This window comes from Schistocerca gregaria, unplaced genomic scaffold, assembly GCF_023897955.1.
Source record: "Schistocerca gregaria isolate iqSchGreg1 unplaced genomic scaffold, iqSchGreg1.2 ptg000378l, whole genome shotgun sequence".
Lineage (NCBI taxonomy): Eukaryota > Metazoa > Arthropoda > Insecta > Orthoptera > Acrididae > Schistocerca > Schistocerca gregaria.
The window spans coordinates 16,203,699-16,347,877 of NW_026061824.1; positions in this window are offsets into that span (position 1 = coordinate 16,203,699).

Below are 144,179 nucleotides of genomic sequence, written 5' to 3' on the forward strand. Positions count from 1 at the left end.
TTGAACCGTCGTCCTCCCGAATGCGAGTCCAGTGTGCTAACCACTGTACCACCTCTCTCGATGTGTGAGAATGGTAGACAGACAGATAGGGTGGGAGATCAGAGACAGTCATATTCTGAGGGTGGGGTATGTAGACAGCCATCTTCTGAGGGGGTAGATAAGAGTCTTCTGAAGGTGATGGAGAGATAGTCATCTTCCAAGTGCAGGTGGATAGGAATCTTCTGAGTTGGGGTAGCTTCCGAGCTAGGCGATAGATAGGCATCTTCACAGGGGGGGATGTTAGATTGGCATGTTATGGGGTGGGGGGGGGGCGAGTAGACAAACATCACCCGATAGGTGGTATGTATAGAGACATCTTCCATGGAGTAGAAGGTAGGCAGACATCTTCTGAAGGGTGGGGTAGGGAGACAGACATCATCAGAGCAGTAGTAGGTAGACAGACATTTTCCGAAGGGGGTGTATGTAGAAAAATATTTTCTTAGATGGAGGGTAGCTGGGCAGACATCTTCCAAGGGGTGGGGAGGGGGTAGGTAGACAGGCCTCTTCCAAAGGTGTGTAGGTAGACAGACATCTTCCAAGAAGGGGTATGTAGGCAAACATCTTCTGAAGGGGGGTTAGGGAGACAGGCATCATCCACGTGCGGAGTAGGTAGAGAGTGATCTTCTGAAGGGGGTGGGGGATGTAGATAGGAAGACATATTTTGAGAGGCTGGTAGGTAGGCAGACATTCTCCAAACGAGGGGGGGGGGGGGGGTTAAGTAGACAGGTATCTTCCGAGGGTGTGTAGGTAGACAGTCATCTTCTGAGGGGGGAGGGGGTGGGAAAACTGACGTTTTCCGGTTGGGGGGATAAGTAGAGAGTCATCTTCTGAGGGGGAAGTGGGTAGACACACATTTTCAGAAGGCGTGAGTAGGTAGGCAGACATATTACGAGGGGGGGGGGGGGGGTGGCGGGTGTACGTAGACAGTCATCTTACGAGGGGGGAGGGGGGTAAAAAGACAGGCATGTTCCAAGCTCCTCTATCAACTGCAAGACACCAGAACCGGCCTACAGTTGAATTTTCGATACCTAAAACTTGAGTAGTACTACTTCTTACCTGCCGATTGCATCAAATGAGAAGCTCCTATTTTGTTGTTTGTGGTGCGACCGCATACCTCAGCACATGACGTAAGTTTCCAGATGTATATGTAAACAGTTCCGTGAGCAAAGCTGCCACTGCGACGATCTGGCATTACGATTAGGCGCGTGAGTGCGTGTGAAATCGCTCTCTAAGTTTTCATACATTTATAGGTTTCAGATACATATTTTAACGGTTTTTGTGATAATATTTACTATGTAAGATACTTATTAATGGTTTCTTCATTCACCTCCGCCTTTCTTGGGTTGTGACCTGATATTTGCGAGTGTTTCGTATCGAGCAACTTAACTTCTTACCTGTATTTACATTCCGCGCTGACCAGTTGCAGCTGTAGCGGCGCATCCAAAGCTAAGTACTAATTAGTTGTTTGTGTATAGTGGTTTATTTTGGAACTTTAGTAGTCTTCAATCGGTGTTCTTGTTGTTTCCTGGTGAAATAATTTCAGAAGAAATTGTCGCGAACTGTTTTCAGTTTCGTTACTGTGCCATTAGACGTTTGATAATCTTTCTGTTTTACCTTTTGTTTTATTTGCTGTTGATAAATACTGTTAATAATAGTAGCTACTTCCCTTGTACAGCAAGATTATGATTATTGTAGTCAGTTTTTTAACAGATTCTTATTGTACTAAAGGAACTTAAATAAATGCGAAAGGTTTTCTTAGGTTTTTAATATATATTAACACGTTTCACATTTCCCCGTGCAACGTGACGTTCAGACCTCGTTTGATGCAAAAGCTTGAGGTCCTCGATCATGTCCAAGGCACCAAAGCCGGCTAATAAGTCAGTAATCTATAACTAAAACTTGAATTGTACTGCTTCTTACTGGCCGAATACATCTTCTTAACACCTTCTTCTGTCTTCTACTGTGGTGCTTTTAGTGTCTCCGCAAACCGCAGCAGGCGACATAAGTTTGCAGACTATAAATTTAACCGTCTCAGAGCGTAAAGCGGAAGATGTGACGATCTGCCAATAAGTCGATTCGACAGCAAATGAAGAAAACGGTCGGATTTGTCAGGTTTTTACTACAAATGGACACTTTTCACATCATCCCGTGCAACGTGGCGTCCAGACCGCGTTTCATGCAAAATCTTAAGGCCCTAGCTCATGTCCAAGGTACCAAAGCAGGCTAATAAGTCAATAAATGATAACTAAAATTTGAATTGTACAACTTATTACTGGTTCTTTCTCGCTGATTACACCAACAGAGAAGCTTCATCTGTGTTCTACTGTGATGCTTTGACTGTCTCCGCATAACGCAGCACGCGACATAAGCTTGCAGATCTGGCAATTAGTCGATTAAATAGAAAATGACGAAAACGGGAGGATTTCTCAGGTTTTTACTACATATGAACACTTTTCACATTCTCCCGCGCAACGTGGCAGACAGACCTCGTTTCATGAACAATCTCAAGGTCATAGCTCATGTACAAATAACCAAAGCCGGTTAATAAGTCAATAATAGATAAGTAAAATGTGAATTGTAATGCTTCGTACTGGCCGATTACATCTTCTGAGAGCCTTCTTCTGTGTTCTACTATGGTTCTTTTAGTGTCTAAGCATAGCGAAGGACACGATATAGTTTTGCAGAAGATAAATATAACCATTGCAGAGAGAAAAGCGGCCAATATGACGATCTGGCATTAAGTCGATTCGATATCAAATGACGAAAACGGCCGAATTTTTCAGGTTTTCACTACATATGAACACATTTCACATTCCCCCGTGCAACACGGCTGCTCGACCTCCCTTCATGCCAAATCTTAAGGTCCTAGCTCATGTCCAAGGCACCAAAGCCGGCTAAAAAGTCAATAATCGATAACTAAAACTTGAATTGTACTACTTCTTACTGGCTATTACATCAACATAGAACCTTCTTCTGTGTTCTATTATGGTGCTTTTATTGTCCCCGCATACCGCAGCACGCGACTTAGCTTTGCAGACGATAAATGTAACCGTTTCAGAGAAAAGAGCGGCCAATATGACGATCTGGCAAAAGTCGATTCGATAGCAAATGACGATCTCACTTTAAGTCGATTTGATAACAAATGATGAAAACGGACGGATTTCCAGGTTTTTACTACTTGTGAACACAGTCTCCCTTGTACCGCGGCTGCTAGTTCTTCTGTGGTGCAAAATTGTAAGGTCCTAGCTCAAGTCCTACGCACCAAAGAAGGGTAAAAAGTCAATAATCGATAACTAAAACTTGAATTGTACTACTTCTTACTGCCTATTACATCAACTTAGAAGCCTCTTATGTGTTCTGCTATGCTGCATTTAGTGTCTCCGCATACCGCAGCACGCGACATAGATTTGCAGTCCATAAATGTAACCGTTTCAGAGAGAAGACCGGCCAATGTGACGATCTAGCTAAAAGCCGATTCGATAACAAATGACGAAAACGGACTGATTTCTCTGTTTTTTACTACAAATTAACACTTTTCACATTCTCTCGTGCAACGCGGCTGCTACACCTCCCATCATGCAAAATCCTAAGGTCCTAGCTCATGTCAAAGGTACCAAAGGCTAAAAACACAATAATCGATATCTAAAACTTGTATTGTATTACTTCTTACTGGCTATTACATCAACTTAGAAGCTTCTTCAGTGTTCTACTATGGTGCATTTAGTGTCTCCGCGTACCGCAGCACGCGACATAGCTTTACAGACGATAAATGTAACCGTTTTAGAGAGAAGAGCGGCCAATGTGACGATTAGACTTTAACTCGAATCGATAACAAATGACGATAACGGACGGATTGCTCAGGTTTTTACTACATATGAACACTTTTCACATTCTCCCGTGCAATGCGGCTGCTAGGCCTCCTTTCATGCAAAATCTTGAGGTCCTAGCTCATGTCTAAGGCACCAAAGATGGGTAAAAAGTCAATAATCGATAGCTAAAACTTGAGTTGTACTGGTTCTTACTGGCTATTACATCATTTTAGAAGCTTCATCTGTGTTCTACTATGGTGCCTTTAGTATCTCCGCATACGCAGCACGCGCCATAGCTTTGCAGACGATAAATTTAACCGTATCAGAGAGAAGAGCGTCTAATCTGACGATCTGGCATAAGTCGATTCGACAGAAAATGACGAAAACGGGCGGGTTTCTCAGGTTTTCACTACATATGAACACTTTTGCACATTCCCCCGAGCAACGCGGCTACTAGAGCTCAATTCATGCAAAATCTGAAGGTCCTAGTTCATGCCCAACGCAACAAAGCCGTCTATAAAATCAATAATCGATAACTAAATTTGACTTGTACTGCTTCGTACTAGCTATCACATGAACTTAGAAGCTTCTTCTGTATTCTATTATGGTGCTTTTAGAGTCTCCGCATACCGCAGCACGCGACATATCTTTGCACACGATAAATGTAACGGTTTCAGAGAGAAAAGCGGGCTATATGACGATCTTGCATTAACCTGATTCGATAGCAAATGACGCAAACGGGCGGATTTCTCATTTTTTCACTACATATGAACACTCTTCACATTCCCCAGTGCAACACAGCTCCTAGACCTCCCTTCATGCAATATCTTAAGATCCTAGCTCATGTCAAAGGCACCAAAGCCGTGTAAAAGGTCAATAATCGATAACTAAAACAAAAATTGTAGTGCTTAGTACAGGCTATCACATCATATTTGAAGCTTCTTCTGTGTCCTATTATGGCGCTTTTATTGTCTCCGCATACCTCAGCACGCGACATAGCTTTGCACACGATAATTGTAACCGTTTCATTGAGAAGAGCGGCCAATATGACGATCTGGCAAAAGTCGAATCGATAGCAAATGACGAAAACGAGCGGATTTCTCCGGTTTTCACTACATATGAACACTTTTCACATTCCCCCGTCCAACACGGCTGCTAGACCTCCCTTCATGCAAAATCTTAAGGTCCTAGCTCATGTGCAAGGCACCAAAGCCGTCTAAAAAATCAATAATCGATAACTTAATCTAGAATTGTACTGCTTCGTTTTGGGTATCACACCAACTTAGAAACTTCTTCTGTGTTCTATTGTGGTGCTTTTAGTGTCTACGCATACCGCAGTACGCGACATAGCTTAGAACACGATACATGTAACCGTTTCAGAGAGAAGAGTGGCCAATATAACGATCTGGCAAAAGTCGATTCGATAGCAAATGACGAAATCGGCGGTTTTCTCAGGTTTTCACTAAATATGAACACTTTGCACTTTCCCCCGTGGAACGCGGCTGCTAGAACTCCCTCATGCAAAATCTTAAGGTCCTAGCTCATGTCCTAGGCACCAAAGCCGTCTAAAAAGTCAATAATCGATAAGAAAAACTTGAATTGTACTGCTTCGTACTGGTTATCACATCAACTTAGAAGCTTATTCTGTGTTCTATTATGGTGCTTTTAGTGTCTACGCATACCGGAGCACGCAACTTAGCTTTGCACACGATAAATGTAACGGTTTCAGACAGAAATGCGGGTAATATGACGATCTGGCATTAAGTCGATTCGACAGCAAATGACGAAAACGGGCGGATTTCTCAGCTTTTCACTACAAATGAACACTTTTCACATTCCCACGTGCAACGCGGCTGCTACACCTCCCTTCATGCAAAATCTTAAGGTCCTAGCTTATGTCTAGGGCACCAAAGACGTCTAAAAAGTCAGTAATCGATAACTAAAACTTGAATTTTACTGCTTCTTACTGGCTATCACATCAACTTAGAAGCTTCTTCTGTGATCTATAATGGGACTTTTAGTGTCTCCGCATACCGCAGCACCCTACATAGCTTTGCACACGATAAATGTAACTGTTTCAGAGAGATAACCGGCCAATATGACGATTTGGCATTAAGTCGATTCGATAGCAAATGACGAAAACGGGCGGAATTCTCATGTTTTCACTACATATGAACACTTTTCACATTCCCCCGTGCAACGCGGCTGCTAGACCTTACTTCATGCAAGGTCGTAAAGTCCTAGCTCATGTTCAAGGCACCAAAATCGTCTAAAAATTAAATAATCGATAACTAAATCTTGAATAGTACTGCTTCGTACTGGCTATCACATCAACTTAGAAGCTTTTTCTGTTTTATATTATTGTGCTTCTAGTGTCTCTGCATACCGCAGCACGCGACATAGCTTTGCACACGATGAATGTAACCGTTTCAGAGACAAGTGCGGCCAGTATGACGATCTGGCATTAAGCTGATACGATAGCATATGACGAAAACTGGCGGATTTCTCAGGTTTTCACTACATATGAACACTTTTCACATTCCCAGTGCAACGCGGTTGCTAGACCTCGCTTCATGCAAAATCTTAAGGTCCTTGATCATGTCTAGGGCACCGAAGCCGTCTAACAAGTTATTAATCGATAACTAAAACTTGAATTGTCCTGCTACGTACTGGCTGTCACATCAACTTAGAAGCTTCTTCTGTGTTCTATGATGGTGCTTTGAGGGTCCCCGCGTACCGCAGCACGCTACATAGCTTTGCACACGATAAATGTAACCGTTTCAGAGAGAAGACCAGTTATAAGACGAACTGGCAAAAGTCGATTCGATAGCAAATGACGAAATGGCGGATTTCTAAGGTTTTCACTACATATGAACACTTTTCACATTACCCCGTGCAACGCGGGTCTCCGCATACCTCAGCACGCGTCATAGCTTTGCACACGATAATTGTAACCGTTTCATTGAGAAGAGCGGCCAATATGACGATCTGGCAAATGTCGATTCGATAGCAATGAGGAGAACGGGCGGATTTTCCAGGTTTCCACTGCATATGAACACTTCCCACATTCCCCTGTCAAACGCGGATGCTAGACCTCCCTCATGCAAAATCTTAAGGAACTACCTAATGTCCAAGCCACGAAAGCCGTGTAAAAAGTCAATGATCGATAGTTAAAACTTGAATTGGACTGCTTCGTACTGGCTATCACATCAACTTAGAAGCTTCTTCTGTGATCCATTATGGTGCTTTTAGTGTCTCCACATACCGCAGCACGCGACATATCTTTGCACACGATAAATGTAACGGTTTCAGAGAGAATAGCGGGCAATATGACGATCTGAAATTAAGTCGATTCGATAGCAAATGACGAAAACGCTCGGATATCTCAGGTTTTCTCTACATATGAACACTTTTCACATTCCCCCGTGCAACGCTTCTCTTAGACATCCCTTTATGCAATATCTTAAGGTCCTAGCTCATCTCAAAGGAACCAAAGCCATTGAAAAAGTCAATAATCGATAACTAAAACTTGAATTGTACTGCTTCGTACAGGTTATCACATCAACTTAGAAGCTTCTTCTGTGTTCTATTGTGGTGATTTTAGTGTCTACGCATACCGCAGCATACGACATAACTCTGCACACGATAAATGTAACGGTTTCAGAGAGAAAAGCGGGCTATATGACGATCTGGCATTAAGCTGATTCGATAGCAAATGACGAAAACGGGCGGATTTCTCAGGTTTTCACTACATATGAACACTTTTCACATTCCCCAGTGCAACACAGCTCCTAGACCTCCCTTCATGCAATTCCTTAAGGTCCTAGCTCATGTCAAAGGCATCAAAGACGTGTAAAAAGTCATTAATCGATAACTAAAACAAAAATTGTAATGCTTAGTACAGGCTATCACATCATCTTTGAAGCTACTTCTCTGACCTATTATGGTGCTTTTATTGTCTCTGCATACCTCAGCACGCGACATAGCTTTGCACACGATAATTGTAACCGTTTCATTGAGAAGAGCGGCCAATATGACACTCTGGCAAAAGTCGAATCGATAGCAAATGACGAAAACGGGCGGATTTCTCCGGTTTTCACTACATATGAACACTTTTCACATTCCCCCGTCCAACGCGGCTGCTACACCTCCCTTCATGCAAAATCTTAAGGTCCTAGCTCATGTCCAAGGCACCAAAACCGTCTAAAAAATCAGTAATCGATAACTTAAACTAGAATTGTACTGCTTCCTTTAGGATATCACACCAACTTAGAAACTTCTTCTGTGTCCTATTATGGTGCTTTTAGTGTCTCCGTATACTGCAGCACGCGACATAGCTTTGCACACGATAAATGTAACCGTTTCGAAGAGAAGAGCGGCCAATATGGCGATCTGGCAAAAATCGATTCGATAGCAAATGACGTAATCGGCGGATTTATCAGGTTTTTACTACATATGAACACTTTGCACATTCCCATGTGCAACCCGGCTGCTAGAACTCCCTCATGCAAAATCTTAAGGTGCTAGCTCATGTCCAGGGCACTAAAGACGTCTAAAAAGTCAGTAATCGATAACTAAAACTTGAATTTTACTGCTCCTTACTGGCTATCACATCAACTTAGAAACTTCTTCTGTGTTCTATTATGGTGCTTTTAGTGTCTACGAATACCGCAGCACGCAACATAGCTTTGCACACGATAAATATAACGGTTCCAGAGAGAACAGCGGGCAATATGATGATCTGGCATCAAGTCGATTCGATAGCATATGACGAAAACGGGCGGATTTCTCAGGTTTTCAATACATATGAACACTTTTCACATTCCCCCATGCAACGCGGCTGCTAGACCTCCCTTCATGAAATATCTTAAGGTCCGAGCTCATGTCGAAGGCACCAAAGCCGTATAAAAAGTCAATAATCAATAACAAAAACTTGAATTGTACTGCTACGTACTGGCTATCGCATCAATTTAGAAGCTTCTTGTGTGTTCTATTATGGTGCTTTGAGGGTCTCCGCGTACCGCAGCACGCGATATAGCTTTGCACACGATAAATGTAACCGTTTCAGAGAGAAGAGCGGCCAATATGACGATCTGGCATTAATTCGATTCGATAGCAAAGGACGAAAACGGGCGGATTTCTCAGTTTTTCACTACATATGAACACTTCTCACATTCCCCCGTCAAACGCGGCTGCTAGACCTCCCTCATACAAAATCGTTCGGAACTACCTCATGTCCAAGCCACGAAAGCTGTCTAAAAAGTCAATAATCGATAGTTAAAACTTGATTTGGACTGCTCCGTACTGTCTATTACATCAACTTAGAAGCTTCTTCTGTGATCCTTTATGGTGCTTTTAGTGTCTCCGCATACCGCAGCACGCGACAAAGCTTTGCACACGATACATGTCACCGTTTCAGAGAAAAGAGCGGCCAATATGACGATCTGGCAAAAGTCGATTCGATAGCAAATGACGAAAACGGGCGGATATCTCAGGTTTTCACTGTATATGAACACGTTTCACATTCCCCCGTGCAACGCGGCTGCTAGACCTCCCTTCATGCAAAATCGTAAGGTCCTAGCTCATGTCCAAGGCACAAAAGCCGTCTAAAAAGTCAATAATCTAAAACTAAAACTTGAAATTTACTGCTTCGTACTATCTATCACATCAAATTAGAAGCTTTTTCTGTGTTCTACTATGCTGCTTTTAGTGTCTCCGCATACCGCAGCACGCGACATAGCTTTGTACACGATAAATGTAGCGGTTTCAGAGAGAATAGCGTGCAATATGACGATCTGAAATTAAGTTGATTCGATAGCAAATGATGAAAACGCTCGGATATCTCAGGTTTTCTCTACATATGAACACATTTCACATTCCCCCGTGCAACGCGTCTCTTAGACATCCCTTTATGCAATATCTGCAGGTCCTAGGTCATCTCAAAGGAACCAAAGCCGTCTAAAAAGAAAATAATCGATAGATAAAACTTGAATTGTACTGCTTCGTACTGGCTATCACATCAACTTAGAAGCTTCTTCTGTGTTCTATTATGGTGATTTTAGTGTCTCCGCATACCTTAGCACGCGATATAGCTTTGCACACTATAAATCTAACGGTTTCAGAGAGAAAAGCGGGCAATATGACGATCTGGCATTAAGCTGATACGATAGCAAATGACGAAAATGGGGGGATTTCTCAGGTTTTCACTACATATGGTCAATTTTCACATTCCCCCGTGCAACGCGGCTGCTAGACCTTACTTCATGCAAAGTCGTAAAGTCCTAGCTCAAGTTCAAGGCACCAAAATCGTCTAAAAATTCAATAATCCATAACTAAACCTTGAATAGTACTGCTTCGTACTGGCTATCACATCAACTTAGAAGCTTTTTCTGTTTTCTATTATGGTGCTTCTAGTGTCTCCGCATACCGCAGCACGCGACATAGCTTTGCACACGATAAATGTAACCGTTTCAGAGACAAGTGCGGCCAGTATGACGATCTGGCATTAAGTCGATTCGATAGCAAATGACGAAAACGGGCTTATTTCTCAGGTTTTCACTACATATGAACACTTTTCACATTCCGCCGTGCAACGCGGCTGCTAGACCTCACTTTATGAAAAATCTTAAGGTCCGAGCTCATGTCGAAGGCACCAAAGCCGTATAAAAAGTCAATAATCGATAACAAAAACTTGAATAGTCCTGCTACGTACTGGCTGTCACATCAACTTAGAAGCTTCTTCTGTGTTCTATAATGGTGCTTTGAGGGTCCCCGCGTACCGCAGCACGCTACATAGCTTTGCACACGATAAATGTAACCGTTTCAGAGAGAAGACCAGTTATAAGACGAACTGGCAAAAGTCGATTCGATAGCAAATGACGAAATGGCGGATTTCTAAGGTTTTCACTACATATGAACACTTTTCACATTACCCCGTGCAACGCGGCTGCTAGACGTCCCTTCATGGAAAATCTTAAGGTCCTAGCTCATGTGCAATGCACCATAACCGTCTAAAAGGTCAATAACCGATAACTAAAACTTGAATTGTACTGCTTCGTTTTGGCTATCACACCAACTTAGAACCGTCTTCTGTGTTCTATTATGGTGCTTTTGGTGTCTCCGCATACCGCAGCACGCGACAAATCTTTGCACACGATAAATGTCACCGTTTCAGAGAGAAGAGCCGAAAATATGACGATCTGGCAAATGTCGATTCGATAGCAAATCACGAAAACGGGTGTATTTCCCAGGTTTTCACTACATATGAACACTTTTCACATTCACCAGGGCATTACGGCTGCTAGACCTCCCTTCATGCAAAATCTTAAGGCCCTAGCTCATGTCCAAGGCACCTAAGCCGTCTAAAAAGTCAATAATCGATAGCTAAAACTGGAATTGTACTGCATCTAACTGGCTATCACATCAACTTAGAAGCTTCTTTTGTGTTCTATTATGGAGGTTTTAGTGTCTCCGCATACCGCAGCACGCGACACAGCTTTGCACACGATAAATGTAACCGTTTCAGTGAGAAGAGCCGCCAATACGACGATCTTTCAAACGTCGATTCGATAGCAAATGAGGAGAACGGGCGGATTTCCCAGGTTTTCACTACATATGAACACTTCTCACATTCCCCCGTCAAACGCGGCTGCTAGACCTTCCTAATGCAAAATCTTAAGGACCTACCTCATGTCCAAGCCACGAAAGCCGTCTAAAAAGTCAATAATCGATAGTTAAAACTTGAATTGGACTGCTTCGAACTGGATATCACATCAACTTAGAAGCTTCTTCTTTGATCTATTATGGTGCTTTTAGTGACTCCGCATACCGCAGCACGTGACATAGCTTTCCTAACGATAAATGTAACCTTCTCAGGGTGAAAACCGGCCAATATGACGATCTGGCAAAACTCGAATCGACAGCAAATGACGAAGACGGGCGGATTTCTCAGGTTTTCGCTACATAAGAACACTTTTCACATTCCCCCGTGCAACGCGGCTGCTAGATCTCAATTCATGCAAAATTTTAAGGTCCTAGCTCATGTCGAAGGCACCAACGCCGTCTAAAAAGTCAATAATCGATAGGTAAAACTTGAATTGTACTGTTTCGTTTTGGCTATCACATCAACTTAGAAGCTTAATCTGTGTTCTTTTATGGTGCTTTTAGTGTCTCCACATACCGCAGCACGCGATATAGCTTTGCACACGATATATGTAACGGTTTCAGAGAGAATTGCGGGCAATATGACGATCTGGCATTAAGTCGATTCGATTACAAATGACGAAAACGGGCGGATTTCTCAGGTTTTCACTACATATGAACACTTTTCATATTCCCCCGTGCAACGCGGTCGCTAGACCTCCCTTAATGCTAAATGGTAATGTCCTAGCTCATGTCCAAGGCACCGAAGCCGTCAAAAAATTCAATAATCGATAACTAAGAGTTAAATTGTACTGTTTCGTACTGGCTATCACATCAACTTAGAAGCTTCTTCTGTGTTCTATTATGGTGCTTTTAGTGTCTCCACATACCGCAGCACGCCATAGAGCTTTCCACACGATAAATGTAACAGTTTCAGAGCGATGAGCGGCCAATACGAAGATCTGGAATTAAGTCGATTCGATAGCAAATGACGAAAACGGGCGGATTTCTCCGGTTTCCACTACATATGAACACTTTTCAAATTCCGTCGTGCAACGCGGCTGCTAGACCTCCATTCATGCAAATTCTCAAGGTCCTAGCTCATGTCCAAGGCACCAAAGCTGTCTAAAATTCAATAATCGATAACTACAACTTGAATTGTACTGCTTTGTACTGGCTATCACATCAACTTCGAAGATTCTTCTGTGTACTACTATGGTGCTTTTAGTGTCTCCGCATACCGCAGCACGCGACATAGCTTTGCACACGGTAAATGTAACCGTTTCAGAGAGAAGTGCGGCCAATATGACGATGTGGCAAATGTCGATTCGATAGCAAATGACGAAAACATACGGATTTCTCAGGTCTTTACTACATATGAACACTTTTCACATTCACCCGTGCAACGCGGCTGCTAGACCTCCCTTGACGGAAAATCTTACGGTGCTAGCTGATACCCAAGGCACCAAAGCTGTCTACAAAGTCAATAATCGATAGCTAAAACTTGAATTGTACTACTTGGTACTGGCTATCACATCAACTTAGAATAATCTTCTGTGTTCCATTATGGTGCTTTTAGTATCTCTGCATTTCGCAGCACGTTACATAGCTTTGCACACGATAAATGTAACCGTTTCAGAGAGATTACTGGCCAATATAACGATCTGGCATTAAGTCGATTCGATAGCAGATTACGAAAACGGAAGGATTTCTCAGGTTTTCACTACATATGAACTCTTTTCACATTCCCCGTGCAATGCGGTTGCTACACCTCCCTTCATGCAAAATCTTAAGGTCGTAGCTCATGTCCAAGGCACCAAAGCCGTATAAACAGTCAATAATCGATAACTAAAACTTGAATTGTACTGCTACGTACTGGCTATCACATCAACTTAGAAGCTTCTTCTGTGTTCTATTATGGTGCTTTTAGTGTCTCCGCATACCGCAACACGCTACTTAGCTTTGCACACGATAAATGTAACCGTTTCAGAGAAAAGAGCGGCCAATATGACGATCTGGCAAAAGTCGATTCCATAGCAAATGACAAAAACGGGCGGATTTCTAGGGTTTCACAACATATGAACACTTTTCACATTCCCCCGTGCAATGCGGCTGCTAGACCTCCCTTCATGCAAAATCTTAAGGTCCTATCTCATGTCCAAGGCACAAAAGCCGTCTAAGAAGTCAATAATCGATAACTAAAACTTGAATTGCACTGATTCTTACTGGCTATCACATCAACTTAGAAGCATCTTCTGTGTTCTATTATGGTGCTTTTAGTGTCTCTCCATACCGCAGCACGCGACATAGCTTTGTACACGATAAATGTGACGGTTTCAGAGAGAATAGCGGGCAATATGACGATCTGAAATTAAGTGGATTCGATAGCAAATTACGAAAACGCTCGGATATCTCAGGTTTTCTCTACATATGAACAATTTTCACATTCACCCGTGCATCGCTTCTCTTAGTCATCCCTTTATGCAATATCTTAAGGTCCTAGCTCATCTCAAAGGAACCAAAGCCGTCTAAAAAGTCAATAATCGATAACTAAAACTTGAATTGTACTGCTTCGTACTGGCTATTACATCAACTTAGAAACTTCTTCTGTGTTCTATTATGTTGCTTTTAGTGTCTACGCATACCGCAGCACGCGACATAGCTTTGAACACGATTAATGTAACCGTTTCAGAGAGAAGAGCGGCCAATATAGCGATCTGGCATTATGTCGATTCGATAACAAATGACGAAAACGGGCGGATATTTCAGGTTTTCACTACATATGGACACTTTTCACATTCCCCCGTGCAACGCGGCTGCTAGACCTCCCTTCATGCAAAATCTTAAGGTCCTAGCTCATGTCCAAAGCACCAAAGCCGTCTAAAAAGTGAATAATCGATGACTTAAACTAGATTTGTTCTGCTCCGTTTTGGCTATCACACCAACTTAGAAACATCTTCTCTGTTCTATTATGGTGCTTTTATTATCTACGCATACCGCAGCACGCGACATACTTTTCACACGATAAATGTAACCGTTTCAGAGAGAAGAGCGGCCAATATGACGATCTGACAAAAGTCGATTCGATGGCAAATGACGTAATCGGCGGATTTCTCGGTTTTTACTACATATGAACACTTTGCACATTCCCCCGTGCAACGCGGCTGCTAGAACTCCCTCATGCAAAATCTTAATATCCTAGCTCATGTCCAGTGCACCAAAGCCGACTAAAATGTCAATAATCGATAGCTAAAAGAATTAATTTACGGCTTCTTACTGGCTATTACGTCAACTTAGAAGCTTCTTCTGTGTTCTACTATGGTGCTTGTAGTGTCTCCGCATTCCGCAGCACGCGACATAGCTTTGCACACGATAATTGTAACCGTTTCATAGAGAAGAGCGGCAAATATGACGATCTGGCAAATGTCGATTCGATAGCAAATGACGAAAACGGGCGGATTTCTCATGTTTCCACTACATATGAACACTTTTCACATTCCCCCGTGCAACGCGGTTGCTAGAACTCGCTTCATGCAAAATCTTAAGGTCCTGGATCATGTCCAAGGCACCGAAGCCGTCTAAAAAGGTAATAATCGATACCTAAAACTTGAATTGTACTGCTGCGTACTTTCTATCACTTCAACTTAGAAGCTTATTCTGTGTTCTATTATGGAGCTTTTAGTGTCTCCGCATACCGCAGCTCGCGACATAGCTTTGCACACGACAAATGTAACCGTTTCAGAGAGAATTCCGGCCAATATGACGATCTGGCATTAAGTCGATTCGATAGCAAATGACGAAAACGGGCGGATTTCTCAGAATTTCACTAATATGAAGACATTTCACATTCACCCGTGGAACGCGGATGCTAGACCTCCATTCATGCAAAATCGTAATGTCCTAGCTCATGTCCAAGGCACCAAAACCGTCTAAAAATTCAATAATCGATATCTAAAACTTAATTTGTACTGATTCATACTAGCTATCACATCAACTTAGATGCTTCTTCTGTGTTCTATTATAGTGCTTTTAGTGTCTCCGCATACCGCAGCACGCGACATTGCTTTGCAGACGATAAATGTAACCGTTTCAAAACAAAGAGCGTGCAATATGACGATCTGGCATTAAGTCGATTCGATAGCAAATGAGGAAAACGGGCGGATTTCTCAGGTATTCACTACATATGAACACATTTCACATTCCCCCGTGCAACGCGACTGCTATAACTCCTTCATGCAAAATCTTATGGTCCCAGCTCATGTCCAAGGCACCAAAGCCATCTAAAAAGTCAATAATCGATAACTAAAACTTGAATTGTACTGCTTCTTACTGGCTATCACATCAACTTAGAAGCTTCTTCTGTGTTCTATTATGGTGCTCTTAGTGTCTCCGCATACCGCAGCACGCGACATAGCTTTGCACACGATAAATGTAAGCGTTTTAGAGAGAAGAGCGGCCAATATGACGATCTGGCATTAAGTCGATTCGATAGCAAATGACGAAAACGAGCCGATTTCTCAGGATTTCACTACATGTGAACACTTTTCACATTCCCCCGTGCAACGCGGTTGCTAGACTCCTTTCATGCAAGGTCGTAAGGTCCTAGCGCATGTACATGGCACCAAAATCGTCTAATAAGTCAATAATCTGTAACAAAATCTTCAATGTTACTGCTTCGTACTGGCGATCACATCAATCTAGAAGCTTTTTCTGTGTTCTATTATGGTGCTTCTAGTGTCTCCGCACACCACATCACGCGACATAGCTTTTCAAACGATAAATGTAACCGTTTCAGAGTGAAGAGCTGCCAATATGACGATCTGGCATTAAGTCGATTCGATAGCAAATGACGAAAAAGGGCGGATTTCTCACGTTTACACTACATATGAACACTTTTCACATTCCCCCGTCCAACGCGGTTGCTAAACCTCCCGTCATGCAAGGTCGTAAGGTCCTAGCTCATGACCAAGTCACCAAAATCGTCTGAAAAGTCAATAATCGATAACTAAAACTTCAATTGTACTGCTTAGGACTGATTATCTCATCAACTTAGAAGCTTCTTCTGTGTTCTATTATGTTGCTTTTAGTGTCTCCGCATACCACAGCTGCGACATTGCTTTGCACACGATAAATGTAACCGTTTCAGAGAGAATACCGGCCAATATGACGATCTGTCATTAATTTGATTCGATAGCAAATGACGAAAACGGGCGGATTTCTCAGGTTTTCACAACGTATGAACACTTTTCACATTCCCCAGTGCAACGCGTCTACTAGGCCTACCTTTATGCAAAATCTTAAGGTCCTAGCTCATGTCCAAGGCACCAAAGCCGTTTAAAAAGTCAATAATCGATAACTGAAACTTGAAATGTACTGCTTCGGACTGGCTATCACACCAATTTAGAAGCTTCTTTTGAGTTCTGTTATGGTGCTTTTAGTGTCTCCGCATACCGCAGCACGCGACATAGCGTTGCACACGATAAATGTAACCGTTTCAGAGAGAAGAGCGGGCAATTTGACGATCTGGCATTTAGTCGATTCGATAGCAAATGACGAAAACGGGGGGATTTCTCAGGTTTTCACTACATATGAACACTTTTCACATTCCCCCGTGCAACGCGGATGCTAGACCTCCCTTCATGCAAGGTCACAAGGTCCTAGCCCATGTCCAAGGCACAAAATCGTCTAAAAATTCAATAATCGATAAATAAAACTTGAATTGTACTGCTTCGTATAGGCTATCACATCAATTTAGAAGCTTCATCTGTGTTCTATTATGTTGCTTTTAGTGTCTACGCATACCGCAGCACGCAACATAGCTTTGCACACGATAAATGTAACCGTTACAGAGAGAAGAGCGGCCAATATGACGATGTGGCAAATGTCGATTCGATAGCAAATGACGAAAACATACGGATTTCTCAGGTCTTTACTACATATGAACACTTTTCACATTCACCCGTGCAACGCGGCTGCTAGACCTCCCTTGACGGAAAATCTTACGGTGCTAGCTGATACCCAAGGCACCAAAGCTGTCTACAAAGTCAATAATCGATAGCTAAAACTTGAATTGTACTACTTGGTACTGGCTATCACATCAACTTAGAATAATCTTCTGTGTTCCATTATGGTGCTTTTAGTATCTCTGCATTTCGCAGCACGTTACATAGCTTTGCACACGATAAATGTAACCGTTTCAGAGAGATTACTGGCCAATATGACGATCTGGCATTAAGTCGATTCGATAGCAGATTACGAAAACGGAAGGATTTCTCAGGTTTTCACTACATATGAACTCTTTTCACATTCCCCGTGCAATGCGGTTGCTACACCTCCCTTCATGCAAAATCTTAAGGTCGTAGCTCATGTCCAAGGCACCAAAGCCGTATAAACAGTCAATAATCGATAACTAAAACTTGAATTGTACTGCTACGTACTGGCTATCACATCAACTTAGAAGCTTCTTCTGTGTTCTATTATGGTGCTTTTAGTGTCTCCGCATACCGCAACACGCTACTTAGCTTTGCACACGATAAATGTAACCGTTTCAGAGAAAAGAGCGGCCAATATGACGATCTGGCAAAAGTCGATTCCATAGCAAATGACAAAAACGGGCGGATTTCTAGGGTTTCACAACATATGAACACTTTTCACATTCCCCCGTGCAATGCGGCTGCTAGACCTCCCTTCATGCAAAATCTTAAGGTCCTATCTCATGTCCAAGGCACAAAAGCCGTCTAAGAAGTCAATAATCGATAACTAAAACTTGAATTGCACTGATTCTTACTGGCTATCACATCAACTTAGAAGCATCTTCTGTGTTCTATTATGGTGCTTTTAGTGTCTCTCCATACCGCAGCACGCGACATAGCTTTGTACACGATAAATGTGACGGTTTCAGAGAGAATAGCGGGCAATATGACGATCTGAAATTAAGTGGATTCGATAGCAAATTACGAAAACGCTCGGATATCTCAGGTTTTCTCTACATATGAACAATTTTCACATTCACCCGTGCATCGCTTCTCTTAGTCATCCCTTTATGCAATATCTTAAGGTCCTAGCTCATCTCAAAGGAACCAAAGCCGTCTAAAAAGTCAATAATCGATAACTAAAACTTGAATTGTACTGCTTCGTACTGGCTATTACATCAACTTAGAAACTTCTTCTGTGTTCTATTATGTTGCTTTTAGTGTCTACGCATACCGCAGCACGCGACATAGCTTTGAACACGATTAATGTAACCGTTTCAGAGAGAAGAGCGGCCAATATAGCGATCTGGCATTATGTCGATTCGATAACAAATGACGAAAACGGGCGGATATTTCAGGTTTTCACTACATATGGACACTTTTCACATTCCCCCGTGCAACGCGGCTGCTAGACCTCCCTTCATGCAAAATCTTAAGGTCCTAGCTCATGTCCAAAGCACCAAAGCCGTCTAAAAAGTGAATAATCGATGACTTAAACTAGATTTGTTCTGCTCCGTTTTGGCTATCACACCAACTTAGAAACATCTTCTCTGTTCTATTATGGTGCTTTTATTATCTACGCATACCGCAGCACGCGACATACTTTTCACACGATAAATGTAACCGTTTCAGAGAGAAGAGCGGCCAATATGACGATCTGACAAAAGTCGATTCGATGGCAAATGACGTAATCGGCGGATTTCTCGGTTTTTACTACATATGAACACTTTGCACATTCCCCCGTGCAACGCGGCTGCTAGAACTCCCTCATGCAAAATCTTAATATCCTAGCTCATGTCCAGTGCACCAAAGCCGACTAAAATGTCAATAATCGATAGCTAAAAGAATTAATTTACGGCTTCTTACTGGCTATTACGTCAACTTAGAAGCTTCTTCTGTGTTCTACTATGGTGCTTGTAGTGTCTCCGCATTCCGCAGCACGCGACATAGCTTTGCACACGATAATTGTAACCGTTTCATAGAGAAGAGCGGCAAATATGACGATCTGGCAAATGTCGATTCGATAGCAAATGACGAAAACGGGCGGATTTCTCATGTTTCCACTACATATGAACACTTTTCACATTCCCCCGTGCAACGCGGTTGCTAGAACTCGCTTCATGCAAAATCTTAAGGTCCTGGATCATGTCCAAGGCACCGAAGCCGTCTAAAAAGGTAATAATCGATACCTAAAACTTGAATTGTACTGCTGCGTACTTTCTATCACTTCAACTTAGAAGCTTATTCTGTGTTCTATTATGGAGCTTTTAGTGTCTCCGCATACCGCAGCTCGCGACATAGCTTTGCACACGACAAATGTAACCGTTTCAGAGAGAATTCCGGCCAATATGACGATCTGGCATTAAGTCGATTCGATAGCAAATGACGAAAACGGGCGGATTTCTCAGAATTTCACTAATATGAAGACATTTCACATTCACCCGTGGAACGCGGATGCTAGACCTCCATTCATGCAAAATCGTAATGTCCTAGCTCATGTCCAAGGCACCAAAACCGTCTAAAAATTCAATAATCGATATCTAAAACTTAATTTGTACTGATTCATACTAGCTATCACATCAACTTAGATGCTTCTTCTGTGTTCTATTATAGTGCTTTTAGTGTCTCCGCATACCGCAGCACGCGACATTGCTTTGCAGACGATAAATGTAACCGTTTCAAAGCAAAGAGCGTGCAATATGACGATCTGGCATTAAGTCGATTCGATAGCAAATGAGGAAAACGGGCGGATTTCTCAGGTATTCACTACATATGAACACATTTCACATTCCCCCGTGCAACGCGACTGCTATAACTCCTTCATGCAAAATCTTATGGTCCCAGCTCATGTCCAAGGCACCAAAGCCATCTAAAAAGTCAATAATCGATAACTAAAACTTGAATTGTACTGCTTCTTACTGGCTATCACATCAACTTAGAAGCTTCTTCTGTGTTCTATTATGGTGCTCTTAGTGTCTCCGCATACCGCAGCACGCGACATAGCTTTGCACACGATAAATGTAAGCGTTTTAGAGAGAAGAGCGGCCAATATGACGATCTGGCATTAAGTCGATTCGATAGCAAATGACGAAAACGAGCCGATTTCTCAGGATTTCACTACATGTGAACACTTTTCACATTCCCCCGTGCAACGCGGTTGCTAGACTCCTTTCATGCAAGGTCGTAAGGTCCTAGCGCATGTACATGGCACCAAAATCGTCTAATAAGTCAATAATCTGTAACAAAATCTTCAATGTTACTGCTTCGTACTGGCGATCACATCAATCTAGAAGCTTTTTCTGTGTTCTATTATGGTGCTTCTAGTGTCTCCGCACACCACATCACGCGACATAGCTTTTCAAACGATAAATGTAACCGTTTCAGAGTGAAGAGCTGCCAATATGACGATCTGGCATTAAGTCGATTCGATAGCAAATGACGAAAAAGGGCGGATTTCTCACGTTTACACTACATATGAACACTTTTCACATTCCCCCGTCCAACGCGGTTGCTAAACCTCCCGTCATGCAAGGTCGTAAGGTCCTAGCTCATGACCAAGTCACCAAAATCGTCTGAAAAGTCAATAATCGATAACTAAAACTTCAATTGTACTGCTTAGGACTGATTATCTCATCAACTTAGAAGCTTCTTCTGTGTTCTATTATGTTGCTTTTAGTGTCTCCGCATACCACAGCTGCGACATTGCTTTGCACACGATAAATGTAACCGTTTCAGAGAGAATACCGGCCAATATGACGATCTGTCATTAATTTGATTCGATAGCAAATGACGAAAACGGGCGGATTTCTCAGGTTTTCACAACGTATGAACACTTTTCACATTCCCCAGTGCAACGCGTCTACTAGGCCTACCTTTATGCAAAATCTTAAGGTCCTAGCTCATGTCCAAGGCACCAAAGCCGTTTAAAAAGTCAATAATCGATAACTGAAACTTGAAATGTACTGCTTCGGACTGGCTATCACACCAATTTAGAAGCTTCTTTTGAGTTCTGTTATGGTGCTTTTAGTGTCTCCGCATACCGCAGCACGCGACATAGCGTTGCACACGATAAATGTAACCGTTTCAGAGAGAAGAGCGGGCAATTTGACGATCTGGCATTTAGTCGATTCGATAGCAAATGACGAAAACGGGGGGATTTCTCAGGTTTTCACTACATATGAACACTTTTCACATTCCCCCGTGCAACGCGGATGCTAGACCTCCCTTCATGCAAGGTCACAAGGTCCTAGCCCATGTCCAAGGCACAAAATCGTCTAAAAATTCAATAATCGATAAATAAAACTTGAATTGTACTGCTTCGTATAGGCTATCACATCAATTTAGAAGCTTCATCTGTGTTCTATTATGTTGCTTTTAGTGTCTACGCATACCGCAGCACGCAACATAGCTTTGCACACGATAAATGTAACCGTTACAGAGAGAAGAGCGGCCAAATTGACGATCTGGCAAAAGTCGATTCGATAGCTAATGTCGAAAACGGGCAGATTTCTCACGTTTTCACTGCATATAACCACTTTTCACATTCCACTGTGCAACGCGGCTGCTAGATCTCCCTTCATGCAGAATCTTAAGGTCCTAGCTCATGTCCAAAGCACCAAAGCCGTCTAAAAAGTCAATAATCGATAACTAAAACTTGAATTGTACTGTTTCGTACTGGCTATCACATCAACTTAGAAGCTTCTTCTGTGTTCTATTATGATGCCTTTAGTGTCTCCGCATACCGCAGCACGCGACATAGCTTTGCACACGAAAAAAATAATCGTTTCCGAGAGAAGAGCGTCCAATATGACGATATGGCATGAAGTCAATTCGATAGCAAATGACAAAAACGGGGGGATTTCTCAGGTTTTTACTACATATGAACACATTTCACATTCCCCCGTGAAAGACCGGTGCTAGAACTCCCTCATGCAAAATCTTAACGTCAAAGCTCATGTCCAAGGCACCAAAGCCGTCTAAAAAGGTAATAATCGATACCTAAAATTTGAATTGTACTGCTGCGTACTTTCTATCACATCAACTTAGAAGCTTATTCTGTGTTCTATTATGGAGCTTTTAGTGTCTCTGCATACCGCAGCACGCGACATAGCTTTCATAGCTTTGCACACGAGAAATGTAAACATTTCAGAGAGAAGAGCGGCCAATATGACGATCTGGCATTAAGTCGATTCGATAGCAAATGACGAAAACGAGCGGATTTCTCAGGATTTCACTACATATGAACACTTTTCAAATTCCCCCGTGCAACGCGGCTGCTAGACTCCTTTCATGCAAGGTCGTAAGGTCCTAGCGCATGTACATGGCACCAAAGTCGTCTAAAACGTCAATAATCTGTAACTAAATCTTGAATTGTACTGCTTCGTACTGGCGATCACATCAACCTAGAAGCTTTTTCTGTGTTCTGTTATAGTGCTTCTAGTGTCTCCGTATTCCACAGCACGCGACATAGCTTTGCACACGATAAATGTAACCGTTTCAGAGAGAAGAGCCGCCATTATGACGATCTGGCAAATGTCTATTCGATAGCAAATGGCGAAAACGGGTGATTTCTCATGTTTTCACTACATATGAACACCTTTCACATTCCCACGTCCAACGCGGCTGCTAGAACTCCCTCATGCAAAATCTTAAGGTCCCAGCTTATGTCCAAGGCACCAAAGCCATCTAAAATGTCAATAATCGATAACACAAACTTGAATTGTACTGCTTCTTACTGGCTATCACATCAACTTAGAAGCTTCATCTGTGTTCTATTATGGTGTTTTTAGTGTCTCCGCATACCGCAGCACGCGACATAGCTTTGCACACGATGAATGTAATCGTTTCATAGAGAAGAGCGGCCAATTGGACGATATGACAAAAGTCGATTCGATAGCAAATGACGAAAATTGGCGGATTTCACAGGTTTTCACTTTATATGAACACTTTTCACATTCCCCCGTGCAACGCGGCTCCTAGATCTCCCTTCAAGCAAAATCCTAAGGTCCTAGCTCATGTCCAAGGCACCAAAGCCGTCTAAAAAGTCAACAATCGATAGCTAAAAATTTAATTGTATTGCTTCGTTTTGGCTATCATATCAACTTAGAAGCTTCTTCTGTGTTCTATTATGGTGCTTTTAGTGTCTCCGCATAGCGCAGCACGCGACATGGCTTTGCACACGATAAATGTAACCGTTTTAGTGAGAAAACCAGCCAAAATGGCGATCTGGCATTTAGTCGATTCGATAGCAAATGACGAAAACGGGCGGATTTCTCAGGTTTTTTTTGCATATGAAAACTTTTTACGGTCTCCAGTGCACCGCGGCTGTTAGACCTCCCTTCATTCAAAATCGTAAGGTCCTAGCTCATGTCCAAGGCACCAAAGCAATCTAAAAAGTCAATAATCGATAACTAAAACTTGAACTGTACTGCTTCGTACTGTCTATCACATCAACTGAGAAGCTTCTTCTGTGATCTATTATGGTGCGTTTAGTGTCTCCGCATACTGCAGCGCGAGACCTTGCTTTGCACACGATAAATGTAACCGATTCAGAGAGAAGAGCGGCCAATATGACGATCTGGCATTAAGTCGATTCGATAGCAAGTGACGAATACGGGCGGATCTCTCAGGTTTTCACTACATATGAACACATTTCACATTCCCCCATGCAACGCTGCTCCTAGATCTCCCTTCATGCAATATCTTAAGGTCGACGCTTGTGTCAAAGGAACCAAAGCCTTCTTAAAAGTCAATAATCGATAACTGAAACTTGAATTGTACTGCTTCGTACTGGATATCATGTCATCATAGAAGCTTCTTCTGTGTTCTGTTATGGTGCTTTTAGTGTATCCGCATACCGCAGCACGCGACATAGCTTTGCACACGATAAACATAATCATTTCAGAGAGAATAGCGGGCAATATGACGATCTGGCATTAATTCGATTCGATAGCAAATGACGAAAACGGGCGGATTTCTCAGGTTTTCACCACACATGAACACATTTCACATTCTCCCGTGCCACGCGGCTGCTAGACCTCCCATCATAAAAAATCGTAAGGTCCTAGCTCATGTACAAGGCACCAAACCCGTCTAAAAAGTCAATAATTGATAACTAAAACTACAATAGTACTGCTTCGTACTGGCTATCACATCAATTTAGAAGCTTCTTCTGTGATCCATTATGGTCCTTTTAGTGTCTCCGCATAACGCAGCACGAAACGTAGCTTTGCACACGATAAATGTAACCGTTTCAGAGAGAAGGGCGGCAAATTTGACGATATGGCATTAAATTGATTCGATAGCAAATGACGAAAACGGTCGGATTTCTCAGGTGTTTAATATATATGAGCACTTTTCACATTCTGTCGTGCAACGTGGCTGCGAGACCTCCCTTCATGCAAAATCTTAAGGTCCTAGCTCATGTCCAAGGCACCAAGGCCGTTTAAAAAAGGCAATAATCGATAACTAAAACTTGAATTGTACTGCTTCGTACTGGCTATCACATCAACTTAGATGCTTCTTTTGTATTATATTATGGTGCTTTTATTGTTTCCACATACCGCAGCACGCGACATAGCTTTGCACACGATAAATGTAACCATTTCAGAGAGAAGAGCGGCCAATAAGACGATCTGGCATTAGGTCGATTCGATAGAAATAACGAAAACGGGCGGATTTCTCAGGTTTTTACAACATATGAACACTTTTCACATTCTCTCTTGCAACGTGGCTGCTAGACCTCCGTTCATGCAAAATCGTAAGGTCCCAGCTCATGTCCAAGGCACCAAAGCCGTCTAAAAAGGTGATAATCGATAACTAAAACTTGAAATGTACGGCTAAGTACTTTCTATCACATCAACTTAGATGCTTCTTCTGTGTTCTATTATGGTGCTTTTAGTGTTCAGGCATTCCGCAGCTCGCGACATAGGTTTGCACACGATAAATGTAACCGTTCAAGAGAGAAGAGCGGCAAATATGAAGATCTGGCATTAGGTCGATTCGATAGCAATTAACGAAAACGGGCGGATTTCTCAGCTTTTACTACATACGAAACTTTTCACATCACCCCGTGCAACGTGGCTGCTAGAATTCCCTTCATGCAAAATCTTCAGGTCCTAGCTCATGTCCAATGCACCAAAGCCGTCTAAAAAGTCAATAATCGATAACTAAAACTTGAATTTTACAGCTACGTGCTGGCTTTCACATCAACTTAGAAGCTTCTTCTGTGTTGTAACACATCAACTTAGAAACTTCTTCTGTGTTCTGTTATGGTGCTTTTAGTGTCTCCTCATACCGCAGCACGCGACATAGCTTTGCACCCGATAAATGTAACCGTTTCAGAGAGAAGAGCGTCCAATATGACGATCTGGCATTAAGTCGATTCGATAGCAAATAAAGGAAACGGGCGAATTCCTCAGGTTTTTACAACATATGAACACTTTTCACATTCTATCGTGCAACGTGGCTGCTAGACCTCCCTTCATGCAAAATCTTAAGGTCATAGCTCATGTCCAATGCACCAAAGCCGTCTAAAAAGTCAATAATCGATAACTAAAAGTTGAATTACACTGCTTCGCACTGGCTATCACATCAACATAGAAGCTTCTTCTGTGTTCTATTATGGTGCTTTTAGTGTTCAGGCATTCCGCAGCTCGCGACATAGGTTTGCACACGATAAATGTAACCGTTTCAGAGAGAATACAGGCCAATATGACGATCTGGCATTAAGTCGATTCGATAGCAAATGACGAAAACGGGCGGATTTCTCAGGTTTTCACTACATATGAACACTTTTACATTCCCCCGTGCAACGCGGCTGCTAGACCTCCCTTCATGCAGGGTCGTAAGGTCCTAGCTCATGTCCAAGGCACCAGAATCGTCTAAAAATTCAATAATCGATAACTAAAACTTTAATTGTACTGCTTCGTATTAGCTATCACATCAACTTAGAAGCTTCTTCTGTGTTCAATTATGATGCTTTTAGTGTCTCTGCATACCGCAGCACGCGACATAGCTTTGCACACGACAAATATAACGGTTTCAGAGAGAATAGCGGGCACTATGACGATCTGGCGTTAAGTCGATTCGATAGCAAATGACGAAACATAGGCGGCTATCTCAGGTTTTCACTGTATTTGAACACTTTTCAAATTAACCCGTGCAACGCAGCTGCTAGACCTCCCTTCCTGCAAATTCTTATGGTCCTAGCTCATGTCCAAGGCACCAAAGCCATATAAAAAGTCAATAATGGATAACTAAAACTTGAAATCTACTGCTTCGTAATGGCTATCACATCAACTTAGAAGCTTCATGTGTGTTCTATTATGGTGTTTTTAGTGTCTCCGCTTACCTTAGCACGAGACATTGCTTTGCACACGATAAATGTAACCGTTTCAGAGAGAAGAGCGGCTAATATGACGATCTGGCATTAAGTCGATTCGATAGCAAATAACGAAAACGGTCGGATTTCTCAGGTTTTACTACATATGAACACTTTTCACATTCCCCCGTGCAACGCGTCTGCGAGACCTCCATTCCTGCAAAATCTGAATTTCTTTGCTCATGTCCAAGGCACCAATGCCGTGTGAAGAGTCAATAATCGATAAGTAAAACTTGAATTGTACTGCTTCGTACTGGCTATCACATCCACTTAGAAGCTTCATCTGTGTTCTATTATTATGCTTTTGGTGTCTAGACATTCCGCAGCTCGCGACATAGTTTTTTACACGATAAATGTAAACGTTTCAGGGAGAAGAGCGGCCGGTATGACGATCTGGCATTACGTCGATTCCATAGCAAATGACGAAAACGGTCGGATTTCTCAGGTTTTTACTACATATGAATAATTTTCACATTCTCTCGTGCAACGTGGCTGCTAGACCTCCCTTCATGCAAAATCTTAAGGTCACAGCTCTTGTTCAAGGCACCAAAGCCGTCTGACAAGTCAATAATCGATAAATAAAACTTGAATTGTACTGCTTCGTACTGGTATCACATCAACTTAGAAGCTTCTTGTGTGTTCTATTACACTGTTTTAAGTGTCTCCGCATACCGCAGCACGCGATATGGCTTTGCACACGACAAATGTAACAGTTTCAGAGAGAAGAGCGGACAATATGACGATCTGGCATTAAGTCGATTCGATAGCAAATGACGAAAACGGGCGGATTTCTCAGGTATTCACTACATATGAACACTTTTCACATTCCCCCGTGCAACGCGGCTGCGAGACCTCCATTCCTGCAAAATCTTAAGGTCCTAGCTCATGTCCAATGCACCAAAGCCGTCTAAAATGTCAATAATCGATAACTAAAACTTGAATTGCACTGCTTCGTACTGGCTATCACATCAACTTAGTAGTTTCTTGTGTGTTCTATTATGCAGTTTTTAGTGTCTCCGCATACCGCAGCACGCGACATAGCTTTGCACACGATAAATGTAACCATTTCAGAGAGAAGAACCGTCAATATGACGATCTGGCATTAAGTCGATTCGATAGCAAATGACGAAAACGGGCAGATTTCTCATGTTTTCACTACATATGAACACTTTTCACATTCCACCGTGCAATGCGGCTGCTAGACCTCCCTTCATGCATAATCTTCAGGTCCTAGCTCATGTCCAATGCACCAAAGCCGTCTTAAATGTCAATAATCGATAACTAAAACTTGAATTATACTGCTTCGTACTTTCTATCACATCAACTTAGATGCTTCTTTTGTATTATATTATGGTGCTTTTCGTGTCTCCACATACCGCAGCACGCGACATAGCATTGCACACGATAAATGTAACCATTTCAGAGAGAAGAACCGTCAATATGACGATCTGGCATTAAGTCGATTCGATAGCAAATGACGAAAACGGGCAGATTTCTCAGGTTTTCACTACATATGAACACTTTCCACATTCCCCTGTGCAACGCGGCTACTATACCTACCTTGATGCAAAATCTAAAGGTACTAGCTCATGTCCAAGGCGCCAAAGCCGTCTAAAAAGTCAATAATCGATAACTAAAACTTGAAATGTACGGCTTCGTACTGGCTATCACATCAACTTAGATGCTTCTCCTATGTTCTGTTATGGTGCTTTTAGTGTCTAGGCATTCCGCAGCAGGCGAGATATCTTTGCACACGATAAATGTAACCGTTTAAGAGAGAAGAGCGGCCAATATGAAGATCTGGCATTAGGTCGATTCGACAGCAAATAACGAAAACGGGCGGATTTCTCAGGTTTTTACAACATATGAACACTTTTCACATTCTGTCGTGCAACGTGGCTACTAGACCTCCCTTCATGCAAAATCTTAAGGTCCTAGCTCATGTCCAATGCACCAAAGCCGTCTAAAAAGTCAATAATCGATAACTAAAACTTGAATTACACTGCTTCGTACTGGCTATCAGATCAACATAGAAGCTTCTTGTGTGTTCTATTATGCTGTTTTTAGTGTCTCCGCATACCGCAGCACGCGATATGGCTTTGCACACGACTAATGTAACAGTTTCAGAGAGAAGAGCGGCCAATATGACGATCTGGCATTAAGTCGATTCGATAGCAAATGACGAAAACGGGCAGATTTCTCAGGTTATCACTACATATGAACACTTTTCACATTCCCCTGTGTAACGCGGCTGCTATACCTACCTTCTTACAAAATCTTAAGGTACTAGCTCGTGTCCAAGGCACCAAAGCCGTCTAAAAAGTCAATAATCGATAACTAAAACTTGAAATGTACGGCTTCGTACTGGCTATCACATCAACTTAGATGCTTCTCCTATGTTCCATTATGGTGCTTTTAGTGTCTAGGCATTCCGCAGCAGGCGAGATAGCTTTGCACACGATAAATGTAACCATTCAAGAGAGAAGAGCGGCCAATATGAAGATCTGGCATTAGGTCGATTCGATAGCAAATAACGAAAACGGGCGGATTTCTCAGGTTTTTACAACATATGAACACTTTTCACATTCCCCCATGCAACGCGGCGGCTAGACCTCCCTCCCTGCAAAATCTTAAGATCCTAGCTCATGCCCACGGCACCAAAGCCGTCTAAAAAGTCAATATTCGATAACAAAAACTTGAATTGCACTGCTTCGTACTGGCTGTCACATCAACTTAGAAGCTTCTTTTGTATTATATTATGGTGCTTTTACTGTTTCCACATACCGCAGCTCGCGACATAGCTTTGCACACGATAAATGTAACCATTTCAGAGAGAAGAGCGGCCAATATGAAGATCTGGCATTACGTCGATTCGATAGCAAATAACGAAAACGGGCGGATTTCTCAGGTTTTTACAACATATGAATACTTTTCACATTCTCTCGTGCAACGTGGCTGCTAGACCTCCCTTCATGCAAAATCTTAAGGTCCTAGCTCATGTCCAATGCACCAAAGCCCTCTAAAATGTCAATAATCGATAACTAAAACTTGAATTGCACTGCTTCGTACTGGCTATCACATCAACTTAGTAGTTTCTTGTGTGTTCTATTATGCAGTTTTTAGTGTCTCCGCATACCGCAGCACGCGACATAGCTTTGCACACGATAAATGTAACCATTTCAGAGAGAAGAACCGTCAATATGACGATCTGGCATTAAGTCGATTCGATAGCAAATGACGAAAACGGGCAGATTTCTCATGTTTTCACTACATATGAACACTTTTCACATTCCACCGTGCAATGCGGCTGCTAGACCTCCCTTCATGCATAATCTTCAGGTCCTAGCTCATGTCCAATGCACCAAAGCCGTCTTAAATGTCAATAATCGATAACTAAAACTTGAATTATACTGCTTCGTACTTTCTATCACATCAACTTAGATGCTTCTTTTGTATTATATTATGGTGCTTTTCGTGTCTCCACATACCGCAGCACGCGACATAGCATTGCACACGATAAATGTAACCATTTCAGAGAGAAGAACCGTCAATATGACGATCTGGCATTAAGTCGATTCGATAGCAAATGACGAAAACGGGCAGATTTCTCAGGTTTTCACTACATATGAACACTTTCCACATTCCCCTGTGCAACGCGGCTACTATACCTACCTTGATGCAAAATCTAAAGGTACTAGCTCATGTCCAAGGCGCCAAAGCCGTCTAAAAAGTCAATAATCGATAACTAAAACTTAAAATGTACGGCTTCGTACTGGCTATCACATCAACTTAGATGCTTCTCCTATGTTCTGTTATGGTGCTTTTAGTGTCTAGGCATTCCGCAGCAGGCGAGATAGCTTTGCACACGATAAATGTAACCGTTTAAGAGAGAAGAGCGGCCAATATGAAGATCTGGCATTAGGTCGATTCGACAGCAAATAACGAAAACGGGCGGATTTCTCAGGTTTTTACAACATATGAACACTTTTCACATTCTGTCGTGCAACGTGGCTACTAGACCTCCCTTCATGCAAAATCTTAAGGTCCTAGCTCATGTCCAATGCACCAAAGCCGTCTAAAAAGTCAATAATCGATAACTAAAACTTGAATTACACTGCTTCGTACTGGCTATCAGATCAACATAGAAGCTTCTTGTGTGTTCTATTATGCTGTTTTTAGTGTCTCCGCATACCGCAGCACGCGATATGGCTTTGCACACGACTAATGTAACAGTTTCAGAGAGAAGAGCGGCCAATATGACGATCTGGCATTAAGTCGATTCGATAGCAAATGACGAAAACGGGCAGATTTCTCAGGTTATCACTACATATGAACACTTTTCACATTCCCCTGTGTAACGCGGCTGCTATACCTACCTTCTTACAAAATCTTAAGGTACTAGCTCGTGTCCAAGGCACCAAAGCCGTCTAAAAAGTCAATAATCGATAACTAAAACTTGAAATGTACGGCTTCGTACTGGCTATCACATCAACTTAGATGCTTCTCCTATGTTCCATTATGGTGCTTTTAGTGTCTAGGCATTCCGCAGCAGGCGAGATAGCTTTGCACACGATAAATGTAACCATTCAAGAGAGAAGAGCGGCCAATATGAAGATCTGGCATTAGGTCGATTCGATAGCAAATAACGAAAACGGGCGGATTTCTCAGGTTTTTACAACATATGAACACTTTTCACATTCCCCCATGCAACGCGGCGGCTAGACCTCCCTCCCTGCAAAATCTTAAGATCCTAGCTCATGCCCACGGCACCAAAGCCGTCTAAAATGTCAATATTCGATAACAAAAACTTGAATTGCACTGCTTCGTACTGGCTGTCACATCAACTTAGAAGCTTCTTTTGTATTATATTATGGTGCTTTTACTGTTTCCACATACCGCAGCTCGCGACATAGCTTTGCACACGATAAATGTAACCATTTCAGAGAGAAGAGCGGCCAATATGAAGATCTGGCATTAGGTCGATTCGATAGCAAATAACGAAAACGGGCGGATTTCTCAGGTTTTTACAACATATGAATACTTTTCACATTCTCTCGTGCAACGTGGCTGCTAGACCTCCCTTCATGCAAAATCTTAAGGTCCTAGCTCATGTCCAATGCACCAAAGCCCTCTAAAAAGTCAATAATCGATAACTAAAACTTGAAATGTACGGCTAAGTACTTTCTATCACATCAACTTAGATGCTTCTTCTTTGTTCTATTATGGTGCTTTTAGTGTTCAGTTATTCCGCAGCTCGCGACATAGGTTTGCACACGATAAATGTAACCGTTTCAGAGAGAATACAGGCCAATATGACGATCTGGTATTAAGTCGATTCGATAGCAAATGACGAAAACGGGCGGATTTCTCAGGTTTTTTACTACATATAAACACTTTTCACATTCTCGCGTGCAACGCGGGTGTTATACCTCCCTTCATGCAGGGTCGAAAGGTCCTAGCTCATGTCCAAGGCACCAGAATCATCTAAAAATTCAATAATCGATAACTAAAACTTGAATTATACTGCTTCGTACTTTCTATCACATCAACTTAGATGCTTCTTTTGTATTATATTATGGTGCTTTTCGTGTCTCCACATACCGCAGCACGCGACATAGCATTGCACACGATAAATGTAACCATTTCAGAGAGAAGAACGGTCAATATGACGATCTGGCATTAAGTCGATTCGATAGCAAATGACGAAAACGGGCAGATTTCTCAGGTTTTCACTACATATGAACACTTTCCACATTCCCCTGTGCAACGCGGCTACTATACCTACCTTGATGCAAAATCTTAAGGTACTAGCTCATGTCCAAGGCGCCAAAGCCGTCTAAAAAGTCAATAATCGATAACTAAAACTTGAAATGTACGGCTTCGTACTGGCTATCACATCAACTTAGATGCTTCTCCTATGTTCTATTATGGTGCTTTTAGTGTCTAGGCATTCCGCAGCAGGCGAGATAGCTTTGCACACGATAAATGTAACCGTTTAAGAGAGAAGAGCGGCCAATATGAAGATCTGGCATTAGGTCGATTCGACAGCAAATAACGAAAACGGGCGGATTTCTCAGGTTTTTACAACATATGAACACTTTTCACATTCTGTCGTGCAACGTGGCTACTAGACCTCCCTTCATGCAAAATCTTAAGGTCCTAGCTCATGTCCAATGCACCAAAGCCGTCTAAAAAGTCAATAATCGATAACTAAAACTTGAATTACACTGCTTCGTACTGGCTATCAGATCAACATAGAAGCTTCTTGTGTGTTCTATTATGCTGTTTTTAGTGTCTCCGCATACCGCAGCACGCGATATGGCTTTGCACACGACAAATGTAACAGTTTCAGAGAGAAGAGCGGCCAATATGACGATCTGGCATTAAGTCGATTCGATAGCAAATGACGAAAACGGGCAGATTTCTCAGGGTTTCACTACATATGAACACTTTTCACATTCCCCTGTGCAACGCGGCTCCTATACCTACCTTCTTACAAAATCTTAAGGTACTAGCTCATGTCCAAGGCACCAGAGCCGTCTAAAAAGTCAATAATCGATAACTAAAACTTGAAATGTACGGCTTCGTACTGGCTATCACATCAACTTAGATGCTTCTCCTATGTTCCATTATGATGCTTTTAGTGTCTAGGCATTCCGCAGCAGGCGAGATAGCTTTGCACACGATAAATGTAACCATTCAAGAGAGAAGAGCGGCCAATATGAAGATCTGGCATTAGGTCGATTCGATAGCAAATAACGAAAACGGGCGGATTTCTCAGGTTTTTACAACATATGAACACTTTCCACATTCCCCTGTGCAACGCGGCTACTATACCTACCTTGATGCAAAATCTTAAGGTACTAGCTCATGTCCAAGGCGCCAAAGCCGTCTAAAAAGTCAATAATCGATAACTAAAACTTGAAATGTACGGCTTCGTACTGGCTATCACATCAACTTAGATGCTTCTCCTATGTTCTGTTATGGTGCTTTTAGTGTCTAGGCATTCCGCAGCAGGCGAGATTGCTTTGCACACGATAAATGTAACCGTTTAAGAGAGAAGAGCGGCCAATATGAAGATCTGGCATTAGGTCGATTCGACAGCAAATAACGAAAACGGGCGGATTTGTCAGGTTTTTACAACATATGAACACTTTTCACATTCTGTCGTGCAACGTGGCTACTAGACCTCCCTTCATGCAAAATCTTAAGGTCCTAGCTCATGTCCAATGCACCAAAGCCGTCTAAAAAGTCAATAATCGATAACTAAAACTTGAATTACACTGCTTCGTACTGGCTATCAGATCAACATAGAAGCTTCTTGTGTGTTCTATTATGCTGTTTTTAGTGTCTCCGCATACCGCAGCACGCGATATGGCTTTGCACACGACAAATGTAACAGTTTCAAAGAGAAGAGCGGCCAATATGACGATCTGGCATTAAGTCGATTCGATAGCAAATGACGAAAACGGGCGGATTTCTCAGGTTTTCAATACATATGAACACTTTTCACATTCCCCCGTGCAACGCGGCTGCGAGTCCTCCATTCCTGCAAAATCTTAAAGTCCTAGCTCATGTCCACGGCACCAAAGCCGTCTGACAAGTCAATAATCGGTAAGTAAAACTTGAATTGTACTGCTTCGTACTGGCTATCACATCAACTTAGTAGTTTCTTGTATGTTCTATTATGCAGTTTTTAGTGTCTCCGCATACCGCAGCACGCGACATAGCTTTGCACATGACAAATGTAACCGTTTCAGAGAGAAGAGCGGCCAATTTGACGATCTGGCATTAAGTCGATTCATTAGCATATGACGAAAACGGGCGGATTTCTCCGGTTTTCACTACATATGAACACTTTTCACATTCCACCATGCAACGCGCCAGCTATACTTCCCTCCCTGCAAAATCTCAAGCTCCGAGCTCATGTCCATTCACCAAAGCCGTCTAAAAAGGCAATAATCGATAACTAAAACTTAAATTGTACTGCTACGTGCTGGCTTTCACGTCAACTTAGATGCTTCTTCTGTGTTCTAACACATCAACTTAGAAATTTCTTCTGTGTTCTGTTATGGTGCTTTTAGTGTCTCCTCATACCGCAGCACGCGACATAGGTTTGCACACGATAAATGTAACCGTTTCAGAGAGAAAAGCGGCCAATATGACGATCTGGCATTAAGTCGATTCTATAGCAAAATGACGAAAGCAGGCGGATTTCTCCGGTTTTCACTACATATGAACACTTTTCACACTCCCCCATGCAACGCGGCGGCTAGACCTCCCTCCCTGGAAAATCTTAAGGTCCTAGCTCATGCCCACGGCACCAAAGCCGTCTAAAAAGTCAACAATCGATAACTAAAACTTGAATTGCACTGCTTCGTACTGGCTATCACATCAACTTAGTAGTTTCTTGTGTGTTCTATTATGCAGTTTTTAGTGTCTCCGCATACCGCAGCACGCGACATAGCATTGCACACGATAAATGTAACCATTTCAGAGAGAAGAGCGGCCAAGATGACGATCTGGCATTAGGTCGATTCGATAGCAAATAACGAAAACGTGCGGATTTCTCAGGTTTTTACAACATATGAACACTTTTCACATTCTCTCTTGCAACGTGGCTGCTAGACCTCCGTTCATGCAAAATCGTAAGGTCCTAGCTCATGTCCAAGGCACCAAGGCCGTCTAAAAAAGGCAATAATCGATAACTAAAACTTGAATTGTACTGCTTCGTACTGGCTATCACATCAACTTAGATGCTTCTTTTGTATTATATTATGGTGCTTTTACTGTTTCCACATACCGCAGCACGCGACATAGCTTTGCACACGATAAATGTAACCATTTCAGAGAGAAGAGCGGCCAAGATGACGATCTGGCATTAAGTCGAATCGATAGCAAATAACGAAAACGGGCGGATTTCACAAGTTTTCACTACATATCAACACTTTTCACATTCTCAAATGCAACGCGGCTGCTAGACCTCCCTTCCTGCAAAATCTGAAGGTCCTAGCTCATGTCCAAGGCACCAAAGCCGTCTAAAAAAGGCAATAATCGATAACTGAAATTTGAATTGTACTGCTTCGTACTGGCTATCACATTAACTTAGGTGCTTCTTTTGTATTATATTATGGTGCTTTTCGTGTCTCCACATACCGCAGCACGCGACATAGCATTGCACACGATAAATGTAACCATTTCAGAGAGAAGAACCGTCAATATGACGATCTGGCATTAAGTCGATTCGATAGTAAATGACAAAAACGGGCAGATTTCTCAGGTTTTTACAACATATGAATACTTTTCACATTCTCTCGTGCAACGTGGCTGCTAGACCTCCCTTCATGCAAAATCTTAAGGTCCTAGCTCATGTCCAATGCACCAAAGCCGTCTAAAAAGTCAATAATCGATAACTAAAACTTGAAATGTACGGCTAAGTACTTTCTATCACATCAACTTAGATGCTTCTTCTGTGTTCTATTATGGTGCTTTTAGTGTTCAGTCATTCCGCAGCTCGCGACATAGGTTTGCACACGATGAATGTAACCGTTTCATAGAGAATACAGGCCAATATGACGATCTGGCATTAAGTCGATTCGATAGCAAATGACGAAAACGGGTGGATTTCTCAGGTTTTCACTACATATAAACACTTTTCACAATCTCGCGTGCAACGCGGGTGTTATACCTCCCTTCATGCAGGGTCGTTAGGTCCTAGCTCATGTCCAAGGCACCAGAATCGTCTAAAAATTCAATAATCGATAACTAAAACTTGAATTATACTGCTTCGTACTTTCTATCACATCAACTTAGATGCTTCTTTTGTATTATATTATGGTGCTTTTCGTGTCTCCACATACCGCAGCACGCGACATAGCATTGCACACGATAAATGTAACCATTTCAGAGAGAAGAACCGTCAATATGACGATCTGGCATTAAGTCGATTCGATAGCAAATGACGAAAACGGGCAGATTTCTCAGGTTTTCACCACATATGAACACTTTTCACATTCCCCTGTGCAACGCGGCTACTAGACCTCCCTTCATGCAAAATCTTAAGGTCCTAGCTCATGTCCAATGCACCAAAGCCGTCTAAAAAGTCAATAATCGATAACTAAAACTTGAATTACACTGCTTCGTACTGGCTATCAGATCAACATAGAAGCTTCTTGTGTGTTCTATTATGCTGTTTTTAGTGTCTCCGCATACCGCAGCACGCGATATGGCTTTGCACACGACAAATGTAACAGTTTCAGAGAGAAGAGCGGCCAATTTGACGATCTGGCATTAAGTCGATTCGATAGCAAATGACGAAAACTGGCAGATTTCTCAGGTTTTCACCACATATGAACACTTTTCACATTCCCCTGTGCAACGCGGCTGCTATACCTACCTTCTTACAAAATCTTAAGGTACTAGCTCATGTCCAAGGCACCAAAGCCGTCTAAAAAGTCAATAATCGATAACTAAAACTTGAAATGTACGGCTTCGTACTGGCTATCACATCAACTTAGATGCTTCTCCTATGTTCCATTATGGTGCTTTTAGTGTCTAGGCATTCCGCAACAGGCGAGACAGCTTTGCACACGATAAATGTAACCATTCAAGAGAGAAGAGCGGCCAATATGAAGATCTGGCATTAGGTCGATTCGATAGCAAATAACGAAAACGGGCGGATTTCTCAGGTTTTTACAACATATGAATACTTTTCACATTCTCTCGTGCAACGTGGCTGCTAGACCTCCCTTCATGCAAAATCTTAAGGTCCTAGCTCATGTCCAATGCACCAAGGCCGTCTAAAAAGTCAATAATCGATAACTAAAACTTGAAATGTACGGCTAAGTACTTTCTATCACATCCACTTAGATGCTTCTTCTGTGTTCTATTATGTTGCTTTTAGTGTTCAGTTATTCCGCAGCTCGCGACATAGGTTTGCACACGATAAATGTAACCGTTTCAGAGAGAATACAGGCCAATATGACGATCTGGCATTAAGTCGTTTCGATAGCAAATGACGAAAACGGGCGGATTTCTCAGGTTTTCACTACATATAAACACTTTTCACATTCTCGCGTGCAACGCGGGTGTTATACCTCCCTTCATGCAGGGTCGAAAGGTCCTAGCTCATGTCCAAGGCACCAGAATCGTCTAAAAATTCAATAATCGATAACTAAAACTTGAATTATACTGCTTCGTACTTTCTATCACATCAACTTAGATGCTTCTTTTGTATTATATTATGGTGCTTTACGTGTCTCCACATACCGCAGCACGCGACATAGCATTGCACACGATAAATGTAACCATATCAGAGAGAAGAACCGTCAATATGACGATCTGGCATTAAGTCGATTCGATAGCAAATGACGAAAACGGGCAGATTTCTCAGGTTTTCACTACATATGAACACTTTCCACATTCCCCTGTGCAACGCTGCTACTATACCTACCTTCATGCAAAATCTTAAGGTACTAGCTCATGTCCAAAGCGCCAAAGCCGTCAAAAAAGTCAATAATCGATAACTAAAACTTGAAATGTACGGATTCGTACTGGCTATCACATCAACTTAGATGCTCCTCCTATATTCTATTATGGTGCTTTTAGTGTCTAGGCATTCCGCAGCAGGCGAGATAGCTTTGCACACGATAAATGTAACCGTTTAAGAGAGAAGAGCGGCCAATATGAAGATCTGGCATTAGGTCGATTCGACAGCAAATAACGAAAACGGGCGGATTTCTCAGGTTTTTACAACATATGAACACTTTTCACATTCTGTCGTGCAACGTGGCTACTAGACCTCCCTTCATGCAAAATCTTAAGGTCCTAGCTCATGTCCAATGCACCAAAGCCGTCTAAAAAGTCAATAATCGAGAACTAAAACTTGAATTACACTGCTTCGTACTGGCTATCAGATCAACATAGAAGCTTCTTGTGTGTTCTATTATGCTGTTTTTAGTGTCTCCGCATACCGCAGCACGCGATATGGCTTTGCACACGACAAATGTAACAGTTTCAGAGAGAAGAGCGGCCAATATGACGATCTGGCATTAAGTCGATTCGATAGCAAATGACGAAAACGGGCTTATTTCTCAGGTTTTCAATACATATGAACACTTTTCACATTCCCCCGTGCAACGCGGCTGCGAGTCCTCCATTCCTGCAAAATCTTAAAGTCCTAGCTCATGTCCACGGCACCAAAGCCGTCTGAAAAGTCAATAATCGGTAAGTAAAACTTGAATTGTACTGCTTCGTACTGGCTATCACATTAACTTAGTAGTTTCTTGTATGTTCTATTATGCAGTTTTTAGTGTCTCCGCATACCGCAGCACGCGACATAGCTTTGCACATGACAAATGTAACCGTTTCAGAGAGAAGAGCGGCCAATTTGACGATCTGGCATTAAGTCGATTCATTAGCATATGACGAAAACGGGCGGATTTCTCCGGTTTTCACTACATATGAACACTTTTCACATTCCCCCATGCAACGCGGCAGCTATACTTCCCTCCCTGCAAAATCTCAAGCTCCGAGCTCATGTCCATTCACCAAAGCCGTCTAAAAAGGCAATAATCGATAACTAAAACTTAAATTGTACTGCTACGTGCTGGCTTTCACATCAACGTAGATGCTTCTCCTGTGTTCTAACACATCAACTTAGAAATTTCTTCTGTGTTCTGTTATGGTGCTTTTAGTGTCTCCTCATACCGCAGCACGCGACATAGGTTTGCACACGATAAATGTAACCGTTTCAGAGAGAACAGCGGCCAAGATGACGATCTGGTATTAAGTCGAATCGATAGCAAATAACGATAAAGGGCGGATTTCACAAGTTTTCACTACATATCAACACTTTTCACATTCTCCCATGCAACGCGGCTGATAGACCTCCCTTCCTGCAAAATGTTAAAGTCTTAGCTCATGTCCAAGGCACCAAAGCCGTCTATAAAGACAATAATCGATAACTAAAACTTGAATTACACTGTCTGGTACTGGCAGTCACATCATTTTAGAAGCTTCTTCTGTGTTCTATTATTGTGCTTTTAGTGTCTAGGCATTCCGCAGCTCGCGACATAGGTTTGCACACGATAAATGTGACATTTCAGAGAGAAGAGAGGCCAATTTGACAATATGGCATTAAGTTGATTCGATAGCAAATGACGAAAAGGAGGATTTCTCAGCTTTTCACTACATATGAACACTTTTCACATTCCACCGTGCAATGCGGCTGCTAGACCTCCCTTCATGCAAAATCTTAAGGTCCTAGCTCATGTCCAAGGCACCAAAGCCGTCTAAAAAAGGCAATAATCGATAACTAAAACTTGAATTGTACTGCTTCGTACTTTCTATCACATCAACTTAGATGCTTCTTTTGTATTATATTATGGTGCTTTTCGTGTCTCCACATACCGCAGCACGCGACATAGCATTGCACACGATAAATGTAACCATTTCAGGGAGAAGAACCGTCAATATGACGATCTGGCATTAAGTCGATTCGATAGCAAATGACGAAAACGGGCAGATTTCTCAGGTTTTCACTACATATGAACACTTTTCACATTCCCCTGTGCAACGCGGCTGCTATACCTATCTTGATGGAAAATCTTAAGGTACTAGCTCATGTCCACGGCACCAAAGCCGTCTGACAAGTCAATAATCGGTAAGTAAAACTTGAATTGTACTGCTTCGTACTGGCTATCACATCAACTTAGTAGTTTCTTGTGTGTTCTATTATGCAGTTTTTAGTGTCTCCGCATACCGCAGCACGCGACATAGCTTTGCACATGACAGTCACATCAACTTAGAAGGTTCTTCTGTGTTCTATTATTATGCTTTTAGTGTCCAGGCATTCCGCAGCACGCGACATAGGTTTGCACACGATAAATGTAACCGTTTCAGAGAGAAGGGCGGCCACTTTGACGATATGGCATTAAGTCGATTCGATAGCAAATGACGAAAACGGGCGGATTTCTCAGGTTTTTACAACATATGAACACTTTTCACATTCTGTCGTGCAACGTGGCTGCTAGACCTCCCTTCATGCAAAATCTTAAGGTCCTAACTCATGTCCAATGCACCAAAGCCGTCTAAAAAGTCAATAATCGATAACTAAAACTTGAATTACACTGCTTCGTACTGGCTATCAGATCAACATAGAAGCTTCTTGTGTGTTCTATTAAGCTGTTTTTATTGTCTCCGCATACCGCAGCACGCGATATGGCTTTGCACACGACAAATGTAACAGTTTCCGAGAGAAGAGCGGCCAATATGACGATCTGGCATTAAGTCGATTCCATAGCAAATGACGAAAACGGGCGGATTTCTCAGGTTTTCAATACATATGAACACTTTTCACATTCCCCCGTGCAACGCGGCTGCGAGTCCTCCATTCCTGCAAAATCTTAAAGTCCTAGCTCATGTCCACGGCACCAAAGCCGTCTGACAAGTCAATAATCGGTAAGTAAAACTTGAATTGTACTGCTTCGTACTGGCTATCACATCAACTTAGTAGTTTCTTGTATGTTCTATTATGCAGTTTTTAGTGTCTCCGCATACCGCAGCACGCGACATAGCTTTGCAGACGATAAATGTAACCGTTTCAGAGAGAAGAGCGGCCAATTTGACGATCTGGCATTAAGTCGATTCATTAGCATATGACGAAAACGGGCGGATTTCTCCGGTTTTCACTACATATGAACACTTTTCACATTCCCCCATGCAACGCGGCAGCTATACTTCCCTCCCTGCAAAATCTCAAGCTCCGAGCTCAATACCATTCACCAAAGCCGTCTAAAAAGGCAATAATCGATAACTAAAACTTAAATTGTACTGCTACGTGCTGGCTTTCACATCAACGTAGATGCTTCTCCTGTGTTCTAACACATCAACTTAGAAATTTCTTCTGTGTTCTGTTATGGTGCTTTTACTATCTCCTCATACCGCAGCACGCGACATAGGTTTGCACACGATAAATGTAACCGTTTCAGAGAGAACAGCGGCCAAGATGACGATCTGGTATTAAGTCGAATCGATAGCAAATAACGATAAAGGGCGGATTTCACAAGTTTTCACTACATATCAACACTTTTCACATTCTCCCATGCAACGCGGCTGCTAGACCTCCCTTCCTGCAAAATGTTAAAGTCTTAGCTCATGTCCAAGGCACCAAAGCCGTCTATAAAGACAATAATCGATAACTAAAACTTGAATTACACTGTCTGGTACTGGCAGTCACATCATTTTAGAAGCTTCTTCTGTGTTCTATTATTGTGCTTTTAGTGTCTAGGCATTCCGCAGCTCGCGACATAGGTTTGCACACGATAAATGTGACATTTCAGAGAGAAGAGAGGCCAATTTGACAATATGGCATTACGTTGATTCGATAGCAAATGACGAAAAGGAGGATTTCTCAGCTTTTCACTACATATGAACACTTTTCACATTCCACCGTGCAATGCGGCTGCTAGACCTCCCTTCATGCAAAATCTTAAGGTCCTAGCTCATGTCCAAGGCACCAAAGCCGTCTAAAAAAGGCAATAATCGATAACTAAAACTTGAATTGTACTGCTTCGTACTTTCTATCACATCAACTTAGATGCTTCTTTTGTATTATATTATGGTGCTTTTCGTGTCTCCACATACCGCAGCACGCGACATAGCATTGCACACGATAAATGTAACCATTTCAGAGAGAAGAACCGTCAATATGACGATCTGGCATTAAGTCGATTCGATAGCAAATGACGAAAACGGGCAGATTTCTCAGGTTTTCACTACATATGAACACTTTTCACATTCCCCTGTGCAACGCGGCTGCTATACCTATCTTGATGGAAAATCTTAAGGTACTAGCTCATGTCCACGGCACCAAAGCCGTCTGACAAGTCAATAATCGGTAAGTAAAACTTGAATTGTACTGCTTCGTACTGGCTATCACATCAACTTAGTAGTTTCTTGTGTGTTCTATTATGCAGTTTTTAGTGTCTCCGCATACCGCAGCACGCGACATAGCTTTGCACATGACAGTCACATCAACTTAGAAGGTTCTTCTGTGTTCTATTATTATGCTTTTAGTGTCCAGGCATTCCGCAGCACGCGACATAGGTTTGCACACGATAAATGTAACCGTTTCAGAGAGAAGGGCGGCCACTTTGACGATATGGCATTAAGTCGATTCGATAGCAAATGACGAAAACGGGCGGATTTCTCAGGTTTTTACAACATATGAACACTTTTCACATTCTGTCGTGCAACGTGGCTGCTAGACCTCCCTTCATGCAAAATCTTAAGGTCCTAACTCATGTCCAATGCACCAAAGCCGTCTAAAAAGTCAATAATCGATAACTAAAACTTGAATTACACTGCTTCGTACTGGCTATCAGATCAACATAGAAGCTTCTTGTGTGTTCTATTAAGCTGTTTTTATTGTCTCCGCATACCGCAGCACGCGATATGGCTTTGCACACGACAAATGTAACAGTTTCCGAGAGAAGAGCGGCCAATATGACGATCTGGCATTAAGTCGATTCCATAGCAAATGACGAAAACGGGCGGATTTCTCAGGTTTTCAATACATATGAACACTTTTCACATTCCCCCGTGCAACGCGGCTGCGAGTCCTCCATTCCTGCAAAATCTTAAAGTCCTAGCTCATGTCCACGGCACCAAAGCCGTCTGACAAGTCAATAATCGGTAAGTAAAACTTGAATTGTACTGCTACGTGCTGGCTTTCACATCAACTTAGATGCTTCTTCTCTGTTCTAACACATCAACTTAGAAATTTCTTCTGTGTTGTACTATGGTGCTTCTAGTGTCTCCGCATACCGCAGCACGCGACATAGCTTTGCAGACGATAAATGTAACCGTTTCAGATAGAAGAGCGGCCAATGTGACAATCTGGCTTTAAATCGATTCGATAACAAATGACGAAAACGGACGGATTTCTCAGGTTTTTCCTACATATGAATACTTTTCACATTCTCCCGTGCAACTCGGCTGCTGGTCCTCCTTCCATGCAAAATGTTAAGGTCCTAGCTCATGTCCAAGGCACCAAAGCCAGCTAAAAATTCAATAAACTATAACTAAAACTTGAATTGTACTACTTCTCACTTACTATTACATCAACATAGAGGCTTCATCTGTGTTCTACTATGGTGCTTTTAGTGTCCCCGCATACCGCAGCACGCGACATAGCTTTGCAGACGATAAATGTAACCGTTTCAGACTGAAGTGCGGCCAATGTGACGATCTGGCTTCAAGTCGATTCGATAACAAATGACGAATACGGACGGATTTCTAGGTTTTTACTACATATGAACACTTTTCACTTTCTCCCGTGCAACTCGGCTGCCAGTCCTCCTTTCATGCAGATTCTTAACGTCCTAGCTCATGTCCAAGGCTCCAAAGCCAGCTAAAAAGTCCATAATCGATACCTAAAACTTGAATTGTACTACTTCTTACAGGCTATTACATTTAATTAGATGCTTCATCTGTGTTTAGTATGGTGGTTTTAGTGTCTCCACATACCGCAGCACGCGACATAGCTTTGCAGACGATAAGTACAACCGTTTCAGAGAGAAGAGAAGCCAATGTGACGATTTGGCTTTAAGTCGATTCGATAACAAATGACGAAAACGGACGGATTTCTCAGGTTTTTACTACATATGAACACTTTTCACATTCTCCCGTGCAACTCGGCAGCTAGTCCTCCTTTCATGCAGAATCTTAAGGTCCAAGCTCATGTCCAAGGAACCAAAGCCAGCTAAAAAGTCAATAATCGATACCTAAAACTTGAATTGTACTACTTCTTACTGGCTATTACATCAACTTAGAACCTTCATCTGTGTTCTACTATGGTGCTAATAGTGTCTCCGCATACCGCAGCACGCGACATAGCTTTGCAGACGATAAGTACAATCGTTTCAGAGAGAAGAGCGACCAATGTGACGATCTGGCTTTAAGTCGATTCGATAACAAATGACGAAAACGGACGGATTTCTCAGGTTTTTACTACATATGAACACTTCTCACATTCTCCCGTGTAACTCGGCTGCTGGTCCTCCTTTCATGCAAAATGTTAAGGTCCTAGCTCATATCCAAGGCACCAAAAAAATGTAAAAATTCAATAATCGATACCTCAAACGTGAATTGTACTACTTCTCACTTGCTATTACATCAACATAGAAGCTTCATTTGTGTTCTACTATGGTGCTTTTAGTGTCCCCGCATACCGCAGCACGCGACAAAGCTTTGCAGACGATAAATGTAACCGTTTCAGAGAGAAGAGCGGCCAATGTGATGATCTGGCTTTAAGTCGATTCGATAACAAATGACGAAAACGTGCGGATTTCTCAGGTTTTTACTACATATGAACACTTTTCACATTCTCCTGTGCAACGTGGCAGCTAGTCCTCCTTTCATGCAAAACGTTAAGGTCCTAGAACATGTCCAAGGCACCAAAGTAGTGTAAAAAGTCAATAATCGATAACTAAAACTTGAATTGTACTACTTCTTACTGGCTATTACATCAACCTAGAAGCTTCATCTGTGTTCTACTATGGTGCTTTTAGTGTCTCCGCATACCGCAGCACGAGACATAGCTTTGCAGACGATAAATGTAACCGGTTCAGACTGAAGTGCGGCCAATGTGACAATCTGGCTTCAAGTTGATTCGATAACAAATGACGAAAACGGACGGATTTCTCAGGTTTTTACTACATATGAACATTTTTCACATTCTCCCGTGCAACGCGGCTGCTAGTCCTCCTTTCATACAATATCGTAAGGTCCTACCTCATGTCCAGGGCACCAAAGAAGGTTAAAAAGTCAATAATCGATAACAAAAACTTGAATTGTACTACTTCTTACTGGCTATTACATCAACTTAGAAGCTTCATATGTGTTCCACTATGGTGCTTTTAGTGTCTCAGCATACCGCAGCACGCGACATAGCTTTGCAAACGATAAGTACAACCGTTTCAGACAGAAGGGCGACAACGTGACGATCAGGCTTTAAGTCGATTCGAAAACAAATGACGAAATCGGACGGATTACTCAGGTTTTTAATACATATGAAAACTTTTCACATTCTCCCGTGCAACTCGGCTGCTAGTCCTCCTTTCATGCTAAATCTTAAGTTCCTAGCTCATGTCGAAGGCAACAAAGAAGGGTAAAAAATCAATAATCCATAAATAAAACTTGAATTGTACTACTTCTTACTGGCTATTACACCTTCTTAGAAGCTTCATGTGTGTTCTACTATGGTGCTTTTAGTTCTCCACATACCGCAGCACGCGACATAGCTTTGCAGACGATAAGTACAACCGTTTCAGAGAGAAGAGAGGCCAATGTGACGATTTGGCTTTAAGTCGATTCGATAACAAATGACGAAAACGGACGGATTTCTCAGGTTTTTACTACATATGAACACTTTTCACATTCTCCCGTGCAACTCGGCTGCTAGTGCTCTTTTCATGCAGAATCTTAAGGTCCTAGCTCATGTCCAAGGCACCAAAGCCAGCTAAAAAGTATATAATCGATACCTAAAACTTGAATTGTACTACTTCTTACTGGCTATTACACAACATAGAAGCTTCATCTGTGTTCTACTATGGTGCTTTTAGTGTCTCCGCATACCGCATCACGCGACATAGCTTTGCAGGCGATAAGTACAACCGTTTTAGACAGAAATGCGGCCAATGTGACGATCTGGCTTTAAGTCGATTCGATAACAAATGACGAAAACGGACGGATTTCTAGGTTTTTACTACATATGAACACTTTTCACATTCTCCCGTGCAACTCGGCAGCTAGTCCTCCTTTCATGCAGAATCTTAATGTCCTAGCTCATGTCCAAGGAACCAAAGCCAGCTAAAAAGTCAATAATCGATACGTAAAACTTGAATTGTACTACTTCTTACTGGCTATTACATTAAATTAGATGCTTCATCTGTGTTTTACTATGGTGGTTTTAGTGTCTCCGCATACCGCAGCACACGTCTTAGCTTTGCAGACGATAAGTACAACCGTTTCAGAGAGAAGAGCGGCAAGTGTGACAATCTGGTTTTAAGTCGATTCGATAACAAATGACGAAAACGGACGGATTTCTCAGGTTTTTACTACATATAAACACTTTTCACATTCTGCCGTGCAACTCGGCTGCTAGTGCTCTTTTCATGCAGAATCTTAAGGTCCTAGCTCATGTCCAACCGCACCAAAGCCATCTAAAAAGTCAATAATCGATACCTAATACTTGAATTGTACTACTTCTTACTGGCTATTACATCAACATAGAAGCTTCATCTGTGTTCTGCTATGGTGCTTTTAGTATTTCCACATACCGCAGCACGCGACATAGCTTTGCAGACGATAAGTACAACCGTTTCAGAGAGAAGAGAGGCCAATGTGACGATTTGGCTTTAAGTCGATTCGATAACAAATGACGAAAACGGACGGATTTCTCAGGTTTTTACTACATGTGAACACTTTTCACATTCTCCTGTGCAACTCGGCTGCTAGTTCTCCTTTCATGCAGAATCTTAAGGTCCTAGCTCATGTCCAAGTCACCAAAGCCAGCTAAAAAGTCAATAATCGATACCTAAAACTTGAATTGTACTACTTCTTACTGGCTCTTACATCAACTTTGAAGCTTCATCTGTGTTCTACTATGGTGCTTTTAGTGTCTCCGCATACCGCAGCACGCGACATAGCTTTGCAGACGATAAGTACAATCGTTTCAGAGAGAAGAGCGACCAATGTGACGATCTGGCTTCAAGTCGATTCGATAACAAATGACGAATACGGACGGATTTCTCAGGTTTTTACTACATATGAACACGTTTCACATTCTCCCGTGCAACTCGGCTGCCAGTCCTCCTTTCATGCAGATTCTTAAGGTCCTAGCTCATGTCCAAGCCGCCAAAGCCAGCTAAAAAATCCATAATCGATACCTAAAACTTGAATTGTACTACTTCTTACAGGCTATTACATTTAATTAGATGCTTCATCTGTGTTTTACTATGGTGGTTTTAGTGTCTCCGCATACCGCAGCACACGTCATAGCATTGCAGACGATAAGTACAACCATTTCAGAGAGAAGAGCGGCCAATGTGACGATCTGGCTTTAAGCGATTCCATAACAAATGAAGATAACGAACGGATTTTTCGGGTTTTTACTGCATATGAACACTTTTCACATTCTCCCGTGCAACTCAGCTGCTAGTCCTCCTTTCATGCAGAATCTTAAGGTCCTAGCTCATGCCCAAGGCACCAAAGCCACCTAAAAGTCAATAATCGATACCTAAAACTTGAATTGTACTACTTCTTACTGGCTATTACATCAACATAGAAGCTTCATCTGTGTTCTACTATGGTGCTTTTAGTTCTCCACATACCGCAGCACGCGACATAGCTTTGCAGACGATAAGTACAATCGTTTCAGAGAGAAGAGCGACCAAAGTGACGATCTGGCTTTAAGTCGATTCGATAACAAATGAAGAAAACGGACGGATTTCTCAGGTTTTTACTACATATGAACACTTTTCACATTCTCCCGTGCAACTCAGCTGCTAGTCCACCTTTCATGCAGAATCTTAAGGTCCTAGCTCATGTCCAAGGAACCAAAGCCAGCTAAAAAGTCAATAATCGATACCTAAAACTTGAATTGTACTACTTCTTACTGGCTATTACATCAACTTAGAACCTTCATCTGTGTTCTACTATGGTGCTTTTAGTGTCTCCGCATACCGCAGCACGCGACATAGCTTTGCAGACGATAAGTACAATCGTTTCAGAGAGAAGAGCGACCAATGTGACGATCTGGCTTTAAGTCGGTTCGATAACAAATGACGAAAACGGACGGATTTCTCATTTTTTTACTACATATGAACACTTTTCACATTCTCCCGTGCAACTCGGCTGCTGGTCCTCCTTTGATGCAGATTCTTAAGGTCCTAGCTCATGTCCAAGGCACCAAAGCCAGCTAAAAAGTCCATTATCGATACCTAAAACTTGAATTGTACTACTTCTTACTAGCTATTACAATAAATTAGATGCTTCATCTGTGTTTTACTATGGTGGTTTTAGTGTCTCCGCATACTGCAGCACACGTCTTAGCTTTGCACACGATAAGTAGAACCGTTTCAGAGAGAAGAGCGGCCTGTGTGACATTCTGGCTTTAGTTCGATTCTATAACAAATGACGAAAACGGACGGATTTCTCAGGTTTTTACTACATATGAACACTTTTCACATACTCCCGTGCAACTCGGCTGCTAGTTCTCCTTTCATGCAGAATCTTAAGGTCCTAGCTCATGTCCAAGGCACCAAAGCCAGCTAAAAAGTCAATAATCGATACCTAAAACTTGAATTGTACTACTTCTTACTGGCTATTACATCAACTTAGAAGCTTCATCTGTGTTCTACTATGGTGCTTTTAGTGTCTCCGCGTACCGCAGCACGCGACATAGCGATGCAGTCGATGAGTACAATCGTTTCAGAGAGAAGAGCGACCAATGTGACGATCTGGCTTTAAGTCGATTCGATAACAAATGACGATAACGAACGGATTTTTAGGGTTTTTCCTGCATATGAACACTTTTCACATTCTCCCGTGCAACTCAGCTGCTAGTCCTCCTTTCATGCAGAATCTTAATGTCCTAGGTCATGTCCAAGGCACCAAAGCCAGCTAAGAAATTAAAAATCGATACCTAAAACTTGAATTGGACTACTTCTTACTGGCTATTACATTAAATTAGATGCTTCATCTGTGTTTTACTATTGTGGTTTTAGTGTCTCCGCATACCGCAGCACACGTCATAGCTTTGCAGACGATAAGTACAACCGTTTCAGAGAGAAGAGCGGCCAATGTGACATTCTGGCTTTAAGTCGATTCGATAACAAATAACGAAAAAGGACGGATTTCTCAGGTTTTTACTACATATGAACACTTCTCACATTCTCCCGTGCAACGCGGCTGCTAGTCCTCCTTTCATGCAGAATCTTAACGTCCTAGCTCATGTCCAAGGCACCAAAGCCAGCTAAAAAGTCAATAATCGATACCTAAAACTAGAATTGTACTATATCTTACTGGCTATTACATCAACTTAGAAGCTTCATCGGTGTTTTACTATGGTGGTTTTAGTGTCTCCGCATACCGCAGCACACGTCATAGCTTTGCAGACGATAAGTACAACCGTTTCAGAGAGAAGAGCGGCCAATGTGAAGATCTGGCTTTAAGTCGATTCGATAACAAATGACGAAAACGGACGGATTTCTAGGTTTTTACTACATATGAACACATTCCACATTCTTCCGTGCAACTCGGCTGCTAGTCCTCCTTTCATGCAGAATCTTAGGGTTCTAGCTCATGTCCAAGGCACCAAAGCCAGCTAAAAAGTCAATAATCGATACCTAAAACTTGAATTGTACTATATCTTACTGGCTATTACATCAACTTAGAAGCTTCATCTTGTTTTCTACTATGGTGCTTTTAGTGTCTCCGCATACCAGAGCACGAGACATAGCTTTGCAGACGATAATTAGGACCGTTTCAGAGAGAAGAGCGGCCAATGTGAAGATCTGGCTTTAAGTCGAGTCGATAACAAATGACGAAAACGGACGGATTTCTCAGGTTTTTGCTACATGTGAACAGTTTTCACATTCTCCCGTGCAACTCGGCAGCTAGTCCTCCTTTCATGCAGAATCTTAAGGTCCTAGCTCATGTCCAAGGAACCAAAGCCAGCTAAAAAGTCAATAATCGATACCTAAAACTTGAATTGGTCTACTTCTTACTAGCTATTACATCAACTTAGAACCTTCATGTGTGTTCTACTATGGTGCTTTTAGTGTTTCCGCATACCGCAGCACGCGACATAGCTTTGCAGACGATAAGTACAATCGTTTCAGAGAGAAGAGCGACCAATGTGACGATCTGGCTTTAAGTCGATTCGATAACAAATGACGAAAACGGACGGATTTCTAGGTTTTTACTACATATGAACACTTTTCACATTGTCCCGTGCAACTCTGCTGCTAGTCCTCCTTTCATGCAGAATCTTAAGGTCCTAGCTCATGTCCAAGGCACCAAAGCCAGCTAAAAAGTCAATAATCGATACCTAAAACTTGAATTGGACTACTTCTTACTAGCTATTACATCAACTTAGAACCTTCATCTGTGTTCTACTATGGTGCTTTTAGTGTCTCCGGATACCGCAGCACGCGACATAGCTTTGCAGTCGATAAGTACAATCGTTTCAGAGAGAAGAGCGACCAATGTGACGATCTGGCTTTAAGTCGATTCGGTAACAAATGACGAATACGGACGGATTTCTCAGGTTTTTACTACATATGAACACATTCCACATTCTCCCATGCAACTCGGCTGCTAGTCCTCCTTTCATGCAGAATCTTAAGGTCCTAGCTCATGTCCAAGCACCAAAGCCAGCTAAAAAGTCAATAATCGAAACCAGAGCTTGAATTGTACTATATCTTACTGGCTATTACATCAACTTAGAAGCTTCATCTGTTTTCTACTATGGTGCTTTTAGTGTCTCCGCATACCGGAGCACGAGACATAGCTTTGCAGACGATAATTAGGACCGTTTCAGAGAGAAGAGCGGCCAATGTGAAGATCTGGCTTTAAGTCGAGTCGATAACAAATGACGAAAACGGACGGATTTCTCAGGTTTTTACTACATATGAACACTTTTCACATTCTCCCGTGCAACTCGGCAGCTAGTCCTCCTTTCATGCAGAATTTTAAGGTCCTAGCTCATGTCCAAGGAACCAAAGCCAGCTAAAAAGTCAATAATCGATACCTAAAACTTGAATTGGTCTACTTCTTACTGGCTATTACATCAACTTAGAACCTTCATCTGTGTTCTACTATGGTGCTTTTAGTGTCTCCGCATACCTCAGCACGCGACATAGCTTTGCAGACGATAAGTACAATCGTTTTAGAGAGAAGAGCGACGAATGTGACGATCTGGCTTTAAGTCGATTCGATAACAAATGACGAAAACGGACGGATTTCTAGGTTTTTACTACATATGAACACTTTTCACATTGTCCCGTGCAACTCTGCTGCTAGTCCTCCTTTCATGCTGAATCTTAAGGTCCTAGCTCATGTCCAAGGCACCAAAGCCAGCTAAAAAGTCAATAATCGATACCTAAAACTTGAATTGGACTACTTCTTACTGGCTATTACATCAACTTAGAAACTTCATCTGTGTTCTACTATGGTGCTTTTAGTGTCTCCGGATACCGCAGCACGCGAGAGAGCTTTGCAGTCGATAAGTACAATCGTTTCAGAGAGAAGAGCGACCAATGTGACGATCTGGCTTTAATTCGATTCGGTAACAAATGACGAATACGGACGGATTTCTCAGGTTTTTACTACATATGAACACTTTTCACATTCTCCCGTGCAACTCGGCTGCTAGTCCTCCTTTCATGCAGATTCTTAAGGTCCTAGCTCATGTCCAAGGCACAAAAGCCAGCTAAAAATCCATAATCGTTACCTAAAACTTGAATTGTACTGCTTCTTACTGGCTATTACATTAAATTAGATGCTTCATCTGTGTTTTACTATGGTGGTTTTAGTGTCTCCGCATACCGCAGCACACGTCATATCTTTGCAGACGATAAGTACAACCATTTCAGAGAGAAGAGCGGCCAATGTGACGATCTGGCCTTATGTCGATTCGATAAAAAAATGACGATAACGAACGGATTTTTCGGGTTTTTACTGCATATGAACACTTTTCACATTCTCCCGTGCAACTCGGCTGCTAGTCCTCCTTTCATGCAGAATCTTAAGGTCCTAGCTCAAGTCCAAGGCACCAAAGCCACCTAAAAAGTCAATAATCGATACCTAAAACTTGAATTGTACTACTTCTTACTGGCTATTACATCAACTTAGAAGCTTCATCTGTGTTCTACTATGGTGCTTTTAGTGTCTCCGCATACCGCAGCACGCGACATAGCTTTGCAGACGATAAGTACAACCGTTTCAGAGAGAAGAGCGGCCAATGTGACGATCTGGCTTTAAGTCGATACGGTAACAAATGACGAAAACGGACGGATTTCAAATGTTTTTGCTACATGTGAACACTTTTCACATTCACCCGTGCAACTCGGCTGATAGTCCTCCTTTCATGCAGAATATCAAGGTCCTAGTTCATGTCCAAGGCACAAAAGCAAGCTAAAAAGTCAATTATCGATACCTAAAACTTGAGTTGTACTACTTCTTACTGGCTATTACATCAACTTAGAAGCTTCATCTGTTTTCTACTATGGTGCTTTTAGTGTCTGCGCATACCGCAGCACGCGACATAGCTTTGCAGACGATAAGTACAACCGTTTCAGAGAGAAGAGCGGCCAATGTGACGATCTGGCTTTAAGTCGATTCGATAACAAAGGACGAATACGGACGGATTTCTAGGTTTTTACTACATATGAACACATTCCACATTCTCCCGTGCAACTCGGCTGCTAGTCCTCCTTTCATGCAGAATCTTAATGTCCTAGCTCATGTCCAAGGCACCAAAGCCAGCTAAAAAGTCAATAATCGATACCTAAAACTTGAATTGTACTATATCTTACTGGATATTACATCAACTTAGAAGCTTCATCTGTTTTCTACTATGGTGCTTTTAGTGTCTCCGCATACTGGAGCACGAGACATAGCTTTGCAGACGATAATTACGACCGTTTCAGAGAGAAGAGCGGCCAATGTGCTGATCTGGCTTTAAGTTGAGTCGATAACAAATGACGAATACGGACGGATTTCTCAGGTTTTTACTACATATGAACACTTTTCACATTCTCCCGTGCAACTCCGGTGCTAGCTCTCCTTTCATGCAGAATCTTAAGGTTCTTCGCTCATGTCCAAGGCACCAAAGCCAGCTAAAAAGTCCATAATCGATACCTAAAACTTAAATTGTACTACTTCTTACTGGCTATTACATCAACTTAGAAGCTTCATCTGTGTTCTACTATGGTGCTTTGAGAGTCTCCGCATACCGCAGCATGCGACATAGCTTTGCAGACGATAAGTACAACCGTTTCAGAGAGAAGAGCGGCCAATGTGACGATCTGGCTTTTAAGTCGATTCGATAACAAATGACGAAAACGGACGGATTACTCAGGTTTTTACTACATATGAACACTTTTCACATTGTCCCGTGCAACTCAGCTGCTAGTCCTCCTTTCATGCAGAATCTTAACGTCCTAGCTCATGTCCAAGGCACCAAAGCCAGATAAAATGTCAATAATCACTACCTAAAACTTGAATTGTACTACTTCTTACTGGCTATTACATCAACTTAGAAGCTTCATCTGTGTTCTACTATGGTGCATTTAGTGTCTCCGCATACCGCAGCACGCGACATAGCTTTGCAGACGATAAGTACAACCGTTTCTGAGAGAAGAGCGGCCAATGTGACGATCTGGCTTTAAGTCGATTCGGTAACAAATGACGAAAACGGACGGATTTCTAGGTTTTTACTACATATGAACACATTCCACATTCTCCCACGCAACTCGGCTGCTAGTCCTCCTTTCATGCAGAATCTTAAGGTCCTAGCTCATGTCCAAGGAACCAAAGCCAGCTAAAAAGTCAATAATCGATACCTAAAACTTGAATTGGTCTACTTCTTACTGGCTATTACATCAACTTAGAAGCTTCATCTGTGTTCTACTATGGTGCTTTTAGTGTCTCCGCATACCGCAGCACGCGACATAGCTTTGCAGACGATAAGTACAACCGTATCAGAGAGAAGAGCGGCCAATGTGACGATCTGGCTTTAAGTCGATTCGGTAACAAATGACGAAAACGGACGGATTTCTAGGTTTTTACTACATATGAACACATTACACATTCTCCCATGCAACTCGGCTGCTAGTCCTCCTTTCATGCTGAATCTTAAGGTCCTAGCTCATGTCCAAGGCACCAAAGCCAGCTAAAAAGTCAATAATCGATACCTAAAACTTGAATTGGACTACTTCTTACTGGCTATTACATCAACTTAGAACCTTCATCTGTGTTCTACTATGGTGCTTTTAGTGTCTCCAGATACCGCAGCACGCGACGGAGCTTTGCAGTCGATAAGTACAATCGTTTCAGAGAGAAGAGCGACCAATGTGACGATCTGGCTTTAATTCGATTCGGTAACAAATGACGAATACGGACGGATTTCTCAGGTTTTTACTACATATGAACACTTTTCACATTCTCCCGTGCAACTCGGCTGCTAGTCCTCCTTTCATGCAGATTCTTGAGGTCCTAGCGCATGTCCAAGTCACCAAAGCCAGCTAAAAATCCATAATCGATACCTAAAACTTGAATTGTACTACTTCTTACTTTCTATTACATTAAATTAGATGCTTCATCTGTGTTTTACTATGGTTGTTTTAGTGTCTCCGCATACCGCAGCACGCGTCATAGCTTTGCAGACGATAAGTACAACCGTTTCAGAGAGAAGAGCGGCCAATGTAACGATCTGGCTATAAGTCGATTCGATAACAAATGACGAAAACGGACGGATTTCTAATGTTTTTGCTACATGTGAACACTTTTCACATTCTCCCGTGCAACTCGGCTGATAGTCCTCCTTTCATGCAGAATATCAAGGTCCTAGCTCATGTCCAAGGCACAAAAGCAAGCTAGAAAGTCAAAAATCGATACAGAAAACTTGAGTTGTACTACTTCTTACTGGCTATTACATCAACTTAGAAGCTTCATCTGTTTTCTACTATGGTGCTTTTAGTGTCTGCGCATACCGCAGCACGCGACATCGCTTTGCAGACGATAAGTACTACCGATTCAGAGAGAAGAGTGGCCAATGTGACGATTTGGCTTTAAGTCGATTCGATAACAAATGACGAAAACGGAAGGATTTCTAGGTTTTTACTACATATGAACACATTCCACATACTCCCGTGCAACTCGGCTGCTAGTCCTCCTTTCATGCAGAATCTTAAGGTCCTAGCTCATGTCCAAGGCACCAAAGCCAGCTAAAAAGTCAATAATCGATACCTAAAACTTAAATTGTACTACTTCTTACTGGCTATTACATCAACTTAGAAGCTTCATCTGTGTTCTACTATAGTGCTTTGAGAGTCTCCGCATACCGCAGCACGCGACATAGCTTTGCAGACGATAAGTACAACCGTTTCAGAGAGAAGAGCGGCCAATGTGACGATCTGGCTTTTAAGTCGATTCGATAACAAATGACGAAAACGGACGGATTACTCAGGTTTTTACTACATATGAACACTTTTTACATTGTCCCGTGCAACACTGCTGCTAGTCCTCCTTTCATGCAGAACTTAACGTCCTAGCTCATGTCCAAGGCACCAAAGCCAGCTAAAAAGTCAATAATCGATACCTAAAACTTAAATTGTACTACTTCTTACTGGCTATTACATCAACTTCGAAGCTTCATCTGTTTTCTACTATGGTGCTTTTAGTGTCTGCGCATACCGCAGCACGCGACATCGCTTTGCAGACGATAAGTACAACCGTTTCAGAGAGAAGAGCGGCCAATGTAACGATGTGGCTTTAAGTCGATTCGATAACAAATGACGAAAACGGAAGGATTTCTAGGTTTTTACTACATATGAACACATTCCACATACTCCCGTGCAACTCGGCTGCTAGTCCTCCTTTCATGCAGAATCTTAAGGTCCTAGCTCATGTCCAAGGCACCAAAGCCAACTAAAAAGTCAATAATCGATACCTAAAACTTAAATTGTACTACTTCTTACTGGCTATTACATCAACTTAGAAGCTTCATCTGTTTTCTACTATGGTGCTTTTAGTGTCTTCGCATACCGCAGCACGCGACATAGCTTTGCAGACGATAAGTACAACCGTTTCAGAGAGAAGAGCGGCCAATGTGACGATCTGGCTTTAAGTCGATTCGATAACAAATGACGAAAACGGACGGATTTCTCAGGTTTTTACTACATATGAACACTTTTCACATTCTCCCGTGCAACTCGGCTGCTAGTCCTCCTTTCATGCAGATTCTTAAGGTCCTAGCTCTTGCCCAAGGCACCAAAGCCAGCTAAAAAGTCCATAATCGATACCTAAAACTTGAATTGTACTACTTCTTACTTTCTATTACTTTAAATTAGATGCTTCATCTGTGTTTTACTATAGTTGTTTTAGTGTCTCCGCATACCGCAGCACGCGTCATAGCTTTGCAGACGATAAGTACAACCGTTTCAGAGAGAAGAGCGGCCAATAGAAGGATCTGGCTTTAAGTCGATTCGATAACAAATGACGAAAACGGACTAATTTCTAATGTTTTTGCTACATGTGAACACTTTTCACGTTCTCCCGTGCAACTCGGCTGATAGTCCTCCTTTCATGCAGAATGACAAGGTCCTAGCTCATGTCCAAGGCACAAAAGCAAGCTAAAAAGTCAATAATCGATACCTAAAACTTGAGTTGTACTACTTCTTACTGGCTATTACATCAACTTAGAAGCTTCATCTGTTTTCTACTATGGTGCTTTTAGTGTCTGCGCATACCGCAGCACGCGACATCGCTTTGCAGACGATAAGTACAACCGTTTCAGAGAGAAGAGCGGCCAATGTTACGATTTGGCTATAAGTCGATTCGATAACAAATGACGAAAACGGAAGGATTTCTAGGTTTTTACTACATATGAACACATTCCACATACTCCCGTGCAACTCGGCTGCTAGTCCTCGTTTCATGTAGAATCTTAAGGTCCTAGCTCATGTCCAAGGCACCAAAGCCAGCTAAAAAGTCAATAATCGATACCTAAAACTTGAATTGTACTATATCTTACTGGCTATTACATCAACTTAGAAGCTTCATCTGTTTTCTACTATGGTGCTTTTAGTGTCTCCGCATACCGCAGCACGCGACATCGCTTTGCAGACGATAAGTACTACCGTTTCAGAGAGAAGAGCGGCTAATGTGACGATTTGGCTTTAAGTCGATTCGATAACAAATGACGAAAACGGAAGGATTTCTAGGTTTTTACTACATATGAACACATTCCACATACTCCCGTGCAACTCGGCTGCTAGTCCTCCTTTCATGCAGAATCTTAAGGTCCTAGCTCATGTCCAAGGCAGCAAAGCCAGCTAAAAAGTCAATAATCGATACCTAAAACTTAAATTGTACTACTTCTTACTGGCTATTACATCAACTTAGAAGCTTCATCTGTTTTCTACTATGGTGCTTTTAGTGTCTGCGCATACCGCAGCACGCGACATAGCTTTGCAGACGATAAGTACAACCGTTTCAGAGAGAAGAGCGGCCAATGTGACGATCTGGCTTTAAGTCGATTCGATAACAAATGACGAAAACGGAAGGATTTCTAGGTTTTTACTACATATGAACACATTCCACATACTCCCGTGCAACTCGGCTGCTAGTCCTCCTTTCATGCAGAATCTTAAGGTCCTAGCTCATGTCCAAGGCACCAAAGCCAGCTAAAAAGTCAATAATCGATACCTAAAACTTGAATTGTACTATATCTTACTGGCTATTACATCAACTTAGAAGCTTCATCTGTTTTCTACTATGGTGCATTTAGTGTCTCCGCATACTGGAGCACGAGACATAGCTTTGGAGACGATAATTACGACCGTTTCAGAGAGAAGAGCGGCCAATGTGATAATCTGGCTTTAAGTTGAGTCAATAACAAATGACGAAAACGGACGGATTTCTCAGGTTTTTACTACATATGAACACTTTTCACATTCTCCCGCGCAACTCCGGTGCTAGTTCTCCTTTCATGCAGACTCTTAAGGTCCTAGCTCATGTCCAAGGCACCAAAGCCAGCTAAAAAGTCAATAATCGATACCTAAAACTTAAATTGTACTACTTCTTACTGGCTATTACATCAACTTAGAAGCTTCATCTGTTTTCTACTATGGTGCTTTTAGTGTCTGCGCATACCGCAGCACGCGACATCGCTTTGCAGACGATAAGTACAACCGTTTCAGAGAGAAGAGCGGCCAATGTGACGATCTGGCTTTAAGTCGATTCGATAACAAATGACGAAAACGGACGGATTTCTCAGGTTTTTACTACATATGAACACTTTTCACATTCTCCCGTGCAACTCGGCTGCTAGTCCTCCTTTCATGCAGATTCTTAAGGTCCTAGCTCTTGCCCAAGGCACCAAAGCCAGCTAAAAAGTATATAATCGATACCTAAAACTTGAATTGTACTACTTCTTACTTTCTATTACATTAAATTAGATGCTTCATCTGTGTTTTACTATCGTGGTTTTAGTGTCTCCGCATACCGCAGCACGCGTCATAGCTTTGCAGGCGATAAGTACAGCCATTTCAGAGAGAAGAGCGGCCAATGTGGCGATCTGGCTTTAAGTCGATTCGATAACAAATGACGAAAACGGACGGATTTCTAAGGTTTTTACTGCATATGAACACTTTTCACATTCTCCCGTAGAACGCGGCTGCTAGTCCTCCTTTCATGCAGAATCTTAAGGTCCTAGTTCATGTCCAAGGCGCCAAAGCGAGCTAAAAAGCCAGTAATCGATACCTAAAACTTGAATTGTACTACTTCTTACTGGCAATTACATCATCTTAGAGGCTTCATCTGTGTTCTACTATGGTCCTTTTAGTGTCTCCGCATACCGCAGCACGCGACATAGCTTTGCAGACGATAAGTACAACCGTTTCAGAGAGAAGAGCGGCCAATGTGACGATCTGGCTTTAAGTCGATTCGATAACAAATGACGTAAACGGACGGATTTTTCGGGTTTTTACTGCAAATGAACACTTTACACACTCTCACGTGCAACTCGGCTGCTAGTCCTCCTTTCGTGCAGAATCTTAAGGTCCTAGCTCATGTCCAAGGCACCAAAGCCAGCTAAAAAGTCAATAATCGATACCTAAAACTTGAATTGTACTACTTCTTACTGGCAATTACATCATCTTAGAGGCTTCATCTGTGTTCTACTATGGTGATTTTATTGTCTCCGCATACCGCAGCACGCGACATAGCTTTGCAGACGATAAGTACAACCGTTTCAGAGAGAAGAGCGGCCAATGTGACGATCTGGCTTTAAGACGATTCGATAACAAATGACGAAAACGGACGGATTTCTCAGGTTTTTACTACATATGAACACTTTTCACATTGTCCCGTGCAACTCTGCTGCTAGTCCTCCTTTCATGCAGAATCTTAAGGTCCTAGCTTATGTCCAAGGCACCAAAGCCAGCTAAAAAGTCAATAATCGATACTTAAAACTTGAATTGTGCTACTTCTTACTGGCTATTACATCAACTTTCAAGCTTCATCTGTGTTATACTATGGATCTTTTAGTGTCTCCGCATATCGCAGCACGCGACGTAGCTTTGCAGACGATAAGTACAACCGTTTCAGAGAGAAGAGCGGCCAATGTGACGATCTGGCTTTAAGTCGATTCTATAACAAATGACGAAAACGGACGGATTTCTAGGTTTTTACTACATATGAACACATTCCACATTCTTCCGTGCAACTCGGCTGCTAGTCCTCCTTTCATGCAGAATCTTAAGGTCCTAGCTATGTCCAAGTCTCCAGAGCCAGCTATAAAGTCAATAATCGATACCTGAAACTTGAATTGTACTATATCTTACTGGCTATTACATCAACTTAGAAGCTTCACATGTGTTCTACTATGGTGCTTTTAGTGTCTCCACATACCGCAGCAAGCAACATAGCTTTGCAGACGATAAGTACAATCGTTTTAGACAGAAATGCGGTCAATGTGAAGATCTGGCTTTAAGTCGAGTCGATAACAAATGACGAAAACGGACGAATTTCTCAGGTTTTTACTACATATGAACACTTTTCACATTCTCCCGTGCAAATCAGCTGCTAGTCCTCCTTTCATGCAGAATCTTAAGGTCCTAGCTCATGTCCATGGCACCAAAGATAGCTATAAAGTCAATAATCGATACCTAAAACTTGAATTGGACTATATCTTACTGGCTATTACATCAACTTAGAAGCTTCATCTGTTTTCTACTATGGTGCTTTTAGTGTCTCCGCATACCGCAGCACGCGACATAGCTTTGCAGACGATAAGTACAACCGTTTTAGACATAAATGCGGCCAATATGACGATCTGGCTTTAAGTGGATTCGATAACAAATGACGAAAACGGACGGATTTCTAGGTTTTTACTACATATGAACACTTTTCACATTCTCCCGTACAACTCGGCTGCTAGTCCTCCTTTCATGCAGAATCTTAAGGTCCTAGCTCATGTCCAAGACACCAAAGCCAGCTAAAAAGTCAATAATCGATACTTAAAACTTGAATTGTGCTACTTCTTACTGGCTATTACATCAACTTTCAAGCTTCATCTGTGTTATACTATGGATCTTTTAGTGTCTCCGCATATCGCAGCACGCGACGTAGCTTTGCAGACGATAAGTACAACCGTTTCAGAGAGAAGAGCGGCCAATGTGACGATCTGGCTTTAAGTCGATTCTATAACAAATGACGAAAACGGACGGATTTCTAGGTTTTTACTACATATGAACACATTCCACATTCTTCCGTGCAACTCGGCTGCTAGTCCTCCTTTCATGCAGAATCTTAAGGTCCTAGCTCATGTCCAAGGCACCAAAGCCAGCTAAAAAGTCAATAATCGATACCTAAAACTTGAATTGTACTATATCTTACTGGCTATTACATCGACTTAGAAGCTTTATCTGTTTTCTACTATGGTGCTTTTAGTGTCTCCACATACCGGAGCACGAGACATAGCTTTGCAGACGATAATTAGGACCGTTTCAGAGAGAAGAGCGGCCAATGTGGAGATCTGGTTTTAAGTCGAGTCGATAACAAATGACGAAAACGGACGGATTTCTCAGGTTTTTACTACATATGAACACTTTTCACATTCTCCCGTGCAACTCGGCAGCTAGTCCTCCTTTCATGCAGAATCTTATGTTCCTAGCTCATGTCCAAGGGATCAAAGCCAGCTAAAAAGTTAATAATCAATACCTAAAACTTGAATTGGTCTACTTCTTACTGGCTATTACATCAACTTAGAAGCTTCATCTGTGTTCTACTATGGTGCTTTTAGTGTCTCCGCATGCCGCAGCACGCGACATAGCTTTGCAGACGATAAGTACAACCGTTTCAGAGAGAAGAGCGGCCAATGTGACGATCTGGCTTTAAGTAGATTCGGTAACAAATGACGAAAACGGACGGATTTCTAGGTTTTTACTACATATGAACACATTCCACATTCTCCCGTGCAACTCGGCTGCTAGTCCTCCTTTCACGCAGAATCTTAAGGTCCTAGCTCATGTCCAAGGCACCAAAGCCAGCTAAAAAGTCAATAATCGAAACCTAAAACTTGAATTGTACTATATCTTACTGGCTATTACATCAACTTAGAAGCTTCATCTGTTTTCTACTATGGTGCTTTTAGTGTCTCCGCATACCGGAGCACGAGACATAGCTTTGCAGACGATAATTAGGACCGTTTCAGAGAGAAGAGCGGCCAATGTGGTGATCTGGCTTTAAGTCGAGTCGATAACAAATGACGACAACGGACGGATTTCTCAGGTTTTTACTACATATGAACACTTTTTACATTCTCCCGTGCAACTCTGGAGCTAGGCCTCCTTTCATGCAGAATCTTAAGGTCGTAGCTCATGTCCAAGGAACCAAAGCCAGCCAAAAAGTCAATAATCGATACATAAAACTTGAATTGTACTACTTCTTACTGGCTATTACATTAAATTAGATGCTCCATCTGTGTTTTACTATGGTGGTTCTAGTGTCTCCGCATACCGCAGCACGCGACATAGCTTTGCAGACGATAAGTACAACCGTTTCAGAGAGAAGAGCGGCCAATGTGACGATCTGGCTTTAAGTAGATTCGGTAACAAATGACGAAAACGGACGGATTTCTAGGTTTTTACTACATATGAACACATTCCACATTGTCCCGTGCAACTCTGCTGCTAGTCCTCCTTTCATGCAGAATCTTAAGGTCCTAGCTCATGTCCAATGCACCAAAGCCAGCTAAAAAGTCAATAATCAGTACCAAAACATAGAATTGTACTACTTCTTACTTGCTATTACATCAACTTAGAAGCTTCATCTGTGTTCTACTATGGTGCTTTTTGTGTCTCCGCATACCGCAGCACGCGACATTGCTTTGCAGACGATAAGTACAACCGTTTCAGAGAGAAGAGCGGCCAATGTGACGATCTGGCTTTAAGTCGATTCGATAACAAATGACGAAAACGGACGGATTTCTCAGGTTTTTACTACATATGAACATTTTCACATTCTCCCGTGCAACTCGGCTGCTAGTCCTCCTTTCATGCAGAATCTTAAGGTCCTAGCTCATGTCCAAGGCACCAAATCCAGCTAAGAAGTCAATAATCACTAATTAAAACTTGAATTGTACTACTTCTTACTGGCTATTACATCAACTTAGAAGCTTCATCTGTGTTCTACTATGGTGCATTTAGTGCCTCCGCATACCGCAGCACGCGACATAGCTTTGCAGACGAAAAGTACAACCGTTCCAGAGAGAAGAGCGGCCAATGTGACGATCTGGCTTTAAGTCGATTCGATAACAAATGACGAAAACGGACGGATTTCTCAGGTTTTTACTACATATGAACACTTTTCACATTCTGCCGTGCAACTCGGCTGCTAGTCCTCCTTTCATGCAGAATCTTAAGGTCCTAGCTCATGTCCAAGGCACCAAAGCCAGCTAAAAAGTCAATAATGGATACCTAAAACTTGAATTGGACTACTTCTTACTGGATATTACATCAACTTAGAACCTTCATCTGTGTTCTACTATGGTGCTTTTAGTGTCTCCGCATACCGCAGCACGCGACATAGCTTTGCAGACGATAAGTACAAACGTTTCAGAGAAAAGAGCGACCAATGTGACGATCTGGTTTTAAGTCGATTCGATAACAAATGACGAAAACGGACTAATTTCTCAGGTTTTTACTACATATGAACACTTTTCACTTTCTCCCGTGCAACTCGGCAACTAGTCCTCCTTTCATGCAGAATCTTAAGGTCCTAGCTCATGTCCAAGGCACCAAAGCCAGCTAAAAAGTCAATAATCGATAACTAAAACTTGAATTGTACTACTTCTTACTGGCAATTACATCATCTTAGAGGCTTCATCTGTGTTCTACTATGGTCCTTTTAGTGTCTCCGCATACCGCAGCACGCGACATAGCTTTGCAGACGATAAGTACAACCGTTTCAGAGAGAAGAGCGGCCAATGTGACGATCTTGCTTTAAGTCGATTCGATAACAAATGACGAAAACGGACGGATTTCTAGGTTTTTACTACATATGAACACATTCCACATTCTCCCGTGCAACTCGGCTGCTAGTCCTCCTTTCATGCAGAATCTTAAGGTCCTAGCTCATGTCCAAGGCACCAAAGCCAGCTAAAAAGTCAACAATCGATACCTAAAATTTGAATTTTACTATATCTTACTGGCTATTACATCAACTTAGAAGCTTCATCTGTGTTCTACTATGGTGCTTTTAGTGCCTCCGCATACCGGAGCACGAGACATAGCTTTGCAGACGACAATTACGACCGTTTCAGAGAGAAGAGCGGCCAATGTGATGATCTGGCTTTAAGTTGAGTCGATAACAAATGACGAAAACGGACGGATTTCTCAGGTTTTTACTACATATGAACACTTTTCACATTCTCCCGTGCAACTCGGGTGCTAGTTCTCCTTTCATGCAGAATCTTAAGGTCCTAGCTCATGTCCAAGGCACCAAAGCCAGCTAAAAAGTCAATAATCGATAACTAAAACTTGAATTTTACTACTTCTTACTGGCTATTACATCAACTTAGAAGCTTCATCTGTGTTCTACTATGGTGCTTTGAGAGTCTCCGCATACCGCAGCACGCGACATAGCTTTGCAGACGATAAGTACAACCGTTTCAGAGAGAAGAGCGGCCAATGTGACGATCTGGCTTTTAAGTCGATTCGATAACAAATGACGGAAACGAACGGATTTCTCAGGTTTTTACTACATATGAACACTTTTCACATTTTCCCGTGCAACTCGGCTGCTAGTCCTCCTTTCATGCAGAATCTTAACGTCCTAGCTCATGTAAAAGGCACCAAAGCCAGATAAAAAGTCAATAATCACTACCTAAAACTTGAATTGTACTACTTCTTACTGGCTATTACATCAACTTAGAAGCCTCATCTGTGTTCTACTATGGTGCATTTAGTGTCTCCGCATACCGCAGCACGCGACATAGCTTTGCAGACGATAAGTACAACCGTTCCAGAGAGAAGAGCGGCCAAGTGACGATCTGGCTTTAAGTCGATTCGATAACAAATGACGAAAACGGACGGATTTCTCAGGTTTTTACAACATATGAACACTTTTCACATTCTCCCGTGCAACTCGGCTACTAGTCCTCCTTTCATGCAGATTCTTAAGGTCCTTGCTCATGTCCAAGTCACCAAAGAAGGGTAAAAAGTCAATAATCCATACCTAAAACTTGAACTGTACTATATCCTACTGGCTATTACATCAACTTAGAAGCTTCATCTGTTTTCTACTATGGTGCATTTAGTGCCTCCGCATACCGCAGCACGCGACATAGCTTTGCAGACGATAATTACGACGATTTCAGAGAGAAGGGCAGCCAATGTCATGATCTGGCTTTAAGTCGATTCGATAACAAATGACGAAAACGGACGGATTTGTCTGGTTTTTACTACATATGAACACTTTTCACATTCTCCCGTGCAACTCGGCTGCTAGTCTTCCTTTCATGCAGAATCTTAAGGTCGTAGCTCATGTCCAAGGCAACAAAGCCCGCTAAAAAGTCAATAATCGATACCTAAAACTTGAATTGTACTACTTCTCACTGGCTATCACATCAACTTAGGAGCTTCATCTGTGTTCTACTATGGTGCTTTTAGTGACTCCGCATACCGCAGCACGCGACATAGCTTTGCAGACGATAAGTACAACCGTTTCAGAGAGAAGAGGGGCCAATGTGACGATCTGGCTTTAAGTCGATTCGATAACAAATTACGAAAACGGACGGATTTCTCAGGTTTTTACTACATATGAACACTTTTCACATTCTCCCGTGCAACTCGGCTGCTAGTCCTCCTTTCATGCAGATTCTTAAGGTCCTAGCTCATGCCCAAGGCACCAAATCCAGCTAAAAAGTCCATAATCGATACCTAAAACTTGAATTGTACTACTTCTTACTGTCTATTACATTCAATTAGATGCTTCATCTGTGTTTTACTATGGTGGTTTTAGTGTCTCCGCATACCGCAGCACACGTCATAGCTTTGCAGACGATAAGTACAGCCATTTCAGAGAGAAGAGCGGCCAAGGTGGCGATCTGGCTTTAAGTCGATTCGATAACAAATGACGAAAACGGACGGATTTTCCGGGTTTTTACTGCATATGAACACTTTTCACATTCTCCCGTGCTACTCGGCTGCTAGTCCTCCTTTCATGCAGAATCTTAAGGTCCAAGCTCATGTCCAAGCACCAAAGCCAGCTAAAAAGTCAATAATCGATACCTAAACCTTGAATTGTACTACTTCTTACTGGCTATTACATCAACATAGAAGCTTCATCTGTGTTCTACTATGGTGCTTTTAGTGTCTCCGCATACCGGAGCACGCGACATAGCTTTGCAGACGATAAGTACAACCGTTTCAGAGAGAAGAGCGGCAAATGTGACGATCTGGCTTTAAGTCGATTCGATAACAAATGACGAAAACGGACGGATTTCTCAGGTTTTTACTCCATGTGAACACTTTTCACACTCTCCCGTGCAACTCGGCTGCTAGTCCTCCTTTCATGCAGAATCTTAAGGTCCTAGCTCATGTCCAAGGCACCAAAGCCAGCTAAAAAGTCAATAATCGATACCTAAAACTTGAATTGTACTACATCTTACTGGCTATTACATCAACTTAGAAGCTACATCTGTGTTCTACTATGGTGCTTTTAGTGTCTCCGCATACCGCAGCACGCGACATAGCTTGGCAGACGATAAGTACAATCGTTTCAGAGAGAAGAGCGACCAATTTGACGATCTGGCTTTAAGTCGATTCGATAACAAATGACGAATACGGACGGATTTCTCAGGTTTTTACTACATATGAACACTTTTCACATTCTCCCGTGCAACTCGGCTGCTAGTCCTCCTTTCATGCAGAATCTGAAGGTCCTAGCTATGTCCAAGTCTCCAGAGCCAGCTATAAAGTCAATAATCGATACCTGAAACTTGAATTGTACTATATCTTACTGGCTATTACATCAACTTAGAAGCTTCACATGTGTTCTACTATGGTGCTTTTAGTGTCTCCACATACCGCAGCAAGCAACATAGCTTTGCAGACGATAAGTACAATCGTTTTAGACAGAAATGCGGTCAATGTGAAGATCTGGCTTTAAGTCGAGTCGATAACAAATGACGAAAACGGACGAATTTCTCAGGTTTTTACTACATATGAACACTTTTCACATTCTCCCGTGCAAATCAGCTGCTAGTCCTCCTTTCATGCAGAATCTTAAGGTCCTAGCTCATGTCCAAGGCACCAAAGATAGCTATAAAGTCAATAATCGATACCTAAAACTTGAATTGGACTATATCTTACTGGCTATTACATCAACTTAGAAGCTTCATCTGTTTTCTACTATGGTGCTTTTAGTGTCTCCGCATACCGCAGCACGCGACATAGCTTTGCAGACGATAAGTACAACCGTTTTAGACATAAATGCGGCCAATATGACGATCTGGCTTTAAGTGGATTCGATAACAAATGACGAAAACGGACGGATTTCTAGGTTTTTACTACATATGAACACTTTTCACATTCTCCCGTACAACTCGGCTGCTAGTCCTCCTTTCATGCAGAATCTTAAGGTCCTAGCTCATGTCCAAGGCACCAAAGCCAGCTAAAAAGTCAATAATCGATACTTAAAACTTGAATTGTGCTACTTCTTACTGGCTATTACATCAACTTTCAAGCTTCATCTGTGTTATACTATGGATCTTTTAGTGTCTCCGCATATCGCAGCACGCGACGTAGCTTTGCAGACGATAAGTACAACCGTTTCAGAGAGAAGAGCGGCCAATGTGACGATCTGGCTTTAAGTCGATTCTATAACAAATGACGAAAACGGACGGATTTCTAGGTTTTTACTACATATGAACACATTCCACATTCTTCCGTGCAACTCGGCTGCTAGTCCTCCTTTCATGCAGAATCTTAAGGTCCTAGATCATGTCCAAGGCACCAAAGCCAGCTAAAAAGTCAATAATCGATACCTAAAACTTGAATTGTACTATATCTTACTGGCTATTACATCGACTTAGAAGCTATATCTGTTTTCTACTATGGTGCTTTTAGTGTCTCCACATACCGGAGCACGAGACATAGCTTTGCAGACGATAATTAGGACCGTTTCAGAGAGAAGAGCGGCCAATGTGGAGATCTGGTTTTAAGTCGAGTCGATAACAAATGACGAAAACGGACGGATTTCTCAGGTTTTTACTACATATGAACACTTTTCACATTCTCCCGTGCAACTCGGCAGCTAGTCCTCCTTTCATGCAGAATCTTATGTTCCTAGCTCATGTCCAAGGGATCAAAGCCAGCTAAAAAGTTAATAATCAATACCTAAAACTTGAATTGGTCTACTTCTTACTGGCTATTACATCAACTTAGAAGCTTCATCTGTGTTCTACTATGGTGCTTTTAGTGTCTCCGCATGCCGCAGCACGCGACATAGCTTTGCAGACGATAAGTACAACCGTTTCAGAGAGAAGAGCGGCCAATGTGACGATCTGGCTTTAAGTAGATTCGGTAACAAATGACGAAAACGGACGGATTTCTAGGTTTTTACTACATATGAACACATTCCACATTCTCCCGTGCAACTCGGCTGCTAGTCCTCCTTTCATGCAGAATCTTAAGGTCCTAGCTCATGTCCAAGGCACCAAAGCCAGCTAAAAAGTCAATAATCGAAACCTAAAACTTGAATTGTACTATATCTTACTGGCTATTACATCAACTTAGAAGCTTCATCTGTTTTCTACTATGGTGCTTTTAGTGTCTCCGCATACCGGAGCACGAGACATAGCTTTGCAGACGATAATTAGGACCGTTTCAGAGAGAAGAGCGGCCAATGTGGTGATCTGGCTTTAAGTCGAGTCGATAACAAATGGCGACAACGGACGGATTTCTCAGGTTTTTACTACATATGAACACTTTTTACATTCTCCCGTGCAACTCTGGAGCTAGGCCTCCTTTCATGCAGAATCTTAAGGTCCTAGCTCATGTCCAAGGAACCAAAGCCAGCCAAAAAGTCAATAATCGATACATAAAACTTGAATTGTACTACTTCTTACTGGCTATTACATTAAATTAGATGCTTCATCTGTGTTTTACTATGGTGGTTCTAGTGTCTCCGCATACCGCAGCACGCGACATAGCTTTGCAGACGATAAGTACAACCGTTTCAGAGAGAAGAGCGGCCAATGTGACGATCTGGCTTTAAGTCGATTCGATAACAAATGACGAAAACGGACGGATTTCTCAGGTTTTTACTACATATGAACACTTTTCACATTGTCCCGTGCAACTCTGCTGCTAGTCCTCCTTTCATGCAGAATCTTAAGGTCCTAGCTCATGTCCAATGCACCAAAGCCAGCTAAAAAGTCAATAAACAGTACCAAAACATAGCATTGTACTACTTCTTACTTGCTATTACATCAACTTAGAAGCTTCATCTGTGTTCTACTATGGTGCTTTTTGTGTCTCCGCATAACGCAGCACGCGACATAGCTTTGCAGACGATAAGTACAACCGTTTCAGAGAGAAGAGCGGCCAATGTGACGATCTGGCTTTAAGTCGATTCGATAACAAATGACGAAAACGGACGGATTTCTCAGGTTTTTACTACATATGAACACTTTCACATTCTCCCGTGCAACTCGGCTGCTAGTCCTCCTTTCATGCAGAATCTTAAGGTCCTAGCTCATGTCCAAGACACCAAGTCCAGCTAAGAAGTCAATAATCACTAATTAAAACTTGAATTGTACTACTTCTTACTGGCTATTACATCAACTTAGAAGCTTCATCTGTGTTCTACTATGGTGCATTTAGTGCCTCCGCATACCGCAGCACGCGACATAGCTTTGCAGACGATAAGTACAACCGTTCCAGAGAGAAGAGCGGCCAATGTGACGATCTGGCTTTAAGTCGATTCGATAACAAATGACGAAAACGGACGGATTTCTCAGGTTTTTACTACATATGAACACTTTTTACATTCTCCCGTGCAACTCTGCTGCTAGTCCTCCTTTCATGCAGAATCTTAAGGTCCTAGCTCATGTCCAAGGCACCAAAGCCAGCTAAAAAGTCAATAATGGATACCTAAAACTTGAATTGGACTACTTCTTACTGGATATTACATCAACTTAGAAGCTTCATCTGTGTTCTACTATGGTGCTTTTAGTGTCTCCGCATACCGCAGCACGCGACATAGCTTTGCAGACGATAAGTACAAACGTTTCAGAGAAAAGAGCGACCAATGTGACGATCTGGTTTTAAGTCGATTCGATAACAAATGACGAAAACGGACTAATTTCTCAGGTTTTTACTACATATGAACACTTTTCACTTTCTCCCGTGCAACTCGGCAACTAGTCCTCCTTTCATGCAGAATCTTAAGGTCCTAGCTCATGTCCAAGGCACCAAAGCCAGCTAAAAAATCAATAATCGATACCTAAAACTTGAATTGTACTACTTCTAACTGGCTATTACATCAACTTAGAAGCTTCATCTGTGTCCTACTATGGTGCCTTTAGTGCCTCCGCATACCGCAGCACGCGACATCGCTTTGCAGACGATAAGTATAACCGTTTCAGAGTGAAGAGCGGCAAATGTGACGATCTGGCTTTAAGTCGATTCGATAACAAATGACGAAAACGGACGGATTTCTCAGGTTTTTACTACATGTGAACACTTTTCACACTCTCCCGTGCAACTCGGCTGCTAGTCCTCCTTTCATGCAGAATCTTAAGGTCCTAGCTCAAGTCCAAGGCACCAAAGCCAGCTAAAAAGTCAATAATCGATAACTAAAACTTGAATTGTACTACTTCTTACTGGCAATTACATCATCTTAGAGGCTTCATCTGTGTTCTACTATGGTCCTTTTAGTGTCTCCGCATACCGCAGCACGCGACATAGCTTTGCAGACGATAAGTACAACCGTTTCAGAGAGAAGAGCGGCCAATGTGACGATCTTGCTTTAAGTCGATTCGATAACAATTGACGAAAACGGACGGATTTCTAGGTTTTTACTACATATGAACACAACCCACATTCTCCCGTGCAACTCGGCTGCTAGTCCTCCTTTCATGCAGAATCTTAAGGTCCTAGCTCATGTCCAAGGCACCAAAGCCAGCTAAAAAGTCAACAATCGATACCTAAAACTTGAATTTTACTATATCTTACTGGCTATTACATCAACTTAGAAGCTTCATCTGTGTTCTACTATGGTGCTTTTAGTGCCCCCGCATACCGGAGCACGAGACATAGCTTTGCAGACGACAATTACGACCGTTTCAGAGAGAAGAGCGGCCAATGTGATGATCTGGCTTTAAGTTGAGTCGATAACAAATGACGAAAACGGACGGATTTCTCAGGTTTTTACTACATATGAACACTTTTCACATTCTCCCGTGCAACTCGGGTGCTAGTTCTCCTTTCATGCAGAATCTTAAGGTCCTAGCTCATGTCCAAGGCACCAAAGCCAGCTAAAAAGTCAATAATCGATAACTAAAACTTGAATTTTACTACTTCTTACTGGCTATTACATCAACTTAGAAGCTTCATCTGTGTTCTACTATGGTGCTTTGAGATTCTCCGCATACCGCAGCACGCGACATAGCTTTGCAGACGATAAGTACAACCGTTTCAGAGAGAAGAGCGGCCAATGTGACGATCTGGCTTTTAAGTCGATTCGATAACAAATGACGGAAACGATCGGATTTCTCAGGTTTTTACTACATATGAACACTTTTCACATTTTCCCGTGCAACTCGGCTGCTAGTCCTCCTTTCATGCAGAATCTTAACGTCCTAGCTCATGTAAAAGGCACCAAAGCCAGATAAAAAGTCAATAATCACTACCTAAAACTTGAATTGTACTACTTCTTACTGGCTATTACATCAACTTAGAAGCTTCATCTGTGTTCTACTATGGTGCATTTAGTGTCTCCGCATACCGCAGCACGCGACATAGCTTTGCAGACGATAAGTACAACCGTTCCAGAGAGAAGAGCGGCCAAGTGACGATCTGGCTTTAAGTCGATTCGATAACAAATGACGAAAACGGACGGATTTCTCAGGTTTTTACAACATATGAACACTTTTCACATTCTCCCGTGCAACTCGGCTACTAGTCCTCCTTTCATGCAGATTCTTAAGGTCCTTGCTCATGTCCAAGTCACCAAAGAAGGGTAAAAAGTCAATAATCCATACCTAAAACTTGAACTGTACTATATCCTACTGGCTATTACATCAACTTAGAAGCTTCATCTGTTTTCTACTATGGTGCATTTAGTGCCTCCGCATACCGCAGCACGCGACATAGCTTTGCAGACGATAATTACGACGATTTCAGAGAGAAGGGCAGCCAATGTCATGATCTGGCTTTAAGTCGATTCGATAACAAATGACGAAAACGGACGGATTTGTCTGGTTTTTACTACATATGAACACTTTTCACATTCTCCCGTGCAACTCGGCTGCTAGTCTTCCTTTCATGCAGAATCTTAAGGTCGTAGCTCATGTCCAAGGCAACAAAGCCCGCTAAAAAGTTAATAATCGATACTTAAAACTTGAATTGTACTACTTCTCACTGGCTATCACATCAACTTAGGAGCTTCATCTGTGTTCTACTATGGTGCTTTTAGTGACTCCGCATACCGCAGCACGCGACATAGCTTTGCAGACGATAAGTACAACCGTTTCAGAGAGAAGAGGGGCCAATGTGACGATCTGGCTTTAAGTCGATTCGATAACAAATTACGAAAACGGACGGATTTCTCAGGTTTTTACTACATATGAACACTTTTCACATTCTCCCGTGCAACTCGGCTGCTAGTCCTCCTTTCATGCAGATTCTTAAGGTCCTAGCTCATGCCCAAGGCACCAAATCCAGCTAAAAAGTCCATAATCGATACCTAAAACTTGAATTGTACTACTTCTTACTGTCTATTACATTCAATTAGATGCTCCATCTGTGTTTTACTATGGTGGTTTTAGTGTCTCCGCATACCGCAGCACACGTCATAGCTTTGCAGACGATAAGTACAGCCATTTCAGAGAGAAGAGCGGCCAAGGTAACGATCTGGCTTTAAGTCGATTCGATAACAAATGACGAAAACGGACGGATTTTCCGGGTTTTTACTGCATATGAACACTTTTCACATTCTCCCGTGCTACTCGGCTGCTAGTCCTCCTTTCATGCAGAATCTTAATGTCCAAGCTCATGTCCAAGCACTAAAGCCAGCTAAAAAGTCAATAATCGATACCTAAAACTTGAATTGTACTACTTCTTACTGGCTATTACATCAACATAGAAGCTTCATCTGTGTTCTACTATGGTGCTTTTAGTGTCTCCGCATACCGGAGCACGCGACATAGCTTTGCAGACGATAAGTACAACCGTTTCAGAGAGAAGAGCGGCAAATGTGACGATCTGGCTTTAAGTCGATTCGATAACAAATGACGAAAACGGACGGATTTCTCAGGTTTTTACTCCATGTGAACACTTTTCACACTCTCCCGTGCAACTCGGCTGCTAGTCCTCCTTTCATGCAGAATCTTAAGGTCCTAGCTCATGTCCAAGGCACCAAAGCCAGCTAAAAAGTCAATAATCGATACCTAAAACTTGAATTGTACTACTTCTTACTGGCTATTACATCAACTTAGAAGCTTCATCTGTGTTCTACTATGGTGCATTTAGTGTCTCCGCATACCGCAGCACGCGAAATAGCTTTGTAGACGATAAGTACAACCGTTCCAGAGAGAAGAGCGGCCAATGTGTCGATCTGGCTTTAAGTCGATTCGATAACAAATGACGACAACGGACGGATTTCTCAGGTTTTTACTACATATGAACAATTTTCACATTCTCCCGTGCAACTCGGCTGCTAGTCCTCGTTTCATGCAGAATCTTAAGGTCCTAGCTCATGTCCAAGGCACCAAAGCCAGCTAAAAAGTCAATAATCGATACCTAAAACTTGAATTGGACTACTTCTTACTGGCTATTACATCAACTTAGAACCTTCGTCTGTGTTCTACTATGGTGCTTTTAGTGTCTCCGCATACCGCAGCACGCGACATAGCTTTGCAGACGATAAGTACAATCGTTTCAGAGAAAAGAGCGCCAAATGTGACGATCTGGCTTTAAGTCGATTCGATAACAAGTGACGAAAACGGACGGATTTCTGAGGTTTTTACTACATGTGAACACTTTTCACACTCTCCCGTGCAACTCGGCTGCTAGTCCTCCTTTCATGCAGAATCTTAAGGTCCTAGCTCATGTCCAAGGCCCCAAAGCCAGCTAAAAAGTCAATAATCGATACCTAAAACTTGAATTGTACTACTTCTTACTGGCAATTACTTCATCTTAGAGGCTTCATCTGTGTTCTACTATGGTCCTTTTAGTGTCTCCGCATACCGCAGCACGCGACATAGCTTTGCAGACGATAAGTACAACCGTTTCAGAGAGAAGAGCGGCCTATGTGACGATCTGGCTTTAAGTAGATTCGATAACAAATGACGAAAACGGACGGATTTCTCAGGTTTTTACTACATATGAACACTTTTCACATTCTCCCGTGCAACTCTGCTGCTAGTCCTCGTTTCATGCAGAATCTTAAGGTCCTAGCTCATGTCCAAGGCACCAAAGAAAGCTAAAAAGTCAATAATCAGTACCAAAACATAGAATTGTACTTCTTCTTACTTGCTATTCCAAAAACTTAGAAGCTACATCTGTGTTCTACTATGGTGCTTTTTGTGTCTCCGCATGCCGCAGCACGCGACATAGCTTTGCAGACGATAAGTACAACCGTTTCAGAGAGAAGAGCGGCCAATGTGACGATCTGGCTTTAAGTCGATTCGATAACAAATGACGAAAACGGACGGATTTCTCAGGTTTTTACTTCATATGAACACTTTTCACATTGTCCCGTGCAACTCTTCTGCTAGTCCTCCTTTCATGCAGAATCTTAAGGTCCTAGCTCATGTCCAAGGCACCAAAGCCAGCTAAAAAGTCAATAATCACTACCTAAAACTTGAATTGTACTACTTCTTACTGGCTATTACATCAACTTAGAAGCTTCATCTGTGTTCAACTATGGTGCATTTAGTGTCTCCGCATACCGCAGCACGCGACATAGCTTTGCAGACGATAAGTACAACCGTTCCAGAGAGAAGAGCGGCCAATGTGACGATCTGGCTTTAAGTCGATTCGATAACAAATGACGAAAACGGACGGATTTCTCAGGATTTTACTACATATGAACACTTTTCACATTCTCCCGTGCAACTCGGCTGCTAGTTCTCCTTTCATGCAGAATCTTAAGGTCCTAGCTCATGTCCAAGGCACCAAAGCCAGCTAAAAAGTCAATAATGGATACCTAAAACTTGAATTGTACTACTTCTTACTGGCTATTACATCAACTTAGAAGCTTCATCTGTGTTCTACTATGGTGCTTTTAGTGTCTCCGCATACCGCAGCACGCGACATAGCTTTGCAGACGATAAGTACAATCGTTTCAGAGAAAAGAGCGACCAATGTGACGATCTGGTTTTAAGTCGATTCGATAACAAATGACGAAAACGGACGAATTTCTCAGGTTTTTACTACATATGAACACTTTTCACTTTCTCCCGTGCAACTCGGCTGCTAGTCCTCCTTTCATGCAGATTCTTAAGGTCCTAGCTCATGTCCAAGGCACCAAAGCCAGCTAAAAAGTCCATACTCGATACCTAAAACTTGAATTGTACTGCTTCTTACTTTCAATTACATTAAATTAGATGCTTCATCTGTGTTTTACTACGGTGGCTTTAGTGTCTCCGCATACCGCAGCACACGTCATAGCTTTGCAGACGATAAGTACAGCCATTTCAGAGAGAAGAGCGGCCAATGTGACGATCTGGCTTTAAGTCGATTCGATAACAAATGACGAAAATGGACGGATTTCTCAGGTTTTTACTACATATAAACACTTTTCACACTCTCCCGTGCAACTCGGCTGCTAGTCCTCCTGTTATGCAGAATCTTACGGTCCTAGCTCATGTCCAAGGCACCAAAGCCAGCTAAAAAGTCAATAATCAGTACCAAAACTTAGAATTGTACTTCTTCTTACTTGCTATTACATCAACTTAGAAGCTTCATCTGTGTTCTACTATGGTGCTTTTTGTGTCTCCGCATGCCGCAGCACGCGACATAGCTTTGCAGACGATAAGTACAACCGTTTCAGAGAGAAGAGCGGCCAATGTGACGATCTGGCTTTAAGTCGATTCGATAACAAATGACAACAACGGACGGATTTCTCAGGTTTTTACTACATATAAACACTTTTCACACTCTCCCGTGCAACTCGGCTGCTAGTTCTCCTTTCATGCAGAATCTTAAGGTCCTAGCTCATGTCCAAGGCACCAAAGCCAGCTAAAAAGTCAATAATCAATACCTAAAACTTGAATTGTACTACTTCTTACTGGCTATTACATCAACTTAGAAGCTTCATCTGTGTTCTACTATGGTGCTTTTAGGGTCTCCGCATACCGCAGCACGCGACATAGCTTTGCAGACGATAAGTACAACCGTTTCAGTGAGAAGAGCGGCAAATGTGACGATCTGGCTTTAAGTCGATTCGATAACAAATGACGAAAACGGACGAATTTCTCAGGTTTTTACTACATATGAACACTTTTCACATTCTCCCGTGCAACTCGGCTGCTAGTCCTCCTTTCATGCAGATTCTTAAGGTCCCAGCTCATGTCCAAGGCACCAAAGCCAGCTAAAAAGTCAATAATCGATACCTAAAACTTGAATTGTACTACTTCTTAGTGGCTATTACGTCAACTTTGAATCTTCATCTGTGTCCTACTGTGGTGCTTTTAGTGTCTCCGCATACCGCAGCACGCGAAATAGCTCTGCAGACGATAAGTACAACCGTTTCAGAGAGAAGAGTGGCCAATGTGACGATCTGGCTTTAAGTCGATTCGATAACAAATGACGAAATCGGACGGATTTCTCAGGTGTTTACTACATATGAACACTTTTCACATTCTCCCGTGCAACTCGGCTGCTAGTCCTCCTTTCATGCAGATTCTTAAGGTCCTAGCTCATGTCCAAGGCACCAAAGCCATCCAAAAAGTCAATAATCAATACCTAAAACTTGAATTGTACTACTTCTTACTGGCTATTACATCAACTTAGAAGCTTCATCTGTGTTCTACTATGATGCTTTTAGTGTCTCCACATACCGCAGCACGCGACATAGCTTTGCAGACGATAAGTACAACCGTTTCAGAGAGAATAGCGGCCAAGTACGATCTGGCTTTAAGTCGGTTCGATAACAAATGACGAAAGCGGACGGATTTCTCAGGTTTTTACTACATATGAACACTTTTCACATTCTCCCGTGCCACTCGGCTGCTAGTCCTCCTTTCATGCAGAATCTTAAGGTCGTAGCTCATTTCCAAGGCACCAAAGCCAGCTAAGAAGTCAATAATCGATAACTAAAACTTGAATTGCACTACTTCCTACTGGCTATTACATCAACTTGGAAGCTTCATCTGTGTTCTACTATGGTGCTTTTAGTGTCTCCACATACGCAGCACGCGACATAGCTTTGCAGACGATAAGTACAACCGTTTCAGAGAGAAGAGCGGCCAATGTGACGATTTGGCTTTAAGTCGATTCGATAACAAATGTCCTAAACGGACGGATTTCTCAGGTTTTTACTACATACGAACACTTTTCACATTCTCCCGTGGAACTCGGCTGCTAGTTCTCCTTTCATGCAGAATCTTAAGGTCCTAGCTCATGTCCAAGGAACCAAATCCAGCTAAAATGTCAATAATCAATACGTAAAACTTGAATTGTACTACTTCTTACTGGCTATTACATCAACTTAGAAGCTTCATCTGTGTTCTACTATGGTGCTTTTAGTGTCTCCACATACCGCAGCACGCGACATAGCTTTGCAGACGATAAGTACAACCGTTTCAGAGAGAAGAGCGGCCAATGTGACGATCTGGCTTTAGGTCGATTCGATAACAAATGACGAAAACGGACGGATTTCTCAGGTTTTTAAAACATATATACACTTTTCACACTCTCCCGTGCAACTCGGCTGCTAGTCCTCCTTTCATGCAGAATCTTAAGGTCCTAGCTCATGTCCAAGGCACCAAAGCCAGCTAAAAAGTCAATAATCAGTAACTAAAACTTGAATTGTACTACTTCTTACTGGCAATTACATCATCTTAGAAGCTTCATCTGTGTTCTACTATGGTCCTTTTAGTGTCTCCGCATACCGCAGCACGCGACATAGCTTTGCAGACGATAAGTACAACCGTTTCAGAGAGAAGAGCGGCCAATGTGACGATCTGGCTTTAAGTCGATTCGATAACAAATGACGAAAACGGACGGATTTCGCAGGTTTTTACTATATATGAACACTTTTCACATTCTCCCGTGCAACTCGGCTGCTAGTCATCCTTTCATGCAGAATCTTAAGGTTGTAGTCCATGTCCAAGCCACCAAAGATAGCTAAGAAGTCAATAATCGATACCTAAAACTTGAATTGCACTACTACCTACTGGCTATTACATCAACTTAGAAGCTTCATCTGTGTTCTACTATGGTGCTTTTAGTGTCTCCCCATAACGCAGCACGCGACATAGCTTTGAGGACGATAAGTACAACCGTTTCAGAGAGAAAGCGGCCATTGTGACGATCTGGCTTTAAGTCGATTCGATAACAAATGACGAAAACGGACGGATTTCTCAGGTTTTTACTACATATGAACACTTTTCACATTTTCCCGTGCAACTCGGCTGCTAGTCCTCCTTTCATGCAGAATCTTAAGGTACTAGCTCATGTCCAAGGCACCAAAGCCTGCTAAAAAGTCAATAATCGATACCTAAAACTTGAATTGTACTACTTCTTACTGGCTATTACATCATCTTAGAAGCTTCATCTGTGTTCTACTATGGTGCTTTTAGTGTCTCCGCATACCGCAGCACGCGACATAGCTTTGCAGACGATAAGTACAACCGGTTCAGAGAAAAGAGGGGCCAATTTGACGATCTGGCTTTTAGTCGATTCGATAACAAATGACGAAAACGGACGGATTTCTCAGGTTTTTACTACATATGAACACTTTTCACACTCTCCCGTGCAACTCGGCTGCTAGTCCTCCTTTCATGCAGAATCTTAAGGTCCTAGCTCATGTCCAAGGCACCAAAGCCAGCTAAAAAGTCAATAATCACTACCTAAAACTTGAATTGTACTACTTCTTACTGGCTATTACATCAACTTAGAAGCTTCATCTGTGTTCAACTATGGTGCATTTAGTGTCTCCGCATACCGCAGCACGCGACATAGCTTTGCAGACGATAAGTACAACCGTTCCAGAGAGAAGAGCGTCCAATGTGACGATCTGGCTTTAAGTCGATTCGATAACAAATGACGAAAACGGACGGATTTCTCAGGATTTTACTACATATGAACACTTTTCACATTCTCCCGTGCAACTCGGCTGCTAGTTCTCCTTTCATGCAGAATCTTAAGGTCCTAGCTCATGTCCAAGGCACCAAAGCCAGCTAAAAAGTCAATAATGGATACCTAAAACTTGAATTGTACTACTTCTTACTGGCTATTACATCAACTTAGAAGCTTCATCTGTGTTCTACTATGGTGCTTTTAGTGTCTCCGCATACCGCAGCACGCGACATAGCTTTGCAGACGATAAGTACAATCGTTTCAGAGAAAAGAGCGACCAATGTGACGATCTGGTTTTAAGTCGATTCGATAACAAATGACGAAAACGGACGAATTTCTCAGGTTTTTACTACATATGAACACTTTTCACTTTCTCCCGTGCAACTCGGCTGCTAGTCCTCCTTTCATGCAGATTCTTAAGGTCCTAGCTCATGTCCAAGGCACCAAAGCCAGCTAAAAAGTCCATACTCGATACCTAAAACTTGAATTGTACTGCTTCTTACTTTCAATTACATTAAATTAGATGCTTCATCTGTGTTTTACTACGGTGGCTTTAGTGTCTCCGCATACCGCAGCACACGTCATAGCTTTGCAGACGATAAGTACAGCCATTTCAGAGAGAAGAGCGGCCAATGTGACGATCTGGCTTTAAGTCGATTCGATAACAAATGACGAAAATGGACGGATTTCTCAGGTTTTTACTACATATAAACACTTTTCACACTCTCCCGTGCAACTCGGCTGCTAGTCCTCCTGTTATGCAGAATCTTACGGTCCTAGCTCATGTCCAAGGCACCAAAGCCAGCTAAAAAGTCAATAATCAGTACCAAAACTTAGAATTGTACTTCTTCTTACTTGCTATTACATCAACTTAGAAGCTTCATCTGTGTTCTACTATGGTGCTTTTTGTGTCTCCGCATGCCGCAGCACGCGACATAGCTTTGCAGACGATAAGTACAACCGTTTCAGAGAGAAGAGCGGCCAATGTGACGATCTGGCTTTAAGTCGATTCGATAACAAATGACAACAACGGACGAATTTCTCAGGTTTTTACTACATATAAACACTTTTCACACTCTCCCGTGCAACTCGGCTGCTAGTTCTCCTTTCATGCAGAATCTTAAGGTCCTAGCTCATGTCCAAGGCACCAAAGCCAGCTAAAAAGTCAATAATCAATACCTAAAACTTGAATTGTACTACTTCTTACTGGCTATTACATCAACTTAGAAGCTTCATCTGTGTTCTACTATGGTGCTTTTAGGGTCTCCGCATACCGCAGCACGCGACATAGCTTTGCAAACGATAAGTACAACCGTTTCAGTGAGAAGAGCGGCAAATGTGACGATCTGGCTTTAAGTCGATTCGATAACAAATGACGAAAACGGACGAATTTCTCAGGTTTTTACTACATATGAACACTTTTCACATTCTCCCGTGCAACTCGGCTGCTAGTCCTCCTTTCATGCAGATTCTTAAGGTCCCAGCTCATGTCCAAGGCACCAAAGCCAGCTAAAAAGTCAATAATCGATACCTAAAACTTGAATTGTACTACTTCTTAGTGGCTATTACGTCAACTTAGAATCTTCATCTGTGTCCTACTGTGGTGCTTTTAGTGTCTCCGCATACCGCAGCACGCGAAATAGCTCTGCAGACGATAAGTACAACCGTTTCAGAGAGAAGAGTGGCCAATGTGACGATCTGGCTTTAAGTCGATTCGATAACAAATGACGAAATCGGACGGATTTCTCAGGTGTTTACTACATATGAACACTTTTCACATTCTCCCGTGCAACTCGGCTGCTAGTCCTCCTTTCTTGCAGATTCTTAAGGTCCTAGCTCATGTCCAAGGCACCAAAGCCAGCCAAAAAGTCAATAATCAATACCTAAAACTTGAATTGTACTACTTCTTACTGGCTATTACATCAACTTAGAAGCTTCATCTGTGTTCTACTATGATGCTTTTAGTGTCTCCACATACCGCAGCACGCGACATAGCTTTGCAGACGATAAGTACAACCGTTTCAGAGAGAATAGCGGCCAAGTACGATCTGGCTTTAAGTCGGTTCGATAACAAATGACGAAAGCGGACGGATTTCTCAGGTTTTTACTACATATGAACACTTTTCACATTCTCCCGTGCCACTCGGCTGCTAGTCCTCCTTTCATGCAGAATCTTAAGGTCGTAGCTCATTTCCAAGGCACCAAAGCCAGCTAAGAAGTCAATAATCGATAACTAAAACTTGAATTGCACTACTTCCTACTGGCTATTACATCAACTTGGAAGCTTCATCTGTGTTCTACTATGGTGCTTTTAGTGTCTCCACATACGCAGCACGCGACATAGCTTTGCAGACGATAAGTACAACCGTTTCAGAGAGAAGAGCGGCCAATGTGACGATTTGGCTTTAAGTCGATTCGATAACAAATGTCCTAAACGGACGGATTTCTCAGGTTTTTACTACATACGAACACTTTTCACATTCTCCCGTGGAACTCGGCTGCTAGTTCTCCTTTCATGCAGAATCTTAAGGTCCTAGCTCATGTCCAAGGAACCAAATCCAGCTAAAATGTCAATAATCAATACGTAAAACTTGAATTGTACTACTTCTTACTGGCTATTACATCAACTTAGAAGCTTCATCTGTGTTCTACTATGGTGCTTTTAGTGTCTCCACATACCGCAGCACGCGACATAGCTTTGCAGACGATAAGTACAACCGTTTCAGAGAGAAGAGCGGCCAATGTGACGATCTGGCTTTAGGTCGATTCGATAACAAATGACGAAAACGGACGGATTTCTCAGGTTTTTAAAACATATATACACTTTTCACACTCTCCCGTGCAACTCGGCTGCTAGTCCTCCTTTCATGCAGAATCTTAAGGTCCTAGCTCATGTCCAAGGCACCAAAGCCAGCTAAAAAGTCAATAATCAGTAACTAAAACTTGAATTGTACTACTTCTTACTGGCAATTACATCATCTTAGAAGCTTCATCTGTGTTCTACTATGGTCCTTTTAGTGTCTCCGCATACCGCAGCACGCGACATAGCTTTGCAGACGATAAGTACAACCGTTTCAGAGAGAAGAGCGGCCAATGTGACGATCTGGCTTTAAGTCGATTCGATAACAAATGACGAAAACGGACGGATTTCGCAGGTTTTTACTATATATGAACACTTTTCACATTCTCCCGTGCAACTCGGCTGCTAGTCATCCTTTCATGCAGAATCTTAAGGTTGTAGTCCATGTCCAAGCCACCAAAGGTAGCTAAGAAGTCAATAATCGATACCTAAAACTTGAATTGCACTACTACCTACTGGCTATTACATCAACTTAGAAGCTTCATCTGTGTTCTACTATGGTGCTTTTAGTGTCTCCCCATAACGCAGCACGCGACATAGCTTTGAGGACGATAAGTACAACCGTTTCAGAGAGAAAGCGGCCATTGTGACGATCTGGCTTTAAGTCGATTCGATAACAAATGACGAAAACGGACGGATTTCTCAGGTTTTTACTACATATGAACACTTTTCACATTTTCCCGTGCAACTCGGCTGCTAGTCCTCCTTTCATGCAGAATCTTAAGGTACTAGCTCATGTCCAAGGCACCAAAGCCTGCTAAAAAGTCAATAATCGATACCTAAAACTTGAATTGTACTACTTCTTACTGGCTATTACATCATCTTAGAAGCTTCATCTGTGTTCTACTATGGTGCTTTTAGTGTCTCCGCATACCGCAGCACGCGACATAGCTTTGCAGACGATAAGTACAACCGGTTCAGAGAAAAGAGGGGCCAATTTGACGATCTGGCTTTTAGTCGATTCGATAACAAATGACGAAAACGGACGGATTTCTCAGGTTTTTACTACATATGAACACTTTTCGCATTCTCCCGTGCAACTCGGCTGCTAGTCCTCCTTTCATGCAGAATCTTAAGGTCCTAGCTCATGTCCAAGGCACCAAAGAAAGCTATAAAGTAAATAATCAGTACCTAAAACTTGTATTTTACTACTTCTTACTGGCTATTACATCAACTTAGAAGCTTCATCTGTGTTCTACTATGATGCTTTTAGTGTCTCCACATACCGCAGCACGCGACATAGCTTTGCAGACGATAAGTACAACCGTTTCAGAGAGAATAGCGGCCAAGTACGATCTGGCTTTAAGTCGGTTCGATAACAAATGACGAAAACGGACGGATTTCTCAGGTTTTTACTACATATGAACACTTTTCACATTCTCCCGTGCCACTCGGCTGCTAGTCCTCCTTTCATGCAGAATCTTAAGGTCCTAGCTCATGTCCAAGGCACCAAAGCCAGCTAAAAAGTTAATAATCGATACTTAAAACTTGAATTGTACTACTTCTCACTGGCTATCACATCAACTTAGGAGCTTCATCTGTGTTCTACTATGGTGCTTTTAGTGACTCCGCATACCGCAGCACGCGACATAGCTTTGCAGACGATAAGTACAACCGTTTCAGAGAGAAGAGTGGCCAATGTGACGATCTGGCTTTAAGTCGATTCGATAACAAATGACGAAATCGGACGGATTTCTCAGGTGTTTACTACATATGAACACTTTTCACATTCTCCCGTGCAACTCGGCTGCTAGTCCTCCTTTCATGCAGATTCTTAAGGTCCTAGCTCATGTCCAAGGCACCAAAGCCAGCCAAAAAGTCAATAATCAATACCTAAAACTTGAATTGTACTACTTCTTACTGGCTATTACATCAACTTAGAAGCTTCATCTGTGTTCTACTATGATGCTTTTAGTGTCTCCACATACCGCAGCACGCGACATAGCTTTGCAGACGATAAGTACAACCGTTTCAGAGAGAATAGCGGCCAAGTACGATCTGGCTTTAAGTCGGTTCGATAACAAATGACGAAAACGGACGGATTTCTCAGGTTTTTACTACATATGAACACTTTTCACATTCTCCCGTGCCACTCGGCTGCTAGTCCTCCTTTCATGCAGAATCTTAAGGTCGTAGCTCATTTCCAAGGCACCAAAGCCAGCTAAGAAGTCAATAATCGATAACTAAAACTTGAATTGCACTACTTCCTACTGGCTATTACATCAACTTGGAAGCTTCATCTGTGTTCCACTATGGTGCTTTTAGTGTCTCCACATACGCAGCACGCGACATAGCTTTGCAGACGATAAGTACAACCGTTTCAGAGAGAAGAGCGGCCAATGTGACGATTTGGCTTTAAGTCGATTCGATAACAAATGTCCTAAACGGACGGATTTCTCAGGTTTTTACTACATACGAACACTTTTCACATTCTCCCGTGGAACTCGGCTGCTAGTTCTCCTTTCATGCAGAATCTTAAGGTCCTAGCTCATGTCCAAGGAACCAAATCCAGCTAAAATGTCAATAATCAATACGTAAAACTTGAATTGTACTACTTCTTACTGGCTATTACATCAACTTAGAAGCTTCATCTGTGTTCTACTATGGTGCTTTTAGTGTCTCCACATACCGCAGCACGCGACATAGCTTTGCAGACGATAAGTACAACCGTTTCAGAGAGAAGAGCGGCCAATGTGACGATCTGGCTTTAGGTCGATTCGATAACAAATGACGAAAACGGACGGATTTCTCAGGTTTTTAAAACATATATACACTTTTCACACTCTCCCGTGCAACTCGGCTGCTAGTCCTCCTTTCATGCAGAATCTTAAGGTCCTAGCTCATGTCCAAGGCACCAAAGCCAGCTAAAAAGTCAATAATCAGTAACTAAAACTTGAATTGTACTACTTCTTACTGGCAATTACATCATCTTAGAAGCTTCATCTGTGTTCTACTATGGTCCTTTTAGTGTCTCCGCATACCGCAGCACGCGACATAGCTTTGCAGACGATAAGTACAACCGTTTCAGAGAGAAGAGCGGCCAATGTGACGATCTGGCTTTAAGTCGATTCGATAACAAATGACGAAAACGGACGGATTTCGCAGGTTTTTACTATATATGAACACTTTTCACATTCTCCCGTGCAACTCGGCTGCTAGTCATCCTTTCATGCAGAATCTTAAGGTTGTAGTCCATGTCCAAGCCACCAAAGATAGCTAAGAAGTCAATAATCGATACCTAAAACTTGAATTGCACTACTACCTACTGGCTATTACATCAACTTAGAAGCTTCATCTGTGTTCTACTATGGTGCTTTTAGTGTCTCCCCATAACGCAGCACGCGACATAGCTTTGAGGACGATAAGTACAACCGTTTCAGAGAGAAAGCGGCCATTGTGACGATCTGGCTTTAAGTCGATTCGATAACAAATGACGAAAACGGACGGATTTCTCAGGTTTTTACTACATATGAACACTTTTCACATTTTCCCGTGCAACTCGGCTGCTAGTCCTCCTTTCATGCAGAATCTTAAGGTACTAGCTCATGTCCAAGGCACCAAAGCCTGCTAAAAAGTCAATAATCGATACCTAAAACTTGAATTGTACTACTTCTTACTGGCTATTACATCATCTTAGAAGCTTCATCTGTGTTCTACTATGGTGCTTTTAGTGTCTCCGCATACCGCAGCACGCGACATAGCTTTGCAGACGATAAGTACAACCGGTTCACAGAAAAGAGGGGCCAATTTGACGATCTGGCTTTTAGTCGATTCGATAACAAATGACGAAAACGGACGGATTTCTCAGGTTTTTACTACATATGAACACTTTTCACACTCTCCCGTGCATCTCGGCTGCTAGTCCTCCTTTCATGCAGAATCTTAAGGTCCTAGCTCATGTCCAAGGCACCAAAGCCAGCTAAAAAGTCAATAATCACTACCTAAAACTTGAATTGTACTACTTCTTACTGGCTATTACATCAACTTAGAAGCTTCATCTGTGTTCAACTATGGTGCATTTAGTGTCTCCGCATACCGCAGCACGCGACATAGCTTTGCAGACGATAAGTACAACCGTTCCAGAGAGAAGAGCGGCCAATGTGACGATCTGGCTTTAAGTCGATTCGATAACAAATGACGAAAACGGACGGATTTCTCAGGATTTTACTACATATGAACACTTTTCACATTCTCCCGTGCAACTCGGCTGCTAGTTCTCCTTTCATGCAGAATCTTAAGGTCCTAGCTCATGTCCAAGGCACCAAAGCCAGCTAAAAAGTCAATAATGGATACCTAAAACTTGAATTGTACTACTTCTTACTGGCTATTACATCAACTTAGAAGCTTCATCTGTGTTCTACTATGGTGCTTTTAGTGTCTCCGCATACCGCAGCACGCGACATAGCTTTGCAGACGATAAGTACAATCGTTTCAGAGAAAAGAGCGACCAATGTGACGATCTGGTTTTAAGTCGATTCGATAACAAATGACGAAAACGGACGAATTTCTCAGGTTTTTACTACATATGAACACTTTTCACTTTCTCCCGTGCAACTCGGCTGCTAGTCCTCCTTTCATGCAGATTCTTAAGGTCCTAGCTCATGTCCAAGGCACCAAAGCCAGCTAAAAAGTCCATACTCGATACCTAAAACTTGAATTGTACTGCTTCTTACTTTCAATTACATTAAATTAGATGCTTCATCTGTGTTTTACTACGGTGGCTTTAGTGTCTCCGCATACCGCAGCACACGTCATAGCTTTGCAGACGATAAGTACAGCCATTTCAGAGAGAAGAGCGGCCAATGTGACGATCTGGCTTTAAGTCGATTCGATAACAAATGACGAAAATGGACGGATTTCTCAGGTTTTTACTACATATAAACACTTTTCACACTCTCCCGTGCAACTCGGCTGCTAGTCCTCCTGTTATGCAGAATCTTACGGTCCTAGCTCATGTCCAAGGCACCAAAGCCAGCTAAAAAGTCAATAATCAGTACCAAAACTTAGAATTGTACTTCTTCTTACTTGCTATTACATCAACTTAGAAGCTTCATCTGTGTTCTACTATGGTGCTTTTTGTGTCTCCGCATGCCGCAGCACGCGACATAGCTTTGCAGACGATAAGTACAACCGTTTCAGAGAGAAGAGCGGCCAATGTGACGATCTGGCTTTAAGTCGATTCGATAACAAATGACAACAACGGACGAATTTCTCAGGTTTTTACTACATATAAACACTTTTCACACTCTCCCGTGCAACTCGGCTGCTAGTTCTCCTTTCATGCAGAATCTTAAGGTCCTAGCTCATGTCCAAGGCACCAAAGCCAGCTAAAAAGTCAATAATCAATACCTAAAACTTGAATTGTACTACTTCTTACTGGCTATTACATCAACTTAGAAGCTTCATCTGTGTTCTACTATGGTGCTTTTAGGGTCTCCGCATACCGCAGCACGCGACATAGCTTTGCAGACGATAAGTACAACCGTTTCAGTGAGAAGAGCGGCAAATGTGACGATCTGGCTTTAAGTCGATTCGATAACAAATGACGAAAACGGACGAATTTCTCAGGTTTTTACTACATATGAACACTTTTCACATTCTCCCGTGCAACTCGGCTGCTAGTCCTCCTTTCATGCAGATTCTTAAGGTCCCAGCTCATGTCCAAGGCACCAAAGCCAGCTAAAAAGTCAATAATCGATACCTAAAACTTGAATTGTACTACTTCTTAGTGGCTATTACGTCAACTTAGAATCTTCATCTGTGTCCTACTGTGGTGCTTTTAGTGTCTCCGCATACCGCAGCACGCGAAATAGCTCTGCAGACGATAAGTACAACCGTTTCAGAGAGAAGAGTGGCCAATGTGACGATCTGGCTTTAAGTCGATTCGATAACAAATGACGAAATCGGACGGATTTCTCAGGTGTTTACTACATATGAACACTTTTCACATTCTCCCGTGCAACTCGGCTGCTAGTCCTCCTTTCATGCAGATTCTTAAGGTCCTAGCTCATGTCCAAGGCACCAAAGCCATCCAAAAAGTCAATAATCAATACCTAAAACTTGAATTGTACTACTTCTTACTGGCTATTACATCAACTTAGAAGCTTCATCTGTGTTCTACTATGATGCTTTTAGTGTCTCCACATACCGCAGCACGCGACATAGCTTTGCAGACGATAAGTACAACCGTTTCAGAGAGAATAGCGGCCAAGTACGATCTGGCTTTAAGTCGGTTCGATAACAAATGACGAAAGCGGACGGATTTCTCAGGTTTTTACTACATATGAACACTTTTCACATTCTCCCGTGCCACTCGGCTGCTAGTCCTCCTTTCATGCAGAATCTTAAGGTCGTAGCTCATTTCCAAGGCACCAAAGCCAGCTAAGAAGTCAATAATCGATAACTAAAACTTGAATTGCACTACTTCCTACTGGCTATTACATCAACTTGGAAGCTTCATCTGTGTTCTACTATGGTGCTTTTAGTGTCTCCACATACGCAGCACGCGACATAGCTTTGCAGACGATAAGTACAACCGTTTCAGAGAGAAGAGCGGCCAATGTGACGATTTGGCTTTAAGTCGATTCGATAACAAATGTCCTAAACGGACGGATTTCTCAGGTTTTTACTACATACGAACACTTTTCACATTCTCCCGTGGAACTCGGCTGCTAGTTCTCCTTTCATGCAGAATCTTAAGGTCCTAGCTCATGTCCAAGGAACCAAATCCAGCTAAAATGTCAATAATCAATACGTAAAACTTGAATTGTACTACTTCTTACTGGCTATTACATCAACTTAGAAGCTTCATCTGTGTTCTACTATGGTGCTTTTAGTGTCTCCACATACCGCAGCACGCGACATAGCTTTGCAGACGATAAGTACAACCGTTTCAGAGAGAAGAGCGGCCAATGTGACGATCTGGCTTTAGGTCGATTCGATAACAAATGACGAAAACGGACGGATTTCTCAGGTTTTTAAAACATATATACACTTTTCACACTCTCCCGTGCAACTCGGCTGCTAGTCCTCCTTTCATGCAGAATCTTAAGGTCCTAGCTCATGTCCAAGGCACCAAAGCCAGCTAAAAAGTCAATAATCAGTAACTAAAACTTGAATTGTACTACTTCTTACTGGCAATTACATCATCTTAGAAGCTTCATCTGTGTTCTACTATGGTCCTTTTAGTGTCTCCGCATACCGCAGCACGCGACATAGCTTTGCAGACGATAAGTACAACCGTTTCAGAGAGAAGAGCGGCCAATGTGACGATCTGGCTTTAAGTCGATTCGATAACAAATGACGAAAACGGACGGATTTCGCAGGTTTTTACTATATATGAACACTTTTCACATTCTCCCGTGCAACTCGGCTGCTAGTCATCCTTTCATGCAGAATGTTAAGGTTGTAGTCCATGTCCAAGCCACCAAAGATAGCTAAGAAGTCAATAATCGATACCTAAAACTTGAATTGCACTACTACCTACTGGCTATTACATCAACTTAGAAGCTTCATCTGTGTTCTACTATGGTGCTTTTAGTGTCTCCCCATAACGCAGCACGCGACATAGCTTTGAGGACGATAAGTACAACCGTTTCAGAGAGAAAGCGGCCATTGTGACGATCTGGCTTTAAGTCGATTCGATAACAAATGACGAAAACGGACGGATTTCTCAGGTTTTTACTACATATGAACACTTTTCACATTTTCCCGTGCAACTCGGCTGCTAGTCCTCCTTTCATGCAGAATCTTAAGGTACTAGCTCATGTCCAAGGCACCAAAGCCTGCTAAAAAGTCAATAATCGATACCTAAAACTTGAATTGTACTACTTCTTACTGGCTATTACATCATCTTAGAAGCTTCATCTGTGTTCTACTATGGTGCTTTTAGTGTCTCCGCATACCGCAGCACGCGACATAGCTTTGCAGACGATAAGTACAACCGGTTCAGAGAAAAGAGGGGCCAATTTGACGATCTGGCTTTTAGTCGATTCGATAACAAATGACGAAAACGGACGGATTTCTCAGGTTTTTACTACATATGAACACTTTTCGCATTCTCCCGTGCAACTCGGCTGCTAGTCCTCCTTTCATGCAGAATCTTAAGGTCCTAGCTCATGTCCAAGGCACCAAAGAAAGCTATAAAGTAAATAATCAGTACCTAAAACTTGTATTTTACTACTTCTTACTGGCTATTACATCAACTTAGAAGCTTCATCTGTGTTCTACTATGATGCTTTTAGTGTCTCCACATACCGCAGCACGCGACATAGCTTTGCAGACGATAAGTACAACCGTTTCAGAGAGAATAGCGGCCAAGTACGATCTGGCTTTAAGTCGGTTCGATAACAAATGACGAAAACGGACGGATTTCTCAGGTTTTTACTACATATGAACACTTTTCACATTCTCCCGTGCCACTCGGCTGCTAGTCCTCCTTTCATGCAGAATCTTAAGGTCGTAGCTCATTTCCAAGGCACCAAAGCCAGCTAAGAAGTCAATAATCGATAACTAAAACTTGAATTGCACTACTTCCTACTGGCTATTACATCAACTTGGAAGCTTCATCTGTGTTCTACTATGGTGCTTTTAGTGTCTCCACATACCGCAGCACGCGACATAGCTTTGCAGACGATAAGTACAACCGTTTCAGAGAGAAGAGCGGACAATGTGACGATTTGGCTTTAAGTCGATTCGATAACAAATGTCCTAAACGGACGGATTTCTCAGGTTTTTACTACATACGAACACTTTTCACATTCTCCCGTGGAACTCGGCTGCTAGTTCTCCTTTCATGCAGAATCTTAAGGTCCTAGCTCATGTCCAAGGAACCAAAGCCAGCTAAAATGTCAATAATCAATACGTAAAACTTGAATTGTACTACTTCTTACTGGCTATTACATCAACTTAGAAGCTTCATCTGTGTTCTACTATGGTGCTTTTAGTGTCTCCACATACCGCAGCACGCGACATAGCTTTGCAGACGATAAGTACAACCGTTTCAGAGAGAAGAGCGGCCAATGTGACGATCTGGCTTTAGGTCGATTCGATAACAAATGACGAAAACGGACGGATTTCTCAGGTTTTTACTACATATATTCACTTTTCACACTCTCCCGTGCAACTCGGCTGCTAGTCCTCCTTTCATGCAGTATCTTAAGGTCCTAGCTCATGTCCAAGGCACCAAAGCCAGCTAAAAAGTCAATAATCAGTAACTAAAACTTGAATTGTACTACTTCTTACTGGCAATTACATCATCTTAGAAGCTTCATCTGTGTTCTACTATGGTCCTTTTAGTGTCTCCGCATACCGCAGCACGCGACATAGCTTTGCAGACGATAAGTACAACCGTTTCAGAGAGAAGAGCGGCCAATGTGACGATCTGGCTTTAAGTCGATTCGATAACAAATTACGAAAACGGACGGATTTCACAGGTTTTTACTACGTATGAACACTTTTCACACTGTCCCGTGCAACTCGGCTGCTAGTCCTCCTTTCATGCAGGATCTCAAGGTCCTAGCTCATGTCCAAGGCACCAAAGCCAGCTAAAAAGTCAATAAACGATACCTAAAACTTGAGTTGTACTACTTCTTACTGGCTATTACATCAATTTAGAAGCTTCATCTGTGTTTTACTATGGTGGTTTTAGTGTCTCCGCATACCGCAGCACACGTCATAGCTTTGCAGACGATAAGAACAACCGTTTCAGAGAGAAGAGCGGCCAATGTGAAGATCTGGCTTTAAGTCGATTCGATAACATATGACGATAACGGGCGAATGTCTAAATTTTTACTACATATGAACACTTCTCACATTCTCCCGTGCAACTCGGCTGCTAGTCCTCCTTTCATGCAGATTCTTAAGGTCCTAGCTCATGTCCAAGGCACCAAAGCCAGCTAAAAAGTCAATAATCGATACCTAAACTCGAATTGTACTACTTCTTAGTGGCTATTACGTCAACTTAGAATCTTCATCTGTGTTCTACTGTGGTGCTTGTAGTGTCTCCGCATACCGCAGCACGAGACATAGCTCTGCAGACGATAAGTACAACCGTTTCAGAGAGAAGAGCGGCCAATGTGACGATCAGGCTTTAAGTCGATTCGATAACAAATGACGAAAACGGACGGATTTCTCAGGTTTTTACTACATATGAACACTTTTCACATTGTCCCGTGCAACTCGGCTGCTAGTTCTCCTTTCATGCAGAATTTTAAGGTCCTAGCTCATGTCCAAGGCACCAAAGCCACCTATAATGTAAATAATCAGAACCTAAAATTTGAATTGTACTACTTCTTACTGGCTATTACATCAAATTAGAAGCTTCATCTGTGTTCTACTATGGTGCCTTTAGTGTCTCCGCATACCGCAGCACGCGACATAGCTTTGCAGACGATAAGTACAACTGTTTCAGAGAGAAGAGCGGCCAATGTGACGATCTGGCTTTAAGTCGATTCGATAACAAATGACGAAAACGGACGGATTTCGCAGGTTTTTACTATATATGAACACTTTTCACATTCTCCCGTGCAACTCGGCTGCTAGTCATCCTTTCATGCAGAATCTTAAGGTTGTAGTCCATGTCCAAGCCACCAAAGAAAGCTAAGAAGTCAATAATCGATACCTAAAACTTGAATTGCACTACTACCTACTGGCTATTACATCAACTTAGAAGCTTCATCTGTGTTCTACTATGGTGCTTTTAGTGTCTCCCCATAACGCAGCACGCGACATAGCTTTGAGGACGATAAGTACAACCGTTTCAGAGAGAAAGCGGCCATTGTGACGATCTGGCTTTAAGTCGATTCGATAACAAATGACGAAAACGGACGGATTTCTCAGGTTTTTACTACATATGAACACTTTTCACATTTTCCCGTGCAACTCGGCTGCTAGTCCTCCTTTCATGCAGAATCTTAAGGTACTAGCTCATGTCCAAGGCACCAAAGTCTGCTAAAAAGTCAATAATCGATACCTAAAACTTGAATTGTACTACTTCTTACTGGCTATTACATCATCTTAGAAGCTTCATCTGTGTTCTACTATGGTGCTTTTAGTGTCTCCGCATACCGCAGCACGCGACATAGCTTTGCAGACGATAAGTACAGCCGTTTCAGAGTGAAGAGCGGCCAATGTGACGATCTGGCTTTAAGTCGATTCGATAACAAATGACGAAAACGGACGGATTTCTCAGGTTTTTACTACATATGAACCCTTTTCACATTCTCCCGTGCTACTCGGCTGCTAGTCCTCCTTTCATGCAAATCTTAAGGTCCTAGCTCATGTCCAAGGCACCAAAGCCAGCTAAAAAAAATAATCAGTACCTAAAACTTGAATTGTACTACTTCTTACTGGCTATTACATCAACTTAGAAGCTTCATCTGTGTTCTACTATGGTGCTTTTAGTGTCTCCGCCTACCGCAGCACGCGACATAGCTTTGCAGACGATAAGTACAACCGTTTCAGAGAGAAGAGCGGCCAATGTGACGATTTGGCTTTAAGTCGATTCGATAACAAATGTCCTAAACGGACGGATTTCTCAGGTTTTTACTACATACGAACACTTTTCACATTCTCCCGTGCAACTCGGCTGCTAGTTCTCCTTTCATGCAGAATCTTAAGGTCCTAGCTCATGTCCAAGGAACCAAAGCCAGCTAAAATGTCAATAATCAATACGTAAAACTTGAATTGTACTACTTCTTACTGGCTATTACATCAACTTAGAAGCTTCATCTGTGTTCTACTATGGTGCTTTTAGTGTCTCCACATACCGCAGCACGCGACATAGCTTTGCAGACGATAAGTACAACCGTTTCAGAGAGAAGAGCGGCCAATGTGACGATCTGGCTTTAGGTCGATTCGATAACAAATGACGAAAACGGACGGATTTCTCAGGTTTTTACTACATATATACACTTTTCACACTCTCCCGTGCAACTCGGCTGCTAGTCCTCCTTTCATGCAGAATCTTAAGGTCCTAGCTCATGTCCAAGGCACCAAAGCCAGCTAAAAAGTCAATAATCAGTAACTAAAACTTGAATTGTACTACTTCTTACTGGCAATTACATCATCTTAGAAGCTTCATCTGTGTTCTACTATGGTCCTTTTAGTGTCTCCGCATACCGCAGCACGCGACATAGCTTTGCAGACGATAAGTACAACCGTTTCAGAGAGAAGAGCGGCCAATGTGACGATCTGGCTTTAAGTCGATTCGATAACAAATTACGAAAACGGACGGATTTCACAGGTTTTTACTACGTATGAACACTTTTCACACTGTCCCGTGCAACTCGGCTGCTAGTCCTCCTTTCATGCAGGATCTCAAGGTCCTAGCTCATGTCCAAGGCACCAAAGCCAGCTAAAAAGTCAATAAACGATACCTAAAACTTGAGTTGTACTACTTCTTACTGGCTATTACATCAATTTAGAAGCTTCATCTGTGTTTTACTATGGTGGTTTTAGTGTCTCCGCATACCGCAGCACAAGTCATAGCTTTGCAGACGATAAGAACAACCGTTTCAGAGAGAAGAGCGGCCAATGTGACGATCTGGCTTTAAGTCGATTCGATAACATATGACGATAACGGGCGAATGTCTAAATTTTTACTACATATGAACACTTCTCACATTCTCCCGTGCAACTCGGCTGCTAGTCCTCCTTTCATGCAGATTCTTAAGGTCCTAGCTCATGTCCAAGGCACCAAAGCCAGCTAAAAAGTCAATAATCGATACCTAAACTCGAATTGTACTACTTCTTAGTGGCTATTACGTCAACTTAGAATCTTCATCTGTGTTCTACTGTGGTGCTTGTAGTGTCTCCGCATACCGCAGCACGAGACATAGCTCTGCAGACGATAAGTACAACCGTTTCAGAGAGAAGAGCGGCCAATGTGACGATCAGGCTTTAAGTCGATTCGATAACAAATGACGAAAACGGACGGAATTCTCAGGTTTTTACTACATATGAACACTTTTCACATTGTCCCGTGCAACTCGGCTGCTAGTTCTCCTTTCATGCAGAATTTTAAGGTCCTAGCTCATGTCCAAGGCACCAAAGCCAGCTATAAAGTAAATAATCAGAACCTAAAATTTGAATTGTACTATTTCTTACTGGCTATTACATCAAATTAGAAGCTTCATCTGTGTTCTACTATGGTGCCTTTAGTGTCTCCGCATACCGCAGCACGCGACATAGCTTTGCAGACGATAAGTACAACTGTTTCAGAGAGAAGAGCGGCCAATGTGACGATCTGGCTTTAAGTCGATTCGATAACAAATGACGAAAACGGACGGATTTCGCAGGTTTTTACTATATATGAACACTTTTCACATTCTCCCGTGCAACTCGGCTGCTAGTCATCCTTTCATGCAGAATCTTAAGGTTGTAGTCCATGTCCAAGCCACCAAAGAAAGCTAAGAAGTCAATAATCGATACCTAAAACTTGAATTGCACTACTACCTACTGGCTATTACATCAACTTAGAAGCTTCATCTGTGTTCTACTATGGTGCTTTTAGTGTCTCCCCATAACGCAGCACGCGACATAGCTTTGAGGACGATAAGTACAACCGTTTCAGAGAGAAAGCGGCCATTGTGACGATCTGGCTTTAAGTCGATTCGATAACAAATGACGAAAACGGACGGATTTCTCAGGTTTTTACTACATATGAACACTTTTCACATTTTCCCGTGCAACTCGGCTGCTAGTCCTCCTTTCATGCAGAATCTTAAGGTACTAGCTCATGTCCAAGGCACCAAAGCCTGCTAAAAAGTCAATAATCGATACCTAAAACTTGAATTGTACTACTTCTTACTGGCTATTACATCATCTTAGAAGCTTCATCTGTGTTCTACTATGGTGCTTTTAGTGTCTCCGCATACCGCAGCACGCGACATAGCTTTGCAGACGATAAGTACAGCCGTTTCAGAGTGAAGAGCGGCCAATGTGACGATCTGGCTTTAAGTCGATTCGATAACAAATGACGAAAACGGACGGATTTCTCAGGTTTTTACTACATATGAACCCTTTTCACATTCTCCCGTGCTACTCGGCTGCTAGTCCTCCTTTCATGCAAATCTTAAGGTCCTAGCTCATGTCCAAGGCACCAAAGCCAGCTAAAAAAAATAATCAGTACCTAAAACTTGAATTGTACTACTTATTACTGGCTATTACATCAACTTAGAAGCTTCATCTGTGTTCTACTATAGTGCTTTTAGTGTCTCCGCCTACCGCAGCACGCGACATAGCTTTGCAGACGATAAGTACAACCGTTTCAGAGAGAAGAGCGGCCAAGTGACGATCTGACTTTAAATCGATTCGATAACAAATGACGAAAACGGACGGATTTCTCAGGTTTTTACTACATATGATCACTTTTCACTTTCTCCCGTGCAACTCGGCTGCTAGTCCTCCTTTCATGCAAAATCTTAAGGTCCTAGCTCATGTCCAAGGCACCAAATCCATCTAAGAAGTCAATAATCAATACCTAAAACTTGAATTGTACTACATCTTACTGGCTATTACATCAACTTAGAAGCTTCATCTGTGTTCTGCTATGGTGCTTTTTAGTGTCTCCGCATACCGCAGCACGCGACACAGCTTTGCAGACGATAAGTACAACCGTTTCAGAGAGAAGAGTGGCCTAGTACGAACTGGCTTTAAGTCGATTCGATAACAAATGACGAAAACGGACTGATTTTTCAGTTTTTTACTACATATGAACACTTTTCACATTCTACCGTGCAACTCGGCTGCTAGTCCTCCTTTCATGCAGAATCTTAAGGTCCTATCTCATTTCCAAGGCACCAAAGACAGCTAAGAAATCAATAATCGATACCTAAAACTTGAATTGCACTACTTCCTACTGGCTATTACATTAACTTAGAAGCTTCATCTGTGTTCTACTATGGTGCTTTTAGTGTCTCCGCTTAACGCAGCACGCTACATAGCTTTGAGGACGATAAGTACAACCGTTTCAGAGAGAAGAGCGGCCAATGTGACGATCTGGCTTTAAGTCGATTCGATAACAAATGACGAAAACGGACGGATTTCTCAGGTTTTTACTACATATGAACACTTTTCACATTGTCCCGTGCAACTCGGCTGCTAGTCCTCCTTTCATGCAGAATCTTAAGGTTCTAGCTCATGTCCAAGGCACCAAAGCCAGCTAAAATTCAATAATCGATAAATAAAACTTGAATTGTACTACTTCTTACTGGCAATTACAACATCTTACAGGCTTCATCTGTGTTCTGCTATGGTGCTTTTAGAGTCTCCGCATACCGCAGCACGCGACATAGCTTTGAGGACGATAAGTACAACCGTTTCAGAGAGAGGAGCGGCCAATGTGACGTTCTGGCATTAAGTCGATTCGATGACAAATGACGAATGCGGACGGATTTCTCAGGTTTTTACTACATATGAACACTTTTCACATTCTCCCGTGCAACTCGGCTGCTAGTCCTCCTTTCATGCAGAATCTTAAGGTCCTAGCTCATGTCCATGTCACCAAAGCCAGCTAAAAAGTCAATAATCGATACCTAAAACTTGAATTGTACTACTTCTTACTGGCTATTACATCAACTTAGAAGCTTCATCTGTGTTATACTATGGTGCTTTTAGTGTCTCCGCATACCGCAGCACGCGACATAGCTTTCCAGACGATAAGTACAACCGTTTCAGAGAGAAGAGCGGCCAATGTGACGATATGGCTTTAAGTCGATTCGATAACAAATGACGAAAACGGACGGATTTCTCAGGTTTTTACTACATATGAACACTTTTCACATTCTCCCGTGCAACTCGGCTGCTAGTCCTCCTTTCATACAGAATCTTAAGGTCCTAGCTCATGTCCAGGTCACCAAAGCCAGCTAAAAAGTCAATAATCGATACCTAAAACTTGAATTGTACTACTTCTTACTGGCTATTACATCAACTTAGAAGCTTCATCTGTGTTCTACTATGGTGCTTTTAGTGTCTCCGCATACCGCAGCACGCGACATAGCTTTGAAGACGATAAGTACAACCGTTTCAGAGAGAAGAGCGGCCAATGTGACGATCTGGCTTTAAGTCGATTCGATAACAAATGACGAAAACGGACGGAATTCTCAGGTTTTTACTACATATGAACACTTTTCACATTCTCCCGTGCAACTCGGCTGCTAGTCCTCCTTTTGATGCAGAATCTTAAGGTCCTAGCTCATGTCCAAGGCACGAAAGCCAGCTAAAAAGTCAATAATCGATACCTAAAACTTGAAGTGTACTACTTCTTACTGGCTATTATATCAACTTAGAAGCTTCATCTGTGTTCTACTATGGTGATTTTATTGTCTCCGCATACCGCAGCACGCGACATAGCTTTGCAGACGACAAGTACATCCGTTTCAGAGGTAAGAGCGGCCAATGTGACGATCGGGCTTTAAGTCGATTCGATAACAAATGACGAAAACGGACGGATTTCACAGGTTTTTACTACATATGAACACATTTCACATTCTCCCGTTCAACGCGGCTGCTAGTCCTCCTTTAATGCAGAATCTTAAGGTCCTAGCTCATGTCCAAGGCACCAAAGCCAGCTAAAAAATCAATAATCGATACCTAAAACTTGAATTGTACTACTTCTTACTTTCTATTACATCAACTTAGAAGCTTCATCTGTGTTCTACTATGGTGCTTTTAGTGTCTCCGCATACCGCAGCATGCGACATAGCTTTGCAGACGGTAAGTACAACCGTTTCAGAGAGAAGAGCAGCCAAGTGACGATCTGGCTTTAAGTCGATTCGATAACAAATGACGAAAACGGACGGATTTCTCAGGTTTTTACTACATATGAACACTTTTCACATTCTCCCGTGCAACTCGGCTGCTAGTCCTCCTTTTGATGCAGAATCTTAAGGTCCTAGCTCATGTCCAAGGCACTAAAGCCAGCTAAAATGTCAATAATCGATACCTGAAACTTGAAGTGTACTACTTCTTACTGGCTATTATATCAACTTAGAAGCTTCATCTGTGTTCTACTATAGTGATTTTATTGTCTCCGCATACCGCAGCACGCGACATAGCTTTGCAGACGATAAGTACAACTGCTCCAGAGAAAAGAGGGGCCAATTTGACGATCTGGCTTTAAGTCGATTCGATAACAAATGAATAAAACGGACGGATTTCTCAGGTTTTTACTACATATGAACACTTTTCACATTCTCCCGTGCAACTCGGCTGCTAGTCCTCCTTTCATGCAGAATCTTAAGGTCCTAGGTCACGTCCAAGGCACCGAAGCCAGCTAAAAAGTCAACAATCGATATCTAAAACTTGAATTGTACTATTTCTTACTGGCTATTACACAATCTTAGAAGCTTCATCTGTGTTCTACTATGGTGATTTTATTGTCTCCGCATACCGCAGCACGCGACATAGCTTTGCAGACGATAAGTACAACCGGTTCAGAGAAAAGAGGGGCCAATTTGACGATTTGGCTTTAAGTCGATTCGATAACAAATGACGAAAACGGACGGATTTCTCAGGTTTTTACTACATATGAACACTTTTCACATTCTCCCGTGCAACTCGGCTGCTAGTCCTCCTTTTGATGCAGAACCTTAAGGTTCTAGCTCATGTCCAAGGCACCAAAGCCAGCTAAAAAGTCAATAATCGATACCTAAAACTTGAATTGTACTACTTCTTACTGGCTATTACATCAACTTAGAAGCTTCATCTGTGTTCTACTATGGTGCTTTTAGTGTCTCCGCATACCGCAGCACGCGACATAGCTTTCCAGACGATAAGTACAACCGTTTCAGAGAGAAGAGCGGCCAATGTGACGATCTGGCTTTAAGTCGATTCGATAACAAATGACGAAAACGGACGGATTTCTCAGGTTTTTACTACATATGAACACTTTTCACATTCTCCCGTGCAACTCGGCTGCTAGTCCTCCTTTAATGCAGAATCTTAAGGTCCTAGCTCATGTCCAGGTCACCAAAGCCAGCTAAAAAGTCAATAATCGATACCTAAAACTTGAATTGTACTACTTCTTACTGGCTATTACATCAACTTAGAAGCTTCATCTGTGTTCTACTATGGTGCTTTTAGTGTCTCCGCATACCGCAGCACGCGACATAGCTTTGCAGACGATAAGTACAACCGTTTCAGAGAGAAGAGCGGCCAATGTGACGATCTGGCTTTAAGTCGATTCGATAACAAATGACGAAAACGGACGGAATTCTCAGGTTTTTACTACATATGAACACTTTTCACATTCTCCCGTGTAACTCGGCTGCTAGTCCTCCTTTTGATGCAGAATCTTAAGGTCCTAGCTCATGTCCAAGGCACGAAAGCCAGCTAAAAAGTCAATAATCGATACCTAAAACTTGAAGTGTACTACTTCTTACTGGCTATTATATCAACTTAGAAGCTTCATCTGTGTTCTACTATGGTGATTTTATTGTCTCCGCATACCGCAGCACGCGACATAGCTTTGCAGACGACAAGTACATCCGTTTCAGAGGTAAGAGCGGCCAATGTGACGATCGGGCTTTAAGTCGATTCGATAACAAATGACGAAAACGGACGGATTTCATAGGTTTTTACTACATATGAACACATTTCACATTCTCCCGTTCAACGCGGCTGCTAGTCCTCCTTTAATGCAGAATCTTAAGGTCCTAGCTCATGTCCAAGGCACCAAAGCCAGCTAAAAAATCAATAATCGATACCTAAAACTTGAATTGTACTACTTCTTACTTTCTATTACATCAACTTAGAAGCTTCATCTGTGTTCTACTATGGTGCTTTTAGTGTCTCCGCATACCGCAGCATGCGACATAGCTTTGCAGACGGTAAGTACAACCGTTTCAGAGAGAAGAGCAGCCAAGTGACGATCTGGCTTTAAGTCGATTCGATAACAAATGACGAAAACGGACGGATTTCTCAGGTTTTTACTACATATGAACACTTTTCACATTCTCCTGTGCAACTCGGCTGCTAGTCCTCCTTTTGATGCAGAATCTTAAGGTCCTAGCTCATGTCCAAGGCACTAAAGCCAGCTAAAATGTCAATAATCGATACCTAAAACTTGAAGTGTACTACTTCTTACTGGCTATTATATCAACTTAGAAGCTACATCTGTGTTCTACTATGGTGATTTTATTGTCTCCGCATACCGCAGCACGCGACGTAGCTTTGCAGACGATAAGTACAACCGTTACAGAAAGAAGAGCGGCCAATGTGACGATCTGGCTTTAAGTCGATTCGATAACAAATGACGAAAACGGACGGATTTCTCAGGTTTCTACTACATATGAACACATTTCACATTCTCCCGTGCAACGCGGCTGCTAGTCCTCCTTTAATGCAGAATCTTAAGGTCCTAGCTCATGTCCAAGGCACCAAAGCCAGCTAAAAAGTCAATAATCGATACCTAAAACTTGAATTGTACTACTTCTAACTGGCTATTACATCAACTTAGAAGCTTCATCTGTGTTCTACTATGGTGCTTATAGTGTCTCCGCATACCGCAGCACGCGACATAGCTTTGAGGACGATAAGTACAACCGTTTCAGAGAGAGGAGCGGCCAATGTGACGTTCTGGCATTAAGTCGATTCGATAACAAATGACGAAAACGGACGGATTTCTCAGGTTTTTACTACATCTGAACACTTTTCACATTCTCCCGTGCCACTCGGCTGCTAGTCCTCCTTTCATGCAGAATCTTAAGGTCCTAGCTCATGTCCAGATCACCAAAGCCAGCTAAAAAGTCAATAATCGATACCTAAAACTTGAATTGTACTACTTCTTCCTGGCTATTACACCATCTTAGAAGCTTCATCTGTGTTCTACTATGGTGCTTATAGTGTCTCCGCATACCGCAGCACGCGACATAGCTTTGCAGACGATAAGTACAACCGTTTCAGAGAAAAGAGGGGCCAATTTGACGATCTGGCTTTAAGTCGATTCGATAACAAATGACGAAAACGGACGGATTTCTCAGGTTTTTACTACATATGAACACTTTTCACATTCTCCCGTGCAGCTTGGCTGGTAGTCCTCCTTTCATGCAGAACTTTAAGGTCCTAGCTCATGTCCAAGGCACCAAAGCCAGCTAAAAAGTAATTAATCAGTACCTAAAACTTGAATTGTACTACTTCTTACTGGCTATTACATCAACTTAGAAGCTTCATCTGTGTTCTACTATGGTGCTTTTAGTGTCTCCGCATACCGCAGCATGCGACATAGCTTTGCAGACGATAAGTACAACCGTTTCAGAAAGAAGAGCGGCCAATGTGACGATCTGGCTTTAAGTCGATTCGATAACAAATGACGAAAACGGACGGATTTCTCAGGTTTCTACTACATATGAACACATTTCACATTCTCCCGTGCAACGCGGCTGCTAGTCCTCCTTTAATGCAGAATCTTAAGGTCCTAGCTCATGTCCAAGGCACCAAAGCCAGCTAAAAAGTCAATAATCGATACCTAAAACTTGAATTGTACTACTTCTAACTGGCTATTACATCAACTTAGAAGCTTCATCTGTGTTCTACTATGGTGCTTATAGTGTCTCCGCATACCGCAGCACGCGACATAGCTTTGAGGACGATAAGTACAACCGTTTCAGAGAGAGGAGCGGCCAATGTGACGTTCTGGCATTAAGTCGATTCGATAACAAATGACGAAAACGGACGGATTTCTCAGGTTTTTACTACATCTGAACACTTTTCACATTCTCCCGTGCCACTCGGCTGCTAGTCCTCCTTTCATGCAGAATCTTAAGGTCCTAGCTCATGTCCAGATCACCAAAGCCAGCTAAAAAGTCAATAATCGATACCTAAAACTTGAATTGTACTACTTCTTCCTGGCTATTACACCATCTTAGAAGCTTCATCTGTGTTCTACTATGGTGCTTTTAGTGTCTCCGCATACCGCAGCAAGCGACATAGCTTTCCAGACGATAAGTACAACCGTTTCAGAGAGAAGAGCGGCCAATGTGACGATCTGGCTTTAAGTCGATTCGATAACAAATGACGAAAACGGACGGATTTCTCAGGTTTTACTACATATGAACACTTTTCACATTCTCCCGTGCAACTCGGCTGCTAGTCCTCCTTTTGATGCAGAATCTTAAGTTCCTAGCTCATGTCCAAGGCACCAAAGCCAGCTAAAAAGTCAATAATCGATACCTAAAACTTGAAGTGTACTACTTCTTACTGGCTATTATATCAACTTAGAAGCTTCATCTGTGTTCTACTATGGTGATTTTATTGTCACCGCATACCGCAGCACGCGACATAGCTTTGCAGACGATAAGTACAACCGTTTCAGAGAAAAGAGGGGCCAATTTGACGATCTGGCTTTAAGTCGATTCGATAACAAATGACGAAAACGGACGGATTTCTCAGGTTTTTACTACATATGAACACTTTTCACATTCTCCCGTGCAACTCGGCTGCTAGTCCTCCTTTTGATGCAGAATCTTAAGGTCCTAGCTCATGTAAAAGGCACCAAAGCCAGCTAAAAAGTCAATAATCGATACCTAAAACTTGAAGTGTACTACTTCTTACTGGCTATTATATCAACATAGAAGCTTCATCTGTGTTCTACTATGGTGATTTTATTGTCTCCGCATACCGCAGCACGCGACATAGCTTTGCAGACGATAAGTACAACCGTTTCTGAGAGAAGAGCAGCCAATGTGACGATCGGGCTTTAAGTCGATTCGATAACAAATGACGAAAACGGACGGATTTCTCAGGTTTCTACTACATATGAACACATTTCACATTCTCCCTTGCAACGCGGCTGCTAGTTCTCCTTTAATGCAGAATCTTAAGGTCCTAGCTCATGTCCAAGGCAACAAGCAAGCTATAAAGTCAATAATCGATACCTAAAACTTGAAGTGTACTTCTTCTTACTGGCTATTATATCAACTTAGAAGCTTCATCTGTGTTCTACTATGGTGATTTTATTGTCTCCGCATACCGCAGCACGCGACATAGCTTTGCAGACGATAAGTACAACCGTTTCAGAGAAAAGAGGGGCCAATTTGACGATCTGGCTTTAAGTCGATTCGATAACAAATGACGATAACGGACGGATTTCTCAGGTTTTTACTACATATGAACACTTTTCACATTCTCCCGTGCAACTCGGCTGCTAGTCCTCCTTTTGATGCTGAATCTTAAGGTCCTAGCTCATGTCCAGATCACCAAAGCCAGCTAAAAAGTCATTAATCGATACCTAAAACTTGAATTGTACTACTTCTTACTGGCTATTACATCATCTTAGAAGCTTCATCTGTGTTCTACTATGGTAATTTTATTGTCTCCGCATACCGCAGCACGCGACATAACTTTGCAGACGATAAGTACAACCGTTTCAGAGAGAAGAGCGGCCAATGTGACGATCTGGCTTTAAGTCGATTCGATAACAAATGACGAAAACGGACGGATTTCTCAGGTTTCTACTACATATGAACACATTTCACATTCTCCCGTGAAACGCGGCAGCTAGTCCTCCTTTAATGCAGAATCTTAAGGTCCTAGCTCATGTCCAAGGCACCAAAGCCAGCTAAAAAGTCAATAATCGATACCTAAAACTTGAATTGTACTACATCTTAATGGCTATTACATCAATATAGAAGCTTCATTTGTGTTCTACTATGGTGCTTTTAGTGTCTCCGCATACCGCAGCACGCGACATAGCTTTGAGGACGATAAGTACAACCGTTTCAGAGAGAGGAGCGGCCAATGTGACGTTCTGGCATTAAGTCGATTCGATAACAAATGACGAAAACGGACGGATTTCTCAGGTTTTTACTACATATGAACACCTTTCACATTCTCCCGTGCAACTCGGCTGCTAGTCCTCCTTTTGATGCAGAATCTTAAGGTCCTAGCTCATGTCCAGATCACCAAAGCCAGCTAACATGTCAATAACCGACACCTAAAACTTGAAGTGTACTACTTCTTACTGGCTATTATATCAACTTAGAAGCTTCATCTGTGTTCTACTATGGTGATTTTATTGTCTCCGCATACCGCAGCACGCGACATAGCGTTGCAGACGATAAGTACAACCGTTTCAGAGAAAAGAGGGGCCAACTTGACGATCTGGCTTTAAGTCGATTCGATAACAAATGACGAAAACGGACGGATTTCTAAGGTTTTTACTACATATGAACACTTTTCACATTCTCCCGTGCAACTCGGCTGCTAGTCCTCCTTTTGATGCAGAATCTTAAGGGCCTAGCTCATATCCAGATCACCAAAGCCATCTAAAAAGTCAATAATCGATACCTAAAACTTGAAGTGTACTACTTCTTACTGGCTATTATATCAACTTAGAAGCTTCATCTGTGTTCTACTATGGTGATTTTATTGTCTCCGCATACCGCAGCACGCGACATAGCTTTGCAGACGATAAGTACAACCGTTTCAGAGAGAAGAGCGGCCAATGTGACGATCGGGCTTTAAGTCGATTCGATAACAAATGACGAAAACGGACAGATTTCTCAGGTTTCTACCACATATGAACACATTTCACATTCTCCCATGCAACGCGGCTGCTAGTCCTCCTTTAATGCAGAATCTTAAGGTCCCAGCTCATGTCCAAGGCACCAAAGTCAGCTAAAAAGCCATTAATCGATACCTAAAACTTGAAGTGTACTACTTCTTACTGGCTATTATATGAACTTAGAAGCTTCATCTGTTTTCTACTATGGTGATTTTATTGTCTCCGCATACCGCAGCACGCGACATAGCTTTGCAGACGATAAGTACAACCGTTTCAGAGAAAAGAGGAACCAATTTGACGATCTGGCTTTAAGTCGATTCGATAACAATGGACGAAAACGGACGGATTTCTCAGGTTTTTACTACATATGAACACTTTTCACATTCTCCCGTGCAACTCGGCTGCTAGTCCTCCTTTTGATGCAGAATCTTAAGGTCCTAGCTCATGTCCAAGGCACCAAAGCCAGCTAAAAAGTCAATAATCGATACCTAAAACTTGAAGTGTACTACTTCTTACTGGCTATTATATCAACTTAGAAGCTTCATTTGTGTTCTACTATGGTGATTTTATTGTCTCCGCATACCGCATAACGCGACATAGCTTTACAGACGATAAGTACAACCGTTTCAGAGAGAAGAGCGGCCAATGTTACGATCGGGCTTTAAGGCGATTCGATAACAAATGACGAAAACGGACGGATTTCTCAGGTTTCTACTACATATGAACACATTTCACATTCTCCCGTGCAACGCGGCTGCTAGTCCTCCTTTAATGCAGAATCTTAAGGTCCTAGCTCATGTCCAAGGCACCAAAGCCAGCTAAAAAGTCAATAATCGATACCTAAAACTTGAATTGTACTACTTCTTACTGGCTATTACATGAACTTAGAAGCTTCATCTGTGTTCTACTATGGTGCTTTTAGTGTCTCCGCATACCGCAGCACGCGACATAGCTTTGAGGACGATAAGTACAACCGTTTCAGAGAGAGGAGCGGCCAATGTGACGTTCTGGCATTAAGTCGATTCGATAACAAATGACGAAAACGGACGGATTTCTCAGGTTTTTACTACATATGAACACTTTTCACATTCTCCCGTGCAACTCGGCTGCTAGTCCTCCTTTCATGCAGAATCTTAAGGTCCTAGCTCATGTCCAGATCACCAAAGCCAGCTAAAAATTCCATAATCGATACCTAAAACTTGAATTATACTACTTCTTACTAGCTATTACATCATCTTAGAAGCTTCATCTGTGTTCTACTATAGTGCTTTTAGTGTCTCCGCATACCGCAGCACGCGACATAGCTTTGTAGACGATAAGTACAACCGTTTCAGAGAGAAGAGCGGCCAATGTGACGATCTGGCTTTAAGTCGATTCGATAACAAATGACGAAAACGGACGGATGTCTCATTTTTTTACTACATATGAACACTTTTCACATTCTCCCGTGCAACTCGGCTGCTATTCCTCCTTTTGATGCAAAATCTTAAGGTCCTAGCTCATGTCCAAGGCACCAAAGCCAGCTAAAAAGTCAATAATCGATACCTAAAACTTGAAGTGTACTACTTCTTACTGGCTATTATATCAACTTAGAAGCTTCATCTGTGTTCTACTATGGTGATTTTATTGTCTCCGCATACCGCAGCACGCGACATAGCTTTGCAGACGATAAGTACAACCGTTTCAGAGAAAGGAGGGGCCAATTTGACGATCTGGCTTTAAGTCGATTCGATAACAAATGACGAAAACGGACAGATTTCTCAGGTTTTTACTACATATGAACACTTTTCACATTCTCCCATGCAGCTCGGCTGCTAGTCCTCCTTTCATGCAGAATCTTAAGGTCCTAGCTCATGTCCAAGGCACCAAAGCCAGCTAAAAAGTAAATAATCAGTACCTAAAACTTGAATTGTACTACTTCTTACTGGCTATTACATCAACTTAGAAGCTTCATCTGTGTTCTACTATGTTGCTTTTAGTGTCTCCGCATACCGCAGCATGCGACATAGCTTTGCAGACGATAAGTAGAACCGTTTCAGAGAGAAGAGCAGCAAAGTGACGATCTGGCTTTAAGTCGATTCGATAACAAATGACGAAAACGGACGGATTTCTCAGGTTTTTACTACATGTGAACACTTTTCACATTCTCCCGTGCCACTCGGCTGCTAGTCCTCCTTTCATGCAGAATCTTAAGGTCCTAGCTCATGTCCAAGGCACCAAAGCCAGCTAAGAAGTCAATAATCAATACATAAAGCTTGAATTGTACTACTTGTTACTGGCTATTACATCAACTTAGAAGCTTCATCTGTGTTCTACTATGGTGCTTTTACAGTCTCCGCATACCGCAGCACGCTACATAGCTTTGCAGACGATAAGTACAACCGTTTCAGAGAGAAGAGCAGCCAATGTGACGATCTGGCTTTAAGTCGATTCGATATCAAATGACGAAAACGGACGGATTTCTCAGGTTTTACTACATATGAACACTTTTCACATTCTCCCGTGCAACCCGGCTGCTAGATCGCCTTTCATGAAGAATATTAAGGTCCTAGCTCATGTCCAAGGCACCAAAGACAGCTAAAAAGTCAATAATCGATACCTAAAACTTGAATTGTACTACTTCTTACTGGCTATTACATCAACTTAGAAGCTTCATCAGTGTTCTACTATGGTGCTTTTAGTGTCTCCGCATACCGCAGCACGCGACATAGCTTTGCAGACGATAAGTACAACCGTTTCAGAGGGAAGAGCGGCCATTTTGACGATCGGGCTTTAAGTCGATTCGATAACAAATGACGAAAACGGACGGATTTCTCAGGTTTTTACTACATATGAACACTCTTCACATTGTCCCGTGCAACTCGGCTGCTAGTCCTCCTTTCATGCAGAATCTTAAGGTACTAGCTCATGTCCAAGGCACCAAAGCCTGCTAAAAAGTCAATAATCGATACCTAGAACTTGAATTGTACTACTTCTTACTGGCTATTACATCATCTTAGAAGCTTCATCTGTGTTCTACTATGGAGCTTTTAGTGTCTCCGCATACCGCAGCACGCGACATAGCTTTGCAGACGATAAGTACAGCCGTTTCAGAGTGAAGAGCGGCCAATGTGACGATCTGGCTTTAAGTCGATTCGATAACAAATGACGAAAACGGACGGATTTCTCAGGTTTTTACTACATATGAACACTTTTCACATTCTCTCGTGCGAGATGGCTGCTAGTCCTCCCTTCATGCAAAATCGTAAGGTCCTAGCTCATGTCCAAGGCACCAAATCCATCTAAGAAGTCAATAATCGATACCTAAAACTTGAATTGTACTACATCTTACTGGCTATTACATCAACTTAGAAGCTTCATCTGTGTTCTGCTATGGTGCTTTTTAGTGTCTCCGCATACCGCAGCACGCGACACAGCTTTGCAGACGATAAGTACAACCGTTTCAGAGAGAAGAGCGGCCTAGTACGAACTGGCTTTAAGTCGATTCGATAACAAATGACGAAAACCGACGGATTTCTCAGATTTTTACTACATATGAACACTTTTCACATTCTACCGTGCAACTCGGCTGCTAGTCCTCCTTTCATGCAGAATCTTAAGGTCCTATCTCATTTCCAAGGCACCAAAGCCAGCTAAGAAATCAATAATCGATACCTTAAACTTGAATTGCACTACTTCCTACTGGCTATTACATTAACTTAGAAGCTTCATCTGTGTTCTACTATGGTGCTTTTAGTGTCTCCGCATAACGCAGCACGCTACATAGCTTTGAGGACGGTAAGTACAACCGTTTCAGAGAGAAGAGCGGCCAATGTGACGATCTGGCTTTAAGTCGATTCGATAACAAATGACGGAAACGGACGGATTTCTCAGGTTTCTACTACATATGAACACTTTTCACATTGTCCCGTGCAACTCGGCTGCTAGTCCTCCTTTCATTCAGAATCTTAAGGTTCTAGCTCATGTCCAAGGCACCAAAGCCAGCTAAAAAGTCAATAATCGATACCTAAAACTTGAAGTGTACTACTTCTTACTGGCAATTACAACATCTTACAGGCTTCATCTGTGTTCTGCTATGGTGCTTTTAGAGTCTCCGCATACCGCAGCACGCGACATAGCTTTGCAGACGATAAGAACAACCGTTTCAGAGAAAAGAGGGGCCAATTTGACGATCTGGTCTTTAAGACGATTCGATAACAAATGACGAAAACGGACGGATTTCTCAGGTTTTTACTACATATGAACACATTTCACATTCTCCCATGCAACTCGGCTGCTAGTTCTCCTTTCATGCAGAATCTTAAGGTCCTAGCTCATGTCCAAGGCACCAAAGACAGCTAAAAAGTCAATAATCGATACCTAAAACTTGAATTGTACTACTTCTCACTGGCTATTACATCAACTTAGAAGCTTCGTCAGTGTTCTACTATGGTGCTTTTAGTGTCTCCGCATACCGCAGCACGCGACATAGCCTTGCAGACGACAAGTACAACCGTTTCAGAGGTAAGAGCGGCCAATGTGACGATCGGGCTTTAAGTCGATTCGATAACAAATTACGAAAACGGACGGATTTCTCAGGTTTCTACTACATATGAACACATTTCACATTCTCCCGTGCAACTCGGCTGCTAGTCCTCCTTTAATGCAGAATCTTAAGGTCCTAGCTCATGTCCAAGGCACCAAAGCCAGCTAAAAAGTCAATAATCGATACCTAAAACTTGAAGTGTACTACTTCTTACTGGCTATTATATCAACTTAGAAGCTTCATCTGTGTTCTACTATGGTGATTTTATTGTCTCCGCATACCGCAGCACGCGACATAGCTTTGCAGACGATAAGTACAACCGTTTCAGAGAAAAGAGGGGCCAATTTGACGATCTGGCTTTATGTCGATTCGATAACAAATGACGAAAACGGACGGATTTCTCAGGTTTTTACTACATATGAACACTTTTCACATTCTCCCGTGCAACTCGGCTGCTAGTCCTCCTTTTGATGCAGAATCTTAAGGTCCTAGCTCATGTAAAAGGCACCAAAGCCAGCTAAAAAGTCAATAATCGATACCTAAAACTTGAATTGTACTACTTCTTACTGGCTATTACATCATCTTAGAAGCTTCATCTGTGTTCTACTATGGTGATTTTATTGTCTCCGCATACCGCAGCACGCGACATAGCTTTGCAGACGATATGTACAACCGTTTCAGAGAGAAGAGCGGCCAATGTGACGATCGGGCTTTAAGTCGATTCGATAACAAATGACGAAAACGGACGTATTTCTCAGGTTTCTACTACATATGAACACATTTCACATTCTCCCGTGCAACGCGGCTGCTAGTCCTCCTTTAATGCAGAATCTTAAGGTCCTAGCTCATGTCCAGAGCACCAAAGCCAGCTAAAAAGTCAATAATCGATACCTAAAACTTGAATTGTACTACTTCTTACTGGCTATTACATCAACTTAGAAGCTTCATCTGTGTTCTACTATGGTGCTTTTAGTGTCTCCGCATACCGCAGCACGCGACATAGCTTTGAGGACGATAAGTACAACCGTTTCAGTTAGAGGAGCGGCCAATGTGACGTTCTGGCATTAAGTCGATTCGATAACAAATGACGAAAACGGACGGATTTCTCAGGTTTTTACTACATATGAACACTTTTCACATTCTCCCGTGCAACTCGGCTGCTATTCCTCCTTTCATGCAGAATCTTAAGGTCCTAGCTCATGTCCAGATCACCAAAGCCAGCTAAAAAGTCAATAATCGATACCTAAAACTTGAAGTGTACTACTTCTTACTGTCTATTACATTCAATTAGATGCTTCAGCTGTGTTTTACTATGGTGGTTTTAGTGTCTCCGCATACCGCAGCACACGTCGTAGCTTTGCAGACGATAAGTACAGCCATTTCAGAGAGAAGAGCGGCCAAGGTGGCGATCTGGCTTTAAGTCGATTCGATAACAAATGACGAAAACGGACGGATTTCTCAGGTTTTTACTACATATGAACCCTTTTCACATTCTCCCATGCAACTCGGCTGCTAGTCCTCCTTTTGATGCAGAATCTTAAGGTCCTAGCTCATGTAAAAGGCACCAAAGCCAGCTAAAAAGTCAATAATCGATACCTAAAGCTTGAAGTGTAATACTTCTTACTGGCTATTATATCAACATAGAAGCTTCATCTGTGTTCTACTATGGTGATTTTATTGTCTCCGCATACCGCAGCACGCGACATAGCTTTGCAGACGATAAGTACAACCGTTTCTGAGAGAAGAGCAGCCAATGTGACGATCGGACTTTAAGTCAATTCGATAACAAATGACGAAAACGGACGGATTTCTCAGGTTTCTACTACATATGAACACATTTCACATTCTCCTGTGCAACGCGGCTGCTAGTTCTCCTTTAATGCAGAATCCTAAGGTCCTAGCTCATGTCCAAGGCAACAAGCCAGCTAAAAAGTCAATAATCGATACCTAAAACTTGAAGTGTACTACTTCTTACTGGCTATTATATCAACTTAGAAGCTTCATCTGTGTTCTACTATGGTGATTTTATTGTCTCCGCACACCGCAGTACGCGGCATAGCTTTGCAGACGATAAGTACAACCGTTTCAGAGAAAAGAGGGGCCAATGTGACGATCTGGCTTTAAGTCGATTCGATAACAAATGACGAAAACGGACGGATTTCTCAGGTTTTTAGTACATATGAACACTTTTCACATTCTCCCGTGCAACTCGGCTGCTGGTCCTCCTTTCATGCGGAATCTTAAGGTCCTAGCTCATGTCCAAGGCACCAAAGCCAGCTAAAAAGTCAATAATCGATACCTAAAACTTGAATTGTACTACTTCTTACTGGCTATTACATCATCTTAGAAGCTTCATCTGTGTTCTACTATGGTGCTTTCAGTGTCTCCGCATACCGCAGCACGCGACAAAGCTTTCCAGACGATAAGTACAACCGTTTCAGAGAGAAGAGCAGCCAATGTGACGATCTGGCTTTAAGTCGATTCGATAACAAATGACGAAAACGGACGGATTTCTCAGGATTTTACTACATATGAACACATTTCACATTCTCCCGTGCATCGCGGCCGCTAGTCCTCCTTTCATGCAGAATCTTAAGGTCCTAGCTCATGTCCAAGGCACCAAAGCCAGCTAAAAAGTCAATAATCGATACCTAAAACTTGAATTGTACTACTTCTTACTGGCTATTACATAAACTTAGAAGCTTCATCAGTGTTCTACTATGGTGCTTTTAGTGTCTCCGCATACCGCAGCACGCGACATAGCTTTGCAGACGATAAGTACAACTGTTTCAGAGAGAAGAGCGGCCAATGTGACGATCTGGCTTTAAGTCGATTCGATAACAAATGACGAAAACGGACGGATTTCTCAGGTTTTTACTACATATGAACACTATTCACATTGTCCCATGCAACTCGGCTGCTAGTCCTCCTTTCATGCAGAATCTTAAGGTCCTAGCTCATGTCCAAGGCACCAAAGCCAGATAAAAAGTCAATAATCAGTACCTAAAACTTGAATTAAACTACTTCTTACTGGCTATTACATCGACTTAGAAGCTTCATCTGTGTTCTACTATGGTGATTTTATTGTCTCCGCATACCGCAGCACGCGACATAGCTTTGCAGACGATAAGTACAACCGTTTCAGAGAGAAGAGCGGCCAATGTGACGATCTGGCTTTAAGTCGATTCGATAACAAATGACGAAAACGGACGGATTTCTCAGGATTTTACTACATATGAACACATTTCACATTCTCCCGTACAACGCGGCCGCTAGTCCTCCTTTCATGCAGAATGTTAAGGTTCTAGCTCATGTCCAAGGCACCAAAGCCAGCTAAAAAGTCAATAATCGATACCTAAAACTTGAATTGTACTACTTCTTACTGGCTATTACATCAACTTAGAAGCTTCATCTGTGTTCTACTATGGTGCTTTTAGTGTCTCCGCATACCGCATCACGCGACATAGCTTTGCAGACGATAAGTACAACCGTTTCAGAGAGAAGAGCGGCCAATGTGACGATCTGGCTTTAAGTCGATTCGATAACAAATGAGGAAAACGGACGGATTTCTCAGGTTTTTACTACATTTGAACACTTTTCACATTCTCCCGTGCAACTCGGCTGCTAGTCCTCCTTTCATGCAGAATCTTAAGGTCCTAGCTCATGTCCAAGGCACCAAAGCCAGCTAAAAAGTCAATAATCAGTACCTGAAACTTGAATTGTACTACTTCTTACTGCCTATTACATCAACTTAGAAGCTTCATCTGTGTTCTATTATGGTGCTTTTAGTGTCTCCGCATACCGCAGCACGCGACATAGCTTTGCAGACGATAAGTACAACCGTTTCAGAGAGAAGAGCGGCCAAGTGACGATCTGGCTTTAAGGCGATTCGATAACAAATGACGAAAACGGACGGATTTCTCAGGATTTTACTACATATGAACACATTTCACATTCTCCCGTACATCGCGGCCGCTAGTCCTCCTTTCATGCAGAATCTTAAGGTCCTAGCTCATGTCCAAGGCACCAAAGCCAGCTAAAAAGTCAATAATCAGTACCTAAAACTTGAATTGTACTACTTCTTACTGGATATTACATCGACTTAGAAGCTTCATCTGTGTTCTACTATGGTGATTTTATTGTCTCCGCATACCGCAGCACGCGACATAGCTTTGCAGACGATAAGTACAACCGTTTCAGAGAGAAGAGCGGCCAATGTGACGATCGGGCTTTAAGTCGATTCGACAACAAATGACGAAAACGGACGGATTTCTCAGGTTTCTACTACATATGAACACATTTCACATTCTCCCGTGCACCGCGGCTGCTAGTCCTCCTTTAATGCAGAATCTTAAGTTCCTAGCTCATGTCCAAGGCACCAAAGCCATATAAAAAGTCAATAATCGATACATAAAACTTGAATTGTACTACTTCTTACTGGCTATTACATCAACTTAGAAGCTTCATCTGTGTTCTACCATGGTGCTTTTAGTGTCTCCGCACACCGCAGTACGCGGCATAGCTTTGCAGACGATAAGTACAACCGTTTCAGAGAAAAGAGGGGCCAATGTGACGATCTGGCTTTAAGTCGATTCGATAACAAATGACGAAAACGGACGGATTTCTCAGGTTTTTACTACATATGAACACTTTTCACATTCTCCCGTGCAACTCGGCTGCTAGTCCTCCTTTCATGCAGAATCTTAAGGTCCTAGCTCATGTCCAAGGCACCAAAGCCAGCTAAAAAGTCAATAATCGATACCTAAAACTTGAATTGTACTACTTCTTACTGGCTATTACATCATCTTAGAAGCTTCATCTGTGTTCTACTATGGTGCTTTCAGTGTCTCCGCATACCGCAGCACGCGACAAAGCTTTCCAGACGATAAGTACAACCGTTTCAGAGAGAAGAGCAGCCAATGTGACGATCTGGCTTTAAGTCGATTCGATAACAAATGACGAAAACGGACGGATTTCTCAGGATTTTACTACATTTGAACACATTTCACATTCTCCCGTACATCGCGGCCGCTAGTCCTCCTTTCATGCAGAATCTTAAGGTCCTAGCTCATGTCCAAGGCACCAAAGCCAGATAAAAAGTCAATAATCAGTACCTAAAACTTGAATTGTACTACTTCTTACTGGCTATTACATCGACTTAGAAGCTTCATCTGTGTTCTACTATGGTGATTTTATTGTCTCCGCATACCGCAGCACGCGACATAGCTTTGCAGACGATAAGTACAACCGTTTCAGAGAGAAGAGCGGCCAATGTGACGATCTGGCTTTAAGTCGATTCGATAACAAATGACGAAAACGGACGGATTTCTCAGGATTTTACTACATATGAACACATTTCACATTCTCCCGTGCAACTCGGCTGCTAGTCCTCCTTTCATGCAGAATCTTAAGGTCCTAGCTCATGTCCAAGGCACCAAAGCCAGCTAAAAAGTCAATAATCAGTACCTGAAACTTGAATTGTACTACTTCTTACTGCCTATTACATCAACTTAGAAGCTTCATCTGTGTTCTATTATGGTGCTTTTAGTGTCTCCGCATACCGCAGCACGCGACATAGCTTTGCAGACGATAAGTACAACCGTTTCAGAGAGAAGAGCGGCCAAGTGACGATCTGGCTTTAAGGCGATTCGATAACAAATGACGAAAACGGACGGATTTCTCAGGTTTTTACTACATATGAACACTTTTCATATTGTCCCGTGCAACTCGGCTACTAGTCCTCCTTTCATGTAGAATCTTAACATCCTAGCTCATGTCCAAGGCACCAAATCCATCTAAGAAGTCAATAATCGATACCTAAAACTTGAATTGTACTACTTCTTACTGGCTATTACATCGACTTAGAAACTTCATCTGTGTTCTACTATGGTGATTTTATTGTCTCCGCATACCGCAGCACGCGACATAGCTTTGTAGACGATAAGTACAACCGTTTCAGAGAGAAGAGCGGCCAATGTGACGATCTGCCTTTAAGTCGATTCGATAACAAATGACGAAAACGGACGGATTTCTCAGGTTTTTACTACATATGAACACTTTTCATATTCTCCCGTGCAACTCGGCTGCTAGTCCTCCTTTCATGCAGAATCTTAAGGTCCTAGCTCATGTCCAAGGCACCAAAGCCAGCTAAAAAGTAAATAATCAGTACCTAAAACTTGAATTGTACTACTTCTTACTGGCTATTACATCAACTTAGAAGCTTCATCTGTGTTCTACTATGGTGCTTTTAGTGTCTCCGCATACCGCAGCACGGGACATAGCTTTGCAGACGATAAGTAGAACCGTTTCAGAGAGAAGAGCGGCCAATGTGACGATCTGGCTTTAAGTCGATTAGATAACAAATGACGAAAACGGACGGATTTCTTAGGTTTTTACTACATATGAACACTTTTCACATTCTCCCCTGCAACTCGGCTGCTAGTCCTCCTTTCATGCAGAATCTTAAGGTCCTAGCTCATGTCCAAGGCACCAAAGCCAGCTAAAAAGTCAATAATCGATACCTATAACTTGAATTGTACTACTTCTTACTGGCTATTACATCATCATAGAAGCTTCATCTGTGTTCTAGTATGGTGCTTTTAGTGTCTCCGCATACCGCATCACGCGACATAGCTTTGCAGGCGATAAGTACAGCCGTTTCAGAGAGAAGAGCGGCCAATGTGACGATCTGGCTTTAAGGCGATTCGATAACAAATGACGAAAACGGACGGATTTCTCAGGTTTTTACTACAGATGAACACTTTTCATATTGTCCCGTGCAACTCGGCTGCTAGTCCTCCTTTCATGCAGAATCTTAACATCCTAGCTCATGTCCAGATAACCAAAGCCGGCTAAAAAGTCAATAATCGATACCTTAAACTTGAATTGTACTACTTCTTACTGGCTATTACATCATCTTAGAAGCTTCATCTGTGTTCTAGTATGGTGCTTTTAGTGTCTCCGCATACCGCATCACGCGACAAAGCTTTCCAGACGATAAGTACAACCGTTTCAGGAGAAGAGCAGCCAATGTGACGATCTGGCTTTAACTCGATTCGATAACAAATGACGAAAACGGACGGATTTCTCAGGTTTTTACTACATATGAACACTTGTCACATTCTCGTATCCAACGCGGGTGCTAGTCCTCCTTTCATGCAGAATCTTAAGGTCCTAGCTCATGTCCAAGGCACCAAAGCCAGCTAAAAAGTCAATAATCGATACCTATAACTTGAATTGTACTACTTCTTACTGGCTATTACATCATCATAGAAGCTTCATCTGTGTTCTAGTATGGTGCTTTTAGTGTCTCCGCATACCGCAGCACGCGACATAGCTTTGCAGACGATAAGTACAACCGTTTCAGAGAGAAGAGTGGCCAATGTGACGATCTGGCTTTAAGTCGATTCGATAACAAATGAGGAAAACGGACGGATTTCTTAGGTTTTTACTACATATGAACACTTTTCACATTCTCCCGTGCAACTCGGCTGCTAGTCCTCCTTTCATGCAGAATCTTAAGGTCCTAGCTCATGTTCAAGGCACCAAAGCCAGCTAAAAAGTCAATAATCGATATCTAAAACTTGAATTATACTACTTCTTACTGGCTATTACATCAACTTAGAAGCTTCATCTGTGTTCTACTATGGTGCTTTTAGTGTCTCCGCATACCGCATCACGCGACATAGCTTTGCAGGCGATAAGTACAGCCGTTTCAGAGAGAAGAGCGGCCAATGTGACGATCTGGCTTTAAGGCGATTCGATAACAAATGACGAAAACGGACGGATTTCTCAGGTTTTTACTACAGATGAACACTTTTCATATTGTCCCGTGCAACTCGGCTGCTAGTCCTCCTTTCATGCAGAATCTTAACATCCTAGCTCATGTCCAGATAACCAAAGCCGGCTAAAAAATCAATAATCGATACCTTAAACTTGAATTGTACTACTTCTTACTGGCTATTACATCATCTTAGAAGCTTCATCTGTGTTCTACTATGGTGCTTTCAGTGTCTCCGCATACCGCAGCACGCGACAAAGCTTTCCAGACGATAAGTACAACCGTTTCAGAGAGAAGAGCAGCCAATGTGACGATCTGGCTTTAAGTCGATTCGATAACAAATGACGAAAACGGACGTATTTCTCAGGATTTTACTACATATGAACACATTTCACATTCTCCCGTACAACGCGGCTGCTAGTCCTCCTTTCATGCAGAATCTTAAGGTCCTAGCTCAAGTCCAAGGCACCAAAGCCAGCTAAAAAGTCAATAATCGATACCTAAAACTTGAATTGTACTACTTCTTACTGGCTATTACATCAACTTAGAAGCTTCATCTGTGTTCTACTATGGTGCTTTTAGTGTCTCCGCATACCGCAGCACGCGACATAGCTTTGCAGACGATAAGTACAACGGATTCAGAGAGAAGAACGGCAAATGTGACGATCTGGCTTTAAGTCGATTCGTTAACAAATGACGAAAACGGACGGATTTCTGAGGTTTTTACTACATATGAACACTTTTCACATTCTCCCGTGCAACTCGAGTGCTAGTCCTCCTTTCATGCAGAATCTTAAGGTCATAGCTCATGTCCAAGGCACCAAAGCCAGCTAAAAAGTCAATACCTATACCTAAAACTTGAATTGTACTACTTCTTACTGGCTATTACATCAACTTAGAAGCTTCATCTGTGTTCTACTCTGATGATTTTCGTGTCTCCGCATACCGCAGCACGCGACATAACTTTGCAGACAATAAGTACAACCGTTTCTGAGAGAAGAGTGGCCAATGTGACGATCTGGCTTTAAGTCGATACGATAACAAATGACGAAAACGGACGGATTTCTCAGGTTTTTACTACATATGAACACTTTTCACATTCTCCCGTGCAACTCGGCTGCTAGTCCTCCTTTCATGCAGAATCTTTAGGTCCTGGCTCATGTCCAAGGCACCAAAGCCAGCTAAAAAGCCAATAACCGATACCTAAAAATTGAATTGTACTAATTCTTACTTGCTATTACATCATCTTAAAAGCTTCATCTGTGTTCTACTATGGTGTTTTTAGTGTCTCCGAATATCGCAGTACGCGTCATAGCTTTGCAGACGATAAGTACAACCGTTTCAGAGAGAAGAGCGGCCAATGTGACGATCTGGCTTTAAGTCGATTCGATAACAAATGACGAAAACGGACGGATTTCTCAGGTTTTTAGTAGATATGAACACTTTTCACATTCTCCCGTGCAACTCGGCTGCTAGTCCTCCTTTCATGCAGAATCTTAAGGTCCTAGCTCAAGTCCAAGGCACCAAAGCCAGCTAAAAAGTCAATAATCGATACCTAAAACTTGAATTGTACTACTTCTTACTGGCTATTACATCAACTTAGAAGCTTCATCTGTGTTCTACTATGGTGCTTTTAGTGTCTCCGCATACCGCAGCACGCGACATAGCTTTGCAGACGATAAGTACAACGGATTCAGAGAGAAGAACGGCAAATGTGACGATCTGGCTTTAAGTCGATTCGTTAACAAATGACGAAAACGGACGGATTTCTGAGGTTTTTACTACATATGAACACTTTTCACATTCTCCCGTGCAACTCGAGTGCTAGTCCTCCTTTCATGCAGAATCTTAAGGTCATAGCTCATGTCCAAGGCACCAAAGCCAGCTAAAATGTCAATAACTATACCTAAAACTTGAATTGTACTACTTCTTACTGGCTATTACATCAACTTAGAAGCTTCATCTGTGTTCTACTCTGATGATTTTCGTGTCTCCGCATACCGCAGCACGCGACATAACTTTGCAGACAATAAGTACAACCGTTTCAGAGAGAAGAGCGGCCAATGTGACGATCTGGCTTTAAGTCGATTCGATAACAAATGACGAAAACGGACGGATTTCTCAGGTTTTTAGTAGATATGAACACTTTTCACATTCTCCCGTGCAACTCGGCTGCTAGTCCTCCTTTCATGCAGAATCTTAAGGTCCTAGTTCATGTCCAAGGCACCAAAGCCAGCTAAAAAGTCAATAATCGATACCTAAAACTTGAATTGTACTACTTCTTACTGGCTATACATCATCTTAGAAGCTTCATCTGTGTTCTACTATGGTGCTTTCAGTGTCTCCGCATACCGCAGCACGCGACAAAGCTTTCCAGACGATAAGTACAACCGTTTCAGAGAGAAGAGCAGCCAATGTGACGATCTGGCTTTAAGTCGATTCGATAACAAATGACGAAAACGGACGTATTTCTCAGGATTTTACTACATATGAACACATTTCACATTCTCCCGTACAACGCGGCTGCTAGTCCTCCTTTCATGCAGAATCTTAAGGTCCTAGCTCAAGTCCAAGGCACCAAAGCCAGCTAAAAAGTCAATAATCGATACCTAAAACTTGAATTGTACTACTTCTTACTGGCTATTACATCAACTTAGAAGCTTCATCTGTGTTCTACTATGGTGCTTTTAGTGTCTCCGCATACCGCAGCACGCGACATAGCTTTGCAGACGATAAGTACAACGGATTCAGAGAGAAGAACGGCAAATGTGACGATCTGGCTTTAAGTCGATTCGTTAACAAATGACGAAAACGGACGGATTTCTGAGGTTTTTACTACACATGAACACTTTTCACATTCTCCCGTGCAACTCGAGTGCTAGTCCTCCTTTCATGCAGAATCTTAAGGTCATAGCTCATGTCCAAGGCACCAAAGCCAGCTAAAAAGTCAATAACTATACCTAAAACTTGAATTGTACTACTTCTTACTGGCTATTACATCAACTTAGAAGCTTCATCTGTGTTCTACTCTGATGATTTTCGTGTCTCCGCATACCGCAGCACGCGACGTAACTTTGCAGACAATAAGTACAACCTTTTTCTGAGAGAAGAGTGGCCAATGTGACGATCTGGCTTTAAGTCGATACGATAACAAATGACGAAAACGGACGGATTTCTCAGGTTTTTACTACATATGAACACTTTTCACATTCTCCCGTGCAACTCGGCTGCTAGTCCTCCTTTCATGCAGAATCTTTAGGTCCTGGCTCATGTCCAAGGCACCAAAGCCAGCTAAAAAGCCAATAACCGATACCTAAAAATTGAATTGTACTAATTCTTACTTGCTATTACATCATCTTAAAAGCTTCATCTGTGTTCTACTATGGTGTTTTTAGTGTCTCCGAATATCGCAGTACGCGTCATAGCTTTGCAGACGATAAGTACAACCGTTTCAGAGAGAAGAGCGGCCAATGTGACGATCTGGCTTTAAGTCGATTCGATAACAAATGACGAAAACGGACGGATTTCTCAGGTTTTTAGTAGATATGAACACTTTTCACATTCTCCCGTGCAACTCGGCTGCTAGTCCTCCTTTCATGCAGAATCTTAAGGTCCTAGTTCATGTCCAAGGCACCAAAGCCAGCAAAAAAGTCAATAATCGATACCTAAAACTTGAATTGTACTACTTCTTACTGGCTATTACATCATCTTAGAAGCTTCATCTGTGTTCTACTATGGTGCTTTCAGTGTCTCCGCATACCGCAGCACGCGACAAAGCTTTCCAGACGATAAGTACAACCGTTTCAGAGAAAAGAGGGGCCAATGTGACGATCTGGCTTTAAGTCGATTCGATAACAAATGACGAAAACGGACGGATTTCTCAGGTTTTTACTACTTATGAACACTTTTCACATTCTCCCGTGCAACTCGGCTGCTAGTCCTACTTTCATGCAGAATCTTATGGTCCTGGCTCATGTCCAAGGCACCAAAGCCAGCTAAAAAGTCAATAACCGATACCTAAAAATTGAATTGTACTAATTCTTACTTGCTATTACATCATCTTAAAAGCTTCATCTGTGTTCTACTATGGTGTTTTTAGTGTCTCCGAATATCGCAGTACGCGTCATAGCTTTGCAGACGATAAGTACAACCGTTTCAGAGAGAAGAGCGGCCAATGTGACGATCTGGCTTTAAGTCGATTCGATAACAAATGACGAAAACGGACGGATTTCTCAGGTTTTTAGTAGATATGAACACTTTTCACATTCTCCCGTGCAACTCGGCTGCTAGTCCTCCTTTCATGCAGAATCTTAAGGTCCTAGTTCATGTCCAAGGCACCAAAGCCAGCTAAAAAGTCAATAATCGATACCTAAAACTTGAATTGTACTACTTCTTACTGGCTATTACATCATCTTAGAAGCTTCATCTGTGTTCTACTATGGTGCTTTCAGTGTCTCCGCATACCGCAGCACGCGACTAAGCTTTCCAGACGATAAGTACAACCGTTTCAGAGAAAAGAGGGGCCAATGTGACGATCTGGCTTTAAGTCGATTCGATAACAAATGACGAAAACGGACGGATTTCTCAGGTTTTTACTACATATGAACACTTTTCACATTCTCCCGTGCAACTCGGCTGCTAGTCCTCCTTTCATGCAGAATCTTAAGGTCCTAGCTCATGTCCAAGGCACCAAAGCCAGCTAAAAAGTCAATAATCGATACCTAAAACTTGAATTGTACTACTTCTTACTGGCTATTACATAAACTAAGAAGCTTCATCTGTGTTCTACTATGGTGCTTTTAGTGTCTCCGCATACCGCAGCACGCGACATAGCTTTCCAGACGATAAGTACAACTGTTTCAGAGAGAAGAGCGGCCAATGTGACGATCTGGCTTTAAGTCGATTCGATAACAAATGACGAAAACGGACGGATTTCTCAGGATTTTACTACATATGAACACTTTTCACATTCTCCCGTGCAACTCGGCTGCTAGTCCTCCTTTCATGCAGAATCTTAAGGTCCTAGCTCATGTCCAAGGCACCAAAGCCAGCTAAAAAGTCAATAATCGATACCTAAAACTTGAATTGTACTACTTCTTACTGGCTATTACATCATCTTAGAAGCTTCATCTGTGTTCTACTATGGTGCTTTCAGTGTCTCCGCATACCGCAGCACGCGACAAAGCTTTCCAGACGATAAGTACAACCGTTTCAGAGAGAAGAGCAGCCAATGTGACGATCTGGCTTTAAGTCGATTCGATAACAAATGACGAAAACGGACGGATTTCTCAGGATTTTACTACATTTGAACACATTTCACATTCTCCCGTACATCGCGGCCGCTAGTCCTCCTTTCATGCAGAATCTTAAGGTCCTAGCTCATGTCCAAGGCACCAAAGCCAGATAAAAAGTCAATAATCAGTACCTAAAACTTGAATTGTACTACTTCTTACTGGCTATTACATCGACTTAGAAGCTTCATCTGTGTTCTACTATGGTGATTTTATTGTCTCCGCATACCGCAGCACGCGACATAGCTTTGCAGACGATAAGTACAACCGTTTCAGAGAGAAGAGCGGCCAATGTGACGATCTGGCTTTAAGTCGATTCGATAACAAATGACGAAAACGGACGGATTTCTCAGGATTTTACTACATATGAACACATTTCACATTCTCCCGTGCAACTCGGCTGCTAGTCCTCCTTTCATGCAGAATCTTAAGGTCCTAGCTCATGTCCAAGGCACCAAAGCCAGCTAAAAAGTCAATAATCAGTACCTGAAACTTGAATTGTACTACTTCTTACTGCCTATTACATCAACTTAGAAGCTTCATCTGTGTTCTATTATGGTGCTTTTAGTGTCTCCGCATACCGCAGCACGCGACATAGCTTTGCAGACGATAAGTACAACCGTTTCAGAGAGAAGAGCGGCCAAGTGACGATCTGGCTTTAAGGCGATTCGATAACAAATGACGAAAACGGACGGATTTCTCAGGTTTTTACTACATATGAACACTTTTCATATTGTCCCGTGCAACTCGGCTACTAGTCCTCCTTTCATGTAGAATCTTAACATCCTAGCTCATGTCCAAGGCACCAAATCCATCTAAGAAGTCAATAATCGATACCTAAAACTTGAATTGTACTACTTCTTACTGGCTATTACATCGACTTAGAAACTTCATCTGTGTTCTACTATGGTGATTTTATTGCCTCCGCATACCGCAGCACGCGACATAGCTTTGTAGACGATAAGTACAACCGTTTCAGAGAGAAGAGCGGCCAATGTGACGATCTGCCTTTAAGTCGATTCGATAACAAATGACGAAAACGGACGGATTTCTCAGGTTTTTACTACATATGAACACTTTTCATATTCTCCCGTGCAACTCGGCTGCTAGTCCTCCTTTCATGCAGAATCTTAAGGTCCTAGCTCATGTCCAAGGCACCAAAGCCAGCTAAAAAGTAAATAATCAGTACCTAAAACTTGAATTGTACTACTTCTTACTGGCTATTACATCAACTTAGAAGCTTCATCTGTGTTCTACTATGGTGCTTTTAGTGTCTCCGCATACCGCAGCACGGGACATAGCTTTGCAGACGATAAGTAGAACCGTTTCAGAGAGAAGAGCGGCCAATGTGACGATCTGGCTTTAAGTCGATTAGATAACAAATGACGAAAACGGACGGATTTCTTAGGTTTTTACTACATATGAACACTTTTCACATTCTCCCCTGCAACTCGGCTGCTAGTCCTCCTTTCATGCAGAATCTTAAGGTCCTAGCTCATGTCCAAGGCACCAAAGCCAGCTAAAAAGTCAATAATCGATACCTATAACTTGAATTGTACTACTTCTTACTGGCTATTACATCATCATAGAAGCTTCATCTGTGTTCTAGTATGGTGCTTTTAGTGTCTCCGCATACCGCATCACGCGACATAGCTTTGCAGGCGATAAGTACAGCCGTTTCAGAGAGAAGAGCGGCCAATGTGACGATCTGGCTTTAAGGCGATTCGATAACAAATGACGAAAACGGACGGATTTCTCAGGTTTTTACTACAGATGAACACTTTTCATATTGTCCCGTGCAACTCGGCTGCTAGTCCTCCTTTCATGCAGAATCTTAACATCCTAGCTCATGTCCAGATAACCAAAGCCGGCTAAAAAGTCAATAATCGATACCTTAAACTTGAATTGTACTACTTCTTACTGGCTATTACATCATCTTAGAAGCTTCATCTGTGTTCTAGTATGGTGCTTTTAGTGTCTCCGCATACCGCATCACGCGACAAAGCTTTCCAGACGATAAGTACAACCGTTTCAGGAGAAGAGCAGCCAATGTGACGATCTGGCTTTAACTCGATTCGATAACAAATGACGAAAACGGACGGATTTCTCAGGTTTTTACTACATATGAACACTTGTCACATTCTCGTATCCAACGCGGGTGCTAGTCCTCCTTTCATGCAGAATCTTAAGGTCCTAGCTCATGTCCAAGGCACCAAAGCCAGCTAAAAAGTCAATAATCGATACCTATAACTTGAATTGTACTACTTCTTACTGGCTATTACATCATCATAGAAGCTTCATCTGTGTTCTAGTATGGTGCTTTTAGTGTCTCCGCATACCGCAGCACGCGACATAGCTTTGCAGACGATAAGTACAACCGTTTCAGAGAGAAGAGTGGCCAATGTGACGATCTGGCTTTAAGTCGATTCGATAACAAATGAGGAAAACGGACGGATTTCTTAGGTTTTTACTACATATGAACACTTTTCACATTCTCCCGTGCAACTCGGCTGCTAGTCCTCCTTTCATGCAGAATCTTAAGGTCCTAGCTCATGTTCAAGGCACCAAAGCCAGCTAAAAAGTCAATAATCGATATCTAAAACTTGAATTATACTACTTCTTACTGGCTATTACATCAACTTAGAAGCTTCATCTGTGTTCTACTATGGTGCTTTTAGTGTCTCCGCATACCGCATCACGCGACATAGCTTTGCAGGCGATAAGTACAGCCGTTTCAGAGAGAAGAGCGGCCAATGTGACGATCTGGCTTTAAGGCGATTCGATAACAAATGACGAAAACGGACGGATTTCTCAGGTTTTTACTACAGATGAACACTTTTCATATTGTCCCGTGCAACTCGGCTGCTAGTCCTCCTTTCATGCAGAATCTTAACATCCTAGCTCATGTCCAGATAACCAAAGCCGGCTAAAAAATCAATAATCGATACCTTAAACTTGAATTGTACTACTTCTTACTGGCTATTACATCATCTTAGAAGCTTCATCTGTGTTCTACTATGGTGCTTTCAGTGTCTCCGCATACCGCAGCACGCGACAAAGCTTTCCAGACGATAAGTACAACCGTTTCAGAGAGAAGAGCAGCCAATGTGACGATCTGGCTTTAAGTCGATTCGATAACAAATGACGAAAACGGACGTATTTCTCAGGATTTTACTACATATGAACACATTTCACATTCTCCCGTACAACGCGGCTGCTAGTCCTCCTTTCATGCAGAATCTTAAGGTCCTAGCTCAAGTCCAAGGCACCAAAGCCAGCTAAAAAGTCAATAATCGATACCTAAAACTTGAATTGTACTACTTCTTACTGGCTATTACATCAACTTAGAAGCTTCATCTGTGTTCTACTATGGTGCTTTTAGTGTCTCCGCATACCGCAGCACGCGACATAGCTTTGCAGACGATAAGTACAACGGATTCAGAGAGAAGAACGGCAAATGTGACGATCTGGCTTTAAGTCGATTCGTTAACAAATGACGAAAACGGACGGATTTCTGAGGTTTTTACTACATATGAACACTTTTCACATTCTCCCGTGCAACTCGAGTGCTAGTCCTCCTTTCATGCAGAATCTTAAGGTCATAGCTCATGTCCAAGGCACCAAAGCCAGCTAAAAAGTCAATACCTATACCTAAAACTTGAATTGTACTACTTCTTACTGGCTATTACATCAACTTAGAAGCTTCATCTGTGTTCTACTCTGATGATTTTCGTGTCTCCGCATACCGCAGCACGCGACATAACTTTGCAGACAATAAGTACAACCGTTTCTGAGAGAAGAGTGGCCAATGTGACGATCTGGCTTTAAGTCGATACGATAACAAATGACGAAAACGGACGGATTTCTCAGGTTTTTACTACATATGAACACTTTTCACATTCTCCCGTGCAACTCGGCTGCTAGTCCTCCTTTCATGCAGAATCTTTAGGTCCTGGCTCATGTCCAAGGCACCAAAGCCAGCTAAAAAGCCAATAACCGATACCTAAAAATTGAATTGTACTAATTCTTACTTGCTATTACATCATCTTAAAAGCTTCATCTGTGTTCTACTATGGTGTTTTTAGTGTCTCCGAATATCGCAGTACGCGTCATAGCTTTGCAGACGATAAGTACAACCGTTTCAGAGAGAAGAGCGGCCAATGTGACGATCTGGCTTTAAGTCGATTCGATAACAAATGACGAAAACGGACGGATTTCTCAGGTTTTTAGTAGATATGAACACTTTTCACATTCTCCCGTGCAACTCGGCTGCTAGTCCTCCTTTCATGCAGAATCTTAAGGTCCTAGCTCAAGTCCAAGGCACCAAAGCCAGCTAAAAAGTCAATAATCGATACCTAAAACTTGAATTGTACTACTTCTTACTGGCTATTACATCAACTTAGAAGCTTCATCTGTGTTCTACTATGGTGCTTTTAGTGTCTCCGCATACCGCAGCACGCGACATAGCTTTGCAGACGATAAGTACAACGGATTCAGAGAGAAGAACGGCAAATGTGACGATCTGGCTTTAAGTCGATTCGTTAACAAATGACGAAAACGGACGGATTTCTGAGGTTTTTACTACATATGAACACTTTTCACATTCTCCCGTGCAACTCGAGTGCTAGTCCTCCTTTCATGCAGAATCTTAAGGTCATAGCTCATGTCCAAGGCACCAAAGCCAGCTAAAATGTCAATAACTATACCTAAAACTTGAATTGTACTACTTCTTACTGGCTATTACATCAACTTAGAAGCTTCATCTGTGTTCTACTCTGATGATTTTCGTGTCTCCGCATACCGCAGCACGCGACATAACTTTGCAGACAATAAGTACAACCGTTTCAGAGAGAAGAGCGGCCAATGTGACGATCTGGCTTTAAGTCGATTCGATAACAAATGACGAAAACGGACGGATTTCTCAGGTTTTTAGTAGATATGAACACTTTTCACATTCTCCCGTGCAACTCGGCTGCTAGTCCTCCTTTCATGCAGAATCTTAAGGTCCTAGTTCATGTCCAAGGCACCAAAGCCAGCTAAAAAGTCAATAATCGATACCTAAAACTTGAATTGTACTACTTCTTACTGGCTATACATCATCTTAGAAGCTTCATCTGTGTTCTACTATGGTGCTTTCAGTGTCTCCGCATACCGCAGCACGCGACAAAGCTTTCCAGACGATAAGTACAACCGTTTCAGAGAGAAGAGCAGCCAATGTGACGATCTGGCTTTAAGTCGATTCGATAACAAATGACGAAAACGGACGTATTTCTCAGGATTTTACTACATATGAACACATTTCACATTCTCCCGTACAACGCGGCTGCTAGTCCTCCTTTCATGCAGAATCTTAAGGTCCTAGCTCAAGTCCAAGGCACCAAAGCCAGCTAAAAAGTCAATAATCGATACCTAAAACTTGAATTGTACTACTTCTTACTGGCTATTACATCAACTTAGAAGCTTCATCTGTGTTCTACTATGGTGCTTTTAGTGTCTCCGCATACCGCAGCACGCGACATAGCTTTGCAGACGATAAGTACAACGGATTCAGAGAGAAGAACGGCAAATGTGACGATCTGGCTTTAAGTCGATTCGTTAACAAATGACGAAAACGGACGGATTTCTGAGGTTTTTACTACACATGAACACTTTTCACATTCTCCCGTGCAACTCGAGTGCTAGTCCTCCTTTCATGCAGAATCTTAAGGTCATAGCTCATGTCCAAGGCACCAAAGCCAGCTAAAAAGTCAATAACTATACCTAAAACTTGAATTGTACTACTTCTTACTGGCTATTACATCAACTTAGAAGCTTCATCTGTGTTCTACTCTGATGATTTTCGTGTCTCCGCATACCGCAGCACGCGACGTAACTTTGCAGACAATAAGTACAACCTTTTTCTGAGAGAAGAGTGGCCAATGTGACGATCTGGCTTTAAGTCGATACGATAACAAATGACGAAAACGGACGGATTTCTCAGGTTTTTACTACATATGAACACTTTTCACATTCTCCCGTGCAACTCGGCTGCTAGTCCTCCTTTCATGCAGAATCTTTAGGTCCTGGCTCATGTCCAAGGCACCAAAGCCAGCTAAAAAGCCAATAACCGATACCTAAAAATTGAATTGTACTAATTCTTACTTGCTATTACATCATCTTAAAAGCTTCATCTGTGTTCTACTATGGTGTTTTTAGTGTCTCCGAATATCGCAGTACGCGTCATAGCTTTGCAGACGATAAGTACAACCGTTTCAGAGAGAAGAGCGGCCAATGTGACGATCTGGCTTTAAGTCGATTCGATAACAAATGACGAAAACGGACGGATTTCTCAGGTTTTTAGTAGATATGAACACTTTTCACATTCTCCCGTGCAACTCGGCTGCTAGTCCTCCTTTCATGCAGAATCTTAAGGTCCTAGTTCATGTCCAAGGCACCAAAGCCAGCAAAAAAGTCAATAATCGATACCTAAAACTTGAATTGTACTACTTCTTACTGGCTATTACATCATCTTAGAAGCTTCATCTGTGTTCTACTATGGTGCTTTCAGTGTCTCCGCATACCGCAGCACGCGACAAAGCTTTCCAGACGATAAGTACAACCGTTTCAGAGAAAAGAGGGGCCAATGTGACGATCTGGCTTTAAGTCGATTCGATAACAAATGACGAAAACGGACGGATTTCTCAGGTTTTTACTACTTATGAACACTTTTCACATTCTCCCGTGCAACTCGGCTGCTAGTCCTACTTTCATGCAGAATCTTATGGTCCTGGCTCATGTCCAAGGCACCAAAGCCAGCTCAAAAGTCAATAACCGATACCTAAAAATTGAATTGTACTAATTCTTACTTGCTATTACATCATCTTAAAAGCTTCATCTGTGTTCTACTATGGTGTTTTTAGTGTCTCCGAATATCGCAGTACGCGTCATAGCTTTGCAGACGATAAGTACAACCGTTTCAGAGAGAAGAGCGGCCAATGTGACGATCTGGCTTTAAGTCGATTCGATAACAAATGACGAAAACGGACGGATTTCTCAGGTTTTTAGTAGATATGAACACTTTTCACATTCTCCCGTGCAACTCGGCTGCTAGTCCTCCTTTCATGCAGAATCTTAAGGTCCTAGTTCATGTCCAAGGCACCAAAGCCAGCTAAAAAGTCAATAATCGATACCTAAAACTTGAATTGTACTACTTCTTACTGGCTATTACATCATCTTAGAAGCTTCATCTGTGTTCTACTATGGTGCTTTCAGTGTCTCCGCATACCGCAGCACGCGACTAAGCTTTCCAGACGATAAGTACAACCGTTTCAGAGAAAAGAGGGGCCAATGTGACGATCTGGCTTTAAGTCGATTCGATAACAAATGACGAAAACGGACGGATTTCTCAGGTTTTTACTACATATGAACACTTTTCACATTCTCCCGTGCAACTCGGCTGCTAGTCCTCCTTTCATGCAGAATCTTAAGGTCCTAGCTCATGTCCAAGGCACCAAAGCCAGCTAAAAAGTCAATAATCGATACCTAAAACTTGAATTGTACTACATCTTACTGGCTATTACATAAACTAAGAAGCTTCATCTGTGTTCTACTATGGTGCTTTTAGTGTCTCCGCATACCGCAGCACGCGACATAGCTTTCCAGACGATAAGTACAACTGTTTCAGAGAGAAGAGCGGCCAATGTGACGATCTGGCTTTAAGTCGATTCGATAACAAATGACGAAAACGGACGGATTTCTCAGGATTTTACTACATATGAACACATTTCACATTCTCCCGTACAACGCGGCCGCTAGTCCTCCTTTCATGCAGAATCTTAAGGTTCTAGCTCATGTCCAAGGCACCAAAGCCAGCTAAAAAGTCAATAATCGATACCTAAAACTTGAATTGTACTACTTCTTACTGGCTATTACATCAACTTAGAAGCTTCATCTGAGTTCTACTATGGTGCTTTTAGTGTCTCCGCATACCGCATCACGCGACATAGCTTTGCAGACGATAAGTACAACCGTTTCAGAGAGAAGAGCGGCCAATGTGACGATCTGGCTTTAAGTCGATTCGATAACAAATGAGGAAAACGGACGGATTTCTCAGGTTTTTACTACATTTGAACACTTTTCACATTCTCCCGTGCAACTCGGCTGCTAGTCCTCCTTTCATGCAGAATCTTAAGGTCCTAGCTCATGTCCAAGGCACCAAAGCCAGCTAAAAAGTCAATAATCAGTACCTGAAACTTGAATTGTACTACTTCTTACTGCCTATTACATCAACTTAGAAGCTTCATCTGTGTTCTATTATGGTGCTTTTAGTGTCTCCGCATACCGCAGCACGCGACATAGCTTTGCAGACGATAAGTACAACCGTTTCAGAGAGAAGAGCGGCCAAGTGACGATCTGGCTTTAAGGCGATTCGATAACAAATGACGAAAACGGACGGATTTCTCAGGTTTTTACTACATATGAACACTTTTCATATTGTCCCGTGCAACTCGGCTACTAGTCCTCCTTTCATGTAGAATCTTAACATCCTAGCTCATGTCCAAGGCACCAAATCCATCTAAGAAGTCAATAATCGATACCTAAAACTTGAATTGTACTACTTCTTACTGGCTATTACATCGACTTAGAAACTTCATCTGTGTTCTACTATGGTGATTTTATTGTCTCCGCATACCGCAGCACGCGACATAGCTTTGCTGACGATAAGTACAACCGTTTCAGAGAGAAGAGCGGCCAATGTGACGATCTGCCTTTAAGTCGATTCGATAACAAATGACGAAAACGGACGGATTTCTCAGGTTTTTACTACATATGAACACTTTTCATATTCTCCCGTGCAACTCGGCTGCTAGTCCTCCTTTCATGCAGAATCTTAAGGTCCTAGCTCATGTCCAAGGCACCAAAGCCAGCTAAAAAGTAAATAATCAGTACCTAAAACTTGAATTGTACTACTTCTTACTGGCTATTACATCAACTTAGAAGCTTCATCTGTGTTCTACTATGGTGCTTTTAGTGTCTCCGCATTCCGCAGCACGGGACATAGCTTTGCAGACGATAAGTAGAACCGTTTCAGAGAGAAGAGCGGCCAATGTGACGATCTGGCTTTAAGTCGATTAGATAACAAATGTCGAAAACGGACGGATTTCTTAGGTTTTTACTACATATGAACACTTTTCACATTCTCCCCTGCAACTCGGCTGCTAGTCCTCCTTTCATGCAGAATCTTAAGGTCCTAGCTCATGTCCAAGGCACCAAAGCCAGCTAAAAAGTCAATAATCGATACATAAAACTTGAATTGTACTACTTCTTACTGGCTATTACATCATCTTAGAAGCTTGATCTGTGTTCTACTATGGTGCTTTTAGTGTCTCCGCATACCGCAGCACGCGACAAAGCTTTCCAGACGATAAGTACAACCGTTTCAGGAGAAGAGCAGCCAATGTGACGATCTGGCTTTAACTCGATTCGATAACAAATGACGAAAACGGACGGATTTCTCAGGTTTTTACTACATATGAACACTTTTCACATTCTCGTATCCAACGCGGGTGCTAGTCCTCCTTTCATGCAGAATCTTAAGGTCCTAGCTCATGTCCAAGGCACCAAAGCCAGCTAAAAAGTCAATAATCGATACCTATAACTTGAATAGTACTACTTCTTACTGGCTATTACATCATCATAGAAGCTTCATCTGTGTTCTACTATGGTGCTTTTAGTGTCTCCGCATACCGCAGCACGCGACATAGCTTTGCAGACGATAAGTACAACCGTTTCAGAGAGAAGAGCGGCCAATGTGACGATCTGGCTTTAAGTCGATTCGATAACAAATGAGGAAAACGGACGGCTTTCTTAGGTTTTTACTACATATGAACACTTTTCACATTCTCCCGTGCAACTCGGCTGCTAGTCCTCCTTTCATGCAGAATCTTAAGGTCCTAGCTCATGTCCAGATAACCAAAGCCGGCTAAAAAGTCAATAATCGATACCTTAAACTTGAATTGTACTACTTCTTACTGGCTATTACATCATCTTAGAAGCTTCATCTGTGTTCTACTATGGTGCTTTCAGTGTCTCCGCATACCGCAGCACGCGACAAAGCTTTCCAGACGATAAGTACAACCGTTTCAGAGAGAAGAGCAGCCAATGTGACGATCTGGCTTTAAGTCGATTCGATAACAAATGACGAAAACGGACGTATTTCTCAGGATTTTACTACATATGAACACATTTCACATTCTGCCGTACAACGCGGCTGCTAGTCCTCCTTTCATGCAGAATCTTAAGGTCCTAGCTCATGTCCAAGGCACCAAAGCCAGCTAAAAAGTCAATAATCGATACCTAAAACTTTAATTGTACTACTTCTTACTGGCTATTACATCAACTTAGAAGCTTCATCTGTGTTCTACTATGGTGCTTTTAGTGTCTCCGCATACCGCAGCACGCGACATAGCTTTGCAGACGATAAGTACAACGGATTCAGAGAGAAGAACGGCAAATGTGACGATCTGGCTTTAAGTCGATTCGATAACAAATGACGAAAACGGACGGATTTCTGAGGTTTTTACTACATATGAACACTTTTCACATTCTCCCGTGCAACTCGAGTGCTAGTCCTCCTTTCATGCAGAATCTTAAGGTCATAGCTCATGTCCAAGGCACCAAAGCCAGCTAAAAAGTCAATAACTATACCTAAAACTTGAATTGTACTACTTCTTACTGGCTATTACATCAACTTAGAAGCTTCATCTGTGTTCTACTCTGATGATTTTCGTGTCTCCGCATACCGCAGCACGCGACATAACTTTGCAGACAATAAGTACAACCGTTTCTGAGAGAAGAGTGGCCAATGTGACGATCTGGCTTTAAGTCGATACGATAACAAATGACGAAAACGGACGGATTTCTCAGGTTTTTACTACATATGAACACTTTTCACATTCTCCCGTGCAACTCGGCTGCTAGTCCTCCTTTCATGCAGAATCTTAAGGTCCTGGCTCATGTCCAAGGCACCAAAGCCAGCTAAAAAGTCAATACCCGATACCTAAAAATTGAATTGTACTAATTCTTACTTGCTATTACATCATCTTAAAAGCTTCATCTGTGTTCTACTATGGTGTTTTTAGTGTCTCCGAATATCGCAGTACGCGTCATAGCTTTGCAGACGATAAGTACAACCGTTTCAGAGAGAAGAGCGGCCAATGTGACGATCTGGCTTTAAGTCGATTCGATAACAAATGACGAAAACGGACGGATTTCTCAGGTTTTTAGTAGATATGAACACTTTTCACATTCTCCCGTGCAACTCGGCTGCTAGTCCTCTTTTCATGCAGAATCTTAAGGTCCTAGTTCATGTCCAAGACACCAAAGCCAGCTAAAAAGTCAATAATCGATACCTAAAACTTGAATTGTACTACTTCTTACTGGCTATTACATCATCTTGGAAGCTTCATCTGTGTTCTGCTATGGTGCTTTCAGTGTCTCCGCATACCGCAGCACGCGACAAAGCTTTCCAGACGATAAGTACAACCGTTTCAGAGAAAAGAGGGGCCAATGTGACGATCTGGCTTTAAGTCGATTCGATAACAAATGACGAAAACGGACGGATTTCTCAGGTTTTTACTACATATGAACACTTTTCACATTCTCCCGTGCAACTCGGCTGCTAGTCCTCCTTTCATGCAGAATCTTAAGGTCCTAGCTCATGTCCAAGGCACCAAAGCCAGCTAAAAAGTCAATAATCGATACGTAAAACTTGAATTGTACTACTTCTTACTGGCTATTACATAAACTTAGAAGCTTCATCTGTGTTCTACTATGGTGCTTTTAGTGTCTCCGCATACCGCAGCACGCGACATAGCTTTGCAGACGATAAGTACAACTGTTTCAGAGAGAAGAGCGGCCAATGTGACGATCTGGCTTTAAGTCGATTCGATAACAAATGACGAAAACGGACGGATTTCTCAGGTTTTTACTACATATGAACACTATTCACATTGTCCCATGCAACTCGGCTGCTAGTCCTCCTTTCATGCAGAATCTTAAGGTCCTAGCTCATGTCCAAGGCACCAAAGCCAGCTAAAAAGTCAATAATCAGTACCTAAAACTTGAATTGTACTACTTCTTACTGGCTATTACATCGACTTAGAAGCTTCATCTGTGTTCTACTATGGTGATTTTATTGTCTCCGCATACCGCAGCACGCGACATAGCTTTGCAGACGATAAGTACAACCGTTTCAGAGAGAAGAGCGGCCAATGTGACGATCTGGCTTTAAGTCGATTCGATAACAAATGACGAAAACGGACGGATTTCTCAGGATTTTACTACATATGAACACATTTCACATTCTCCCGTACAACGCGGCCGCTAGTCCTCCTTTCATGCAGAATCTTAAGGTTCTAGCTCATGTCCAAGGCACCAAAGCCAGCTAAAAAGTCAATAATCGATACCTAAAACTTGAATTGTACTACTTCTTACTGCCTATTACATCAACTTAGAAGCTTCATCTGTGTTCTATTATGGTGCTTTTAGTGTCTCCGCATACCGCAGCACGCGACATAGCTTTGCAGACGATAAGTACAACCGTTTCAGAGAGAAGAGCGGCCAAGTGACGATCTGGCTTTAAGGCGATTCGATAACAAATGACGAAAACGGACGGATTTCTCAGGTTTTTACTACATATGAACACTTTTCATATTGTCCCGTGCAACTCGGCTACTAGTCCTCCTTTCCTGTAGAATCTTAACATCCTAGCTCATGTCCAAGGCACCAAATCCATCTAAGAAGTCAATAATCGATACCTAAAACTTGAATTGTACTACTTCTTACTGGCTATTACATCGACTTAGAAACTTCATCTGTGTTCTACTATGGTGATTTTATTGTCTCCGCATACCGCAGCACGCGACATAGCTTTGCAGACGATAAGTACAACCGTTTCAGAGAGAAGAGCGGCCAATATGACGATCTGCCTTTAAGTCGATTCGATAACAAATGACGAAAACGGACGGATTTCTCAGGTTTTTACTACATATGAACACTTTTCATATTCTCCCGTGCAACTCGGCTGCTAGTCCTCCTTTCATGCAGAATCTTAAGGTCCTAGCGCATGTCCAAGGCACCAAAGCCAGCTAAAAAGTAAATAATCAGTACCTATAACTTGAATTGTACTACTTCTTACTGGCTATATTACCAACTTAGAAGCTTCATCTGTGTTCTACTATGGTGCTTTTAGTGTCTCCGCATACCGCAGCACGGGACATAGCTTTGCAGACGATAAGTAGAACCGTTTCAGAGAGAAGAGCGGCCAATGTGACGATCTGGCTTTAAGTCGAATAGATAACAAATGACGAAAACGGACGGATTTCTTAGGTTTTTACTACATATGAACACTTTTCACATTCTCCCCTGCAACTCGGCTGCTAGTCCTCCTTTAATGCAGAATCTTAAGGTCCTAGCTCATGTCCAAGGCACCAAAGCCAGCTAAAAAGTCAATAATCGATACATAAAACTTGAATTGTACTACTTCTTACTGGCTATTACATCATCTTAGAAGCTTGATCTGTGTTCTACTATGGTGCTTTTAGTGTCTCCGCATACCGCAGCACGCGACAAAGCTTTCCAGACGATAAGTACAACCGTTTCAGGAGAAGAGCAGCCAATGTGACGATCTGGCTTTAACTCGATTCGATAACAAATGACGAAAACGGACGGATTTCTCAGGTTTTTACTACATATGAACACTTTTCACATTCTCGTATCCAACGCGGGTGCTAGTCCTCCTTTCATGCAGAATCTTAAGGTCCTAGCTCATGTCCAAGGCACCAAAGCCAGCTAAAAAGTCAATAATCGATACCTATAACTTGAATTGTACTACTTCTTACTGGCTATTACATCATCATAGAAGCTTCATCTGTGTTCTACTATGGTGCTTTTAGTGTCTCCGCATACCGCAGCACGTGACATAGCATTGCAGACGATAAGTACAACCGTTTCAGAGAGAAGAGCGGCCAATGTGACGATCTGGCTTTAAGTCGATTCGATAACAAATGAGGAAAACGGACGGATTTCTTAGGTTTTTACTACATATGAACACTTTTCACATTCTCCCGTGCAACTCGGCTGCTAGTCCTCCTTTCATGCAGAATCTTAAGGTCCTAGCTCATGTTCAAGGCACCAAAGCCAGCTAAAAAGTCAATAATCGATATCTAAAACTTGAATTATACTACTTCTTACTGGCTATTACATCAACTTAGAAGCTTCATCTGTGTTCTACTATGGTGCTTTTAGTGTCTCCGCATACCGCATCACGCGACATAGCTTTGCAGGCGATAAGTACAGCCGTTTCAGAGAGAAGAGCGGCCAAGTGACGATCTGGCTTTAAGGCGATTCGATAACAAATGACGAAAACGGACGGATTTCTCAGGTTTTTACTACATATGAACACTTTTCATATTGTCCCGTGCAACTCGGCTGCTAGTCCTCCTTTCATGCAGAATCTTAACATCCTAGCTCATGTCCAGATAACCAAAGCCGGCTAAAAAGTCAATAATCGATACCTTAAACTTGAATTGTACTACTTCTTACTGGCTATTACATCATCTTAGAAGCTTCATCTGTGTTCTACTATGGTGCTTTCAGTGTCTCCGCATACCGCAGCACGCGACAAAGCTTTCCAGACGATAAGTACAACCGTTTCAGAGAGAAGAGCAGCCAATGTGACGATCTGGCTTTAAGTCGATTCGATAACAAATGACGAAAACGGACGTATTTCTCAGGATTTTACTACATATGAACACATTTCACATTCTCCCGTACAACGCGGCTGCTAGTCCTCCTTTCATGCAGAATCTTAAGGTCCTAGCTCAAGTCCAAGGCACCAAAGCCAGCTAAAAAGTCAATAATCGATACCTAAAACTTGAATTGTACTACTTCTTACTGGCTATTACATCAACTTAGAAGCTTAATCTGTGTTCTACTATGGTGCTTTTAGTGTCTCCGCATACCGCAGCACGCGACATAGCTTTGCAGACGATAAGTACAACGGATTCAGAGAGAAGAACGGCAAATGTGACGATCTGTCTTTAAGTCGATTCGATAACAAATGACGAAAACGGACGGATTTCTGAGGTTTTTACTACATATGAACACTTTTCACATTCTCCCGTGCAACTCGAGTGCTAGTCCTCCTTTCATGCAGAATCTTAAGGTCATAGCTCATGTCCAAGGCACCAAAGCCAGCTAAAAAGTCAATAACTATACCTAAAACTTGAATTGTACTACTTCTTACTTGCTATTACATCATCTTAAAAGCTTCATCTGTGTTCTACTATGGTGTTTTTAGTGTCTCCGAATATCGCAGTACGCGTCATAGCTTTGCAGACGATAAGTACAACCGTTTCAGAGAGAAGAGCGGCCAATGTGACGATCTGGCTTTAAGTCGATTCGATAACAAATGACGAAAACGGACGGATTTCTCAGGTTTTTAGTAGATATGAACACTTTTCACATTCTCCCGTGCAACTCGGCTGCTAGTCCTCCTTTCATGCAGAATCTTAAGGTCCTAGTTCATGTCCAAGGCACCAAAGCCAGCTAAAAAGTCAATAATCGATACCTAAAACTTGAATTGTACTACTTCTTACTGGCTATTACATCATCTTAGAAGCTTCATCTGTGTTCTACTATGGTGCTTTTAGTGTCTCCGCATACCGCAGCACGCGACAAAGCTTTCCAGACGATAAGTACAACCGTTTCAGAGAGAAGAGCGGCCAATGTGACGATCGGGCTTTAAGTCGATTCGATAACAAATGACGAAAACGGACGGATTTCTCAGGTTTTTACTACATATGAACACATTTCACATTCTCCCGTGCAACGCGGCTGCTAGTCCTCCTTTCATGCAGAATCTTAAGGTCCTAGCTCATGTCCAAGGCTCCAAAGCCAGCTAAAAGGTAAATAATCAGTACCTAAAACTTGAATTGTACTACTTCTTACTGGCTATTACATCAACTTAGAAGCTTCATCTGTGTTCTACTATGGTGCTTTTAGAGTCTCCGCATACCGCAGCACGCGGCATAGCTTTGCAGACGATAAGTACAACCGTTTCAGAGAAAAGAGCGGCCAATGTGACGATCTGGCTTTAAGTCGATTCGATAACAAATGACGAAAACGGACGGATTTCTCAGGTTTTTACTACATATGAACACTATTCACATTGTCCCGTGCAACTCGGCTGCTAGTCCTCCTTTTGATGCAGAATCTTAAGGTCCTAGCTCATGTCCAAGGCACCAAAGCCAGCTAAAAAGTCAATAATCGATACCTAAAACTTGAATTGTACTACTTCTTACTGGCTATTACATCAACTTAGAAGCTTCAACTGTGTTCTACTATGGTGCTTTTAGTGTCTCCGCATACCGCAGCACGCGACATAGCTTTGCAGACGATAAGTACAGCCGTTTCAGAGAAAAGAGCGGCCAAGTGACGATCTGGCTTTAAGGCGATTCGATAACAAATGACGAAAACGGACGGATTTCTAATTTTTTTACTACATATGAACACTTTTCATATTGTCCCGTGCAACTCGGCTGCTAGTCCTCCTTTCATGCAGAATCTTAACCTCCTACCTCATGTCCAAGGCACCAAATCCATTTAAGAAGTCAATAATCGATACCTAAAACTTGAATTGTACTACTTCTTACTGGCTATTACATCGACTTAGAAGCTTCATCTGTGTTCTACTATGGTGATTTTATTGTCTCAGCATACCGCAGAACGCGACATAGCTTTGCAGACGATAAGTACAACCGTTTCAGAGAGAAGAGCGGCCAATGTGACGATCTGGCTTTAACTCGATTCGATAACAAATGACGAAAACGGACGGATTTCTCAGGTTTTTACTACATATGAACACTTTTCACATTCTCCCGTGCAACTCGGCTGCTAGTCCTCCTTTCATGCAGAATCTTAAGGTCCTAGCTCATGTTCAAGGCACCAAAGCCAGTTAAAAGTCAATAATCGATATCTAAAACTTGAATTATACTACTTCTTACTGGCTATTACATCAACTTAGAAGCTTCATCTGTGTTCTACTATGGTGCTTTTAGTGTCTCCGCATACCGCATCACGCGACATAGCTTTGCAGGCGATAAGTACAGCCGTTTAAGAGAGAAGAGCGGCCAAGTGACGATCTGGCTTTAAGGCGATTCGATAACAAATGACGAAAACGGACGGATTTCTCAGGTTTTTACTACATATGAACACTTTTCATATTGTCCCGTGCAACTCGGCTGCTAGTCCTCCTTTCATGCAGAATCTTAACATCCTAGCTCATGTCCAGATAACCAAAGCCGGCTAAAAAGTCAATAATCGATACCTTAAACTTGAATTGTACTACTTCTTACTGGCTATTACATCATCTTAGAAGCTTCATCTGTGTTCTACTATGGTGCTTTCAGTGTCTCCGCATACCGCAGCACGCGACAAAGCTTTCCAGACGATAAGTACAACCGTTTCAGAGAGAAGAGCAGCCAATGTGACGATGTGGCTTTATGTCGATTCGATAACAAATGACGAAAACGGACGTATTTCTCAGGATTTTACTACATATGAACACATTTCACATTCTCCCGTACAACGCGGCTGCTAGTCCTCCTTTCATGCAGAATCTTAAGGTCCTAGCTCAAGTCCAAGGCACCAAAGGCAGCTAAAAAGTCAATAATCGATACCTAAAACTTGAATTGTACTACTTCTTACTGGCTATTACATCAACTTAGAAGCTTCATCTGTGTTCTACTATGGTGCTTTTAGTGTCTCCGCATACCGCATCACGCGACATAGCTTTGCAGGCGATAAGTACAACCGTTTCAGAGAGAAGAGCGGCCAATGTGACGATCGGGCTTTAAGTCGTTTCGATAACAAATGACGAAAACGGACGGATTTCTCAGGATTTTACTACATATGAACACATTTCACATTCTCCCGTGCAACGCGGCTGCTAGTCCTCCTTTCATGCAGAATCTTAAGGTCCTAGCTCATGTCCAAGGCTCCAAAGCCAGCTAAAAAGTAAATAATCAGTACCTAAAACTTGAATTGTACTACTTCTTACTGGCTATTACATCAACTTAGAAGCTTCATCTGTGTTCTACTATGGTGCTTTTAGAGTCTCCGCATACCGCAGCACGCGACATAGCTTTGCAGGCGATAAGTACAACCGTTTCAGAGAGAAGAGCGGCCAATGTGACGATCGGGCTTTAAGTCGTTTCGATAACAAATGACGAAAACGGACGGATTTCTCAGGATTTTACTACATATGAACACTTTTCACTTTCTCCCGTGCAACTCGGCTGCTAGTCCTCCTTTCATGCAGAATCTTAAGGTCCTAGCTCATGTCCAAGGCACCAAAGCCAGCTAAAAAGTCAATAATCGATACCTAAAACTTGAATTATACTACTTCTTACTGGCTATTACATCAACTTAGAAGCTTCATCTGTGTTCTACTATGGTGCTTTTAGTGTCTCCGCATACCGCATCACGCGACATAGCTTTGCAGGCGATAAGTACAACCGTTTCAGAGAGAAGAGCGGCCAATGTGACGATCTGGCTTTAAGTCGATTCGATAACAAATGACGAAAACGGACGGATTTCTCAGGTTTTTACTACATATGAACACTTTTCACATTCTTCCCTGCAACTCGGCTGCTAGTCCTCCTTTCATGCAGAATCTTAACTTCCTAGCTCATGTCCAAGGCATCAAATCCATCTATGAAGTCAATAATCGATACCTAAAACTTGAATTGTACTACTTCTTACTGGCTATTACATCGACTTAGAAGCTTCATCTGTGTTCTACTACGGTGATTTTATTGTCTCAGCATACCGCAGAACGCGACATAGCTTTGCAGACGATAAGTACAACCGTTTCAGAGAGAAGAGCGGCCAATGTGACGATCTGGCTTTAAGTCGATTCGATAACAAATGACGAAAACGGACGGATTTCTCAGGTTTTTACTACATATGAACACTTTTCACATTCTCCCGTGCAACTCGGCTGCTAGTCCTCCTTTCATGCAGAATCTTAAGGTCCTAGCTCATGTCCAAGGCACCAAAGCCAGCTAAGAAGTCAATAATCGATACCTAAAACCTGAATTGTACTACTTCTTACTGGCTATTACATCAACTTAGAAGCTTCATCTGTGTTCTACTATGGTGCTTTTAGTGTCTCCGCATACCGCAGCACGCGACATAGCTTTGAAGACGATAAGTACAACCGTTTCAGAGAGAAGAGCGGCCAATGTGACGATCTGGCTTTAAGTCGATTCGATAACAAATGACGAAAACGGACGGATTTCTCAGGTTTTTACTACATATGAACACTATTCACATTGTCCCGTGCAACTCGCCTGCTAGTCCTCCTTTTGATGCAGAATCTTAAGGTCCTAGCTCATGTCCAAGGCACCAAAGCCAGCTAAAAAGTCAATAATCGATACCTAAAACTTGAATTGTACTACTTCTTACTGGCTATTACATCAACTTAGAAGCTTCAACTGTGTTCTACTATGGTGCTTTTAGTGTCTCCGCATACCGCAGCACGCGACATAGCTTTGCAGACGATAAGTACAGCCGTTTCAGAGAAAAGAGCGGCCAAGTGACGATCTGGCTTTAAGGCGATTCGATAACAAATGACGAAAACGGACGGATTTCTAATTTTTTTACTACATATGAACACTTTTCATATTGTCCCGTGCAACTCGGCTGCTAGTCCTCCTTTCATGCAGAATCTTAATTTCCTACCTCATGTCCAAGGCACCAAATCCATTTAAGAAGTCAATAATCGATACCTAAAACTTGAATTGTACTACTTCTTACTGGCTATTACATCGACTTAGAAGCTTCATCTGTGTTCTACTATGGTGATTTTATTGTCTCAGCATACCGCAGAACGCGACATAGCTTTGCAGACGATAAGTACAACCGTTTCAGAGAGAAGAGCGGCCAATGTGACGATCTGGCTTTAAGTCGATTCGATAACAAATGACGAAAACGGACGGATTTCTCAGGTTTTTACTACATATGAACACTTTTCACATTCTCCCGTGCAACTCGGCTGCTAGTCCTCCTTTCATGCAGAATCTTAAGGTCCTAGCTCATGTTCAAGGCACCAAAGCCAGTTAAAAGTCAATAATCGATATCTAAAACTTGAATTATACTACTTCTTACTGGCTATTACATCAACTTAGAAGCTTCATCTGTGTTCTACTATGGTGCTTTTAGTGTCTCCGCATACCGCATCACGCGACATAGCTTTGCAGGCGATAAGTACAGCCGTTTAAGAGAGAAGAGCGGCCAAGTGACGATCTGGCTTTAAGGCGATTCGATAACAAATGATGAAAACGGACGGATTTCTCAGGTTTTTACTACATATGAACACTTTTCATATTGTCCCGTGCAACTCGGCTGCTAGTCCTCCTTTCATGCAGAATCTTAACATCCTAGCTAATGTCCAGATAACCAAAGCCGGCTAAAAAGTCAATAATCGATACCTTAAACTTGAATTGTA